Source organism: Aquarana catesbeiana, linkage group LG13, assembly GCF_042186555.1.
Source record: "Aquarana catesbeiana isolate 2022-GZ linkage group LG13, ASM4218655v1, whole genome shotgun sequence".
Taxonomy (NCBI): domain Eukaryota; kingdom Metazoa; phylum Chordata; class Amphibia; order Anura; family Ranidae; genus Aquarana; species Aquarana catesbeiana.
In genome coordinates, this window is record NC_133336.1 from 79,994,137 (window position 1) to 80,138,315 (window position 144,179).

Below are 144,179 nucleotides of genomic sequence, written 5' to 3' on the forward strand. Positions count from 1 at the left end.
AGTTTGTTTGGCATCTGTAGGTGAAAGTAAGGAGCTGAAACTTTTGGGAGCGGAAGAAGATTTTAAGGATTTGAAGCATGCTCTCATTCACTTCAATGTTAAAAAAAGTGTTAAAAAGCTTAATATTTTAAAAAGTATAAATAATAGAAAAAAAGTTGGAAAAGTTCCATCATCAGCTGAAAGAGATGAATATTTTAAAAGTTGAATGGCTTTAATAGCTCAAAGTATGCAGAAGTTACACAGAGCCAAAAACGTATGGAACTAGAAAATGCATTTCCTGGGGAAAATGCGTGGGAATGCTGAATAGCTGAATTAAAACTGCCCCATCATACTGCCCTCAAAACGACCCCATCAGAATTGCCCCATCAAAATTGTCCCCATCAAAACTGCCCCATCATATTGCCACCATCAAAACTGCCCCATCAAAACTGCCCCCATCATATTGCCACCATAAAAACTGCTCCATTAAAATTGTCCCCATCAAAACTGCCCCATCATATTGCCACCATCAAAACTGCCCCATCAGAATTGCCCCATCATATTCCTCTATTATAAATCAGTACATGGTGTGTCTGTCCCCTCCCCCGGGCTCTGTATTTAGAGCTGAGATGCTCCAGCCACCTCCCCCCTGTGTATAACACAAGCTTTGGTAACCACAGCAACAAAAGCAACACAGTACACTCTGTTTAAGCGATACATTTCCTGAAATGACCTCTAAACAAACAGCTTTTTCACAAAAACTGTAAAAGATATCAAACCGAAAAGATATAGCCAGATAGCTGAATATTTTGTGAACATTTTAAAGTTTGTTTGGCGTCTGTAGGTGAAAGTATGAAGGAGCTGAGACTTTTGGGAGCGGAAGAAGATTTTAAGGATCTGAAGCATGCTCCCATTGACTTCAATGTTAAAAAAAGTGTTAAAAAGCTTAATATTTTAAAAAGTATAAATAGTAGAAAAAAAAGTTGAAAAAGTCCCATCATCAGCTGAAAGAGACGAACATTTTAATAGTTGAATGGTTTTAATAGCTAAAAGTATGCAGAAGTTACGCAGAGCCAAAAAATGTACGGAATAAAATTAAATAAATAAAAATAAATAAAATCGAACAACAATAGTGGGACTGCTAAAGCAGTCCCACTAATAAATAAAAACTAGAAAATGCATTTCCTGGGGAAAATGCATGGGTATGCTGAATAGCTAAAACGGCCCCCAGCAGACTGCCCCCATCATATTGCCATCAAAACTGCCTCATCAGAATTGCCCCATCAAAACTGCCACCATCAAAACTGCCACCATCAAAGTTGAATGGTTTTAATAGCTGAAAGTATGCAGAAGTTACGCAGAGCCAAAAAACGTACGGAATAAAAATAAAAATAAATAAAATCGAACAATAGTGGGACTGCTGAAGCAGTCCCACTAACTAGAAAATGCATTTCCTGGGGAAAATGCGTGGGAATGCTGAATAGCCGAATTGCTAAAACGGCCCCCATCAAAACTGCCCCCATCATATTGCTATCAAAACTGCCCCGTCAGAATTGCCCCATCAAAACTGCCCCATCATATTGCCACCATCAAAACTGCCCCATCATATTCCTCTATTATAGATCAGTACATGGTGTGTCTGTCTCCTCCCCCGGACTCTGTAATCAGAGCTGCTTCCCCCACTGCCCATCACTGTGTATAACAGAAGCTTTGGTAACCATGGCAACAAAAGCAGCCCAGTACACTGTTTAATAGCTAAAACTTCCTGAAATGACCGCTAAACAGCTTTTTCACAAAAACTGTAAAAGATATCAAACTTAAAAGATATAGCCAGATAGCTGAATATTTTGTTAATATTTTAAAGCTTGTTTGGCGTCTGTAGGTGAAAGTATGAAGGAGCTGAAACTTTTGGGAGCGGAAGAAGATTTTAAGGATTTGAAGCATGCTCTCATTGACTTCAATGTTAAAAAAAAAAGTGATAAAAAGCTTCATATTTTAAAAAGTATAAATAGTAGAAAAAAGTTGAAAAAGTCCCATCATCAGCTGAAAGAGATGAACATTTTAAAAGTTGAATGGTGTTAATTGCTGAAAGTATGCAGAAGTTACGCAGAGCCAAAAAACGTACGGAATAATAAAATTAAATAAATAAAAATAAATAAAATCGAACAATAGTGGGACTGCTAAAGCAGTCCCACTAATAAGTAAAAAAACGAACAATAGTGGGACTGCTGATGCAGTCCCACTAATAAATAAAAACGAACAACAATACAGGGGGTCCCCTACTTACAAACATCCGACTTACAAACGACTCCTACTTACAAACGGAGGGAGACAACAGGAAGTGAGAGGAAATCTACCTCTAGTAAGGGAACTTCTCTCCTGTAAGAGCTATTATGGGGAAAAGGTACCTCCACTGATGCTTTATCACCAAGGCTTGTTTCCACAACAACCCAAAATTTTCAAAATCCAACTGTCATTGGGATAGAAAGTGAGGTGAAATCCTCTGAACAGGGGCACACACAGCAAAACAAATGTTACAGGGGTGATAACCCTTCCCTATGCTATCCAAAAAGCTTAAACATAGATTTTTTGGCTGGAGCTACACTTAAAAGATGTACCTGTTCCGACTTACAAACAGATTCAACTTAAGAACAAACCTACAGTCCCTAACTTGTTTGTAACCCGGGGACCCCCTGTAGTGGGACTGCTGAAGCAGTCCCACTAAAAATATGAGATATGAGGTCTTATTGACCCCTAAAAGGTCCTGTCAGGCTTTTTTCTATTACAAGGGATGTTTACATTCCTTGTAATAGGAATGAAAGTGACCCAATTATTTTTTTTAAAAGGACAGTGTAAAAATAAGACCCCGGACATGGGGAAAGGATCACTGATGAGATTAGGGAAAAATCTGTACGATAGTCAGCTCATAGATGTTTGGCGGGTACAACACCCCAAAGTGAGAGATTATTCCTTTTTTTCCCCGGCCCATGGGACCTATTCAAGGTTGGATTACCTGTTGGCTGACCACAGCCTATTGGAGTACATAGTAGATTCAAAAATAGAAGCTATTACCCTATCGGACCACGCCCCAATCTCCATGATAGTAAAGCTTGGGGGGCTTTTGAGGGCCCCGTTTTCTTGGAGATTCAATGAGGCCCTCATTATGAAAGATTCAGTGGTTGAGAAAATACAGAGGGAAATAGATGAGTTCTTCACACACAATGAGTCGAGCGAGATAACGGGTGGAGTTCTGTGGGAGACATTCAAGGCATACATAAGAGGAATTATAATCTCTATAGACTCGGGGGAAAAGAGGGAGGGGAGATTGAAGAAAGAAAAGCTTATCGCCAAAATCTACCAGCTGGAACAATTACATAAAGCTTCACTAGGAAAGGACGAGGCTATATTTAAAGAACTGACACTAAAAAGAGAAGAACTTAGGGAGTTAATGGAAGAAGAGATGGCGAAATTTAGGGCTACACAATTAAAAAGGTTCCATATGCAGGGCAATAAGGTGGGGAAACATCTAGCGACAGTTACGAGGAAAAAAAAAAGATGAGAACTATATAGAGAAGATCAAAAACAGTAAAGGAGTATTGAGACATACTACTAATGATATAGCAGAGGAATTCAGACTGTTTTATGCAGCGCTTTATTCGGGTGGTAGTGAAGGGAAAATCAAGGGAAACAAGGATGAGAAGACGAAGGAGTATTTAAAAGGGGTGGAACTTCCCACGCTGTTGGAAGAAGACACATTAGAGCTAGAACGCCAGATAACGGAAGAGGAGATTTATCAGGCATTAAAGTCTACCCCTACGGGCAAAAGTCCTGGGCCCGATGCAGAGATGCCCTGTTGGCAGCTGTGACACTTATACCTAAGGAGGGAAGGGACAGGACCTTGTGCTCGAGTTATAGGCTGATCGCGCTCTTAAATGCGGACACTAAGCTATACGCGAAGGTATTGGCAGCTCGGTTGAAAGAAAAAATGCCTTTCCTGGTCCACCCGGACCAAGTGGGATTTGTGCCTGGGAGGGAGGGAAGGGACAATGGGGTGAGATCTCTCCTGATAATGGAGGCATTTAGAACGAGTGGGGTCCCCAGTCTACTCCTGTCAATTGACGCCGAAAAAGCGTTTGACAGGGTAGACTGGGGATTCATGTTTCATACACTTGAGACAATGGGGATAGGACCCACAATGTTAAATTGGATAAAAATTTTATACAACCAACCTGCAGCTTATGTTAAGGTCAATAAGACTTCCTCAGCACAATTTGTCATGAAAAACGGGACAAGGCAAGGCTGCCCTTTGTCGCCACTTCTATTTGTCCTGGCCTTAGAACCCCTCCTAGCTACAATTAGGAAAAACCCGGATATAAGCGGATGCAGAGTGGGTGGGGAGGAACACAAATTAGCCGCTTTCGCGGACGATGTGCTTCTCTATGTCAGTAACCCTAGAATCACGATCCCTAACCTTCTAACTAGTCTGAGGAATTATAGCGAGCTCTCAAACTTCAAAATAAATCTAGAAAAATCAGAAGCATTAAAAATAAATATTAACAAAACGGAGGCGTCCAGACTGGGGGAAGTGTTCCCATGGAAAAAATTCCTAAAATACTTAGGGGTAAATTTAATAAGTGATAGGGTGAAACTATATAAGCAGAACTTTATTCCCTTGTTAAATGAAATAAAAAGGGTAATAAACAGAATTAAATATTGCCCCGTTACGTGGATAGGACGAATTAATCTCGTAAAAATGGTGCTTGCCCCAAAAGTCCTGTATATGATGCAGATGCTTCCGATACCTCTCCCGGAGAATTTTTTCAGAGTATTATCATCCAGTCTGATATGTAAATATGTCTGGGATGCTAAAAAGCCCAGGATTGCTCTAAAGATACTGAGGAGAGAAAAAGGAAGTGGAGGGCTCGCCCTCCCTGATTTTAGGTTATATCATAAAGCCGCGGGGTACTAGCACGAGCACTTGATTGGACACATAGTAGAGAAACTAAAAGATGGGTGAGTTTAGAAGAAAGGATGAGTAAAACACAATTAAGCCATGTGATGTGGAATCCCCCTCACGTTAGGGGATTGGATAAGGATACACATTATATTACACAATGCACATATAAAATTTGGGATCAGATCCACTTAAAAAATAAATGGGATTATAATTCCCCCTTAATGTATTTAAAAGAGAATTTGCTCTTTCCACCGGGGATGGAGATAGTGGGGGGTAATTGGATATTAGATAGGGAGGCACAGGTAAGGGGTATAATTAAACGGGGTAAAATAATCACTTTTCACGAAATAGCAGCACAAGAGGGGGCATGGATCTTAAATGAGTGGAGATATGCACAGTTAGCTCACTTTATTGCTAGTCTCCCTAGACCTTTAAGGGAGGAAGCAGAGTACAGACCGATAGAAAAACTCTTTAGTAAAGATCTGAAGAAGGGTAAAATAGTGGCAATTTATAGAATTTTGGTAAGAGAGCTGGGGGCAGAGCCTCCCCATTTATTAGGAAATGGGAAGAGGAACTGGGCTCCTCTGTTGACAGTGAAGAAGTAAAGTACATATTGGAGGCAACACATGGAACGGCAGTGGACTCGAAAACCAGAGAGAGCAACTACAAGTGTCTGTCTAGATGGTATATGACCCCGGTCAGAGTTAGTACATTCTCTCCAGATAAGTCTCCGAATTGCTGGAGAGGCTGTGCAATTGCAGGAACTATGTCGCACTTATGGTGGGAATGCCCAAAAATAAAAAATTTCTGGCAGGAAGTGATCAAAATAATTGCGGAAATAACAGGCAAGGAGACTCCCTACGACCCATGGGACTGTTTGTTCCATAGGTCGGAAGGGGGAGCGAGACGATATAAAAACTCAATAACCCCGGTATTATTAAATTTAGCTAAAAATAGTATCCCTAAGAATTGGCAGAAGCAAGAAGCGCCGAGGATAGGAGAGTGGGTCGCTAGCGTTAATGAAACATATGCGCTGGAGCGATACGAAGTAAGAGATATAGGAGGTGACTACAATACACAAGGGGGTAAATGGGATTGCTGGATCAAATTTAGAAAGTCGGAGCGCTATTTGGAAGTAATCACATTGTAGGACGAGACCTGGAGCATTAGCAACCGTCAAAGTCTGAAGAGGCGAGCGGGACAGCTGCAGGGGCCAGGGAGGGAGGGGGAGGAGGGAAGGGGAAAAATTGGGATAAGGGAATGTGGGGAATTGTTGATTTAGCAAATGTATAAAAAATTCAAAGAAAACGCTACTATGATGTGAAGATAATGAGACGGGATGAAAATTAGCTAAATATAGTGATTTAATCCTCGCTGAAGTAGCAAAAAAAAAGGGAATAATAAAATTAAATAAATAAAAATAAATAAAATCGAATAAAATCGAATAAAGCAGTCCCACTAATAAATAAAAAAACTAACAATAGTGGGACTGCTGATGCAGTCCCACTAATAAATAAAAACGAACAATAGTGGGACTGCTGAAGCAGTCCCACTAAAAATATGAGATATGAGGTCTTATTGACCCCTAAAAGGTCCTGTCAGGCTTTTTTCTATTACAAGGGATGTTTACATTCCTTGTAATAGGAATGAAAGTGACCCAATTATTTTTTTTAAAAGGACAGTGTAAAAATAAGAAAAAAAAAAAAAAAAAAAAAAAAGACTGATCGTGTGTTCATACTGATTATTTTTTTAACTCAGAAAAGTGTATTTTATTTTTTTTCCCCCAAAAAATTGCACTTGTAAGACCACTGCGCAAATATGGCGTGACAAAGTATTGCAATGACCACCATTTTATTTTCTAGGGTGTCTAATAATAATAATAAATATATAGAATATGTTTGGGGGTTCAAAGTAATTTTCTAGCAAAAAAAAAAATTCAACTTGTAAACAAGTGTCAAAAAGAGGCTCGGGCCTTAAGCGGTTAAAAAAAAGAAGTGGTGGCCTAGCACTTTCCTGCTTCCAACACCACTACTGGGTAGTGGTGTTGGTTAACCACTTCAGCCCTGGAAGATTTGGCTGCTCAATGACCAGGCCATTTTTTACGATTCAGCACTGCGTCGCTTTAACTGACAATTGCGCGGTCGTGCGACGCTGTACCCAAACACAATATCTTTTACTTTTTGCTATAACAAATATAACAAATATCCCAATTTAAAAAAAAAAAAAAATGTTTTTCCTGTTCAGGCCGATTTTTTTTTTACCAAAAACATAATTGCAATAAACATATATTGATTGGTTTGCGCAAAAGTTATAGCACCTACAAAAATAGGGGATAGATTTATGGCATTTTTATTATAATTTTTTTTTTTTTTTAATTTACTAGTAATGGCGGTGATCAGCGATTTTTAATCGGGACTGCGATATTGCGGCGGACACATTTTTGGGACCAGTGACAATAATACAGCGATCAGTGCTATAAAAATGCACAGATTACTGTATAAATGTCACTGGCAGTGAAGGGGTTAACACTAGGGGGCGATCAAGGGGTTAACTGTGTTCTAACTGTGGGGGGGCGGGTGGGACTGACTAGGAGAGATGACAGATCAGTGTTCATAATCAGTATGAACACACGATCAGTCTTTTCTCCCCCGAGAGAAAACGCACAGATCCCGGTTCTTGCTTTGTCACGCGCAATTGCAGGTATCCGGCAGTCATCGCGCTCCAGTACTGAGATGTCTAAAGTCTGTCTTCTTAGTAAATGGCAACAGGATGATATGACAAGATATCAGCCAGGGATAGGTTTATACAACTTAAACAACTTTTACACCAGGTGTACTACACCCCACAGAAGCTACTATACACCAGAATATAGATGTGAAATGTCACAGATGTATATAGCCACTTATTTTGTGTGGTTTGGACCCCCCCCTCAAACCTTTTGGCAAGAGGCATTGGCTGACATTAATGTAGTGAGGGAGTAGACATTATGAATGTCGGCTGCGATTGCGGCGATCGCTCCGATAGATCACAATTAGCGGGGATCGGCGTATAACACGCACCCACAAATTTCCCCTGATTTTAAGGGGAAAAAAAGTGCGTGTTATACGCCGATAAATACGGTAATTAGTTACAACAATCATGAGTGTCCATATCGGTGACAAATCTTCTAAATAAACATCTATGTTATGAACATATGGTTAACCTTCATGACTGAACAGCCACGTAATGCTCACAGAGCTCTTACCTCCAAAAGGAGAAAAGCCTCAGATCAATATCATGGGGTGGGATCAAATGTATGGCGTCCGTATTCCTGATTGATATCCGTGTAGGCGATTATGGATATGGGTCATGATCTAATGGAAAATCTCTCTGTTGTGAGCTAGGTTAGTCTCCAAGTCCCGTAGTAGACGGTCAGCATTCACTATTATAGGAAAGTAAAAGAAAACAGGCCTCCCATAGTGTGATATGTAAAGATTGTGCAATTTATTAAAGATACCAAATGGCCTCTTACATTAAAATAGTTAACAAGTTTATCTGTGTACAGCCGCGTGCCAAACACGCTCCTTGCGTCACTTCCGGTTTCTCGAACTTCCAGCCACGCCCTATGCGTTATGTCACAACACGTGACTTCATCAGGGAAACTGGATTGGTTGTTAAGCCACTCTGTTTATACAGTGGGGACAGAAAGTATTCAGACCCCCTTACATTTTTAACTCTGTTAAATTGAAGCCATTTGCTAAAATCATTTAAGTTAATTTTTTTCCTCATTAATGTACACACAGCACCCCTTATTGACAGAAAAACACAGAATTGTTGAAATTTTTACAGATTTATTAAAAAAGAAAAACTGAAATATCACATGGTCCTAAGTATTCAGACCCTTTGCTCAGTATTTAGTAGAAGCACCCTTTTGATCTAATACAGCCATGAGTCTTTTTGGGAAAGATGCAAAAAGTTTTTCACACCTGGATTTGGGGATCCTCTGCCATTCCTCCTTGCAGATCCTCTTCAGTTCTGTCAGGTTGGATGGTAAACGTTGGTGGATAGCCATCTTAGGTCTCTCCAGAGATGCTCAATTGGGTTCAAGTCAGGGCTCTGGCTCGGCCATTCAAGAACAGTCACGGAGTTGTTGTGAAGCCACTCCTTTTCGTTATTTTAGCTGTGTGCTTAGGGTCATTGTCTTGTTAGAAGGTAAACCTTCGGCCCAGTCTGAGGTCCTGAGCACTCTGAAGGTGGTTTTCCTCCAGGATATCCCTGTACTTGGCCACATTCATCTTTCCCTCGATTGCAACCAGTCGTCCTGTCCCTGCAGCTGAAAAACACCCCCACAGCATGATGCTGCCACCACCATGCTTCACTGTTGGGACTGTATTGGACAGGTGATGAGCAGTGCCTGGTTTTCTCCACACATACCACTTAGAATTAAGCCCAAAAAGTTCTATTTTGGTCTCATGAGACCAGAGAATCTTATTTCTCACCATCCTGGAGGCCTTCAGGTGTTTTTTTTTAGCAAACTCCATGCGGGCTTTCAATTGTCTTGCACTGAGGAGAGGCTTCCGTCGTGCCACTCTGCCACAAAGCCCCGACTGGAAGAGGGCTGCAGTGATCGTTGACTCTCTACAAGTTTATCCCATCTCTCGACTGCATCTTTGGAGATCAGCCACAGTGATCTTTGGGTTCTTCTTTACCTCTCTCACCAAGGCTCTTCTCCCCCGATAGCTCAGTTTGGCTGGACGGCCAGTTCTAGGAAAGGTTCTGGTCGTCCCAAACGTCTTCCATTTAAGGATTATGGAGGCCACTGTGCTCTTAGGAACCTTAAGTGCAGCAGAAATTTTTTTTTGTAACCTTGGCCAGATCTGTGCCTTGCCACAATTGTCTCTGAGCTCTTCAGGCAGTTCCTTTGACCTCATGATTCTCATTTGCTGACATGCACTGTGAGCTGTAAGGTCTTATATAAGACAGGTGTGTGGCTTTCCTAATCAACTCCAATCAGTATAATCAAACACAGCTGGACTCAAATGAAGGTGTAGAACCATCTCAAGGATGATCAGAAGAAATGGACAGCACCTGAGTTAAATATATGAGTCTCACAGCAAAGGGTCTGAATACTTAGGACCATGTGATATTTCAGTTTTTCTTTTTTAATAAATCTGCAAAAATGTCAACAATTCTGTGTTTTTCTGTCAATATGGGGTGCTGTGTGTACATTAATAAAGAAAAAAAAACAAAACGTAAATGATTTTAGCAAATGGCTGCAATATAACAAAGAGTGAAGAATTTAAGGGGGTCTGAATACTTTCCGTCCCCACTGTATGTGAAAACAGGAAGTGAATTGGCGGCCATTTTGTTGAAGAATATGTCCTCACCATGGCAGCAGCCATTTTTTTGGAAGGTGAAGATAGGCTAAAATCGGAAACTTCTTAAACTAAAGTTGAGTGATTTGTCACCGATATGGACACTTATAGTAGTCACTAATTATTCACCTTGATTTTGACTTTTTCATACATACACAATTCATTTTGGAGTCTATCAATTGTGTTTATTTTATATACACATTTTGGATTATTTCACCATATCATGTGTTAGAAATCTGCGCGGATCATTACCATTATTATATACTCCATTTTGTGTTTAGTGTACACTTCAGATCTTGCAGCAGTTTCATATATTTCACATTATTAGTTTGGATTGTTTTTTCACTCATTTAGTAGCGTGAGGGACCTCACTTTAAATTTGCTTTAAGTCCCTTGCCATGCACATGGTAAATGCTGCCAAACAGTGCATACCAGTCCATTGGGAAACGTCACAAACCCCCTCAAAGAATGGTAATCCAGAATAGCTAAGACAGCGGAAATAGAACGCCTCATCGGCATAGCCAACGACATGCCCACAAAATTCTTTAAAATGGGCCTGCTGGACCCACTTTCAGACGACAGAGTACCATGACCTTATTACCCCTAACATACCACAAGCAAGTACCTCACAAGATATTCCAACTTAAACCACCTGAAGACCAACCTCATATACAGCACCCTTTATAAACACACAACTGAAACCATAATGACCCCTTATTAGCAACCCTCAACTCAAAACCCAACTCACCCACTCCTACGGAGGGAGAGAGAGATGGTACACAACACCCCCCCCCCTCCGTACCCACCCCCTACCTTCACCCACTCTGGCTACCCCTCCCTTTTTATCCACACCCCCTCCCCCCTTGAACGCAACTCGCACCACAGACAAACAAAAGCCTTCTCTCCTATCCAGACACATACCTAATTACGTTTTACTCTCGACATAAGTGTCTAGCAGGAAGAAAAGATTGTCTATACCAGGGATATGCAAATAGCGGACCTCCAGCTGCTGAAAAACTACAAGTCCCATCATGCCTCTGCCTCTGGATGTCATGCTTGTGGCTGTCAGAGTCTTGCTATGCCTCATGGGACTTGTAGTTCTGCAACAGCTGGAGGTCCGCTAATTGCATATCCCTGGTCTATACTATAACCTCCTTACCTCACTCACTGAACACTCACTCTCAATACATACATGTCTACGATACAGTTAATAACCTTCAAATCGTCTGCTAAACACTATGCACTTGCCTGATTAAGAGCAGAAATGGCCCCCAAATCAACCACGTTGGACCCTTTGGTCACCCCTAAACATGCCCCCTTCTGCCAGTCACAGCAATTTGCTAAAATGGTTTTTAAATCAACCAGTTCTTACTAGACGTGATACAAACCTTCTTCCGTTTATAACGCCAAACCTATACTATGCTCAATTCTTCCGTATTGTGATCGGTTTAGGAAATTTGTTACGTTCCACTTGTTTGATGCTACCTGCTTCTGTAACTCAATCCATTATACTGGATTTCCTTACTTTCAATAAATATCTTTATGAAAAAAAAAAAATTAGGCTTGGTTTCTCTTTTACAAACTGTAGTTCTCTTTATAGCAACTAAAGAATAGTCAAAGCTCCCTTGCCCACATCCCCCCCAAAGCCCTACTTGTCCATATCTTTACCTAATCTTCCCCCTTTCCTCTATTCTTTTCTCTACTAACCATGTAGGCATCTCTATCTGGTGATCAATAAATCTCACTTGCGTTCACTCTGGGTAGACCCCCTCTTTGGGAGGAGCGTTTTCTCATGTTGTGGTAGCACAAGGTGGGTATTTCCAAAATGCTTAAACTAGACTAGCCTTATTCTTTATTTTCAATAGGGTAGATCCTCTGATCCGTATTTAAGGGAACTTACATGTAATATATATTTTTTATTTCTAGGCTATATTTTAGCCTCGAGCCAACAGACTTTAGAAAACTCTTACATCTACCTAATTTTTGGGCCTCCCCCATATCTATAAACATCCAGAATTGAAGTTTAATTCACCCGCTTGTAGCATTTTTGGCCCCCTTTGAACCGATACCTATGACTTTGCTCATATAGGCAAGACACTATTGATGCCCTTTCCACCTATCATACTTAATACAAAACCTTTACATTTTTCTTTGTTTTTAGAGTGGCCAGATAATCTTTTCCTGGCTAACTTGAGAAGTGTATCACCGCTGGTTTAGTGTTGGGAGTTGGACATCCTCTTATGTTACCTTGCCTCTTTGTGGAGACCTTTCTGCCCTTTTGACTTGTCCCTGCCAAGCGCCTGTCTTTTCGAGGTCAATCAGGCAAGAATTATATTTAAATATAAAAATTAATCAAATATTATAATTTCACCCCCGATACACAAATGTTTCTCAAAATATAAATATACAGAATTTCAATTGATGATATTTATGCAATTTTCTTTGTTGTTTCTTTATTTTTATTGTTTAGTAGCGCCTACCCAATCTGTCCTGAGGAAGCAAATGTTTTGCGAAACACATTGACAAACACGCATGGAGGATTTATGCACCTAACCCTTTTGATATCTATCCATACAATCTTGTATATTGATGGACTCTCATACGCTTATATGATTAGATCCAAATCTTCATGTCTGTAATTAGGCATCTGTTCAACTACAGTTTAGTAGTCGATGTTGTAGTGATTATATGCGTTTTTGATATACCGTATTTATCGGCGTATAACATGCACCCCAATTTAAGAGGGAAGTTTCCAGAAAAAAACTTTTTTTTAAAAAATAAACCACTTTAAAGCAAAATAACAGCCAGTGAGCATCAATGCAGCCTGATTAGTGCCCATCTGCAGCTTCAGTGCAGCCTTATCTGTGCCCATCTGCAGCTTCAGTGCAGCCATCAATGCAGATCACCATCTCTCATAGGAAATCACTGAGCCGTCAGCTCCTGTTTACTCGGCTCTCAGTCGGCAGTCACATATACAGGCCTGCATCCGCCATTGGCATTGGACCAGCTCCTGTGATAGACAGGACGCTGGTCCAGAGGTGGCAGAGGCGAGACTGTGTGTGACATGAGAGCTGAGTTAGAGCCGAGTGGAGAGGAGATGAGATGAGCAGCACTCGTCCCCCTCCGAGGTACACTGTCGGCGTATAACACGTACCGGTGATTTCCCCCCATTTTCAGGGGAAAAAGGTGCGTGTTATATGCCGATAAATAATTGTAATAAAGATTATTTTGTTTATATACATACTGCCTCATGTTGTGCCAACAAAGTAACAAAGTTTGCTATTTTGTTTTGGAAGTTCTCTCTCAATCCTTTTCTCTATACTTTATATTGTAAAAAAAAAGCAAAAAAAACAAAAAAAAAAAAAAACCCTGGAGAACTTTTGCCCTATTGGGCAGAAATGTCATGTCTGAGGCCTTCTCATTCTGCTGGCCATTATCCAGTGTAAGGATTGATCAGAAATGTTATAAAATATTATAAACCCCATCACCCTTTATCTGAACATAAACATTCACTGACCAACTGGGTGAAGGGTTTGCCAGAGGGTGGTTGTATTGTGTTTTCTCATCTGATGCACGTTAGAAGTCTTGTGCTACCTTTATAGTACCCTAGTGTTTAAAGGAAAGACAGGTGACAGGTCCCAAATGTTGTTCAGGAAGCAGGTGGGTGTCACCTTTTCCAATCTAAATATGTACCTGCTGTATTAATTATTGTGCTGACAGCATTTAAATGCAAAAGTTCACAATATTTCTAAAAACAAAAACTGAAACACCTTCAAACCTACTGAGCCTTTCAGAAATGGAACACAATTAATCATTTAAACTTCTGAAATATAAAACTAGAATATATTATAGTGCGTAAGTACTATGAGTTTCCTATTTTTACATGCTCGTCATTCCATATTATCATTACTGTTTTTTTTTGTATGTCCAGGTTCAAAGTACTGGCATGTATCAAAGCAATACTAGAATCATCCCTGATAAAACAGCTGCTAAGATAAAAGAATGAATCAGATAAAATGTTCAGTTCTAAGTCTACCATGGCAGACTAAAGACTTGCACCAAGGAAGAGAACCAGCAGAGCACAGTTACCATGCAAAACTACCAAATGGGAAGCACAGGCTACATTTGTAATAAGCAAACATGTTTGCCTCTACACGTTTATATAACTGCTTACTATACAGATATAAAGTCTTTAAAATAATTAAAATACTGATTAGTTTTCAGTCACAATTTTAAAGCAAAAAAAAAAAAAAAAAAAAAAAAAAAAAACAAAACACACACACACACACACACACACATATATATAACTAAAGGGACAAAACATGTTTCATTAATATTCTTGCAATGTTGTATTTCTAAAGTTACACCCCCCAAAACAAAAAAAAACACAGAAAACAAATAGCATACTTCTGCCAGTGTGTATGCATGTATATACACACACACTTTTCTTATTTAGACTGCTAATTTAGAGATAATTTGGCATATAAGGATTGACAAGTTTTACGTACTAACAGACTCCAACAGTGTTTATTATTGGAAGATCATGTTTGCTGTACAATGTATTGCTTTATATTACAGTGCTATTCACTCCCAGCTTAGTGGGAATTCCAGTAAAAAAAAAAAAAAAAAAAAAAAACAAAAATCAAAAAAGCCCTGTTTGTTCTTGAGGGTAAAAGCGAATAAGACATCTCTGCAATGGTCTCCATTTGAATACCCACACTTGAATGTCTTCACTTTCACACAGCTGCTGCTGAGCCTTCTTAAAGGGTTTTCAGAAGTGGCACGTTCAGTAGGTGAGGATTATAATTGAAGTCCCTTCTCGCACCATGTGCACTTTTCATCAGGCAACACATTGTGGTGGCATTTTTGTACCTGCAATGAAAACTTCAGATGTCTGGGACTCCTTTCTTGATGATGGGATAAAACAAAAAAAAAAAAAAAAAAAAAAAAAAAACAAAAAAAAAAAAAAACTGTACCAAGACTTACTACCTGCTCAGTACTAGAAAGAGGGCAATCAACACTTTCCCTCAGATTTCAGGGATAAAATCAAGACTTAGATGCTCTTTTCTGTTAGTTGTTCACATATGCAGTCAATTTGAAGAAGGGGGATCCCAGGAAAACAATTGTCCAGATCTTAAATATAAAACTGGTGGAATGCTAACTGGTCCATAAAAGGCTGTACTAAATTGTCTGTGGCAAAGTAAAATACAAGACCAAATGTTATTGAGATGGGCAGGGCAGGTAAAGCCTTCTTGAAAATGGCAAGGAGTAAAAGAGTAAGGCACAGACCCTGTAGAGAAAAATAAAAAAGCAAATGGGCATTACACGAAAACACTTTGAAAAATCATGTTTGGTTTACAAATTATTCACCTTAGAGATATGGACTCAGTGAGGTGAGTAGTTTTATTTCATTGCTTCCAGTAACATTCTAGATTCTGATCACTTATTTCTTACTATACAAAGAAAAAAAAAAAAAACAAAAACAAACCACGGCACTAAAATGCTTAGTACAATTATAAATATAATGACAGCAGCACTCACTATTGTTTGAACACCAACAATGCAAACATATGAATAAAAAAAAAAACGTGTTGCACCATCTCTTTAAACTCTTAAAAGTGGTTCTAAAGTCTCAAAGTTTTTTACCTTTATGCATTCATTCTATGCATAAAGGTAAAAAAATCTTCTCTGTGCTGCAGCTCTGTGTGTAAACGGACGCTCAGAGCCGTGGCTCGAGAACGAGCCTGCTTGGGTGCCCCCATTGCAAGCTGCTCTAGAGGAACTCGGCAGGAGGGGCAAAAAGCACCAGCGAGGGACACGAGAAGGAGAATCGGGGCTTTGTACAAAACCAATGCACACAGCTGCTAAATATGACATTTTTATTAAAAAAAAAAAAAGCCTTTAATATTACTGTTACTCACGCGATTTTTCAAAATAAATAATAATCAGAAATGCCAATAAAAGAAATAAAACACTCCTACAGGGTCATTAAAAAAACAAACAAGCACATATACTCCAAGCGCTCCTCCACCATCACATCAATCTGCTTACCAGGACTAGTGGACTCCACAGATTAAGAGGTCTTACAGCGCTTCAATATGTGATCCAAAGAGTATCCAGGATCCAAACACTCATCACAAAAAAGCAGCTCCGTAATGAACGATCCTTAAGCCCTGGTTCACATTGGAGCGATTTGGCATGTCAAATCGGCAGCAATTGCCGGCATAAAAAAAGAATCTGGAAGACAACTTCTGAGACAAAATGCACATCGGGTGGCATGTAGGAGTGACATAATGCACGCCATGAGAGGTGGAGCGTTTTCATGCAATGCTCATTTGTACATCTTGCTGTAGAGTTTGAGCACTGACCTTTTTTTTTTTTAAAAAATAAATGCTTCAACCTAAATACTGCACTATGGAGCCTCTGTGTTTTTTCCTGCAGCGTGGCTGAGTTAACTGGGGAGCTGTTTTTTTTAAGATGAGTATTTGGATCCTGGCTGCTCTGCATATATATTTATATGCATATTGAAGTGATGTGGGACTCATCTGTGGGGTCCAATAGTCTTGGTAAGCAGGTTTATGTGATGGTGGAGGAGCGCCTGGAGGATTATTTTCTAAACACAAGTCACACGTTTTGAATTTTGGTGTGTTGACACTTTATGTCAGCCCTATATAAAAGTTTGTGTTTTTCTTATGACACTGTAGGTATGATTTCTTATTAGTCACACATGATTTTTCATAATTAAGAGTTTAAAGAGATAGTGCAACACAATTTTTTTGATTTATATATCTTACTAGTCTTTACCACTAAGTGTGTCAAGAAAAAAAAGTCAGTACCAAAATTAGCTGAGCATACTCTGGCAGTCATGTCACTACTGACTTCTTAATACAGGTGCAAATCTCACACCAAAAAAATCTTGGCCTGAATTAATGACATAGCAAAAACACTCTAAGACTTATGTATGTGGATTTCAGTCTCAGAAGGCAAAAGGAAAAATACACTTTAACTTGCTTTTGTCCTGCTTCTGAATGGTTTAAGATTAGCTTATGGATTGTTCTAAGCTGCTTTAGCATTTGTAGTGACTGGATTGAAAAAGAAAAGTTGACAAAAGACCTATGTACACAGGTACATACTACTTTCAGAACTTTTACTGAGAAGCAAAATGTTTCATACTTACAATCAGAATGGCAACAAAGCAAGCCAATGTTGTGTTCCAGTCTCCACTAGCTGTGGCTGAAGCCTTCCCAACAAGGACACTGTAGAATATAAAGTCTCCTAGTCCCAGTTTCACTCCACCTAAAGAGAAGTTTACAGAGTATAGATGAAGATCATCAGATTAATCTATGCTAAAACACAGGTATAAAAATGGCACCTACAGATGTTTGCCATTTGAGTAATGCATGATCCAGCCAAACAATCTTAACCACATACCGACCAGCCGCCGCAGTTGTACTGTGGCAGAATGGCACGGCTGAGCGAAACGACGTTATGTAACGTCGCTTTGCCCTGTGGCTACTAGGGGGCGCGTGTGCGCCGCCGGAGGTGCACGCGACCACCAAGCCGATGCGAGTGCCCGGCGGTCTCAATCACTGCCGGGCTCCCGCGATCGCTTGGGGCACACGGAGAACCAGGATCTGTGTGTGTAAACACACAGTTTCCGGTTCTCTGAGGGGAGAAGTGACAGATCCTCTGTTCATACAGAGTATGAACAGACGATCTACTAGTTTCCCTGCACAGTCCACACCCCCCTTCAGTTAGAACACTTCCTAGGACACACATTAACCCCTTCACTGCCCCCCTAGTGTTAACCCCTTCACTGCCAGTGACATTTTTACAGTAATCAATACATTTTTAATCGCACTGATCGCTGTATTAATGCCAATGTGTGAAAATTGTCCCACGTGTCAGCCATAATGTCGCAGTCATGATTAAAAAAAAAAAAAAAAAAAAATCACTGATCGCCGCCATTACTAGTAAAAAAAAAAAAAAAATAATAATTAATAAAAATGCCTTAGAAACGATCTTCTATTTTGTAGACGCTATAACTTTTGCGCAAACAAATCAATATACGCTGATTGCGATTATTTTTACCAAAAATATGTAGAATACATATCGGCCTAAACTGAGGGGAAAAAAAAAGTTTTTTTTATATATCTTTTGGGAATATTTATTATAGCAAAAAGTATAAATAATGCGTTTTTTTTCAAAATTGTCGCTCTTTTTTTGTTTATAGCGCAAAAAATAAAAACCAGAGAGGTGATCAAATACCACCAAAAGAAAGCTCTGGGGAAAAAAAGGACGTTGATTTTGTTTGGGAGCCACGTCACACGACTGTGCAATTGTCAGTCAAAGCAACGCAGTGCCGAATCGCAAAAAGTACTCTGGTCTTTGGCCAGCCAAATGGTTCGGGGCTGAAGCGGTTAAGAAACAGGTTCAGAAAATACAAACTCAAGAGACCTACAAAGGGAGAGCCTACCAACATACGAACACTGAAGGTTATTCTCCACAGGTCATGATACTAAAGCTGCCCAGGGTAATCAGGCAACACCCACCAGAATCCATTCAGGTGTCAGATGCCCGATGACTCTGGGTAGATTTAGTAGCATCATGACCTGCAGAGAATTTTCTGAAATCATATTTTGACTAGCTAAGGCTTCAGTTCCAGAACACTTTAATTGGCCCAGGTGGTTTCAAACAAAAAAAATAAACTCTGCAGTTCACAAGCCATAAGATCACCAGATATGTTTTTAAGTAAAACATTAGTAATACAATATTTTAATGATTGTATTCAGTGACCAGATAAGCAAGCAAGACTCCAGCAGCCATTGTGCAGGGCTTCTAAACCACTTTACATTATAGGTAATACACATTAGAAAGACCTGTATTTATGGTGTTTATATTTACTGTATATGTTGGGACAGAATGATCCAAATTACAAAAGGATCCATTGATTAAGCCAATAGCATCTTTTTTGCCATTAGGAACCATACCTGAGCTTTTAATGTACAGCTTTGAAAAACAAAAATCACAGAGAAAGGTGTCAGCTGCTCAGCCTTCTAGAATTCCTTATGAGATTTTTTTCTGCCAAGAAGATCTGCAGCTGCGTATTCACAAAGACTCATACTAAGATTTGGGGATGGAGGAGTGGGGGGTTATTCTGAGCAGATGTCATTTTATAGTTAACTAGTAGAAAGTGGTGGAGCGTGTTATAAAGTTTACAGTGTTAAGGTCAAAAGTCCACGTAAAGTGAATAGGATTTCTGAACGGTCCTTTAGCTCTTAAAGCGACACTAAATTCCTATTTGAGTGCATAGTCTTAACTCCAAAAAATAAAAAAAAATTATTGCTCTTTGGATTTTTTTTTGCTGCCGTGTTCCAACTTCTTGTTAGAGGGTGCCTATGTTCATTCTCCCACATCGGTCCCACTGTATGTAGGAATGTTGCCATCCCCCTTGCTTGCTCCCATGATGGACTAGGGATTATGGAATTATTAGTGTGCATAGAAAAGCGCAAATCAATGCAACAAACATGCTCTGTTAGTTTCAAACAAAATGGAAGTGAGGAGGAAATAGAGGTTTGGGAGATCAGAACAAACAAGGCAGAACACCACAGTAAGAAATGATTTAATGAAAAAAAGATTCCAGCGTCTTTAACTCTTAGATGTTTATAGATTTTTTTTTGAGAATAAGGATTTCATTTGTGTCACTTTAAAGCATTTTTAAGGGTTTCTAGAACAGAAATATAGTCTGTATAATACAGGCTAGGTTTTGTCCTGTGAAACAGATACATAAGCACCAGCTCACAAGATTAAACCTGATCTACAAGGAAACCGATACAAAGAACCGAACATAAACTATTATATTTGTTACAGGTAAAATGATGTGTGTATTTATGTATAAGCGCAGATCTTGAATTTTTTTGTAGCATGAAAAAGATACATAACATTCTAGATCAGGTATAGGAAACCTTTGAGAGGTTGAACAACATGAAAGATCACCAGGCCTAACTAATTAGTAAGAAAAACTTAGAAAAATATAACAAAACAAACGTCACTGTAAAAATCTAAACTTGGCCTACCTTAAAAGCAGACTGTGTCAGTCAGTAGATCAGTGTCAGTAGGGCAGTGGATGGTGTGTGGACAGAGGACGATGTCAGAGCAGAGGTTGCTGTCTTATTTTTATGATTAGTATTTTATTTCTCTTTACAATTGTCAAATAATTTATTTGTTTTTCTACAAAATTATTTTTTTTAGCAGCCCTGTTGGGGGCTTTAGCCAGGGGTCAGCTCAGCACAGAGGAGAAAAAGGAAGAGGAACATTGACAAACCTTGCTGCAGATTCTTACCATTTGTTATTCTGAAGAAATCCCTTTGTGTTTGTCTGCGTCCATGTGGGAAAGTGATTCTAATGGGAGTTGTTTCAGAATTGTCAATCAGCTGCTGCACCTGCAGGGCTCCAATGAGGGAAGCTGCAAGGCCCGCATCCCTTTAGGCCCCTTTCACACATTTGAACGACCTGAAAGTCATGTGCCTTGAAGCCATGCCTGTGTAATCGTGAGGTCTATGTACCTCAAATCGCATCAAAGAAGGACCAAAGTAGTGCAGGTGCTACTTTGAAGTCACACAGATATGAATGGTACTCATTGGAAATCATGAGGTATGATTTGTCATGCGACTTTGTAGTCCCAAGTCACAGGACAAGTCACACAAGTGTGAAAGGGGCCTTAGACAGGATTTCCTATTGAGAGCATCTCACCAAAAGAGACATTTTTGCTGCAGAGGATGCCTGAAATCTGACTGGTATTTTAGGGCAGACTGCTGTGAAAATCAGTGAGCCAATCACACAAGCAGGAAATGAGGTTTCTGGGGGGGCATTCTGTGTACAGAACACCTCCAGGTAGCCATATTGCATTGTATTTTCAGAAACCTACAGAGCTGCTGATTGAAAAATGGAAAAATAACATTCAATTACAATATGACTTGTGTTGCAATTGTATACACTATATTATTTCTTTTTTATTTGCCATTTTTTTCCCCCCACGTAAGTGGAGTTACCCTTTAAATGTGTCAGACTAAAAAAGGAAGAAGACACCAGGGCATGTGGAATTACAGTATGTTTTTTATTTTGTTGGTAAAATAAAGTATATTTAAAAGCATATAAAGGCCTCTCCCTCCGAATACAGAGGAAGAAAAAACAAAAACATCATCTACATAAGCAGCAGCCCCTAAGGAGAGCAGACAGTTAAGTGAATATTTTTGGATGATCATTTAAAAATTCCTTAGCAGAGCTTTAGGGCTCATTAAACTGCAGAATATCTGTAGAATAAAATAATATGTATGGGTCTGACTTACTGATAGAAAAGCTGTGCAGTGTTTGTAGACCTCCTGGACTTTCCTGTGAAATGTCTGCGGGCTATGAGGTGGCTCACAAAGCACAAGGAGTCTTGTTACACATTCCCCATAGGGGAGAGAGCACAGATTTGAGGTGGGGAAAAGTGTCCTGTAACAGCACACGCCTGGGAGCACTAATCAGAAGAGACAGCTTTACTTCACAACAGGTGTGGTATAGGAATACTGGACTAAACTCATTATTCTCTTAAAGATTCTTTGCAGTTGGATAGCTTGTTTTCAGCACCAACATGTAGTGTGCGTGGCCAGGTTATTACATAATGGTTTTCAGAGTCAATATTCTGACAAATGTAATTGTTTTCATTTAAACTGGACTTCATTTACATAAGAAAACACATGAACAAGCATTGTGTGGCGTTTTATTCTTATGTTAAGACTTCAGAGTTGAAGCTTGTCCAACAATTCCCTGAAATAGATGATCCCAGCAGAACCAGTAAAGAATAATTTTGCTCCTCAGACAAGGCTTTAAAAAAGGCCATAAGCGATTTAGCTGCAGTGCTCGTATTACAGGTAAACAGTTTAAAATATAGGCTTGTGTCGGGGATACAAGAGCTCTTTAATGTGACAGCTTAGCAAGAGATTGTCATTTAGTTTCCACTGAGGGAACAATTCCTTAAATAGAGGTGTCATCAGTTAAAAAGTTGGTGACTATTGCTATTTTGCTTAATGAGAGTAGCTGTAGCAGTTCAGATTTCCATGAATACATTGAATTTCTCTGTCTTAGAAAGCCAATTTAATAACTCTTTCACTAAAATGGTAACCATTTATTAGACCAATGCCCATCCAGAAGAAAGCAATGGGTTTGCTTTAATGACCCTCACCCTGGGAGTGCATACTTGCATTTCCTTTACTCCCCTGCAGCTCCATACAACAACTGGGAGTAAAGAAATAGAGCATAGTGTTGTCACCCTAGTTGGAGCTTACACCAAGGTGAGGGACTCCTTTCACCCTCATGTGATAGGGCTGGGCCAATCACGAAGCACTGTCATACGTTTCTTCATAACAGATGTACCGATTTTTGATTTTCTTACCTCCCAATGGATGAATGGAATAGCAGGGTAACAAAGAAAAATGTGATTGAATGCTCTATAGGAGAGGGACTTAAAGAGGAAGTAAACTTCCCTGGTTTATTTCTACCTATAGGTAAGCATTACCTATAGGTACTTTAGGAGATATTTACTGTATACACCGCCGCTTGAACTCTGATGGAAGGGCTGCCAGTGCCGTTTCTTCAGAGCCCTGTGCCGTGACCGGCGGCTCCCGCACAAGAGTGACATTATCGCGGCTGCGGCCACTCACAGGGCCAGAGCCCGCAAACCCGGAAGAAAAACACAGTCTCAGCGGTGTGCGTGTGCCGCTAAAGCGCTTCGCTCTAAGGTATGCGATGCATACTAGCTCATTATACCTTAGTCTTACAGGTTTTTGTTTTTATTTCCCCAGCGTTTACCAACCTCTTTAAGCAAACCTTTAACAGGTTAGCGGTCAACAGTTTTCTTTCAAAATTAGATTTATAAATATATTCATATTTGGTAAATTACCATCAAGTACAGAAATCATTTTTAATCTTTGTCATTTTCTTTTTAAAATTTAATCTTATCCTTGGAATTTATTTTCCACTTCAATCATAGTACGGCAATCTACTTACGTTCTTCAGGGTCTTCACTTGGAGGTGCATTACTTGGAAGGGCTTGGACAACTGCTCGGGTTTCTGGGGTGGAATCAATTGGTCCAATTCTTGCATCCATGTGCTCCTCCCATTGAGAATCAAAGCCCCCATTATCATCAGATGTAGCAGCATCACTGCCTTCCTGGACCGCAGGCACTTTGTATGTAAAAATCCAAAAACAAATTTAAAAAAAGCACGAAGATATGAAGAACAAGATATTTATAACTATTGTTCAGAATGCAAGATTAAACTAAATTTAGGACAAGATGATGCGATTCATTTTCAAATCTTGCACTGTATACCATGCAATCTGGCAGTAAAAATGTACACGGTTATAATATAAGCTTTATAAAGGGAAAAAAAAAGGCCACGCTACAAATGGAAAGTCCATACAGTAGTTCTTGGATGGACGATAATAATTCAATCTAGTGCCGATCACCCAGGTGAATCAGAAATTAAATCAACTGTGCCACCACCTGAAGAAAAACCTGCTTATCAGCTGGCAGGTAAGTTGGGCAGTTGGCTTATACCCAGCCAGGGCCTTTCCTCATAGGGGAGATCCACTGACGGATCGGAGGTTGGATATAGGATGAAATGGATTGGATATTCAAACTCCTCCTGGCAGCACGAGACCTTATACAGACCGCGAGACCCAGCCACATATAGAGGAAGAAAGACCATCCATAGCGTAATACTGTCACAATTGCTCATTCACATGATATTTAGAAGATTCTAAATCTTGGGTGATCGGCACTAGATTGAATTATTATCGTCCATCCATCAAGAACTACTGTATGGATTTTCCATTTGCAGTGCGGCCTTTTTTTTCCCTTTATACAGTTTATTTGTGTTATCACATTGTGAGCTGCTGCTTTTTAGACTATTTTTTATTTTTAATTTAGGTTTTTTTGGTTTACAGTAATTTGAACTTCACAATTATTTTTACATATATTTCAATGTATATTATTTTCTGACTTAGCGCGGTTTTTCTCTTACCAATAATATAAGCTTACCTTGCTGTTGAAATATCAATACAACTATGTAATGTGTGGACATACATTCATAGCAATCTAATACATTAAAAGGAATTCTGAAAGATTTCTTTACACGTATATTTCGACTGCAGGCAAATTCCATTTATGGGAGAAAGCCACAAAAAAAAAAAAAAAAAAAGTGATTTCAGATAATTCTTAGAATCTGTATTTATATGAAGTCTGTTTAGATGACAGATACCTGAGACAGGCTGTCACAAGGTACTGCTTGAATGTCAAAGATTTATTTAAATACATTCCAAAATGTTTGAGTCGGTACTAAAGCACAAGAATTGTATAGACTTTTGTATTCAATTGTTTGTGTATCTACAACCTAGAAGTGTCAGTTAATGCAGAGAACACAGCGAGAAAATACACAAGGTATGATATAGGTTTTCTAAAGAGTTCTACTCCTTGACAGATGAAACCCTACCTTGCATGTTGTATGTTGGCTTCCTCGAGCTACTCTGTGTGAATCCAGGATCCCCATCAGCCATCTTCACTAACCAGATCATTGTAGCTGTTGATGACATAAGATTCAAATTACATACTGACCCTACACTGGCTGCAACCATGGTGAAGTGACACTGCTGGGGTAGTTTTCTTCCCGGGAAAATGCAAACTGTATGCTTTAAAGCTCATCTCCGGCCAAAAAAATAGAGTTAAAACCAGTCAGTTTTGCTTTCTATCTTCCACATACTTACTGGGGAGATTTCCACTTATTTCCTGCTGTCATACATCAAGTTAAGAAGTGGACTTTCTCCAGCAAGGTCACAGACCACAATAAAAACATAACTGATGTTTTAACGGTTTCACTGCTGGTCACTTAGCCATTACTTCCACTTTAGTTGTACACTACAGGACTTCTATTCGTAAACCATGGGATGTCCCTAAACAATGAATTGAGAGGTGGAAAACATAGTAAACAGAACTGCCAATGGGCTCACAAAAAACACATGGGTTAAAAGAACCTGAAACTGCTCATAACTCTGACTAAGGTGGGAATAACTGTCCAATACTCATATTCTATAGGGCCAAGTTTCAACAGCCATGCCACTAAAGGCAGCAACTGAGAAGTAGGATGGAACAGGAGTCCATAAGGCCACCTCTGAGTACCTGATTCTTCTGGGCCAAATTTGATGCAATGGTACCCCTGACTGAGTGACCTTGCAGAAGGGAGATCCATTGTTGTAATGACAATCTGATGGCTCTCAGTTATTAAGTTGATGGGGAGTTTCAACCCCTCTGGGGACCATGTCCCCCGGACAGTAGGGGGGGGCTGAAATCTTCCCAGTCCCTAAATCTTCTCCCCATTGTCACCACCCTCCAAGGCATGTGAAGGAGTAACTTTACCAATTCCGGGGTAGGATTGGAGATCCAATATGTTAGGAAGAGTTTTATTTTGCTTGCTTGTCCCATGTCGTGGGTATGTTGGGTTGAAGAGGTCTGGAGCGAGATAGGGCAAATGGAACTGCCTCAAAAGGAAGCTTGCATTATGCTCAGAACCCTTTTGCTGAAACTGAGGGGTGCCAATATGACGATGATCCACATGTGGGCCCTTAGGGAATCAAATTTTCTCCTGAGGAAGTAAGATTCTGACTTGGGCTGCGCCCAAGATTAGACCAAGGTAATTCAAATATGTAAGGGCTATAAAACAGAGTTTGGAAAGTTGATTATTCAGCCAAAAGGTTTGAAGAAACGCAATCATTTGCACCCCTTTGAAGTCAAAGAGAGCACCCAAAAGGTCAAGACATCTCATGCCAGAGTCGTACAAGGAGTTCAGGTGCCCCCTCATTGTGGGGACGACTTCTGGATAGGCATGGGGGACATACGAGTCCAGGATTTGCAATGCAAGGAAGTGTTAGGCCTTGATTTTTAGGTTGTTGCCTGGGATGGACAAAAAAAAAAAAAAAATTCCTTGCACTGTGCAGTAGTAGTAGCCATAGGAGTAGGAGATGCAAGCTTTTTCTGGTAAAGGTTGGAGAACCTTTCCTCCAATGGCCTTGAAAGAAGCATCGGGGAAAAAAATTAAAAGGTTCGTAAAGAACAAATCCATCTACGGACACTAGAAAAAACTGTAGTCTCACGGAGTGAGCAGGGTTATGTGTGTATTCACTGAGGGGAGCCTTAGCAAGTTTTCTGCCAGTGCCAATGCCCTGACTATAGCTTTGCATAGAACCCATGGTCTACGAACACAAGTCCTGTACTATATGAATAAGATAATTAAAAAAAAACATACACCACAATTGTGCCACTCATATTAGGTATTATGTATGCCAGAGCAAGAGCAATAATCCTAGAGCCATCATTCACCGTAAACGCTAAATTGATAAGTTGTAAACTTTTAAAATATCATCTATGGACGACTGAATATCATATTTTTACAGGCATGCACAGTAGTGAGGCTTGACACATTCTGCATTTATGTACTCCATGCTACCTAAGCTTTTATATTTTACTCAAAAATGGGTACAATATTGAGCTTGTGTGCACTTAAATTAAATTAATGCAAAGGGAATTTTTTTTTTAACAAATTGCCATGATTTTATTCTACAGGATTATACTTTCAGAAAAAATACGGTTTTGCGGGTTTTACCTTATTATCGGCGTATAACACGCACCCCAAGTTTAGGAGGGAATTTTGAGGAAAAAAACTTTTTAAGGAAAAGAACATTTAAATGCCCATCAATGTAGCTTTATCAGTGTCCACCTGCAAGCCTTGCAGCCTTGTCCGGTGTCCACCTGCAAGCCTTGCAGCCTTGTCCGGTGTCCACCTGCAAGCCTTGCAGCCTTGTCCGGTGTCCACCTGCAAGCCTTGCAGCCTTGTCCGGTGTCCACCTGCAAGCCTTGCAGCCTTGTCCGGTGTCCACCTGCAAGCCTTGCAGCCTTGTCCGGTGTCCACCTGCAAGCCTTGCAGCCTTGTCCGGTGTCCACCTGCAAGCCTTGCAGCCTTGTCCGGTGTCCACCTGCAAGCCTTGCAGCCTTGTCCGGTGTCCACCTGCAAGCCTTGCAGCCTTGTCCGGTGTCCACCTGCAAGCCTTGCAGCCTTGTCCGGTGTCCACCTGCAAGCCTTGCAGCCTTGTCCGGTGTCCACCTGCAAGCCTTGCAGCCTTGTCCGGTGTCCACCTGCAAGCCTTGCAGCCTTGTCCGGTGTCCACCTGCAAGCCTTGCAGCCTTGTCCGGTGTCCACCTGCAAGCCTTGCAGCCTTGTCGGTGTCCACCTGCAAGCCCTGCCCAGGCTGCAGTTTAACTGCAGTGACTTGTCAGTGTCACTGCAGTTTGAAAATGGTGGCGCCGGCGCCGAGATACGCAGAGCTGGTCCTCGGCTCTTCTCGTAGTCCCGCCCTATGATTGACATAACACAGGTCCAATGGCGGGACTGGGCGTGACTGTGAGCGGAGCTGAGCGCCGCCCATATACATACATAGCCGCGTGTACTCGGCTAGCTCCGCTCACAGTCACACCCAGTCCTTGTGTTATGTCCATCATAGGGCGGGACTGGGCATGACTGTGAGCGGAACTAGCCAAGCCTAGCCGAGTACACTCGGCTATGTATGTATATCGGCGGTCGGCGCTCGCTCCACTCACAATCAGTGGGGGATCGGCGTATAATACGCACCCGCGATTTTCTCCTCATTTTAATTAAAATTTAAAGCGTTTGTTACCAAAAAAAAAAAAAAAGGGATCCTGTTCCCTTAAAGGATGCAGAACAGCACAGTACTTGTGCTGTGTAATTTGGCCTCTTGTATAATCTAAAATACCTGGCTGATCCTGCCTGGTTCTGCCCTCTCCTCTGTAAACAGACCATGGTTTATCATGGCTGCTGAGCCCTGACACCATGGTCAGTTTATGTGCCACCATCAACCGCAGCTTGCCTCTCTCCTGGCTGACATCAGCAGGAGTTCTCGACCCCTCCCACTGTAGCTGTCAGACTGGGAGAGGAGAGCAGTCACGTGAGCGCCAGGAGGTAGAAATAAGGTAGAAATCTGGATTTTTTTTTTTTATAAAACACATACTGTAGGGAACATAACGTTATTAAACAGAGGGAATTGTATGTTCCTGACCAAGTGGCTTTACAACCACTTTAAAGGCTGAGTTCACCTTTGTTCACTTTTGTGTTTCTAAATTCCAGCTCTCCCATCTACCAATATAGTATATGTACTTATTTTGGAAAAATAAAAACAGCTTTTTAATTCTACACAGGCTTACCCGATTCTCTGTATAGCTGTTTAAACACACTGCTTGATTACTTCTGCCTTACTTCCTGGACAGACTTTAGGTCATGACACAGGAAGGAATTGACCAGCTGATCTCATTAGCACACACCCTGCATTATCGACCCTCAACTGGTCAACTCTTTCATGTGTTATGACCTAAAGTCTAACCAGGAAGTAAGGCAGAAGTGTGTTTAACCACTTCACCCCCGGAAGATTTGGTTGCTCAATGACCAGGCCATTTTTTGCGATACGGCACTGCGTCATTTTAACTGACGACAATTGTGTGGTCATGCTACGCTGTACCCAAACAAAATGAACTTCCTTTTTTTGCCACAAATAGAGCTTTCTTTTGGTGGTATTTGATCAACTCTACGGTTTTTATTTTTTGCGCTAAAAGAAGAGCGACAATTTTGAAAAAAAAAAAAAATAAAAAATAAAAAAGATATTTTTTGCTATAATATGCCAATTTTTTTTTTTTAAATAATTTTTTCCTCAGGTTAGGCTAAAATGTATTCTTTTTTTTCAAAAAATAAGTAGAAATCGCAATAAGCGTATATTGATTGGTTTGCGCAAAAGAGTCAACAAAATAGGGGATATATTTATGGCATTTTTATTATTTTTTTTATTTTACTAGTAATGGCGGCGATCTGCGATTTTTAATCAGGACTGCGATATTGCGGCAGAAAAATTGGACACTTTTGACACATTTTTGGGACCATTGACAATTATACAGCGATCAGTGCTATAAAAATGCACCGATTACTGTATAAATGTCACTGTCAGGGAAGGGGTTAACACTAGGGGGTGATCAAGGTGTTAACGGTGTTCCTTAGGTGTGTTCTAACTGTGGGGGGGGGGATGGGACTGACTAGGGGAGGAGAGAGATTGGTGTTCGTATGAACACACAATGTGTCTCCCTCTCCCCTGAGAGAGCCGGGATTTGTGTTTACAGACACACACAGAGATCCCAGTTCTCACTCTGTCACGAGCGATCTCAGGTGCCCGGCGGTTATCGTGCCCGCTGTGCACTCGCATCGGCTCCGGGCACACGTTGTGGGCGTGCGCCTCCTACAGCGCCTTAAAGAGCCAATGTACAGCTACGACAGCTCGCCCAGGGGAGCCATTCTGCCGCAGTATAACTGCAGCGGCCGGTAGGGAACCGGTTAAACCACTATGAAGAGAGTTAGGTAAGCCAGTGTAGAATAGGAAACTGTTTTCAGTTCAGTACATAAATGCTATATTGGTACATAGGGGAGCTGAAATTTAGACGTTTAAAAAAAAAAGGGGAAGGTGGTGAACTTGGCCTTTAGGTCTAAAATTTGCATTTTATCTCTCTCACTAAATTGGTATAGTGAGTGAGGTAAAATTTCCAACAGTGACAAAGATTGCAATGAATCCTTTTGCTGCTACAGCCATTTCTACATCTTATGCTTAAGAAAAATAATTTTATGCATTAGGTTATGTAAAATTTACAAAACATTTTCTGATTGCAGAATGCCTAAAGAATAAAATAACGGTAGCTCAAATTTTTATGTCATACAATATTAGCGCAATGGTTTAGGAAACGCAAATATTCCATAAAAATACACCATTTAATATAGTATACATACAGGAATAGATTAAGGCTGGGAAGAGGGTTTCATTTCTCTCCTGGGCAGTTTCCACCAGCATGCGGAGAGGTCCCTTCGGACACAATACAGCTACAAGATCTAAATAGGAACACTGGATTAGCTAGGTCACAGCATTTATTTTTGACATCTTTTCATTGTATTCAAATTTATCACCCAAAAATAGTAATGTTACACAAAGCCACCACAAGCACTTATTAAAAATGTATGTACACAGTACAAAATGTCTTAACTTGTGACTAATGAACCATTTTTACGACTTTTACGACTGAAGGTTTTAGAAGCTTAGATGCCCAGACCAGGTTTAGCAGTGTTTGTAGGCGTCAGTCAACCTGCAGGTCTGGTAACGAGGAACACACAGTTGCACATTCCTATTATTCTGCTGCAGAATTAAATCAGAGGTCCGCCCACCGCTGCACAAATTAAAAGTCAGCAACTGCACATACTGCAGCTGCTGACTTTTAATAATTGGACACTTACCTGTCCTGGAGTCCAGATATGTTGGCACCGCAGCTGATGTTTCCATCAGCTGTCGGGTGCATGCCGCCTCCACTGCGAGTAAGGGAACCTGGCACTGTAGCCTTTCGGCTTCATGCCGGGAACCCTACTGCGCGTGCGCGAGGCTCCGCTCCTCTCTCCTACGGGCCCGGCATCAGGAGAAGTTGGAGGGAGCCCCAGCCATGACGTCAACACCCGCGGCTGAGACTCCCGGAAGTAGAGAAAACATACCTGTGAAAGACATGTATGCTGTCCCCCCTCCCCCAGAAAGGTGCCAAATGTGGCACCAGAAGGGGGAGGAGAACAATGGGTGGAAGTTCCACTTTTGGGTGGAAATACGCTTTAAAGTGGTTCTAAAGGCAGAAGGTTTTTTTTCCTAAAAAAGAAGTCCACTCTAACACTAAAATCTCTAAATCTACTGGCATCCACGATCTAAGACTAACCTATCTAGAACTGTAAGGCAAAACTCACTATACATACAGGGCAGACTTGGGATAAGGGACAGAGGAGGATCAGGCCGTTCTGTGCAAAACCATTGCACAGGATATGCAATGATAACATGTTTACTATTAGAACAAAAAAATAAAAAACCTTTACAATCAATCACTTTAACTAATGTTTTCACAGCAGTGAGCATTTTACATTTAGGAGTTGAAGCTGAACTCCAGTAAAAGTAAATCTTGCAGTGTGGATGCTTCAGTCTGGGGGGACTTGAAAAATCACTTTTACTTACCTGAGCCCCTCCTTTGGAAGGCTGCTCCAAACTTCTAGGCCAGTCCCCATAGCCTCTTCTCCCCTGAACTCCAGTGGTCTAAGGTCTTCTGACATCAAGACTTATGCAGGGCCCAAAGCATCCTGCATTGAATGTAATTGGATCCCAGGGCCCAAAGTATCCTGCACTGGATATAAGGACGCTAAGAAACAGTCCACTGCCAGAGTAGGAAGCACCCTCTGCCAAGGGAGCAGAGGACTGGGCAAGTAAAACTGGTTTTAAAGTTGGGTTTTAAACAGTCATTGCATTCACAAAGAAAGTTCAAAAGGAACAGCGGCATGTAGGTACTTATTGTGCAGGGGTGGATTTGAAGTCAGTTGTGCATACACAAGCAACCTTTTGCATGGATGCCATGCAACCAAAACTTTCATTTTATTTTACTGAGCATTGAGTCCAAAATATATGTAAAAATCATAAAAATACAATCAACTTTGTAAAAATAAAATCAGCAATGTCAACGACTGTTTTATATCAGATTTACTTTACATCTACAATTCTATTTTGCTAAAATTTAAAATTTGTCAGATGTAAAATAGTAGTCACATTGAGAACCAACTACCAAAAATCTCTTTCAGAACATGTGTTAATAGATATGCATGTATCATCTAAACGTGCCAGTTTGTGCACTGAGCAGACATCCCTAGCAAAAACATGGTAAAAGGGAAATAAAAAAAAAAAAAAAGCTGTGAGAATTCAACACGGTAGATGGTAGAGCTGCACGAGTAATCATTAAGAATCTAAATCGCAATCTTTTTCCCTTCCCGATCTTCAAAACAGCATGTCAGGATTCTTTGCAGAAGTGCAGAGAGTTCTCACAGCTGAAAAAAAAAAATCCAGGCAGCCTGCCAAGTTTCATCACAACATGGGAATAAGTAGAAACAAAGTATCTTTTTGTTTGAGTGTAAATGAGGGAGGTTTAACCATTTAGAGACCAAACCTTTTCTTACATGGTAAAAATCATGACTGGCCAAGTAAAAATGATTATTTTCTGCTAAAAAATTACTTGGAACACCCAAACATGATAATATATATATATATATATATATATATATATATATATATATATATATTATTTTTAGCAGAGACCCTAGAGAATAAAATGGTGGTCGTTGCAATATTTTATGTCACACCGTATTTGCGCAGCGGTCTTTCAAACGCAATTTATTTTTTAAAAATACACTTTAAAAAAAAAAACGAAACAGTAAAGTTAGCCCAATTTTGATTGGTATAATGTGAAAGATGATGTTACACCGCGAGAACTTTGATCTTTATTCTAAGCAAAAAAAAAAAAATTGTGATTCTCATTTTAGCCAAAATCGTGCAGCTCTAGTAGATGGACTATGACCCAAAAATAATCAGCTGAGGTGTATGTCATTTAAAAAAAAAGGTACCAAAAAAATTTCAAGACCTTCACCTAAACCTTCAGACTTCATGTCTGTAGATAACATTAGCGGGTCCAGTGTGGCAAGCCCTTGCATAGCTATACAGACCTTGAACTCTACAATAACTTGATATCCCTTATGAAAAGCAAACATACAGATTTTACATACTGACTAAACTAAGGCTGGCTGTTATGAACCCTACCATCCTGTTTTCTTGTCTTCTTATAGGAATGAGACCTTGGAAAAAATGCATAAACTCCTTGAAGTGCAGTGAAGCAAACATATTAATGTACAAACATAGTCAAAACTATTTTTTTGGGATGGGGTTTTAAAAGGTTTAGAAACTTGGGCAAGTTTTTACTGTTGCCTCTATTCCCACTATGGACCTTCAACTTACTTGCTAATCCCTTGGCTCAATGTCACAAGGAATAGAAAGCAAGGGAAAACCTGAAAAATGACAGATGTCACCTGAAAAGAATGTCGGGGAAAAAAAATCCCCATAGACACCTGTTCCAGAGGAACTTTTCAAAGGCAGAAATTCCTCTCACTTCGGGTATATTTGCTCTCTACCTCTAGAGAGTCAAGTGAGGGGAACGTCCAACAGGAATACAAAACAGCAATAAAGACTTTACAGAGGTTCTAACCCTATTGAAAACAAAACATTTTGTTAGGAGCTCAACTTTTTATCATGCAGACTTTGGCAAAAGACTCTCATTTATAAGAAGCACACTCACCATAAACTGATATTACAGCCAGGATGAGCCAAGCTGTCCATTCCGGAAGATATTTAATGAACACTAAAGCCATGAGTGCACTGATCATAATGAGATAGGCCTGCTGTAGAAGGAGGGGTCCTTTCCAGTGAATGCAGATCATGCCAACCACTCCAAAATTCCAGATCATCAAGGCCAGTGTAATGTAATCCATGGCAACGTTGTATGTCTTAAACACTTCACTGGAAAAACAAACAATTTTCACATCCTATTTCTTCTAGACTGCTAAACAGGACAGAAAAAATCTACTACTTATGCTAAACAGTGGAGGATATTTTTGAAGGAATCTCATACAGAGCCAAAACATGGGGATTGCCCTGTTAACCTTTTTCTAAAAATAAACAGCTGTCTTCCCCATCATATCGGTCAAGTACATTCATTACTTTTTTGGTCATTGACCCAGAATACGCAGCCCAGGAGTTCTGACTAAACTGGTTGTGTACTTGTTCTGAGTAAGCAAATTAAAAGGCTAAAGTGATATGGGCAGGTAAACAGCATTTTCAAAAGGAGTTCAGCAGTGGAAGTCTACTTGTATTTCTCAATACAAGTCACATTTAGGAGCACTCCAATTGGAAAATGCTGCAAAGTTTGAGACCAATCTTCTTGAACACTTACCCCAGGTAGATGAAAGAGAAGAAAAACAGTAACAACAGTGAGGAAACGATGAGCCAGCCGTGAATGACCTGGATAAAAAAAAAAAAAAAAAAGTGTGAACATTACTTTGAGAAAAGCATGTGGTACATTTGAAGTATCTTTTTTTTTTTATTTAACAGAAATACTAATTTTAAAGTATCCTTGACACACAAACAGATTAGCCATATGTACTTAATAGTACAAGGAACCTCATAAACCACTTTAGTCAACTACCAAGTAGAAACTATTCCTCGCATCTCTTACCTGAAATCATTTTAGGCAATGCTGTTGGTGTCTCCTGGGAGACTTCCAGAAGAGCCAGCAGACATCACATGTCCCATATCGTGTTGGGCAGAACACTCTATACTGGAAATTAAAAGGGATTCTATTTTTGTTTTTTATATTAAACATATCATACTTATCTGGGGGGCGCTCCTGATTCCTCTTTCCTTCCATGTGCCTCCATAGCAAGCCACAGAGAATGCATTAAGGTAAAAAACCTTCTGCCTTTACAACCACTTTAACAAAGAAAGGCCAAAGAAGCAGATTACCAATAACAAAGTAGCTTTTACTTAATATAATCGTTTGACACTCAAAATAAGGGTTCCTTCTCCTGCAACTAAAAGCAAAACGGAAGGCGTTCAGACAAAAAAATGGGTGTATGTTATGGCAGTTCCAAAATGATCCAATTCTATCCTTAGATCCAAAACCACACAAGATTTCAAGACCACCTAAAATTGTTTCTGTTAAATCTACGTTTCTATTAAATACATGCACAATGAACAAAGGCAAACTAAAATAATTTTTTTTGTAGAGTCCTGCTGTATGTGTCAAAGGACGCAACAGGATCCAGGAGCGCACCCTTGGAAAGCGGCTCTCCGAGGGATCACTCAAGAAGAGGAGTCAGGATCGCTGCGGGGGGACCAGGGCCACTCTGTGCAAAACCCTTCACAGAGGAGGAAAGTAGAACATGTTTGGACTTTTTAATGTAATGTTAATCTGAACCCCAGCACTCGTAGAAAGTATTCATCATGGCAAAATGCATCTCAAAGGTCTGTAAATAGCTTTGGATAGATCTCTATCTCATTCATTGCAGCTTAGACATTTCTAGACCTGAAAGGCATGCAGGACTTGACAAGTCTCAGGAAGTAGGTAGCCGATGTGCCTAAAAACCGCTGTTAGCAAAAACATCAAGCAAAAGGTCTACAAGTTATTTAGACGGGAAACTAGCAGCTGTATTACTGGTTATTTTAAGACACAGCTGTATCACAGACTATATAGCTCAATGAAACAAATTAGTCAATCAATACTGCATGTTCAAGTTACAAGTTGACATACACTGAAAAAGAATGGATTCCCTTCTATATTTTATAATATTAAAAGGCATTTTGGTGGATTCCCTTAAAAACTCTGACATTAGGGATACATTAGTTACAAAAAATTGAGGATAAGGGCACTTTTCCATTATGAAAAATAAATTTGTTCCCCCATCAGACAAAATGCAAATACCCTGCCAAAATTCAGGCAATTTGGAGCCAAACGCACATTTTAGTAGAAGTGCCCTTTAGCTATGAATTATGCATTTTTCTCTCAAAAAGAGAAATAGGAAGTGTTACCTCTATAGAACACAAGTCCCCTTTCAAGTGGCATAGCTTAACTGCTTGCCGACCGCCGGCTGTCAATTGATGGCCAGGCGGCACGGCTCTCGTTGCGGGAGGGCGTTATATATGACGCCCTCGCCTTTCCGGCCAACCAGGGGGCGCGCACGCCCGTGTCACTGGGGATTCGATGCGTGTGCCCGGCGGCCGCAATGTGCGCCGGGCACCCGCGATTGCCCGGTATCGCAGCAGGACCGTGGATCTGTATGTGTAAACACACAGATCCAGGTCCTGTCAGAGGAGAGGAAACCAATTGTGTGTTCTCAGTTTAGAGGAACACAGATTGGTCTCCTCCCCTTGTGAATCCCCTCCCCCTACAGTTAGAATCACTCCCTAGAAACATAATTAACCCCTCAATCACCCCCTAGTGCTAACCCCTTCCCTGCCAGTCACATTTATACAGTAATCAATGCATTTTTATAGCACAGGATCGCTGTATAAATGTGAATGGTCCCAAAAATGTGTCAAAAGTGTCCGATATGTCTGCTGCAATATCACAGTCACGATTAAAAAATAAATAAACGCAGATCGCCACAATTACTAGTAAAAAAAATTAAATAAAAATACTATAAATTTATCCCCTATTTTGTAGACGCTATAACTTTTGCGCAAACAAATCAATATACGCTTAATGCGATTTTTTTTACCAAAAATATGTAGAAGAAAAATTTGTCTTAAAAAAAAAAAAAAAAAATTGGATATTTATAGCAAAAAGTAAAAAACATTGTGTTTTTTTCAAACTTGTCACTCTTCTTTTGTTTATAGCGCAAAAAATAAAAACCGCAGATGTGATCAAATACCACCAAAAGAAAGCTCTATTTGTGGGGAAAAATGATAACAATTTAATCTGGGCAGTGTTGCATGACTAATATATATATATATATATATATATATATATATATATATATATATATACATACACACACACACACTTCTGGTCATCAAGTCCTCTGTGCTCCCTGTTACATGTCCTAAAACTACACAAAGAACCTTGGTGATCTATGACATTGACAGAGCCAGCAAACAAAGGCAATTTTCCGAACTAATTTTGTCTAATCACAAAACAGAGGCTTGTTTCCTCAAAAAAAATGTGCCCAAGGCAATTTGTGCCTTATTATTGAACAATGTTCTTGTTGTCACTTACACTGTCATCTCAGACTAATAGAACTGCATTAGTTCTAAGAAGTAAAATTGCTGCAAGCTACCATTTTACCCACAATTCATATGGTTGCCCAACATTCTGTACATAGTCTATCGTTCAGCTGCATTCTTCCTGTAGGCACATTTCTGGGTGGTTAGGTTATTTTGACTTTGAAAATGCACTTTTACATTTTATTTGTCCTTGACGTGGTCTTGCAAAATTTTTTTGAAATAGCGCAAGTTTGAGAGGTGCAGAGAAGCCCCAAGGGTAAGGTCTGACTACAAATATTTTATGAAAATACCAGAACATTTTCAGATAATTTATATGCAGTTATATCTCCAACTGAATCTACAAGCTAGCTTGAACCTGAATTAACAATATAAAATAGTTACTGCAAACACACCACAGCAACCCTTGAACCCAATTCCTGCCAAAACGTTTTCTTTTTGTTTTGCTTTAGGTATAGAGGGGAAGGTTTCCCCTATCCTCTCAGGTTCTCATTCTAATGTACATCCGGGACTTGCATACACTGAGCCCCTTATCACACTTGCATGCATTTTAGTGCAGGAAATTGGACATCTTACATATGAAAGGGCAATTCAACTAAAAAAATTATCAGAGACATAAAAAGAGAGAGGGGTGCACCGGCCATGTGCATTATCTTTTGTAAAACATTTATTGAATAAAATAATAAAAGAAATTACTCACAAGCAGTAGTACAATCAGGTGCCATAAAACTCGAGCAGCAACAAGCAGCAAGTAGTTATAGTGATGAGCGAAGCTTTCCAAAGGTCTTAGAGGAACATACAGGCATCACTACTAGCCAACGCGTTTCGAAGGACACGTCCCTTCTTATATTTCTATTAACACTATTTATATCCATATTTTATATCATCATTTGTATTATTTTATTATATTATATATTCATCTATATCATTTCATTATATCAATTAATTATCATCTATCCACTTGCACAAGTGAGAAGCCTATGAGGGAGGGATCCACTGAGGGGGAGGGGCCCCATGTGCCCTCCCTACTCCATTGGCTGTGCTTTTTTGGCACATACACTATATATACACAGGGACCACTGAAGGAGGTTCACTGCTGAGCACTGATGAAGAAGGGACGTGCCCTTCGAAACGCGTTAGCTAGTAGTGATGCCTGTATGTTCCTCTAAGACCTTTGGAAAGCTTCGCTCATCACTATAACTACTTGCTGCTTGTTGCTGCTCGAGTTTTATGGCACCTGATTGTACTACTGCTTGTGAGTAATTTCTTTTAATATTTTATTCAATAAATGTTTTACAAAAGATAATGCACATGGCCGGTGCGCCCCTCTCTCTTTTTATGTCTTTGTTTGCTAGGATTCCCCATCCTTGAGGGCAGCAAGGCCTGTGTCATTTTTCCATATATCTGGTTGACCACTTGTGCGCAGGAGTCATTTTCTTTTTTCTAAAAAAATTATCAGCCCTGTGTAGCTGGATTTAAATCTGTTTGCTGCAACTTTTTAAAATAGACATGTTGTACAATCATGTGCTTTTAGGCATGTTAAAGCAAATGTGTGTAAAAATAAAACTGCACACCAGCCAGTTAGAAAGCAAAACCACATGCACAAATTAAAAAAAGGGAAACATGAAAAACTGCTGTGCCATCTAGAACCTTAAACTGCAATGTTAAAAAACAAAATGATGAGTTATGGAAAAATACTGTTATTAAAAAGTGCTGACGCAACTAAACGCGTCTGTATATCAAATAGAGACATCAAAAATATAATAAATATGTATTAAATTATGAAGAGGTCCCAGAAAAGTGAATAATCTTGCAATCATTCCACTTCTCAGTTGTGATCAGAGGTTCTCCATAAAGAACAAAAAACCTCTGACCCCCAAAGGGCAAACAATCACCTCCACTGATTGACCTTTGTAGAGGGGGGGTCAAACACAAATGTTTGTCAGCCACCAGGAACCAAGAACTGTGACCAAAAGCCAGAAGTTGCTGTCTTCACTAGATCAGCCTGTATCTTATATAGCTCAGAGTAATACCTCTGTGGAACCACAAAGCCCAGCTACTTTTCTACCTAGAAAAGCCGCACATCCAGGAGAAGGTTATGCCATTCAAACTCAAACCAGAAAACAGACCATAGTGCTCACTGTAATAAAACCACTTTACTAAACTAAATTGCACCGACACGTAATGCAAAAAAAAAAAAAAAAAAAAAGAGAAGTTCTCCTCTTCAGTTAAAAAGCTCTGTTCACAGAGAATGCTGTCTGGGAGGAGAAATCCAAAGGCTGCAAAAGAAAGCTCAGGTCCCTGTGGCTCACAACCACATGTTCAATCCAGGATTGAGAGACCTAAACCTAAAAAAAAATAAATAAAAAAAAGGAAGGAAGAAGAGGAAGATTTTGCTATATTACAGGGAACATCCATAAATGTTTACTGTGCTCTGAAAAAGTTACAATTCATTTTACACAAAGCAGTTCACTTCCTGTCCTAGGCAACCCCCCCCCCCCCCTCCCGGCTCTACAGGAGTAGAAAGGCCACAAACAGGTACAAAAGACTCGCAGACACCCTATTACTTGTACAATTTTCTGAACCCTATCCTATGATAATTCTGAAAATATGTATTTCTGTACCTAAATTTTAATCTTCAAAATGACTAATGAGCTAGAGCATATAGCCTGTTTTTCAAACACTGCTGAAAACAAGAACATATAAAATTTTACCAAAATTGTAATTCTGAGATCTTCTTTCAGTTGAAACAATTATATTCCATTATTTAACAGATCTGTGAAGTCTACATACATTTTTCTGCATCACATCTGACTTTTTTAAAATGTTCCATATTCCTACTACAAATACTAAATGAAATTGGTTATAAGCCAAATATGTTGGTTCCCATGGCTGAACAAATTCAGGGGTCAACGGCCTGAGGAAACCATGTGGCCAGTGAGGTCAGACCTCCCGACCTACAATTCCGCTTCAGGTCTGTGACACAGCAAGATACAGGTTAGAGAAAGTGACTTTGCTGGAGGAGAAAAAAAGAATCAAAAAAGGTGGCCGAGTTAACACAATTATGCACGAATTATGTCCTCAAATGGACACAAAAAGAATTACATAAAAACTAATACCTTGCATCAAATGGATTATAACAGTATTTTTTAGGACCAAATAACTCTTTGAACATAGGACGATTACATAGGTCTAAAGTTCAATAGTGTATAGGACTCATACAATGACCTGCAAAATCAAGCGATGCCCTGATACTATGGCTAGGGAAACTCCAACATAAGACTTTTACAAACTGCTAGGGGCAAAACAAACATTTGTGAATTTTAAGAATCTATTTAAAAACATGCTATGGCATGTGTTCCCCACTGACAATGATGCTTAGTCTGAGCATTTAAAGGGGCAGTATACTGTGGTACTAGTTTGATTCTGTTACACAGTTTCAAGTTTGACAAATCTGTTTTGTAAAAGACAAGCTGAATATCTCAAGCAAAAAGTTGGACTAAAAATGGAGAGTACAATAAACATAACACCTTATTTCGAACAGTCCTCTTTTTAGATGCATATTAGAATATAAGAAGAGGGTAGACATTACCTTATAACACCTATACTTGTAGAGTACCACTAGGAGAATGGTCATGACAATGATTACACTGATCATGATTGCAGCGTTAAGAATGGAGTTCAGAGCCCTCTGTCCCACGGTTTCTGTAACTTCTGTGAATGGAGTGTAAATACTAGGAGGAAAAAAAAAAACCATTATGAGAATGCCACAGGAATTTACCTGTTTGAATCCTATAGTCAGATATTTCCAGGTTTCAAATCAGCTTTTGATATTTGCAATCACAGCAAATATAGTTGCAAGAATGGTGATCCCTTTGGAATTACTGTTTCTGCACAAACTGCTCCTACAATGTGGCCTGATCTTCTCAATTGTAAAGGCAGTTTTAGTTTGCATTATATATATATATATATATATATATATCTATATACAGGGGGTCCCCTACTTACAAACATCCAACTTACAAACGACTCCTACTTACAAACGGAGGGAGACAACAGGAAGTGAGAGGAAATCTACCACTAGGAAGGGAAATTCACTCCTGTAAGAGTTAATATGGGTAAAAGGTGTCTCCACTGATGCTTTATCACCTATCCTTATTTCCCTATTAACCCCAAATTTTCAAAATCCAATTGTCATTGGGACAGAAAGTGAGGTGAAATCTTCTGAACAGGGGCACAGACAGCAAAACAAATGTTACAGGGGTGATAACCCTTCCCTATGCTATCTACAAAACTTAAAAATAGATTTTTTGGCTGGAGCTACACTTAAAAAATGTACCTGTTCCGACTCACAAACAGATTCAACTTAAGAACAAACCTACAGTCCCTATCTTGTTTGTAACCCGGGGACCCCCTGTATATATATATAATCTATAGCTATATCTATATCTATCTATATATATAGATATATAGAGCATAAGGTAACCAAAATAGTTGCGAGAGAAAGCGTTATGATTTACGCCGCTTTGCTTCTCAAGTCTGTGGCAGCCTGAATGTTGCTCATTAAAAACACAATCAAGTACAACTGTGTGTAATCTTAATGCTGTTCCTCTCCACCGCTCATCAGATAGATGGTAGATTCGGAAATGTGTTCGGAAATGTAAACAGATTGGATTAAAACCCTGAAGCCAAACCATTCTATCACAGGACCTGGGATGACTACATCTTGGTCTACAAGATCCAAGAGGCTTGATGGGCATCTTTTCATCCTGTGAGGTGACACAGGAAGGTTGGAGGTGAGAAACCGAGCAGAGGGAGGGAGCAAAACTCCAGCTTATAAACCCTTGGAAACCAACTCCTGCACCCAGGTACCTGAGATGCAATTATCCAAGTGTCAGGAAAAAGGTTAAACAGATGTCCTCCCCCACTCTGGAAAGTGGAGACACACCTTCATGCAGATGAAGGTTTGTATAGGGTTTGGCAGAATGAATCTCAGACCTTGCGTGTTGACTGGGAACCCAGCTTGGAGGGTTGCATGAGGATGTTTCAGGACTGGTGAAATGAAAAAAGACCTTCAACCATCAGCTAGGGAAGAGCCTTCTCGGTCTGTGCCTTAGACTTCTTCCACAAAGGAAGATGGGTGATCTTGCCAGCCATAGCATCCCTGATAATGGTATCCAGAGTAAATCTGTAGAGATTTGGCATTTTAGAGGCCACACAGATTAGATGTGGGTTCCTCAGCTCAAGACTAACCAATGTATCCTCTGCATGTGTACATAAAGGAGAAAGGAGGAAAGAGAAGATGGAAATCCTCCAGCAGTCATCCCAATTGTAGTGTTAAGTAACAACCATTTGCGCCAAACATTCTAGGAACAAGGGATCAACTGCAGCAGTGGCAAGATACATTTTAAATGGGATTTGATCAGTCAGCAAGGGTATGGCTAAGGATAGATGCAGAGAAGGACCAGTAGAGGGTTTCCAATGTTTATTGGTTGGATCCTAAACCACTTGTTGACCACCGCACATATAAAAACATCCTGTCAGCAAGTGGTTATAGCTATATGGTCACCAGGGCATCAACTGCTATGGCAAGAGGATCCCTGGATTCAGCTCCATTTGCAAGGAGTCTGAGGCTTGCATAGGAGGGGATGCAGGCTTCAGATAGCTAGCAGGAAGACTGTAAAAGTGCACATAACATAGGAGGAGGCATGGCACAGGTGCAGTAAAAGCAGCTGAATGAGGGAACCACGCAGGCTCACTATGGCAGAGGCAAAACTGCAATTCATAAGTGAAATAACATCAGCCAAGATTCCAGGCACTGCACAGTGTTGTGGATGGAGCTTCAGCATTAACCCTTGTTGAGGTGCAGTCAGAAAAAGGAGCACAAAAAGCCCACACCAGGGGCAAGGCACTGTGACTTACTGTAGTGGAGGCAACCTGCAGGTAATGGTACACAATGAAAATCCGTGGCTTTGTGTAACTAAAAGGCAGGCTTGATCCAACTGCTGGCATATATATAATTTTTGGGCAATTTTTAGGCATTTTGCCAAAGCATCCCTGAAGAAACCTGAAGGCACCCTGGTTGAAAAAGGCTTACCTAAGGCACTAGCATACAACTAGAGCTTGATAGGAGTGGGAGGGGTTGTCCTTCCAGCTTTGTTTATTAGGGTCCAATCTCCTGCAGGCAGTAGTAGAACCCATATCCCTGTGTCCTCTAATGAATAATAAGGTAATACATTTTAGCTGGAGTTGGGCTTTAACGCCTTGTTTACTAAGGTACATTTATAAATATCCTGGAATAAAATAGGTATTAATAGTAGCTAGTACAGCGATCTTACCAGCTGAGCCATTTTGCTTTGATAGTGGGACAGCCCCCCGCCAGAACACACTGGTCAGCGCTGATCAGATGCCTCGGCAGACCTTTTTTGGCCAGCTTCTGTCAGACCGCCTGCTGTACACACACTGGCTGATACCGCATGATATATGGCCCGTGTGTTTCACCCTTAAAGAGGGAGTCCCGCGTAAAAATATTTTTTAAAAGTCAGCAGCTACAAATACTGCAGCTGACTTTTAAAATATGGACACTTACCTGTGACAGGGTCCAGCGATGTCAGCACCCAAGGCAGAACCGTCCCTTGGTCCTCGGATGCTGCTGCCGCCGCCATCTTCTGTAAGGGAATCAGGAAATGAAGCCTTGCAGCTTCACTTCCCGGTTCCCTATTGCGTATGTGTGAGTCGCGCAGCGCAATCTGAATGGTCCGTGCGGTCTCTGGGACCCGAGTGTGTCCCAGCAGACAGCGCGACGGGACAGGAAGAGGCATAGACTCCCGTGGGAGTCTATGCCCGGAAGTGGGTGCAAATACTTGTCTTAGACAGGTATCTGCACCCCCCTCCCCCCTGAAAGGTGCAAAATGTGACACCAAAGGGGGGGAGGGTTAGGAAAAGCGGAGGTTCAATTTTTGTGTGAACCTCCGCTTTAAGTGTTTCATTACTTCTGAGTGGAGAAAAGGACCAGAAAATCACTAGTTTTGCCTGTGAGAATGAACAGCTAAAGATAATCAGACTTGTTTAAGATAAAGTTCTGTTATCTCAACAGACTGCCTCTGAAGCGAACCTTAAAAAGGTGTGACCGTAAAGGTGGCATTTTGCAACAGGGTTGCTGGGGACTACTCTGTGTTCCTAAACAAAGAGCCCCAGATTTACGCCTAGCAGACACCGGCCAAATGTCGGGCGAAATCGTCCGGTTCAATAAAAACAGACAGATATTCGGCCCGTGTGTAAGGTAGCCAGCAGCCAACCAGTGCTCTCAGCCAATGGCTGAGAATGCTGACCGGAGTGTTCTGGCAGGGGGAGGGGGTCCCCCTGTCAGAACACAAAAGAACAGTGGGGAAAATCACTTTACCAATGTCCGATCAGTCTCCTCCCCTACCTGACATGCTTGCATTTGTTCTGACAAGCTATCGGACCAGTAGGATGGAGGACTTCCCAATTCTATGGTTGAGTTTATGACCCACCAGGCTAGGTCCCGTCTGGTCTTGTAGGTCAGGCATGAGCTATGGTCCAGAGACTGAACCTTTTGTCTCACACAGCCAGAAGGTTAAAAGGGCAATTTTACCTTTTCATGAAAATTGCAAAGGTGAACTAACTCCAAATATCCTGGCCATCCCCTTGGGCTCTGCTGCACATAGCTGTGGTGGCCGTTCTGTCGGTGTAGAGATCCACACATCACAATACTGCATTAAGTATCCATCATAATCATCACAATGGCAAGTGCTCATTGGTCATTTGGCCACTGAGAAGTGCATCTGAGGGTTATTCTAGTAAGATGTTCCAAAAGCAAGAAGCACTTCTCACTGGTCAACATGATCTGACTGACTTATGAGCGCTCACGTGACATGATAGAGGAAGAAGACACGTTGGAGCTACGGGGGGGGGGGGGGGGCATTATTCGTTTTTAATAAAGGACTTGTCAAAAACCAACTCTTGTTTGTATTTACACTACACTTCTTTTTTTTTTTTTTTTGGGTGAATGGGTAGGGGTTCGATGTACTCACATTGGGGGGGGGGGGGGTGATCTGGGGCCCCCCCCCTTGTTAAAGGGGGCTTCCAGATTCCGATAAGCCCCCCGCCCGCAGACCCCCACAACCACCGCCCACAGTTGTAGAGAAGGAAGATGCCCTTGTCCCCATCAACAAGGTGCTTTTAACATTGTGAACATTTATAGTATGCTTTATAGTAGGTGCAAGCTCCTGGGCTGTCAATTCAATTCTGGCTGAATGCGAGTTCAGGTTTCCCTGACCCAATATTAACAATGAACTATAGGATTAATTTATGCTATCAAAGCACTATAAAAATGTATTTCTTATGTTAAATAGGTCACAAAAATGCATGGACTTTTCAATTATTGATGTTTTAATGTTCCAAATCATCGGCACAGAAAAACCTGCAGTAAAATATCTCCAACATGTACGGTATAAAAAAGCGTTCTGGTCATCAACAAAACAGATTTGTTATAGGAACCAACTTGATACTTACAAATTTTACCTGTCTTTAAATAAATTCTGCAAACACAGGCAATAAACTATGTGTTGTTTTAAAACACTGACATACAGCACTTGTAATACATCTGCATGTAATGTAAAGATAAATGAATTCATAACAGCCCATAAACATCTGTTACAATTCTGTTAAGTAACCTTTGGCAAAGAGAATGTAATATGCATTAGACAACTGGGAGAGGGGTTTAGATACTTGAAAAATTGGAGACTGATGCATGCACAACCAGAACACCAGAAATAAAACACATGCAAAAGTGAATTTGGAAAAAAAAAAAAAAAAAAATGTAATTAATGTATTAAAAAAACATTGAACTAAAAAAAAAAGGAGGGAAAACCTACTAAGTCGGACTTTGAAGGCGGATTGGACCAACACAGTTTTATAACAAGAAAAATTACATATTTTATTGTACATAGAACAAGAAAGATACATGGACATACAAAACCTATTTAGGACATATATATGCAATCAACCACACAAAGGGCCAAGAAATGCCCAAATTGTGCTTTATGTTGCATCATCATAAATGTGTGAGCCCCTGTGCAACAATAAGCACAATTTGGGTATTTCTTGGCTCTTTTTGTGGTTGATTGTATATATGTCTTTTAAGTAGTTTTTGTATGTCCGTGTATCTTTCTTGTTCTATGTACAATAAAATGTGATTTTTCAAATTTTATAAAATTGTGTTGGTCCAATCTGCCTTCAAAGTCTGACTTAGTGGGTTTTCCCTCTTTTTTAGTTAAAAAAAAACAAAAAAAGGTGATTTCTCAACAATATGCTGACCAAATTCATACAACTGACGTGCAAAGTATGTGGATTCTACATGGTTATCCAACTTTTAGTGTCAATTAGGTTCACATGTAAACTGCAACATATATGCCACCTACTGACAAATGTTGGTGTTGCAAGTAAGATAGAAAACAAATACAGGCTTGGCAAGTTGTCGCTGTATAGCATTAGGCTTCATTCGCACAGGCATTTGCATATTTTCTGCATGGAATGCAGGTTCTTGCTGCAGAGAGAGCAGAAGATCCAGCATAAAATAAGCATCTAAAGTACTCACATTTAGATGTGCACAATTCTTCTAATGGCTTATGCACATACATACTATTTTTGTGTGAGGCCAAACATGGTGCACACTTTAGCATGAAGACAGGGCTGGGTGTATGGGCTCATTGATTACTGTAGTGATGCATTTAGATACAAACAAAACCATAGGCTGAATGCATCCACATGCAGCATTTTCTGCCTATGTGAATATGCCTTTAAAAGATGCAGCAGCAGCAGAAAGCATACTCACCTGTAAAGACGCTTTGAAAAGCATGCAAACCCCAACAATAAAGTTCTCGTTTGCTCCCTTTTGTTCCAGTAAATATACTACTGATAAGGGATTTGTTGTGTTTGAGAAGTGCAAAGAATACTTAAATTGTTAATTCTGCCATAAATCTTGTGAGCTGAAAACTTCCTGTGATCTATGTTGAGAAAAAAGGAAGGGTGAAGGATACGGTTGTACTGTCCAAGAGAGTTACATTGCTGTTCCTCCATTGATACAGTACAAAGGGTAAGCTTGTTCGCACTAGGTCAGAAGAGCGTTACTGGCAGAATCAAGAAAAGATAAAAAGGAAAAAAGTGTGGGGAAAAAAAAAAAATAATGCAGTCACCACACCTAAGGACTGGTAATCACTTTAAAAAGAAAAATGTGTATCATTCAAATAGAAAAGTCACAATATCTGTGCACTAAAGCTGGCCATACGTGAATCTTATTTTTTGTTCAACCAGTGGGTTGAACTGAAAAAACAAATCCACACATTCGATGTGGATGGGGGCATCCTCCTGCGGCAGAATACAACGCTCAGTGTTGCCAGCTATAGATCGACTTGTGTACAACCAGCTAGCCCATACATGGATTGAAATGTGGCCGATCCCTGCTTAACTTCAAGCCATGCATGAATGGCTTTAACCGGTCAAAAACACCAATTGCACAAAGATCAAACATTATTTAACAATGCAGTCTGAGGGGAAAGTGCATCTAGTAACCAAACATTTGCTTTTGTTCTGATGACAAGATACTGCAAGGTAGTTTAAACAAACTATACATAAAACTGTACTCACAGCTGTCCATCATTCCGTGTGTAAAAGCTGACAGACTTAATTGTTGCCACAACCACAACCATGCAGAGGGTAACTGGTACAAACAGCATGATGACATGCTTGGCACCATATTTTAATGTAAGCTCCTCATCTTCTTCCTCATCCTGTTCCAGCACTTGCTGGGAGCTGCTTTGGGTCTGTCCATTGCTTTGAGATTCGCTGCCTTCATTATTTCGCCTTTCATGGCTATCATTCTAAAATAGAGTAAAGCAAAACCATTTTTGAAATGGAAAAATTATATTTAAAAAAAAAGGGGGGGGGGCACAAATATTTTGTAATATTATAAGCACTGTTTCATTCTGATAAATCAATACCAATAGTCATTAGTATTAAACTAATAGTCATATTAGCATGTATATCACAATATTTGCAAAGCATCTACCATTTAGCTATCCCAGTCAAAAACAATACGAAAAAAAAGGAGGGTGGAGGAAGAGAGATGGAAAGATTCAGTCTATAGACATTCTGTAACCCTTCAGATCAACCTGCCATGCCACTACGCATAATACAGAATTCAAAATTAAACTTTAGCCTCTTCAGTTTTGCACAGATGTACGGGCTCTTCTGTACTGGAATTGTTTACTCTGGATTTCACTACAACACTGAGCTTCTCACGGTGTACATTAGAAGCTGCAACAAGTCAGATAATGCCCATTTGTTCTGGCTGGAGGAGGCGCAGCATGATCTAGTCCTTTCCTCCCCAGTCTTAGGGCTTGTTTACACCCTAGTCCTCACATTTGTGCAGTTTTGCATGCATGTTTACATGCATTTTTTGGCCTTTTATTTTAATAGCTTGCATTCATGTGTGTTTACGTGCATTCCAGCATGAATAAAAATGCAACACACTGTACTTGTAAATAAAATGCTTATGAAAGTACTGCAATGGTGTAAACTAGGCTCACTGAAATGCATTCATTTTTCTTCACTCATGGAGGCTTCCTGCACGCAACAGGGCTGAGGGCTCCAACTAATGTAAATATGTATTACAGATCATACCTGGAGTTCAGCGTTTTTTCATTAGCATATTGATGGGGGGGCTGCAATCGGGAAAGACAAAATGTAAGCAGATTGAACTTTAGCATCAATCTAAGAAATCAGTTGCTTACTACAAAGTTAGGCTTCAGCTGCTGTGCATCAGCTGCTAGGGTATGATGGGCTTTACAGTGTCTGAAATGCTGGCCCACAGAGACCAGGCTTGACAAGTTAGAAAATAAATCTGAAAATGTCTGCAACCACTTTACTGTTATTTATTAAAGTGACTCAGGGAAGTATTATCTGAGCCAGTCTGAGCTGCCCCTCAGCAACCAGACATCCCCTACTATTGTACCACACCACAAAAGAAAGTAAATGATTTCTATGTTAGGCAGCACAGTTTGCGGCAATTCCTTCCCCAACCACTTTCATGAATTACTACACTAATTGTAAACATGGAATTTCTCAAACTGTTTGTCAGCACAGAATCCAATTTTGCAAACTGCAATGCTTCAGTTCTGAGTGAATTCAAGTTCAGGAAGCAATTTATCTACAATATTCCAGTACGAGCAATAGGCAGGAAGCTGGCTATATATAACATTGCTTCTACTTTCCTGTTGCATACAAAGCACATTTCTTGTCAGCCTTAAAGGGGGGGGGGGTATATTAGGCCTTGTTCACTTAAACGCTCTTATAGCATTAATGCCAGTTGTTTGTAGAGTTGTCGTGCATTAAAAAAAACAAACCCCAAACGCCCTTTTTTTTTTTTTTTTTTGGCTTTTGTGAACAAGGCTTAACTTGCTGCTGGCATGTTTATGGTGCATTACCATAGAATCGAATGGAAGGAATTGAGATGCTTCAGCTTCTTCTAAACTCCACATGAAACTTCATTAAAGAAGCACAGCATTGCGACCCAAGCGCTTCATGCTTTGATCATGTAAACAGCACTGTGTGCTGTCCAGATTATTAACTGCAGACTACTTTACTAGAAGTTTGAGGAGCATTAAAAACCATGCCTCAAACTCCTGCTTTTAATGCCAGTGTGAACAGTGCAGGTTGTGAATGAGTTATAAATGCTGGAATGCAGAAATTTCATCAAAAATAATGTCAGACAGGAGAAAACTGTATAGGTGTTTTAAGGGGGGAAAAAAAAAAAAAAAAGCTTTTTTTGTTGCCTCCAACAACCATTCATGTTCTTCCCATTTGCTCATGCTGTACCCAAAATATTAAAGATGTATCAAATGACATACGGTCAACAATATCCATCCCTTGGACATTTTGAGACCTCTAGTAACAGGGTTAACAAAACATAAAAAAAACAAAAACAAAAAGGACGCAGGACAGACAGGTAATCAAGGTCTCAATATGGACAGAGATAATTAAAGAAACTTGAAAATTGGGTAAATCCCACACTTTTTGCCAAAAGCCGATTTTGATATGGAGGGTGAATAACAATTTTTTTTACCAAATACACAATATTCCCTACAAATGATCTACAATACATGTCCTCTGCTCACTCAAGCACGTATTGCTTCAGTTAAAAGGCCAATGTGTTGCTGGTCACTGATGAACAGCAAACTATCAAGCCTCAGCGCTCACTCTGTCTCACATCCAATGGTACATAAGTAATGTTTAAAGCGATGCTGCTCTCCTTGAGCGGGGAAACTCCAAGGCACAAACATAGATAATTGCAAAAGCTTAGCGTAGTACCTCTTATTTGATAAAAAGCCAAAAATATACTCAAACATGAGAAGATTAAAGCATATCTAGTCAAATCTCCATCATAGTTAATATCCAGATCGCTGTAGTTGGAAGCCTTGGTATTTCGGGAGAAACGCTCACTTCCTCAGAGCCAATCGGATTTGTGAGATTTGGCTCTGAGAAAGGGAGCTCGTCTGGTTGGAGGTACTACACTGGGTGTTTGCACCCTCCGGTGTTTCTTCACACTGACAAACAGCAGCTTTACAGAGAAACATTCCCCTGATAATGATAATCTTCAATGTTTTTGTGCAACAACTGTATAATGTATACCTTGAACACAATTACAACAAAATCTCATTAACGTCTGCTCTCAAGCCCAAATTATTATTTTACTTTGTTTAGAATAGAGAAGCACTTTAAGCTTCTGGCAGAATTTATTTACGTTTCTGACTCCATTGAGGTTTCCCCTCACTTTTTATCACTGTGATGCCTGGACAAGAAATGGCAGGAAGGAACAGGGGTGGACGGGATGGCGATTTTAATCTTTAACTATTTGCTGGTAGTCTCCTGAAGTAGCTAAACCATGTAACTAAATTTTATAGTGAACTGCTAGGTAAGCAAAGGACCACTAAACAAATGGAACACATGGCTCCCTACTGTGCAGGCTACACAAGAAGCCTTCAGTAGCATTTTGTAGCAACCAATCACACATTGTGTCCCATGCTCCAAAGTGAGCCATTGGTTTACTAGTCATTTGCTATACACCTAGCAATTAACCATTTTGGAAATTTAGTAGCAGGATTGAGCTACTAAATCTCTTGAGTAGCTTTAGCCTGTTCTGTGACTATCAGCAAATAATGAAATGTTTTAGTAGCAAGATATAAAAAAAAAAAAAAATATCGCCAATGTAGCCTAAGACAACAGTAGAAAACCTTATTGACGTTTTAAAACTTTCCCAACAGAAAAATGTGTTTTGGCCAACAGTCACCACTGGAGACATTCCCCATCACTTCCTGTCTCTATGACATGCTTTCCACAGGGCAGAAAGTGAGGGGAGCAAAAATATGTCTGGTATCAGCATAAATAAAGCACTTGCATAACACAATAAACTGCAGATAAAATAAAAAAAGTTTCCAGTGGTCAAACAGTCAAGAAATTATGAATTATCCACGTGACTGGCTAACAGATCGCAGAGTGCTTTACTTTTTTATGGCTGTTTAAGCCTTTAAAATGACAAACTATTTTTTATTTACCCACTACAAACACTCTACACCTGTACCACTTGCACTGACAAAAACAGGTTACAGGATGGTCATAAAAAGGCCACTGAAAGTGCTTACACTCTTTAAAATGACCTGCCTGACTTCACTTCCTCTTCTCTAGATTCAGAGTCCTAATAAGAGAATGAAGAATCCGCCCTTACAGGATGAAACCAGAAGAAGTTCAAAAGATCAATTGGGCCTTTCTCCCAGAATACTCACAGACTGCAGTACAAGCAGTGGAATGGATTCCTCGTCTTCCGACATATCTTCACATGTGGCCTATGAGTAAGCAGTAACTTGGCTCTAATGAAAAACGCCCAGTAAGATAACAGACAACAGCGAGAAATTACTCTGGTTAAGTATTAACCCTAAACACATTTCTCTGAAAAGAGAAGTTCACTCAGACAAGATCTGCATATACAGTATATACATTTGAAAATTTAAAGTTGACCATGTGACTATATAAATCTTGCAAAATAATATATAGGACTAGACCTGTATAAAACAGAAGCACAAAAACACACAAGTCAGTCGTTGTACACAAGAGACCTTTTTAATGGAAACTCATTGGGAGAGAAATGCAGCAAGGTTGTCACTGCTGACTTTGCTCCGAAAATGTTTGACGCCTGACTGTCTCTGGCCTAAAACAAGCATTCAGACAAGGTAAAGTCTAAGGAGTCACAACTCCTAACTGGCATACTTCATACTAAACAGGTATAACTTAACCTGGGTAAGACTAGGAAACCTCGAATCGTTAAAGGAAGGGGGACATGCTTTATAAGTATTCAATTGTTTTCTGTTCACTAGTACAATGTAGTATTAGCCACAATCTTGAGTAAACAAAAAGCATAATTTGTTTAAAAAACAAAAAAACTGGAACTTCCAGCAACTGGAGAAATCTATATTGGGGTTGGTTTACACATACAGCGCCTACTTATTACAACCTGGCTGTCAGAATTCCTGTTTTTAATTTTATTTTTTCCAACTCAACTGTTCTTGCTAGGACTTAAAAACACATTTTGTTCCCTCATTATCAAACTATCCTTTTCATATTTTCTTTGAGCAATCTTTTGGTACTTATTAGTAGGGAGGAGCCCAATGTTCGAGTCGAACATCGGGTGTTCGCCTATTCGCCGAATAGCAAACAATTTGGGGTGTTTGCGGCAAATTCAAAAGCAGCGGAACACCCTTTAAAAGTCTATGGGAGAAATCAAGTGTGCCAATTTTAAAGGCTTATATGCATGGTATTGTCATAAAATGTGTTTGGGGACCTGGGTCCTGCCCCAGGGGACATGTATCAATGCAAAAAAAAAGTTTTAAAAACAGCTGTTTTTCGGGAGCAGTGATTTTAATAATGCTTAAAGTGAAACAATAAAGGTGAAATATTACTTTAAATTTCGTACCTGGGGGGTGTTTATAGTATGCCTGTAAAAGTCATTGAAAAAAACGGCATGGGATCCCCCCCAGTCCATTACCAGGCCCTTTGGGTCTGGTATGAATATTATGGGGAACCCCGAACCAAAATTAAAAAAAAACAAAAAAACAAAACACAACCCTTGCCGGGGGGTTGTGGGGGTCTGCGGGCGGAAGCTTATCGGAATCTGGAAGCCCCCTTTAAACAAGGGGACCCCCAGATCCCGCCCCCCCATTTGAAATGGTAACAGGTACTTTGTAAGGCTGAAACTAATAGATTAATCGACAACTAATTGATTACCATTTTCATAATCGATCGGCCAGTAACAGAATGGGGTTTACAAAAACCCCATGAGTCCTTTATAGTACAAAAAGAGCAAATAATCGCTATTGTAAATTTTACTTTCACAGTTCTACAGTAAAAAATCCCCTTACAGTAGTTTTTTTTTTAACTCAAAACGGTTCTTTTTTGGTTCAATAGACTGTATGCATATAATGCATTTTTGCAGCAATTTGTGTTTTTTTAATTTGCCCAACAACAAATTGGCCAAAAAAAATGCAAAAAACACAAATCGCAACAAAATGACGTGTGCAAAAATCAAAACACACAGCAAAAAGCACTGCAGAAACAGATCAAAAGCAAACTGCATAGGTGTGTACCGAGCCTTATGCTGATCAATTTTCAGATGAGAATATTCAAACGAAAAATCTTTGTACATACGCTGAATGAAAGAATGTTTGAAATTTTCACTTGTTTTTAACATTCTGTTTTTAAAATAATTGTAATTTCTGAACGAAAACTACATACACCGCCATTGGTGCAACCAAATCCACTGGAGGACCTTCTCAACAGAAAACCAGAAGGACTCACTAAGCAACAAAAAAGGATTCGCCCATGGGACTTTAAATGATGTGGGCACCATTTGGCCAAAAAGCATCATAACAGTAATTGAAGTTTAAAGTATATGCGTTTATTCAGGTCAAAATCATACATACATTAGTATCAGCAATGGCCAATTGTAGAATAACATACATATGAATTGAACAATAGGTACATAAATAAGTAATAGACATGTAATACATGGGCATCTAATGTACCCTAGGAGTAAAAAACATGTGATACACGGGCATCTAATGTATCCGACGCGTTTCGCGAGACCCAGCTCGCTCTTCAGGGGTTGATGCGTGTATGGATGTACCCAAGATGAAAGAATATAAAATGGGTAGATGGTATAATATTGATAAAGTAGTTGCAGGGCATGGTGGCCATGATGTAAGAGCCTATACTCACCACTAAAGGAGGCCAAAATGGCAGGTGTCCGATTCCCAGAGGCAGCAGCAGGTGTCTTACCAGGGAGCTGAGGAGGCAGAGCCAAACGGGACCCCGGTGGGGCAAACCAGAGGACAGGCATGCTGCGCATGTGAGAGTGTGTCCCCAAGAAGTTCACTAGGTCCATATGTAATAAAAGCTGTAGGCGTAAATAAGTATAGTAGAACATTAAGTACTAATGATATGTATGTGTCTCTGTATAGAATAGAGAGCCTGAGCCAAGGATTGGCTTGCTGGCAATTCTTTGCCATTTTCCTTTCCTCCTTTAGTCTCCTATGTCTTTCCTATCCTGGGCTCAGGTTCTCTATTACATACAGAGACACATACATATATTTAGTACTTAATTATTATACTTATTTACGCCTACAGCTTTCATTACATATGGACCTAGTGAACTTCTTGGGGACACACTCTCTGATGCGCACCATGCCTGCCCTCTGGTTTGCCTGGGGTCCCGTTTGGCTCCGCCAAAAAAAAGAAAAATCTTTGTACATTCCCTGAATGAAAGAATGTTTGAAATTTTCACTTGTTTTTAACATTCTGTTTTTAAAATAATTGTAATTTCTGAACGAAAACTACATACACTGTTTGAAAATTCATTTGACCAAGAAGTTCTATTTCCAAATTTTCCCATCATTGTGGTTGAAAATGAATGTCGATTTGAGCCCACTAATGATTAGAAAATCGAACGAACGTTCTTTTTTTTTTGAAGGAAGACTTTGTTTTTTTTTTTAAATAAAAAAAATTTGATCTCTGAGTCTGATGATATTTACCCTTTAATAGTATATATATCCTCTAATAGCATATACAGTATCTCTTTCTAATAGTATATACAGTATATCTCTCCTCTAATAGTATATCTCATCTGTCTGTTATTCTCAGACTCGATTTCATATTTTGCTCCCTAACCATATAGTTGGTTATTTAGATTTACCACTGCATAGAGATATTTAACAATAAATTGCCTTTTTTTAAAAAAAAAACTTTACATAGTAACTAAATTATACACCACACTTTTTTTTTCACGTTATTAACCAATTAATCAAAACAATAATCGGCCAACTAATCGATTATGAAAATAATCGTTAGTTGCAGCCCAAGTACATTGTACCCATACCATTTCACAAAAAAAGTGTCAAAATGTTAAAAAAAAAAAAAAAAAAAAAAAAAACACAAGACACACCTTGGGACAAGTCCTTTATTAACTGCTTGCAGACCAGCCACCGCAGTTTTACTGCGGCAGGTTGGCTCCGCTGTGCGAAATCACATTATTGTACGTGATCTCGCGAGGTCCGGATAGCACGCACGCATGCTGCCTCGAGCCCGACCACAGATCCCGCGGACTTGATGTCTGCGGAGATACCCACGATCGTCTCACAGAGAGGAAGAAAGGGGAAATGCTGATGTAAAAAAGCATTTCCCCGTTCTGTCTCGTGACACTGATCATAGCTCCCTGTGATCAGGAGCGGTGATCAGTGTCATGTCATGCCATGCCCCCCCCCCCACAGTGTTAGAATCACTCCCTAGGACACACTTAACCCCTAGAGCGCCACCTCCTGGTTAACCCCTTCACTACTAGTCACATAACTAGTCGCTATAACTTTTGCGCAAACCAATCAAGCGCTTATTGCGATTTTTTTTTACCAAAAATATGTAGAATACGTATCGGCCTAAACTGAGGAAAAAAAACTTTTTTTTTTTAATATATTTTTGGGGGATATTATAGCAAAAAATTAAAAAATATTGCTTTTTTTTTTAAATTGACTCTGTTTATAGCGCAAAAAATGAAAAAAAAAAAAACGTAGAGGTGATCAAATACCACCAAAAGAAAGCTATTTGTGGGGAAAAAAGGACGTCAATTTTGTTTGGGAGCTACGTCGCATGCGCAGTTGTCAGTTAAAGCAACGCAGTGCCGAATCGCAAAAAGTGCTCTGGTCTTTGGCCAGCCAAATGGTCCGGGGCTGAAGTGGTTAAAAAATAAGAAAATAAAAATGTCCCATGAAGTCCATTCATCTTCCTCTATCGCTCCGCTGATGGACTGAAAAAAAGAAAAACAACCCTGCCACCAATCCACCTCCATGGGAGGCTCCCGCCGTCTGACGTGTCCTCGCAAGTGACAGTTCTTATATAACTGAGGGCAGGGCGCCACGGTGATGTACCCGGGTGACCCCGCCCCCTCTGATGCACAGGGACCTCCCCATGTTGAGAGCATGTGGCCTGGTACGGTTCAGGATGGGGGGGCGCTCTCTTGCCCCCTCTTTTCCTGCGGCCTGCCAGGTTGCGTGCTTGGATAAGGGTCTGGTATGGATTTTGAGGGGGACCCCAACGTAATTAAAAAAAAAAAAATTGGCGCAGGGTTCCCCTTAATATCCATACCAGACCTGAAGGGCCTGGTATGGAATTTGGGGGGACCCCTGGGCAATTTTTTTTTTTTTAATTTTGGTTCGGGGTTCCCCTTAAAGTGGATGTAAACCCAATGTCATCCTTTCTAAACTACTGCCATAGGGGTTATCTATAAGGATATACATGACTCCTGCATGTATCTTTACCTGTCAAATGTCTCCCCTCTGTCTGTTATGAGATCCGAAAAACTGCAGATTCTGTGGGTGGGTCTGTTGTCTGGAGCTCGGTGGGTGGAGTCGTGATGTCAGTAGACCCCCCACCCACCTCTACACTCCCCTTTTCAATATGCATTTTCTCCTGTATATTTCTTACACTGAACTTCTGCTATGATCTCTAACATCCAGTGAAAAGACTGGGAAGTAACTATTTGTGGCAAGACTGGGCTCAAATGATAGGAAATCTTATACTCTACATTATGACATTAAAAAAATAAATAAATATTTCGGGTTTACATCCACTTTAATATTTTATACCAGTTTCAAAGGATCCAAAGGGCCTGGTAATGGACTGGGGGGGATCCCATGCTGTTTTTTTCAATGACTTTTACAGGCATACTATAGACACCCACCAGGTACAAAATTTAAAGGAATATTTTATTGTTTCACTTTAAGCATTATTAAAATCACTGCTCCCGAAAGAAATAAAAAAAGGGGAGGGAGAAGAAGGAGCTGTTGCAACACAGGTGCTGTCCACATCATTCTTTTTGTGTGTGTGTGTGTGGGGGGGGCATGGCACGTAGCAGGACGCATCTGAGCAGCTCCACCGGCATCCTGACAGAATCCTACAATTTCACCGCCATCCTTGCCTCTGACAATCCCGTGTGCCTGATCGGCTTTGCCACACACACACTGCCACTGGTTCTTTTGTGGCTCCATGTCTTGAAGGGGAGAGAGCACCCTCCTGGCTTCTGAACTGGCGGGCCAAGATGGCAGATCAGCAACCTGTTCGGCAAGGGAGAAGCAGAACGAAGTCACCCAGTGGCTGTTTGCTAAGACTCTGTGCAAGGATCCACTGGTGCCTGCCTCCTCTGCAGCCAATGGTACCCTGGCCACGTGGAGGACTTTCATCTTCCCTCTGTGCTTGCTGCAAACACCACCTGCGTGAGAACACAGCTGGACATTGCCGCACTGCTGCCAGACCCAAAATCCGATTCAGAGCCTGAACCCACCCTGAGAGAAATATTGTCTGCAGTTACAGCATGCAATTCCTCCATTGCTGATCTGACAGTGAGCCCGGGTTCACACCTATGCGAATTAGATGTGTTTCCCCGCATCTAATTCGCATAGTAGGAGAATGTGACTGGCTCCCTATGGAGCCGGTTCACATATCTCCGGGGTGGCTGCGGAGTGCACCGCACAAAAACACTGTGCGTATTTGGCTCAGTTTCAGGGCCGAATTCAGGCATAGAATCGGCCCTGATTCGTCCCTGAAACAGGGACGCACAGCGCTCCTGTGCGATCCGCAGCCCGGTATAGTGTGGCTCAAGGTTAAGAGTATGAAGTTTGAACTTGCCTGGGTTCCGCCAGGACATACAAAAGCTCAGAGAACGCACAACCGCTTTAGAGGGCAGTCTCAGCAATATGGAGGATAAATGGCAGCCATCAAAATGAGATGCCCATATCCAATCTGTCTCCTTGACTAATGCAGCAAAATAGAGGATCTCGAGAACTGCCTCCTCAGAAAACACGCAGGCGGTCAGTATCCCAGAGAGTGCAGAAGGCAAAAACCCTGTCACTTTCATTGAATTGTGGCTTGTTGCTACCTTTGGGAGCGATGCTTTCTCCCCCGCTGTGGAACGAGCGAACAGTGTTCCTGCGAGACCCACTCCATCAGGCGTACCCCTGCGTCCTTTCCGGTTTTGGCTCTTTAAGCACTTGACCGCTGGGCACTTAAACCCCCTTAATAACCAGACCAATTTTCAGCTTTTGGTGCTCTCACATTTTGAATGACAATTACTCAGTCATGCAACACTGAATCTTTATGAAATTTTTGTCCTTTTTTTCACACAAATAGAGCTTTCTTTTGGTGGTATTTAATCACCGCTGGGTTCTTTATTTTTTATGCTATAAAAGAAAAAAGACCGAAAAATCTGTAAAAAAAATGCATTTTTCTTCGTTTCTGTTGTAAAATTTTGCAAATTAGTAATGTTTCTTCATATATTTTGGCCAAAATTTATACTGCTACATATCTTTGGTAAAAATAAGCCAAATTGGTGGATATTATTTGGTCTTTGTGAAAGTTAGAGAGTCCAAAAGCTATTTGAAAATTGATCACACCTGAAGTACTGACGGCCTATCTATATTCTTGAGACCCTAACATGCCAGAAAAGTACAAATACCCCCCAAATGACCCCTTTTTGGAAAGAAGACATTCCAAGGTATTTAGAAAGATGCATGGTGAGTTTTTTGAAGTTGTCATTTTTTTCCCCACAATTCTTTGCAAAATCAAGATTTTTGTTTTTTTTTTTCACAAAATTGTCATATTAGCAGGTTATTTCTCACACACAGCATATGCATACCACAAATTATACCCCAAAACACATTCTGCTATTACTCCCGAGTACGCGATACCACATGTGTGAGACTTTTACACAGCGTGGCCACATACAGAGGCCCAACATGCAGGGGGGCACCTTCAGGCGTTCTGGAGCACCCAGTCCAATTCTGACATTTCTATCCTACATGTAAAAATCATCATTTATTTGCTAGAAAATTACATAGAACCCCAAAACATTATATATGTTTTTTTAGCAAAGACCCTAGAGAATACAATGGCGGTCATTGCAACTTTTTATCTCGCACGGTATTTGCGCAGCAATTTTTCTAACACTTTTTTTTGGGAAAAAAACAGTTTTGTGCTTAAAAAAAAAAAACCAAAACAGTAAAGTTACTGCAATGTTTTTGCATAATGTGAAAGATGAATTAACACTGAGTAAATAGATACCCAACATGTCACCTTTCAAAATTGCACGGGCTTGTGGAATGGCGCCAAACTTCGCTACTTAAAAATGGTTTACTGGTTACATGTTTTGAGTTATAGAGGAGGTCTAGGGCCAAAATTATTGCTCTCGCTCTACCGATCTCAGCGATACCTCACGTGTGGTTTGAACACCGTTTTCATATGTGGGCGGGACTTACATATGTGTTCGCTTCTGCATGCGAGCACACAGGGACAGGGGCGCTTTAAACTTTTTTTTTTTTTTATTGTTCATTTTACTTTATTTTAGTTTGACGCTTTTTTCAAAAAAAAAAAAAAAAAAAAAAAAAAAATTAACTTTTTTGACCACTTTTATTCCTATTACAAGGAATGTAAACATCCTTTGTAATAGGAATATGGAATGACAGGTCCTCTTTACAGTGAGATATGGGGTCAATAAGACCCCACATATCACCTCTAGGCTGGGAAGCCTGAAAATTTAAAAAAAAAAAAAAAAAAAAAAAAAAAAAAAAAGATTCTGGCTTCGATCGTAGCAGTGAGTCGGTAGAAGCACCAGAGGGCGGCGGGAGGGGGGGGGACACACGTCCCCTCTCGCCTCCCGTAAGAACGATCAAGCAGTGGAACAGCCGCTATGATCGTTCTTATGGTGTAGGGAATCGCCGGCTAAAAAAGTTGATATCTGAATGATGCCTGTAGCGGCAGGCATCCTTCAGATATCCCCGCAAAAAGTCAAGGACGTCATATGACAGCCGGCGGGAAGTGGTTAAAACGCATTTTGTTTTAACACAAAGTTGTCCATTTATACAATATTTCTAACACATAGCATGTACATACCAAAAAATGACACCCCAAAATAGATTCTCCTACTCCTCCTGAGTATGGCGATTCCACATGTGTGAGACTTGCACAGCCTGGCCACATACAGAGGCCGAGTACAGCTGAGTATGGCTGAGCATGGCCGAGTATGGCTGAGCATGGCCGAGTATGGCTGAGCATGGCCGAGTATGGCTGAGCATGGCTGAGCATGGCCGAGCATGGCTGAGCATGGCCGAGCATGGCCGAGCATGGCCGAGCATGGCCGGTTATGGCTGAGCATGGCTGGGTATGGCCAAGTATGGCTGGGTATCACCGAGTAATGCAGAGTATGACTGGGTATGGCGGGGTATCGCAGAGTATGGCGGGGTATCGCAGAGTATGGCGGGGTATCGCAGAGTATGGCGGGGTATCGCAGAGTATGGCGGGGTATCGCAGAGTATGGCGGGGTATCGCAGAGTATGGCGGGGTATCGCAGAGTATGGCGGGGTATCGCAGAGTATGGCGGGGTATCGCAGAGTATGGCGGGGTATTGCAGGGTATTGCACAGTATTGTGGGGTATTGCAGAGTATTGCGGGGTATTGCACAGTGTTGTGGGATATTGCAGAGTATCGCACAGCGTTGCGGGGTATTGCAGAGTATTGCACAGCGTTGCAGGGTATTGCAGAGTATTGCACAGCGTTGCAGGGTATTGCAGAGTATTGCACAGCGTTGCGGGGTATTGCAGAGTATTGCACAGCGTTGCGGGGTATTGCAGAGTATTGCACAGCGTTGCGGGGTATTGCAGAGTATTGCACAGCGTTGCGGGGTATTGCAGAGTATTGCAGAGTATTGCACAGCGTTGCGGGGTATTGCAGAGTATTGCACAGCGTTGCGGGGTATTGCAGAGTATTGCACAGCGTTGCGGGGTATTGCAGAGTATTGCACAGCGTTGCGGGGTATTGCAGAGTATTGCCCAGTGTTGTGGGGTATTGCAGAGCATTAGGGATGGCTGAGCATGGATGGATGGATGTCACTGAGCAGCGCTGTGGGCACTACACATCCAGCCCACAGCGCTACTGCCATCCATCCGTCCCCCTCTCCGCTCACAGTGTACCGATTGGTACAGAGCGGGGAGGAGAGGAACCGGCGTCATGAGATGATACCGGTTTGTTTACATGTGATCGCTCCGTCATTTGACGGAACGATCACATGGTAAACGGCCGCGATCAGCGGCCATTTCCCGGGATCCGTGATGCGCCGGGTCCTCTGGACCCGGCGGTCACGGATGTGTTCGGGTGCGCGCCCCAGGGTTTTTTTAAGACTTATACTTACCTCGGTGGATGCAGCATTGATCCAATGCTGCATCTGTCCCTACACCTCTACACTGAGAACCGAGCAAACATAGCTGAGCAGAGAGCTTCAGGCTGTCAGTCACAGCTCTTTGTTCCCTCTTCGCTTATTGGAGCGCTGGGCTGTGGAGGGCGTGGGCGGCCGGCTCAGGCTCACAGCGGCTCGCTGAGAGGCTGAGCCAGGTGTCAGTCCAAGCACCTGGCGGATTCAGACTGTCGCAATGACGTGGTGCCTGGACCGACATCCGTGATGTCAGCAAAGAGTGGACTTCAGCCCACTCTCTGCTGAAAACCAGTCACAGGACTGCAAAACGAATTGCACTCCTGTGATCCATAGGAGAAGTAAAGCCAAATAAGCTTTGGCTGGACTTCTTTATTTATAAGGATAGAGACACTATCCTGAGTAAAGCCAGAACCACTGAAGATTTATCAGTGGACAACGCACGCATCTCATTGTTCCCTGATTTCTCCACAAAGGTACAACGACAGTGAGGGAAATTTGCCGATATCAAGAAAAGGCTACAAAACCTGAATGTACGATACTTTATGCTTTATCCTGTTAAACTCAAGGTCATCGTTAATTGAGCCACTTAGTTCTTTGACAACCCATCTGCGGCCATGAATTGCCTAGATTTAGGAGGAGCGTAACCTGGCAAGCCATTCTCCATCATGAGTGATCAGGCACTTTTAATACCTGGTGGTTTGCCTATGGGGCAGATTGCATGAGCTGCTGAGGCTATTTGATGTTATTCCCAACAAGGTTATCTTTCGCTACACATTAAAGCACTCAACTGAGTGGTACTTTGCTCTTCTGTTGTGTTTATGCCTCTGGAACTGCAATTCCTCCCCCCCGTCTCCTAGTCCTGGGTGGACGACGCAGGTCTACACTGTGGAGACACTTGCTGCCTTATCGGGCCCGGTTGGCCCTGTTGGTTAACAGTTTTGTGTTTTTTTTTTTACTTTCTCTTCCTACAGCTGGGACAATTCTTTGTTGTTTATACAGCTGGCATTAGCCATTCTTTCATGCAGTGGCTTGACAGACTCCAATTTCCATGTCTCATTGGTGTGGAGTACACTGGTTTTGTTTCAAATACTACAAAATGCCTTATACCCAATATTGCTATTACTGTTGCATTTGAGAGGAGATGCCTTTGGGTGCCCCCTCGACATCAGATATGCTTCCAGCCATGAGTCTGATATATGTGCGCATTTACTTATACTATCCTAGAATGTGTGGGGCTTAGGAGGTAGAGTTATGAGGGCGCAGTCTTCAGTTTCTTCAGAAGACTGCGACCCTCCATGATATGTTTGCATAAACGCATTTGAAACCCAATTCACCTGCTCCGGTCACGAAAATGCCAGCTTCAATTTCATTCTACCTACGCCTCCTATTCTAGGGGAGTGAACATTCTGATATCCAAATTGGTCTCCTGTTTGCTATCAGCAGCAGCAGGTGGACAAGAATGGTCGCTATGTATTTTTACTGTGTAAAATCCATGGGCTTTTATGTACTAGCTGCTGTGTATATCCCTCCACAATGGATGATGTGAAAAGACTAGGGCCGAAACAACTAAATCGATTATGAAAATAGTTGTCAACTATTTTCATAATGGATTAATCGGCCAGCTGATTAGTTGGCCTGCATACAGAATGCATTATTTGTTTATATATCAGGAAATACGGTGCAGCACACATACAGCTCAGTACACAATCCATACAGGTCAGTAAGTGCCTGGGAACTTGTGAAAGTGTGAGGAGCAATGCCTGAAGGGACATGAAGTCCTGGGCAGGAAGTGAGTTATTTTAAAGGCAGAAGTTTTTATTACCTTGCTATAGGTGCACACTATACTATACTTTGCAGCTTGCTATTGGGGCACCCTGAGGACAGGAGGAGCCAGAAGCGTCGGTGGGGGACCCCAAAAGAGGAGGATCGGGGCTGCTCTGTGCAAAACCATTACAGAGTCGGCAAGTATAACATGTTTGTTGAGAAAAAAAAAAAAAAAAAAAAAAATCACTTTAACCACTTACCAACCGGCCCATAGCCGAATGACGATAACACTATGACGTACTATGACGTCCTCCCAGAATCCCGCTCTCGCGCGCACCCGAGAACATCTGTGACCGCCGGGTCCTGGAGTGATCACTTGTAAACAAACCGGCATCACGTCCGGTTCCTCTCTCCCCTCCTCGTACCTTTTGGTACAGTGCGAGGGGAGAGATCGGTGGCGGCAGCAATGTGGGCTGGATGTGTAATGCCCACAGCGCTGATATGTGCCCATTCCAGCCATCAATACCCAGCATACCCACCCATCCATGCTCACCCATCCATACTCAGCATACTTATCCATCCATCTCAAGCATAAATGCTCAGCATACTCATCCATCCATCCATCCTCATCTATACTCAGTATACTCAGCATACCCATCCATCCGTCCTCATCCATACTCCGTATATTCATGCATCCATGCTCACCCATCCATACTCAGCCAGCCATATTCAGCATACCCATCCATACTCAGCATACTCATCCATCCATGCTCACCATACTCATCCATCCATGCTCACCCATCCATCCATCCATGCTCAGCATACTCATCCATCCATGCTCACCCATCCATGCTCACCCATCCATACTCACCCATCCCATCTACCCCCATCCACACCCAGCAATACCCAACCATGCTCAGCCGCACCCAGCCATACTCATTCATGCTCAGCCATCCCTGGCTCATCAGTTATCATCCATGCCACTACAGTGCCTCACAAAAGTGTAATAGGTAGTCAAATTAGATTTGAAACTTATGTCACTAGAACACCTGATGGTGCTCCCTGCATGTTGGTCCTCTGTATGTGGCCACGCTGTGGAAAAGTCTCACATGTGGTATCACCATACTCAGGAGTAGGAGAATCTATTTTGGGGTGTCATTTTTGGTATGTACATGCTATGGAGTTAGAAACATTGTGTAAATAAAAAAAAAAAAAAAAATGCGTTTTCATTTTCTTTACACATTTTCCAAAAACTTGTAGGAAAAAAAAAAAAAAAAAAAAAAAAAAGACATGTTCAAAAGACTCAATATGCCTCAGATTATACATTGGGTTGTTTTCTTTCCAAAATGGGGTCATTTTTGGGGAGTTTCCATTGTCCTGGTTCTCCAGGGCCTTCAAACCTATAAGAGGTAGTCAAGAAATGATATGTGTAATTTATGCTCCAAGAACGCCTGATGGCGCTCCCTGCATGTTGGGTCTCTGTATGTGGCTACGCTGTGTAAAAGTCTCACACGTTGTATTGCCATATTCAGGAGGAATATCAGAATGTGTTTTGGGGTGTAATTTGTGCTATGCATATGCTGTGTGTGAGAAATAACCTGCTAATAACAATTTTGTGAAAAAAAAAATAATGTTGATTTTGCAAAGAATTGAAAGAATTACAACTTCAAAAAACTCACCATGCCTCTTACTAAATACCTTGGAATGTCTACTTTCCAAAAAAAGGTCATTTGGAGGGTATTTGTACTTTCTTGGCTTGTTAGGGTCTCAAGAAATGATAGGCCCTCAGTACTTTAGGTGTGATCAATTTTCAGAGATTGGCACCATAGCTTGTGGACTCTAACTTTCACAAAGACCAAATATACACCGATTTGGGTTATTTTTACCAAAGATATGTAGCGGTATAAATTTTGGCCAAAATATATGAAGAAAAATTACTAGTTTGCAAAATTTTATAACAGAAACGAAGAAAAATGCATTTTACAGGATTTTCAGTCTTTTTTCTTTTATAGAGCAACAAATTTAAAAGCCAGCGGTGATTAAATACCACCAAAAGAAAGCTCTATTTGTGTGAAAAAAAGGAAAAAAATTTCATATAGGTGCAGTGTTGCATGACTGAGTAATTGTCATTCAAAATGTGAGCACCGAAAGCTGAAAATCGGTCTGGTTAGGAAGGGGGTTTAAGTGCCCAGTGGGTAAGTGGTTAAAGACTGTGTACAGGGAAGATCAGCATCTGAACCCAGAGAAGTAAAGATTTACCAGTATTATGCATTATATTTAAAATCATGAAGATCATATCCATAAAAAAAAAAAAAAAAAAAAAAGAAAAAACACACACCACAAAGTCTCAGCTTTTAGTACTACTTTAACATAAAAGATTTATATCTCCCTTTCACCCTTCATATAGCTTCATGTCTGACTCCTAGTTATAATGCCCATATATCCTACTTCTGGGGATTCTTATATGTGATATATACTATTACTTTCACTGTTTCACAGCATAAATGAACCCCTTATAGTGGCTGTTTGTATATAAATGGCTAATTTTAAGGGGTTCATTTTTGGATGAGAATATTCATATGAAAAATCTTTGTACATTCGCTGAGTGAATAAATTTCATGCAAAAATTTCACTTGCTTTTTGAAGGGTTAATAGTGATTCTGATGTCTGTTCTGTAAGTTTCCATGTCTCTTCTGTAATATTTCTATTACTGTATATGAGATTGACTTAGAATGCGTGTTCTTGCTAAAAATATGTTTGGAATAAGGAGATAAGAATGACTGTAAACGGCATGACATGACACTTAGACATATGCCGGTCTCACTGAAAATACAATGATATTGCATATTGTGTGGAGAAAAACCATGTATTATTAGAAATTGTTATTTTGCCCCTTTGGATGTATTGTATCCCACCCTTTAATTTCTTATAAAACAACGGCCAAGCGGCCATATTAAAAGAGTATATTTTGATCTCATCTTGCGTGCGAGTTAATCTGTACTTCCGGGATGTTCCGGTGGGAGCCATCGAGCGGTCTGGAACGGTCCCTTACAGCCTGGTGACAGCATTGCAGATTGCAAGATTATCGAAGCTGAGTGAATTGTACCTGATTTTTGGCACATTCTATCGCCTCAGCTCTGGTCAGTTTGCAAATAAAAAAAGGGAATAAGTAGGGGCCAGGATTCGTTTTGTACGGATTAGAGATCTGTTATAGCTGTTTCAGCACAGATCAGATTCAGACTTGGTCACACTCTACCTTAGGACTTAACAGGTTAAGTCGGGCTGACCATTGCAGGAGGTTGCACCAGGTGCCGCGTTTGGTGCGCAGCTGATGGCTAGAAGGCTCCCACTGCTGTATGTAGTTTGTATTGTATGTTGCATGCTTAAAGCCGTTGTAAGATTTGTATATATGTATGATACGTATATGTGAATGTGTGCTCTGACACTGCACTTTTGTGGTTGACCGGATTGTGAGAAGTCTCTAACAGGAGAATTGACAGCCAATCCCAGAGAGCAGCAGGAGGGCACGCACGCACATAGGGAATGTGAAAAGAAGTCATTTGGTATGGTGATTTCTCCACATCCTTTTAGAGTGTTTAAAGTCTCACTGGAAATGGACTCTCGAAATTGTAAAAATGCTCCTCCTGTTTATGGAGAAAATTGAGGGGATTATGTGGGCAGAGTGTCATCAACAGCTTATTAAGGGCGTTCTGTTCCACATTTGGCAGGCTGGACACAGGCGATGGGAAGTGATAATCCGTTTCCCCCAGAAGGGTTAAACCGTGAAGTTCACATGAAAATGATGAAAGGTTGGTGTCTCGGTGATGGGAATGTTTTTCCATTTTTTGGCCCCGATCCTGGGTGGGACATGAGATACATGAGGGGAGCTTTAAATTGGTTATTGCTCCTTTGTGGAAGGCAATGCCTCCACCAGAGGATACTAGCAAGGGAAAAAGGAGGAAGGATAAAAAGATGGGTAAAGTAAGTGCACAGCCTAGTCCGCCACCACCCAGCCCACAGCTTGAGAGAACGGTATTGCCCTTTTCTCATAAAAACTCCTTCTGTACTCTGGCACAGGTATATCCTTCTGGATATCGTCAGATCTGTCCTAGTTTGGGTAGAGATGACTTGGACGTTTTAGCTACAGAACATCCATTCCCTGCTGCCTCAACCCCTCTAGAGCAACAGGATGTCCTGCCACCAGTACCCGTGGTGGTCCCACCACCACCAGACCAGGTCCAGTTACCAGGAAGAAAGTATAGATGGTGGTGGCCAAGCCAGCGAAGGAAAATCCTCCGACCTAGCTGAAGCACACCTAGAAAAACAGCAGGAAAAAAAGAGTCAGATGGAAAGGTTAACTAAAATAGTTAAATGTCAAACTGAAGAGGTAAAAAGGGTGAAGGATGGAGGAGGTTAAAACTGGTCAGATGCGGATGTGTGTGCCGTGGGGGGAGCACTGCTGCCTTTACTTCTAAGGCACGGGTCCCTTCTTGCACCAGGCTCAGATCTCAGGAACGCCCGTCTAGCAAGGAGGCGGGGGAAGTTACTGGGGAGGTACAGTTGGAGCCACCTCTTCCACCCCCGCATTATTTCGGAAGGGGATTTGTTTTAAGACCTTTCTCATTGGAAAGGCATGGCTCCAATTTTTCACACAGTTTTTTTGGTCACGGTAAAAGATTGAAGGTATCAGACTTTTGATGCAATCTTTCCTGTGACCGGATAATAAAAGTGATATTTTAATGTGAATGTTCCCAAAGGAGATGGTACTTACAGATCTGTACAGGATTTGAGAGAAATTAATTTGTAGTACTGATGGCCCCCCAATTGTCCCAGATGTATTGTCGTTAATTATGTCTATACCCCACAGTGCCAGCGTTTTCCTGTCATTGATTTGAGTTATGTTTTTTTCCATCCTTGTTGATGAAGAGACAACTGCTTATGTTTTTTTTCCTGTTTTAAAGAGTCCAGTATAACTGGGCTTTTGCCTTAAGGCTATGTTGACTCATCTGCAGTCCACTCAATAGCACGCTGTGAGGCTCTACGTTCATGGGCGGCTGAAAATGGTTCTGTCCTCCTTCAGTGTGTCAACAACTTACTGTTGTGCATTCCCTTCCTGATGGCTTCTCAGTTAGACACTGCTGGTTTTGTTGAATTGTCTGTATAAAGAGGGTCATAAGTTCTCCAAGTCCAAGGTCCAACTCCGAGCGGTCTGGCAAGGTCCCTTGCACTTTTAACATTTAGTTTTAAAAGGATTGTAATTTCTGAACAAAAACCACATACACTGCCTGAAAAGTCCTTTGACCAAGTTTTCTATTCTGCTCCTTCAAATTTTCCCATCACTGTGGTTGAAAAGAACGTTTATTTGACCCCACTAACGATTAGAAAAATTGAACAAACGTTCTTAAAATTACTTTTTTTTTTTTAAAGGCAGACATTGTTTTTTGTATGGCCAGCATATGTTACAGCTCAGTCTTCTGACTAAAAAATTTGATCTCTGAGCCTGATGATATTTACCAGATTCAACCTCTAATAGTATATACAGTATATCTCTTCTTTTTGTTATTCTCAGAGTGGGATTTGAGATTTTACTTGCCAACCACATAGCTGGTTATTTATATTTACCGCTGCATATAGATATTTAAGAATAAATTGCCTTTTTTTTTAAACTTTACATATTAACTAAAAATTATACACACTTTTTTTTTTTTTTTTTTTAAATGTGGTTATCCGATTCATCGAAAAAAAACAGAAAATCGGCCAACTAATCGATTATGAAAATAATCGTTAGTTGCAGCCCTAGAAAAAGACTGACGCAATTTATGGCCCCATACCCAGATGTCCCTGTATTGGCATTCGGTGAGGACAATATGTTTCTTAACCCGAATCTGGATAAGCTCTCCCTTGCTCGGGTTGATGTGGCTTTTTCATCTCGATCTACTGCTTTTGCAAAATTAAATGCCAAAGTCGGCCTCAGAGATGTGTGAAGGGAGAGACATGCGGAAGACAAATGTTATTCATGTCACTCTGCTTCCCATGGAGGCCTGTCCCGCATTGATTTAGCTCTGGGTAACTTTGTGATATTGCCTAATGTGGAGGACTCTGCTTATGAACCCCGATTATTATCTGACCATACTCCTCTTTGGGTACACTTGGGGACTGTTGGCCTATTAATTCGCCTTTTGTGGCGCGTTAGCCAAAATAGGTTAACGTTTTTTCTACGCCAGACCCTCTTCCTGGGGATCGGACTGGTTTTCGCTTACAAAAATGCAGGCACAAGCTCGGCAACTATCTTTTGGGATACCTTAATAAAAGCCCGTCTCTGAGGACTCCTTATCAGAGAAATAACCAATGTCAAGTGTAGAACTAGGGATTGGGAGGATATGGTTAGAGGTGAGATGCAACGTAGGGAGGCTGATTTGGTAGTGAATCCAACTCCTTCTACCCAAAAATCCTGGTTTGAAGCTCAATCCCTCTACAATTCAGTAGTTTTGTCTGCAGCAGAAAAGAAACAATACTTTTTCAAATAAAGTTACTTTAAAGGAAGGGGGAGAATACAGGCCATATGCTCGTGATGGTGGCTAGGGCACAACAGGAAGTGGTCCCCATTGAAGCTACTGGGGAAGTATGTACGTCTCACGCAGATATTATTACTTTTTACCGCTGATTTATATACCATTTATACACTGGCATTAAGAGCAGGTGTTTGAGAGGCATTTTTAACCTATGCACAAGATATAATTGCACATTGTGCTGGTCACACTAAGGGCTAGCGTCGCAACGCTTCAAAATTGAAGCCCCATGTTGAGTCAGGAGGTGTTTGAAGCCTTTCAATGCCTCCCATTCAAGTCTACGGTAATGCTCTGGCAGGCATTTTCGGCACGATTTTGGTGCAGTTGTGGCATGTTAAAATTTGTTTATTTCTGTCACTTTCCATTGTGGAGTAGTTTTAAACACTCAAACAATGCTACAAAACTGCACATAGGGCGTTTAGGGAGTGTTTTTAACGCTTGTAAAATGCCCCATTCTAAAGCTCATTGATGCCTGTCTGATGCACATACTAATGCCATACAAACGCTATAGGAGAATTTGTTGAGCATCAGAAATTTAAGTGTGAACAAGCCCTAAGACCTCCAGCACATTGGTCAAAATGTCAGCATTTCTGGATAACTGCCATTTTTTGCAGCCATCCGATTCTGAAGTTGCTGCACTTAATGTCCCTATTACCATTAAGGAGTTTACTGAAGTCATAGCTATAGCTCCTAATAACAAATCTCCTAAGGTGGGTGGTCTACCAGCTGAGGTTTATGCCAGGTATGGGACGATAAATGTTACCCACTCCCTTAAAAGCTATAAATGAGGCTGCAGAGGTTTGTGCTTTTATCTGAATGTGCACTTCTCTTTATATCTTCAAATTTTACATGTCAAATGTAACTTTGTAGGATGCTGCAAAGTCTTTAATTTGAGCTTTGAGCTATGCAGGAGGCTATTATAATTGTGATTCCTAAACCAGGCACAGATAAACTTCTTCCAGATTCTTATGCCGCGTACACACGGTCGGACTTTTCGGCTACAAAAGTCCGACAGCCCGTCCGACAGACTTTCGACGGACTTTTGGCGGACTTGCGGCAGACTTTCTAACGAACGGACTTGCCTACATACGATCACACAAAAGTCAGACGGATTCCTACGTGATGACGTACACCGGACTAAAATAAGGAAGTTGATAGCCAGTAGCCAATAGCTGCCCTAGCGTGGGTTTTTTCCGTCGGACTAGCATACAGACGAGCGGATTTCTGGGTCCGGCGTAGTTACGACGTAAAGATTTGAAGCATGCTTCAAATCTAAAAAGTCCGTCAGATTTGCGGCTGGAAAAGTCTGCTGAAAGTCCGGGGAAGCCCACACACGATCAGATTGTCAGCCGGCTTTGGTCCGTCGGCGTCCGTTGGACTTTTGTAGACGAAAAGTCCGACCGTGTGTACGCGGCATTATCGTCCCAATTCCCTGCTAAATGTGGATGCAAAACTTCTGGCCAGAGTTTTAGCTACTAGGTTAAAGTTATAGGCAAGTTACTTAATTACACCGATTGGTGCAAGCTTCCTTTATCTGTGGTTGGCAGAGTTAATTTAATCTAAATGATCTGGGCGCCCCAACTCCTTTATATACGTCAATTCTATGTGGACATTCCCCAAAAGTGGATCTTACATATTAACTCCCGGTTCCCAGACCTTATCTGGAAAAAACAAACACTGAATCAAACTTGCCACACTGCAGTATGCTAAAGAGAAGGGAGGCCGAGCTGTACCACACACCAAAATGTACTTCCTTGCTGACCAGTTTCAGCAACTGCCTGGCTGGGGACATGTAGATTACAAAGATCCTATAACCTGCCTAATTACCAGGCCTGACCTCACTTTGCCCACAATTAGCTCTTCCATCCTCATATCCTACTAAAGCTCTCCTGCATCGATTCTGGCCTGCCCCGAAACCTTTATTAAAAATTACAGGTTTTCCTAGCTTTACCCTTTTGTGGCATAATCCAATCCGGGTTACCCAGAAATAGCTAGGCTACAGGGATTTCATAACTGGAAGAGCAAGGGCATATTATATGTAGATCAGATATTTATAAGTAATATATTTAAATCTTATGATCGTTACAATCCGAGTATTCACTGTCTCATAAGCAATTTTATCAATATTTACAATTCCGGCATGCAATTCAGACACATCACATTCATGAAATATACAAGTCAGAATCAATGTTAAACTGATTGTAAAGTCTCTTTAAGAACAAACAAAAAAACATGTTCTACTTACCTCCTCTGTGCAGCTGGTTTTGCACAGAGCAGCCCGGATCCTCCTCTTTTCGAATCCCTCCTATTGGGTACCCCTACTCGAATGGAAATATTTTATAGCAGAAAGACAGAGGTGATCAAATACCACCAAAAGAAAGCTCTATTTGTGGGAAAAGACGACAGCTATTTTGTACAGCATCACACGACTACGCAATTGCCAATTGTTAAAGCGACGCAGTGCCGCATGGCAAAACATGGCCTGGTCATTAAGGGGGTAAATCCTTCTGGGGCTAAAGTGGTTAAAGGCCCTCCACTGGGAAACTCTTTGCTTATGCTATTCACCCTTGCTGGTCGCCATTGCACAGAAACATCTTTGGGCCCCTTCATAGCTAGCTGAAGATTCTGGATACCTTCACTTCGAGGACTCATCCCCTCCCCTCCCCCCCCCCCCCCCCCCCCCCACACACACACACACAAAGGAATCAGCCCTCAACATCTGTTTAAATTAAATTAAAGGGGACACTCTCTACCTGTGCACAAGGAGGGGATATGGATATGACAAGGTTGGGGAGGAGAGATCTGAGTTCTTTGTAATCAGAAATGAAATAGGCACAACACCTTATGAATCCAGAGCTGTGCTGTCATGTCAAAGGGAAAAGGCTTGCAAGGTGTTTACAGGGAGAAAACAATGTGATGTGAAATGTGCATGTAATGCAAAAGATGTCTCCTGAGGGCCTACTTCCAGAAAATGAATATAGCACTGTAACAATAGTACAAGAAGTAACAGCGACTTATTATTTTATTTTTTTTCTGAGATAAAATGTAAGTGTTAAAAAAAATGCCTAGAGTACTGAGCTGGGCAGCTTTTTATCAACTGGGCCACAACTGGTGCTTTATTCCATTCAAATTCTTAAATAACAGAGGGCTGTAAATAAATGCCTGTAGTAAATACCTGCTTTAATGGAAATCTGTCAACACAGAAATAGGATATAGGCAACAGCAGACTAAATGATTGAAAGTACAGGATTCAGGGCTGCCATCGTCATTCTCGTTTCACTGCTTAGCAAGGCACTGACCTGGAACAAGCATATGCATGCCATGTGTGCCAACATATGCCACCATATACAGGTGTTTGATCCAGGTCAGTGATTAACGAAGTACTAAAAAGCACAACAGGATGACAGCCCTGAGGTATGTATGTTCCTTTCAAAACCAAGCTAGCAATTACAGCAAACATTTATATCCTAACAGTTTTTATTTTAACTATTTTTCTGCCAGACCATTTATCTAGTTTTTTCAGTACACACACACACACACACACACACACCACAATCTCTAAATGTTCTGTTAAATATAAAAAAAGACAAAAACATGAAATACATACTGTATATGGGAACGGTCTTATCCGCCAAAGGATTTGTATTTCTCTCCACCCGGTCCAAAGACCCCTTTCACACTGGGGCGGTTTGCAGGCGCTATTGCGCTAAAAATAGCACCTGCAAACTGACACGAAACAGTCGCTGCTATGTGGGCTTTCACACTGGAGCGGTGTGCTACCAGGATGGGAAAAAAAGCCCTGCTAGCAGCATCTTCGGAGCAGTGAAGGAGTGGTGTGTATACACCGCTCCTGCCCATTGAAATCAATAATAATTGCGGCGCTTTACCGCCGACGCACCCACCGCCCCAGTGTGAAAGGGGCCTCAGATCTGCAAAGCTTGGACACACCACACAGCCCTGACTGCCACAACACAGAACCTGATTTTTGTATGCTGCTAACACTTACGACACTACATCAGCCACAGATATAAGAGCATTAGCTTAGATCTCTAGCTGCAAAATCATTTCTAAAATTTGTTGCAAAACTGGATGCAAAAATATTACCACTTTTGAAAGCGAATACACATTTATGTGCGTGTTCACATGTGTATTTTATAAATGATAGACTATCATTTTGCAATACTTCTTCCATCTGAAGTACCTGGTTGATCCTAAACAAAATGCAATCAGCGCAGTCAGTAAACCCCCTAATGTGAGTAGCAAGCATACACCAATCAGTGATGCCACAACACCCTTCTACAATACCAAAGTGCTACCCAAGATATACAATTTATATCATAAATAGCCTACATATAACTCTAGACCAGAGTTTCTCAACTCCAGTCCTCAAGGCGCCCCAACAGGTCATGTTTTCAGGATTTCCCTCAGATGAAACAGCTGTGGTCATCACTAAGGCAGTGAAGCTGATCAAATCACCTGTGCAAAATAATGGTGAGCCTGAAACCATGACCTGTTAGGGCGCCTTGAGGAATGGAGTTGAGAAACACTGCTCTAGACTATGCCTACTGAAGAATCCCTGCTGGGGAGGTAACACGTATAGAAGTAGAACCTGTCGATGCTGCTATCACGTTTTATATCCGGGTGGTACACTGGAGTATCTGAGTTATATGCGATTTTTATACATCTTTTCTTTCATGTGAGTGTTTTTAAACCCTTTTTATTTTAATAAATTGCATACAGAGAGCACTATTGGTCTTCCTTTCTACAGTATTCTATTCCTATGATTCAGAGTTGTGGAAGGTGTCTGCTGGAGGAGTAATTACTAAAGATGGATCTGAATTGTGTGCCCATATATGGATTAAGCTGTTTTGACCTCAAGAAAATTTGAGGTCCAGTACAGAGGTGGGCGGACCAACATAACACTGGGTAAAGTATACGTTATTATCCACTTGCTGACTGCATAACATAGTTATACGGCGACAGGGTGGCTCTTGGCTGTGCCGTGATTAGACACAGAACAAGGCGATCAGCGTGTGATGGTCAATGAATGACCGCCAGCACTGATCGGCGAGGAGGAAGACAGGTGGGGATGTGGGGATTTTTTGTTTGCTGCAAAGCAGGGAATAAAACAGTTACATCCCTTAGTAAAGCAGCACACAGTACACAAACACAAGTTAGAAACAAATTTAACCCTTTGATCGCCCAAGATGTTAACCCCTTCCCAGCCAGTGTCATTAGTGCAGCGATCATGCATATTTCTAGCAATTATCACTGCATTAGTGTCACTGATTCGCACAAAAGTGTCAGATTGCCCACCATACCATCACAGTCCTGTTACAAGTCGCTGATCGTCGCCATTACTAGTATAAAAATTCCAAAACTATACATACAAATCATAAAAATATATATTACAAAGCTAGTGGATGTTAGAGACCTTGCGCTCCTCCACCTTCTGTTTGAGGATGCCCCACAGATGCTCAATAGGGTTTAGGTCTGGAGACATGCTTGGCCAGTCCATCACCTTTACCCTCAGCTTCTTTAGCAAGGCAGTGGTCATCTTGGAGGTATGTTTGGGGTCGTTATGTCAGAATACTGCCCTGCGGCCCAGTCTCCGAGGGGAGGGGATCATGCTCTGCTTTAGTACGTCACAGTACATGTTGGCATTCATGGTTCCCTCAATGAATTCTCCCCAGTGCCAGCAGCTCTCATACAGTCCTAGACCATGACAATCCCACCACCATGCTTAATTGTAGGCAAGACACACTTGTCTTCTTACTCCTCACCTGGTTGCCGCCACACATGCTTGACACTAGAGGTCGATTGATATGGATTTTTCTCTGGCCGATGCCGATATTTAGAAATCGCGGCGGCCGATGGCCAATATATGATATACATTTTTTGGGCCGATATGTTAAGCCGATTTTTTTTTTTCCCCCTTCATCTCATAAAATCTAACAGTTAGACCACTTTCACAATGGGGCGTTTTTCAGGCGCTTTTGGGCTAAAAATAGCGCCTGTAAAGTGCCTGTAAAACGGCTCCCCTGCAGTCTCAGTGTGAAAGCCCGAGTGCTATGACAACGAGGCAATGCGCTGGCAGGATGTTAAAAAAGTCCTGCAAGCAGCATCTATGGAGCATTGTATACCGCTCCTCCACCATTCCTGCCCATTGAAATAAATGCGCACAGCTGCCGAAGCGCCAGCAAAGCGTTTCGGCAGCGGCGCTTCACGGGCGCATTCAACCCCTTCCTCGGGCACTAGCTGGGTTATAAGAGCCCCGCTAGCAGCCGAATAGCGCCGCTAAAACGACGGTAAAGCGCCGCTAAAACTAGCAGTGTTTTACCGTCAACGCCTGCCCGCTCCAGTGTGAAAGCAGTAATAAGTGATACAGAAAATTTCTTACATTTAAACAGGTAATCAAAACTTTTGGACGAAAAAAAATGGGCTAACTTTACTGCTTAGTTTTTTTTTTTTTAATTCATTAGTGTATTTTTTCCCCAAAAAATTGCGTTTGAAAGACCGCTGCGCAAATACCGTGACACAAAATATTGCAGCAACCGCTATTTTATTCCCTAGGGTCTCTGCTAAAAAAAATATATATATAATTTTTGGGGGTTCTAAGTGATTTTCTAGCAGAAAATACAGGATTTTTACGTGTAAGCAACAAATGTCAGGAAAGATTTAGTCTTTAAATGGTTAAACTGAGAACTCCTACACACACAGTTCAGTTCATTGACAAGTGGAAACATTGTATCTTTTTAGTTTCTTTTATCAGACTTGGCAGGCTGCCCAGAAAGGATAGAAGTCCCTCCACAGAAGACTTCAGACAACTTGCATTGACTTCTATTACAGAAGTCATTTGCAAGTCGTGTTGAAGTTATAATCGGCCTTTTTTAATCAGCACAATCGGCCGATGCCGATTAATTAAAAAACGCCAACTGTCGGCCGATATATCGGCTGACCTCTACTTGACACCATCTGAACCAAATAAGTTTATCTTGTCTCAGACCACAGGACATGGTTGCAGTAATCCATTTCCTTTGTCTGGTTGTCTTCAGCAAACTGTTTGCGGGCTTTGTTCTGCATCATATATAGAGGAGGCTTTCCTTCTGGGACGACAGCCATGTAGACCAATTTGATGCAGTGTGCGGCATATGGTCTGGGCACTGACAGGCTGACCCCCACCCCTTCAACCTCTGCAGCACTCATAACGTCCATTTCCAAAAGACAACCTCTGGATATGACGTTGAGCATGTGCACCCAACTTCTTTGGTCGACCATGGCAAGGCCTGATCTGAGTGAATCCTGTCCTGTTAAACCACTGTATGGTCTTGGCCACTGGTATGAGAGAGAGCGATGACAGCAAATTTAACACAACTGCTCCCCATTCACACCTGAGACCTTGTAACACTAACAAGTCACATGACACCAGGGAGGGAAAATGGCTAATTTGGACATTTTCACTTAGGGGTGTACTCACTTTTGTTGCCAGCGGTTTAGACATTAATGGCTGTGTATGGAGTTATTTTGAGGGGACAGCAAATTTACACAGTTATACAAGCTGTACACTCACTACCTTACATTGTAGCAAAGCGTCATATCTTCAGTGTGAGGGGTGTACGTGTGTGTATGTATATATATATATATATATATATATATATATATATATATATATATATATATATATATATATATATATATATACACATACATACACATACATATATACACACACACACATACACACACATATACACACACACACACATATATATATATATATATATACACACACACACCATAGTGTAAACCAATCAATATACGCTTATTGGGATTTTATTTTTTTACCAAAAATATGTAGTAGAATACATACTGGTCTAAATATATGAAAACATTTGATTTTTTAAATTTTAATTGATAGGTTTTATAGCAGAAAGTAAAAAATATTGTTTTTCAAACTTTTGTCTTTTTTCATTTATAGCGCAAAAAATAAACCCAGTGGTGATCAAATACCACCAAAAGAAAGCACTATTTGTGTGAAAAAAATTATTCCAATTTCATTTGTGTACAGCGTTGCATGACCAAGCATTTAGTTAAAGTAAAGCATTGCCAAAAAAGCAAAAAAATGGCCTGGCCAGGAAGGGGGGGGTACCTGCTTAGCGAATTTCAACTGGTTCTAGCAATTTAAAATTTTGCAATGTGTTTGCCCATCTTTAGAATAATTCCAGATTGAGTGCATTCCAGCACCTGGCAACCCCAGACCATGCGCCACATGTTGGGCTCCAGCAAATTAAAGTAGCTATAGCCCAAATATTTATTTATTTATTTTTTGTAATAGAGTAGAGAGAGGGGGTTTAGAATGGGAATCAGCAACAGGTTGATCATAATCTACTTTTCAATCACAGTCATGTTGGGGCATGGAAGGTTTTGAAGAATTTCCCAGGCCCTGGTCTCCCCAAGGCTGAGAAACACTGATCTAGAGGCTGCTGGAAAAGTTCACACAAGTGAAGAGCAACTCCTGTGCTCTCAGACCAGCACTCATTGCACACAGAGAAGCATGAGAAATTCCTGCATTAACCGTTAACACAAATGTAAAATAAAAATGTTTTGTTAGGGCCATTTCCCCACTGGAGAGATTCCCCATTACTTTCTGTTGGGATAAAAAGCGATGGGAAATCTCTCTAATGGGGACACTGATCGCAAATCAAAATCTAACAGAGGTTATATCTTTTCGTCCTTCTGACAATATGGTCAGGATCCACCCACATGCCTGGACCGGCATCCGACTCAGCCTCTCAGTGATGCCGCCGAGAGCTTAAACCAGCCGCTCCCGCCTGCTTCACAGACCAGCTCTCCAGTGAGCGCGGGGAGGCAGGGCAGAGGGCCGATGACCGACAGTCACCAAATCTCTGGTCAAGGAGCCCTAAGAACCGAGCGATCGGCGGTGTCTGATTGCTCGGTTCTCAGTGTCAGAGCCGACGTGTTTGTTGTGTCTCAACTAGGGGACTTCTCTTCACTCTCTGTCCTTTTGGAGTATCAGTGCTACTAAACTGAACGTGTACCTGCTTTCGGACTACATACCATGTTTGCAGTGTGGTTTTCAACAAAGTCTTCTTGCACTTGTCCTTGCTGGACCTGAGTTAAAGATGCTGACAATTCGGTCATTAAGACACGTTGAAATTTTCTTCTATAGTAAAATCTGTAAGGAAAAATGACAAAATAAAATTACTAAGCCCATAAAGTAATATACTTGCTGACAGTTTTTTTTTTCCCTGTGGTCTAGATCACCTTTAGACCACAGAAGCAGTGACAGAACAAAGCTTCCCAATAAAACATATGCTCCTAATAAAATCCTATGAGTACACCACCCATTCTGGACTCCCGCTTAGTAAGCACCCAGAATAATACTGTGATAGGTGTGCCCTGAATGGGACCAGAACTAAAAGCTTTGGCTGGTGAATGCAATATCATTAAAAAATATATGGACAACATTTATTTTCATTACAAAAAATACTGAAGGTTCTATGGAGCAACATTTATCTAGTGTGGTTTAAGACCACCCTAAAATTGAGGGGTGTAACTATTACAGACAGGATTGCTTCACTTGCATATGTAATGCACATGCAAAAACCTACTTTTGATTAACCACTTCAGCCCCGGACCATTTGGCTGTGTACAGGGCCCCGAAAACCAATCACCGCCTTTAGGATTTCTAAGGGCATACATTTTTGATTTCACTCCTCACTACCTATCACAGTTTTGAAGGCCATAAAATGCCCAGATGGCACCCCCCCCCCCCCAAATGACCCCATTTTGGAAAGTAGACACTCCAAGCTATTTGCTGAGGGGCATGTTGAGTATTCTGCAGCTCTCATTTGTTTTTGAAAATGAAGAAAGAAAAGGAAAACATTTTTTTTTCTTTTTTCAATTTCCAAAACTTTGCGACAAAAAGCGAGGTCTGCAAAATACTTACCATACCTCTCAGCTTGGGGTGTCTACTTTCCAAAATGGGGTCATTTGGGGGGGGGATTTCTGCCATCTGGGCATTCCATGGCCTCCGAAACTGTGATAGACAGTGAGGAGTGAAATCAAAAATTTACACCCTTAGAAAGCCTGAAGGCGGTGATTGGTTTTCGGGGTCCCATACGCGGCTAGGCTCCCAAAAAGTCTCATAGATGTGGTATCCCCGTACTCAGGAGAAGCAACAGAATGTATTTTGGGGTGTAATTTCACATATTCCCATGGCATGTTTGAGCAATATATCATTTAGTGACAACTTAGTGCAAAAAAAAAAATTGTCTTTTTCCCGCAACTTGTGTCAAAATATAAAATATTCCATGGACTCGACATGCCTCTCAGCAAATAGCTTGGGGTGTCTACTTTCCAAAATGGGGTCATTTTGGGGGGTTTGAACTGTCCTGGCATTTTAGGCACAACATTTAGAAGCTTATGTCACACATCACCCACTCTTCTAACCACTTGAAGACAAAGCCCTTTCTGACATTTTTTGTTTACATGAAAAAATATTTTTTTTTTTGCAAGAAAATTACTTTGAACCCCCACACACTATATATTTTTTAAAGCAAAGGCCCTACAGATTAAAATGGTGGGCGTTTATTTTTTCCCACACAGTATTTGCGCAGCAATTTTTCAATCACATTTTTTTGGGGAAAAAAAAAAAAAAAAACACTTTTTAATTTTAATGCACTTAAAAACACTATATTGCCCAAATGTTTGATGAAATAAAAAAGGATGATCTTAGGACGAGTACATGGATACCAAACACGACATGCTTTATAATTGCGTACAAACGTGCGGCAGCGACAAACTGCGTACATTTAGCCTTTAACAGCAATTACAGGTTACCACTTTAAATTTACGGAGGAGGTCTACTGCTAAAATTACTGCCCTGGATCTGACCTTTGCGGTGATACCTTACATACATGGTGCAATTGCTGTTTACAGTTGACGCCAGACCGACGCTTGCGCTCACCTTTGCGCCTTTTTTATTTTATTTAGCTTTTTATTTTATTTTTAAACTGTTCCTTTCATTTTTTTTTTTTTTTTTAAATCATTTTTGTTGTTATCTCAGAGAATGTATATATCCCCTATGATAGCAATAGGTAGTGACAGGTACTCTTTAAAAAAAAAAATTGGGGTCTATTAGACCCTAGATCTCTCCTCTGCCCTCAAAGCATCTGACCACACCAAGATCGGTGTGATAAAATACTTTCCCAATGGCGCTGTTTACATCTGGCGAAATCTAAGTAATGAAATGCTCATAGCTTCCTCTTTCTTAGGCCATAGAGATGATTGGAACCGTTCTGGTCACTGATCAGCTCTATGGTCAGCTGGTGGAACCACCGGCTGCATTCTCAGGTTCCCTGTTGGGACAGGAGAAACAGAGAAAATCATAGAAGACGGTGCGAGGGGGGGACATTCCCTCCCACTGCTTGTAAAAGCAGTCTAGAGGCTAATTAGCCGCTAGGATTGTTTTTACATGAAAGCCAACCGCTGGCTGGAAAGAATGATACCAAGATGATACCTAAACCCGCAGGCATCATTCTGGTATAACCATTCAAAGTCCAGCAACATACCAGTATGTTGCTAGTCCTTGTTGGGCATACATTGTAATCTTTTTTTTTCATGCAGCCTGTAGGCTTAACGAAAAAAAAAAAAGATCAGTGGGTATGCCCACCATTAGAATACCTCCCTTCATCCACCCACTTCTAATAATGGGAATACATGCACCATTTTGTTTTTAACTGTGGTGGTGAAATCACCTCCTACAGCGCTGGAGTCACGGCTTTATGTATCGTGGGAGCAAACATCGTTGCTGTCAAGATAAATACGCGCTGCAGCTGAATGGTGTACCTGCTAAGCAAATGATGGTTAATAATAAAACAAACATTACAGTATAACATACCACACCTGCAAAGCAAATACAATAACACATAGTAAAAATAAAACAGAGAACGATAGATATAGAACATTAGTGAGCGGACAGTAGAGAGCGAACATAAGAGAGAGAACAATAGAGAGAAGAAAAATACAACCACAACTATTTTTTGCTTTTTTATTTTTTGTGTGTGTGTTTCTTTTTTCACTTTTATAAAAAAAAAAAAAAAAAAAAAAAAAAACTATAAAACTGAACATTGCAGATTAGGGTATCTCAACATGTGATGGCCATCATGTCTTTCGAGACCCTGTGTACATGTGCCTATGACTGTGTGGGGCTGTACCCTACGCTAATACTCAACTAGTGTGTGATAACGTTTGAAACAGTCACCAATGCAAAGACCAGGTTGGTCAGAACAGGAGGAACAATAAAAGCGGGTGTCACGCCTAAATCCACGCTTTCTACAGGACACTTTCTTTGGATAGGGGTACCAGAAAGGACATGCGGAAAATGCCTCTCATGCAGCCTGCTTACTGCATTTGCGTCGGGAAGTTGGGCCAGAGCACCGTTAGGAAACAGAAGGGCTCTGATGATCTCTTCCTGGAATTTAAGGAAGGATCCAGGTCGTCCTGAACCTCTGTATAGCATATGAGCGTTCAGCAAAGCCAATTGAAATAAGTATACATACACTTTTTTTTTTTAACCAGCGTCTGGCCTTACGGGCAATTTGGTACGGCGCCAACAACTGGTCATTGAGGTCCACCCCTCCCATATTGAGGTTATATTCGTGGACACAGAGGGGTTTCTCCACAACACCAGTCGCCGTAGAAATTTGGACTGTCGTGTCTGCGTGAAGGGAGGAAAGAACGTAAACATTCTTATTATCCTTCCATTTCACAGCGAGCAAATTACTACATCTCAAGCAGGCTCTCTCCCCCAGCCTAAGACGGGAATCTACAAGCTGGTAGGAAAAGCCCGGCGATTAGATCGCACGGTGCCACATGCGCCAATTTGATGATCAAACAAGTGACTAAAAAGTGGCACGCTTGTGTAATAATTGTCCTCATACAAGTGGTACCACTTTCCGAATAAGGGTGACACCAAGTCCCACACTATCTTACCAGCGCTTCCTATGTAGTCAGGGCAGTTCAGCAGCTCTATGCGACTATCTCTTCCCTCGTAAACCATAAAACTACATGTATAGCCTGTGACCCTGTCACAGAGCTTATACATCTTGACCCTGTATCTGGCACGCTTGCTGGGAAGATACTGTTTGAATAACAAGCGGCCAGAGAACTTAATCAGGGACTCGTCAACGCAGACAACTTGATGGGGAGTAAACAAGGCTGCAAAACGTTGGTTGAAGTGGTTTACGAGGGGTCGAATTTTGTAGAGCCAATTAAATTCAGGGTCACCCCGAGGACGACAGAGTTCATTGTTGTTGAAATGCATGAACCGCAAGATCTGCTCGTATCGTGTCCTGGTCAGGGAGGCAGAGAACACGGGCGTATGGTCAATTTGGTCAGTGGACCAATATGACTGCAACTCACTCTTTTTAGTTACGCCCATGTTGAGGGATAGGCCCAGGAAGATGTTAAATTCATGAGACCGTAATTGGTCTCCAATCTCTGGCAAGGGTCAGCTGGGGATTAGCGACGATGAATTGACCAGCATACAAATTGCTTTGGTCCACAATAGATCTATAGAGATCTTCGGTGAAAAACAGCGAATAAAAATCAAGTGACATAAAATCAACTGCTTCCACCTTAATTCCAGGTTGGCTAGTGAATGGGGGAAGTACGAGTGCTGCAGAAGTGATGGGTTCCCAATTAGGATTGGCGAATGCAGCAGGAAGGGCACTATGGGCCTGTCTTTGTCTTCTTCTTGGTGTCAGCTTGAACTGCACTTATGGGACTTGCCACGTCACCAAGTGTTACTTCAGTGCTAGATGTATGACCAGGATGTACTAGGCCGCTGGTGCTTGCCAGTTCACCGGAAGGAATAGCAGTGCTAGTACTGGTTCTCTGCTCCATACCAGGGACCTGCGGTTCTTGCACCTCAACGACAGCAGAAAAAGATCGGGGTCTGGTACGCCTGACCTTGGCAGGGACCACAACTCCGTCGTCAGAGCTATCTGTCAGGGTGCCACTGCTGTCTACAGGTTCGTATTCTGAGCCTGAATCTGACAGATGAGTGACTTCCTCTTCACTATCTGTCATGCTCAGAAACGTGTAGGCCTCTTCACTAGTGAACCTTTGATCTGACATTTTGATCTCTAAATTTACTGGTACAGTAGTGAGACTCACAGGTAAAAAAGCTCCTGTTAGCGAGTGATTCAAACGCTACCAAAAACTGTTAGCCTTCGCAGGGATCAGGATTGACTCTGCGAACGCAGCAGTTATGTGTGTTGTGTTTTGTAAGTGACAGTGATCGATTGATACTGCACTTGGGTGGGCGGGGCTGGGCTGGGCTGGGCGGAGGGGCTAAAACGCAGGTGCTAGCAGGTATCTGAGCTGATCCCGCTAACACTGCGTTTTTGGGAACCCTAAACTGTTGGGGACATTAGTATAGATCTGATCAGATCAGATATTGATCCGTTCAGATACTATACTACTAAGGGAGGCGTATGGTGCGTGCATGGGTGTTAGCACTACTGGCACTAATCTGACGCTGCCTGGGGCGACGCAGACCCTGTGTGACGCTAAAACCTAACTTTGATCACCCGCTGGGTGATTAGGGGGTTAAACGTTTATTGAGTAAAATATGGCGAGTGCCCTGATGCTATTAGAAAAAAATATATAGTAATCTATCTAAACTGCGTCATCCGTGACACTTATGTGATCACAGGTGACAGGGGGTAATCAAGGGGTTAAACCTTTATGGGGGGGGTGGTCCCTAAACCTATCTGGGCATAATACTAATTACCCCAACACTGATTAGTGTCACTAATGACACTAGTACAGTGATCAAAAAAAAAAAAAAAAAATCTGATTGCTGTACTGGGTGTGAGACACAGTGACAGGTGGTGAAGGGGTTAATTTTGTGTGAATACGTGACCTGGTGTCAGTGCAGTGTTGGTGCACTTACTTGGATGTCTTCTCTCCTCTCAGTGAATGTGAAAAGTGTGTCATTTTCCTTCCACTTCACAATTATGTGCCACTTTGCGTTGGTTTATCACATAAAATTTCAACAAAATACATTTACATTATTGGTTGTAACATGACAGAATTTCAAGGGGTATGAACACACTTTCAAGGCACTGTGTATGAAGATAGATAGATAGATTAGATAGATAGATTAGATAGATTAGATAGATAGACAGACATACACAGTGCCTTGAAAGTGTATTCATACCCCATGAAATTTTCCATATTTTGCCATGTTACAACCAATAACGTAAATGTATTTTATTGAGATTTTGTGTGATAGATCAACACAAAGTAGCACATAATTGTGAAGTGGAAAGAAAATGATAAACGATGTTCCAAATTTTTGACAAATATGTTAAAAGTGTGGCGTGCATTTGTAGTCAACCCCCTGAGTCAATTCTTTGTAGAACCATCTTTTGCTGCAAGTCTTTTTGGGGGATGTCTCTACCAGCTTTGCACATCTAGGAGAGTCACATTTTTTCCCATTCTTCTTTGCAAAAAAGCTTAAGCTCTGTCAGCTTGTGGATGGGTACTTGCTGTCCTTGCATACAAAGCTTAACCAGAGATGACCAGCAGCCTGATCTCCTTGAAGAGGCATCAGGGGGATCTGTAGCAAAGCATGGCGTAAGTCTGCTGCAGTGAGAAGTATGCCAAGTATTACAGCTTATTCCTCCACCCCTCAACTTAAAGCGGAACTAAACTCTCCTATTCTCAAGAGATAAGGAAGCTGCCATCTTAGCCTCTGTTTGATCTGCAGTTGCCAAGGTGCTGCATATGCGATCAGCTATGACACCAGCTATTCAATGGCTTGACAGTACTTCAGAGAGCTAACAAACACACTAGTAACTGTCATATTTCAAGACATGTCTTGAATGTAACAGTTTTGGGAAGCAGTTAAATTGGAGGGTTGAGGCCCCATTCACACCTGAGCGTTTTGTAGCTTGAAGCGAAGCTACAAAACGGTGGAGGGGAAAAAATCCATTATTCTCTATGGAGATGGTTCACATCTCCACTCCAAGGTCGCCTGAAGCCCTATGCCTTAAAGTGGAGTTCCACCCACTTTTACAACTCTTCAGCATCCCTCACTAAACTGTGCACTGTAAACGAATTGGATTTTTTTAAATTTTTTTCTCAGCACCTACTGTATATCTGCTGTATTCATTTTTCACTTCCTCCTCCCTGGCCGTGGCCCATCGCATCATTTCCTGTTTGCAATGGCTTCTGGGAAGGGGAGGCAACTTCCTCTGACACTGCCGTTGCCGTTATGGAAACCTGACCTGAAACCTATTACACTGCTTGTGCTGCACTGAGCATGTGCGAGATCTGCAAGAATGAGATCCAGGAAGAAATACAGTCTGGCTTCAGATGCCCACACTTAAGATGGCCACGGCCTGCTGTAAGTTTGTAAAATAACAAAGTACTCCTATAAACTAACAAAACAGACCTTAGTTTACAGACTAACTTTACTAGAATACATTACGCTTGTGTATTATAGGGGTATTTTTATTTAAAAAGTATCATTTCGGCCGGAACACCACTTTAAGCTCAAACAAGTTCTGGACCCTTTTTTGTCGCTCGAATCGAGCAGATTTGGGCGTTTTTGGAGCAGGAAGCAGATGACAACATAGCAACAAATAATGAAACAGATGATCATTTTTCCTATTGGCTAATAAAAAAACGCCAAAGCTCAAAAACGCTGCATGGACACGCGCAAATACGCTCGACAAAATGCGTGACAAAACGCCGGAAAAAAGCTCAAACTCGCCACACTCAGGTGTGAATGGGGCCTTAGTTTTACTGTATTTAAGCCTGGCAGTAAAGGACCCACTTCGAGAATATTTATTTTCTGGTGCCTGGCGTGCGGCTTTAAGGGTCAGTCCAAACAGTTTTTTTTCATGGATAGCGCTGGTGAGTTGTCAACTGATGGATTTCTCTCTCAGTTACTCTAAAATAAGAACTTTGCACTTCTGTTCCAAGGTCTACATACAACATAAACATAACAATAAAGTATAATGCACAAAAGGATAATCCATGTCTTCGATCTCTGTGTGGCCTTCCCTGCTTGAAAGATTCCTCCATCCACCTCATTTTTTTTTTTTTTTTTTTTTTGTTCAGCCCAGGGGCAAAAAAAGCAAACTATGTATGCCCAGCTTAAGAGTAACTCACCCCCAGGCGGCCAGAGATAAAAACCTTCCTGTGAGATAAAAAGGTGATGGGTGCCGGTAGCATGCACCCAATCTCCTTTATAACATCCTGCTAAATTATGCTTTTTTGCAGCATCCATTTTACACTAGGGAGTGGGAAAATTAGTTTAGCCATTCCACCTCAGATTAATATTGGGAAACAAATCATTCCTTCTGAGCTGGCTCTAGGCAGTCATGTGCAGGCAAGGAATACTAAAATTCTCTGTGGTTCTGCTGCCCTTCCACATTGCATAAAATCTTTCCATGGTGCTGGAGATGTGGAGATGCTGATGGAATCATACTTTGTATCTGGTGGACCTGCAGGTAGATTAGACTACTTTGGTGATCCATCTACGACCAGTGTACAAAGAAACCCTAGAGCAGCGATGGCAAACCTTGGCCCCCCAGATGTTTTGGAACTACATATCCCATGATTCCCCAGCACTCTGCAGTGCAGTTGAGCATCATGAGAAATGTAGTTCCAAAACATCTGGGGTTCCAAGGTTCACCATCACTGCCCTAGTGGTTGCCTTCCTCTCCATAATCCCTGGCCCCCTTATGGAGGCCAAGAAAGGCCTACTGAGATTTTTCCTCTCACCTGGTAGAACACCAGAGATCCACATTTGTTTCTAGTATAGAAGGCTGGACAGCTGAACTGAATCTCATGTGAATGGAAGAACTGACAACTACTTTATTGTTTGTCTGCCTCCCCAACTGTTCCTGTTAGGGGTACAGATGCGCCTCCTCTCCATAGTCGCATTGTACCTTTCACTCTTAATGTGTCATGAAATATTCTCTCTTTAGATATGTTTTGTATCCTGCATCACACATTCTTTTAGGGACATATTTTGGAACTTGTAAAATCTGTCAATTTTGCAAAACTCGAATAAAAGGTTTATGTAAAAAAAAAAAAAAAAAAATTAAAGACAAGCCAATAGGTGATTCAGTTCACCAGACACTACCAAAAACTTGTACAAGTATGATATTAAAATGTTCACAGCATGTGTGTCGCCTTGAGCCATTGTGCGTACATTTTCTGATACAATAGTGCATTGGTGTGACATTCAAACTTAAAGTGGTCGTAAAAAGGCAGAACATTTTCCCAATGCATTAAGATAAAAAGCCTTCTGTGTGCAGCAGCTCCCCTCAGCCCCCCTAATACTTACCTGAGGCCCCCCTTGATCCAGCGATGCTGCACGAGAGACTCAGCTGTCCAGGATTCCCTTCACATTGGCTGAGACAGCAGTGAAGCGTCATTGGCTCCCGCTGCTGTCAAAGTCAGTGAACCAGTGAGGAGAGAAAGAGGGCAGAGCTGAGGCTCCATTGTCTGAATGGACACAAGGATCTGCGGCTCGGCTGCCCCCAAAGCAAGCTGCTTGCTGTAGGGGGCACTCAACAGGAGGGAGGGGCCAGGACCCCTGAAGAGGGACACAAAAAGAGGAGGATCGGGGGTGCTCTGTACAAAACCACTACACAGAGCAGGCAAATATAACATGTATGTTATTTTTAACGAAAATAAATAAACAAGACTTTAGTATTCCTTTAACAGCAAATCGTAATGTAAAATTGCTCATGTTACCACAATGCACAAGTGTGAATTCACACCACAAAAAAGTGCTCAATATAGAGTATTTGAATTAACCAAATTTTACTTACATACCTGTACAGCAGAATTCTGTGGTCATCTACGTAAAATGGTCGGTTAGCTTGTTACTTTGAACTGCTCGTAGCAGTAACCTGCAACTTACGTAATGACCAGTCTAGAACTGCCACTGCTGGAGACAAAAAAAAAAAGAAGAAGACATGGAATTTTACTTTATGGGATTCAATGTGACATATTAAAAGGAAAATATGAACCATAATATCAGACACACACTTTTCAGACACCCCCTCCCTTTCCACAGAACATTCAAATTAGGTATTAGATACAAAAACCTTGCGACCTGTTAAATTGCTTTTGGTGTCTCTCAAAGTAAAGGTGACAGCAAATCCCTGTGTCCCAGCGCATGGAGTGCAGAATTGTCCTAATAACAATCCACAAGGCAAGGATCTTTACTGTGTGGCCTGCCCCGCTACACACAGCCTCTACCTGTAATATTCAGGGTCATACCCTCCCACGGGTGCCGCAGACTATTTTAATGAAAAGCCTGTCCACCAACCTCTGAAGATTTCTGGCAGAGGGTGCTGTAGGTAAGACCTATAATGAACAGCACACACATCCTTTCACGTTCAGACATTTGATTTAACCAAAAAAGAAGCCAAACAAAACCCAGGTGCAGAAACAAGTGTATACTGAACATAAGAGAGTGGACGTATATTCATGTAACACTGCAATGCCCATACAAGATTAGACATGCAAAGTAAACCATTTGTATAGCTTTTAAGCAGAGCAATAACTTTAAAAATAACATAGTATTTCTCAAACCTGTTTGACAGCACAAGATTTCAAGACATCTGGAAAGAAAGATTTAGATGTACACGGAATACAAACATTTGGAACCTGGATTATGAACATGTCTGGGCTATTCAAAAAAAAACCCCCGACATGACGAGGCAAGCCTGTTTCCTTACACAACATCCTGTAACAGGGCCAGCTAGGCTAAAAGCAAGAGCTCCTATGGACAGGCTTCGTTGGATGCTGCCTTCTGGATGTGACCACAGCACTGCTTAAATACATTTGTTTCAAAACAAAACACAGCAAAGCCTGTATTTGACCTGCTTTGCCTACCATGCAAATGCATCTCAATAGGTCATGCTTCACGCAAAGAAAGGCAACGAAGAGCTCAACAGTCATCTACACCTAACCACTGAAGTAAATAGGGATTTGCAGAGATGTCGTAAAAACACGTGTTCCAACTACAAAGCCCAGCCATATAAACCCTAGGGGGTACTAAGAGTATAATGAAGCTGCAAGCACAATCCTAGACCTCTCCCATTCTAGAGGTCTGACAAACCCTGGGCACAGCAGAATTTATTTTTAGTAAACCTGTTATGAAAGAAACAAGGAGGCTGTAATAACTAATGATGCTAGGAGCCTGGTTTTCATACAAACCCCTTGACCAATGTTTGAGTAAGTGGTCCCCAAAATATATAAAAATATAGATTCCTTTTCTTTGATTTTCCGAATTTACACAGTTGTTTCAGGTCAGTGACTTTCATATAATTTAAAGTGGTTGTAGAAGCTGAAGGTTTTTTACCTTCATGCATTCTATGAAGGTAAAAAAAACCTGTGTGCCACTCTGCCCACAGCTCACCTGAGCCCTCTTGGTCCAGCAATGTGCACGAGAGCCTTGACTGTCCTGGGGCTCCCTCTCCTAATTGGCTGATACAGCAGCAGGAGCCATTGGCTCCCACTGCCATCAATCCAAGCCAGTGAGCCAATGAAGAGAGTGGGGGTGGGGCCAAGCCACAGCTCTGTGTGTCTTATGGATGCATAGAGCAGGGTTTGGGAGTGAACATGCACCAGTGTCCCCACAGCAAGCAGCTTGCTATGGGGACACTGGTCAAGGGTGAAAAACCAGAATGCCGGCTAGGGACCTGAGAAGAGGAGGATCGGTGCTGTTCTGTGCAAAACCACTGTACAGATGGCAAGTATAATGTTTTGGTTTTTTTTTTTTAAACTTTAATACCACTTTAAAATGTGTCAACTTGACAGCTACATAACAAGCATTTTCAGAAGGTAGTCAGCAATGGCAGCGCCAGCATTTATTTCACAAAAGATTTATTTCACCTTTACCAAAAAAATGCCTATGCAGATATGCACCTGTATCCTATGCACCTGTAGATGTAAAAAACAAACAAAAACAAAAAAAACAAAACAAAACACTATAAACCACACACACATAGATTGGACTTGATGGACTTGTGTCTTTTTTCAACCTCACCTACTATGTAACTGGGTAGTTCTGACTAAAGTTGAATAATGCCCTTGCTAATGGTGTAGACCATTTACATGGCAGTTTTTGAAAGCTTAAAAGCGTCAAAGGTAAGTCTAATATGGTAGCAATAAAGTTACAGCGTTTTGGGTACTATAATGCAGAATATCTACAAGCATATTAGTGATTTGTCCTACTTCCTTCAATAGGTTTCCATATTGATCAGTTACCTCATCAAATACCAAACATGCCAAAAACAAGGCTCTGACTTCCTAGTAGGAACTTTCTATTTGCATATTAGTGTACTCTAGGTCAGTTTCACAGGTACGTTGTATGACAACTTGTTATGCAGCAAGCAGCTGTGACTACCAGAATTCCTTCAGAGGTAAGGAAGGTTGGAATGGTTCTACCTATTATGTAAAACACTTTGGAATAAGGTTGCCTGATATAAATGAACACATTACATGAAAATAAACTTTATAGCCCTTTAACACCCAGTGCTCATCAGAGAACTATTCCAGAGATGACCTACTACAATGCATGACAATAAAACATCATTATAACTGCAAAAAACTATTCAAAATATACCACCTTTAAAAAAAAAAAAAAAAAAAAAAACACATCGACTAAAAAGCAGTTTTTAAGCCACTTTGAGTTTGAGAAAACGTGCCTAAATTTCACAAGCTAAAGAGAAATATTTTTGATTACAAACATTAACTTCATGGTCACAGAAAGTCAAGCTGTCTAGAAACGTTTGTAAAAAGTGAAGAAACTTCTGTTTTCTGAATTTCTACATAAGGCTCGATTCACGTTTGCATGTTGCTTTTAACAGTTTCTGCAGTGCATTGTGCTACGCTTTCTGCTTTTTTTTTTTTGGGGGGGCGGGGGGGGGGGGGATTTGTTGTTGGGCAAATTTAAAAAATGTAAATAGCAGCAAAAAAGCACTACATACTTTTCTGCAGCTTCTCTATTAAAATCTACACAAAAAAAAAAAAAAAAGCACCGTTTTGTATTTAACCGCTTGTCGACCACCTCACGCAGATATACTGCGGCAGAAGGGCTCGTACAGGCAGAATCATGTACCTGTACATTCCCCTGTAAGAGGCGGCCCGCGGCAAGCTCAGTGAGTCGGGTCACAGGTCCCGCGGACTCAATCGCCACAGGGATACCCGCAATCGCCTCACGGGGAGGAAGAACGGGGAGATGCTGATGTAAACAAGCATCTCCCCGTTCTGCCTAGTGACAGTGTCACTGATCTCTGCTCCCTGTCATCGGAGCAGAGATCAGTGACGTGTCACACACAGCCCAGCCCCCCCCAGTTAGAAACACGCCCCTAGGACACACTTAACCCCTACACTGCCACCTAGTGGTTAACCCCTTCACTGCCAGTGTCATTTACACAGGAATCAGTGCATTTGTATAGCACCGATTGCTGTATAAATGACAATGGTCCCAAAAATGTGTCAAAAATGACCGATGTGTCCGCCATAACGTCGCAGTCACGATAAAAATCACTGATCGCCGCCATTTAAAAAAAAAAAAAAAAAAATTATTAAATAAAAATGCCATAAAACTATCCCCTATTTTGTAAACGCTTTAACTTTTGCGCAAACCGATCAATAATCACTTATTGCGATTTTTTTTGCCAAAAATATGTAGAAGAATACGTATCGGCCTAAACTGAGGAAAAAAAACTGTTTTTTTATATATTTTTGGTCGATATTTATTATTGCAAAAAGTAAAAAATAATGCGTTTTTTTCAAAATTGTTTGGTTTGGTTTGGGAGCCACGTCGCGCAATTCTCAGTTAAAGTGACGCAGTGCCGAATCGCAAAAAGTGCTCTGGTCAGGAAGGGGGTAAATTCTTCCGGGGCTGAAGTGGTTAATAAAGTTCCTGACCCTTTTCAGAAACGCAGAGGCACAAAAATGCATTGATGTGAACATGTTCCATAGGAAACCCATGTTTAACCCATTCCCACCAGGCGCATAGCAGATGACGGCCAGGCGGTGGTTCAGTTATCCTGACTGATCGGCGATCGGTGGAGCGGCGTGTCAGCCTGACACACCGCTCCACCGATCTTGGTAAAGAGCCTCCAGCGGAGGCTCTTTACCACGTGATCAGCCGTGTCCAATCACTGCTGATCACGATTTCTATAGGAAGAGCCGTTGATCGGCTTTTCCTCACTCGCGCAGCCCCCCTTAGATGACCACCAGGGATCGCCACTAGGACCACCAGGGAAGGTGGCAACATATGGATGGCCAGGTATGTACCCCATGGCCATCCACATGTGCCCAATCAGTACCCACAAATGGGCACTGATTGGCACCATTATATTGCAGCGATGCCCAGCAATTCCACCCTTAGGGGCATCAGTGCCACCAGTGTCCATCGGTGCCACCTGTCAGTGCCCATCTGTGCCACCCATAAGTACACATCGGTGCCACCTACGAGTGCCACCTATCAGTGCCACCTCATCGGTGCCCATCAGTGCAGCCATATCAGTGCCCGTCATTGAAGAAGAAAACGTACTTATTTACAAAAAATTTTTAACAGAAACAAAGAAAAGCTTGTTTTCAAAATTTTCGGTCTTTTTTTTATTTGTTATTTGCTCAAAAAATAAAAACAGCAGAGGTGATCAAATACCACCAAAAGATAGTTCTATTTGTGGGAACAAAATGATAAAAAATTTGTTTGGGTACAGTGTAGCATGGCCGCGCAATTGTCATTTAAATTGCGACAGCGCTGAAAGCTGAAAATTGGCCTGGGCGGGAAGGTGTCTAAGTGCCTGGTATTGAAGTGGTAAAAAAAAAAAAAAAAGTCCTGTGTTTCCGCAAAAAGCATGAAAAAAGGCATTAGTGTGAATGGAGCCTAAATGTCTTTTTTTTTTAAAAGCACACAGCATTAGTAATGCCTATACAGGTGCTCACTTATGGGGGGGGCACTGTGTGCAGCAGCTCCCCAATACTTACCTGAGCCCCCTCTTGACCCAGCGATGTCCAGAAGAGCCTTGCCTTTTGGCACTCCTAATTGGCCCCTGCTGTTGTCAATCACAGCCAGCGAGCCAAATCAGCAGATGCATGGGGCAGGGCCAAACCGTAGCTCAGTGTCTGAATGGACACACAGAGCAGTGGCTTGGCTCGAATGCTTCCATAACAAGCTGCTTGCTGTGGGGGCACTTCAGCAGGAGGGAGGGGCCAGGAGTGTCAACGTGGGGCCTGAGAAGCCATTCCCCTGTCAGAACACAACAGCTCAGCAGGGGAGATCGCTGTACCAACGTCGAATTGTTAGTACAGTGGCTCCAACCTGGGCTGTCAGTTTTTTCCGTTCAACCCAAAAAATGTAATAGTGTGTACCAGGCTTTCATTTTTTCTGGAACAGGCTGAGATAAATTATTTATTTAGGAAGTTTTACATTGCACATTGAGTGGGTGGGAAGGAGGTATTGTGCGGAGCTGTTTACGTATAATTTATTAACAAGTGGTGTTTGTGGGAATGCACTTCGTGTCAGCAGCAATACACAGCAATTTAAACTACACGGTGCACATACACAACACGTGCAGTGTTTTTTTTTTTTTTTTTGTTTCATCAAAAAAAAAAAAAAAAAAGGGAAGAAGGAGGAAGGAGCATGATAAGTAGATTATATGGGTTTCAATGGCATAGTTCACACCAGCACTGTGCCCTTCAGTTACAGAAAATAATAAAATGTCATTGTATATCATTGTAATGATGTACAATGAACATGTTGCTTTTTTCTAGAACAGAACTATCCTGAAATGCGTGAAAACGCATCAAAAATACATTACAAAAGCACACGCACAAACGCACCCAGAACAGATCTGAGGGAGGACGTTTATGTCGTGTGAACGGGCAGTAAGTTGTCATAATTGTGCTGGGGTTTTGTTTGATTATCTGGGGGTTCAGCCTTTTTTTTTTTTTTGAGATAAAAACCTTTTCTGGAACGTGCAATCCCCTTGCATTGCAGCCGAAGAGAGAAAGGCTGAGCACATTAGCTAGTTTCTTTTTTCTTTGTTTTTTTTAATTAAAGGTGTCTGACTGGGTGATAAACTGCGGGGTGACTTACATGCATGTCAAGAACGCCAGAGACACAGCACCTAACACATGCAAGATTCAAAAAAAAAAAAAAAAAAAAACATGAGTGCCACCTACATAGCCCCTCACACAACCATCTGTGGGGCCTTATACACCAACAAAGAGAGTCAGAGCTCCACACACTCACCATCCATAGTGAGGGCATGTGCCCACCTGCAAGAGCGCCCGAGGCGAGGGACCGCCCGCCAAAGGGGCGCCCGAGGCGAGGGACCGCCCGCCAAAGGGGCGCCCGAGGCGAGGGACCGCCCGCCAAAGGGGCGCCCGAGGCGAGGGACCGCCCGCCAAAGAGGCGCCCGAGGCGAGGGACCGCCCGCCAAAGAGGCGCCCGAGGCGAGGGACCGCCCGCCAAAGAGGCGCCCGTGGCGAGGGACCGCCCGCCAAAGAGGCGCCCGTGGCGAGGGACCGCCCGCCAAAGGGGCGCCCGAGGCGAGGGACCGCCCGCCAAAGGGGCGCCCGAGGCGAGGGACCGCCCGCCAAAGGGGCGCCCGAGGCGAGGGACCGCCCACCAAAGGGGCGCCCGAGGCGAGGGACCGCCCGCCAAAGGGGCGCCCGAGGCGAGGGACCGCCCACACCACAGCAGGGACTTGAGGGTACACACGCCACCCATGACTGACTGACCCCCTCCATTGCAGGCCTCACAGCGGGCAGTGATATCATACATTGTATTACAGACAACACCGGGGTGTCTCACACACATTACTATCATGAGGCACTGAATGCCGGACACACACACATTTCTACCGCCGCCCTCCGCACATGTTCTGCTTCTGAAGAGCCGGAGGACGAGCGCTGGTTTCCGGTGATGGGACTCTCACACAATGAGTTTTACTGCCGAGGAGAAGCATGCTGGATCCGTCCACAGTGCCGCCTCTCCTCGGTCCATCCCTCACCCTCCGCGCCCCAAACACTCACCTCAGAGACCCGCTGCCGCCTCACTCTGACACCCCGAACTACCCCCGACACCAACAACAAAACAATTCTGGAATCAGATGTCCACAACGAACATTTCCGGTTCATGCCCCGCCCCAGAAACGTCATTGGTCGGCTCTGTGCCGACATCTCGGATTGGAAGGAGAATAGGACAAGCCTACCTACAACATTTGTAACTCTTTCGCTCCCGAGGCCGTTTTTGCATTTTTTTTTATTATTTTTTTGCACACATGCTCAAAAATGTATTTTAGTCCTGAAGATTAGGTGAGCCCCCAAACATGTTATATTTTCTGAAAGTAGAGACCCTGGAAAATACAACAGTAGTTACACTTTTTTATGTCACAGGAAACTAGTGCAATGGTTTTACGAATCACAAAATATCTGGAAAAAATGCACTAAAGATAATATTAGAGCACATAAACACAATATATTACCCGATTTTTTTAAGAAACACACTAAAGATGAGGTTGTGCCGTGTAAATAGATATCAAACATGTCAAGTCTTAGAATTGTGCGCCCATGAAATGACGGCAAACTTCAATACCCAATATGTTCCAGAAGCAATGCTTTAAAAGCAGGTCATCAGTTTAGAGTTAATGGTTCATATATCCATATTCAGGGTGTAACGTTACAAATCTATCAGCCCCAGCATGTGGATCTTCTACCCAACCCCCCGCCCCCCACTCTTTGTCACAATCTGCAAAGAACATGGCTATGCAGGACTCCACCCAACAAGCTGCATCATTCATTCACAGAGTTCTGTGATCGGAAAACTACAAGGTTCAGCCGCCTTTGCGGCTGTCTACTTGTAGTTCTCAATGGACTACCATGGCACTGTTGAGCGCTGTGGTCAGCGTCACTAATAAGGCAGTACAGCCGGCCCTCCTGTACTGAGCCTGGGCCCCATCAGTTCAAAAGGGGGGTCCAGGCACCTGTTAAGCAGGAGAGTCGGCTGCACTGTCTTATTGCAGACACCAATCCTCTTCTGTCTCCCACTGCAGCGCTGACAGTTTCTCGTCCTCTTTCTCTCTCCGGCTGCACTGTAAGGGGATTGGTTCTAGCACATGCGCCTCTTTCATTTGCTGTCCAGGCCCCCGTGTGCCCCTTTCGCCTCCAACGCTCCCAGCTTCCCCCTTCTCCTCTCCCGGCAGCAGCTGCTGTAGACTCACAGAGGAATGTCATTTACTGGCATCTTCCTTTCCTGAATGAACACAGTGAGCGATCAGTACCAATCACTCATGTGTCCATTCATCAATTAAGCATAGTAAACCGTGTTTACTATGCTTCAGTTTGTGAATGAGCAGGAAGCCTCAGAGTACTTCCTATTCAATCATCTATGCAGCTGAGGCTGTAGAGAAAGGGACTGATACATCTATGTACTCAGCCACTTTCTGCCGGAGTAGGGGGGGAGGGCCTGTCACGTCGGCTGCATGGGGCCCCGTGATTTCTAACAACAGCCCTGGCTGTGGTAGTTCATTAGTGCTTCCTGCTAGTGTGTAACTGCCCATACGGGGTACAGCCAGACAACTTACACAGAGTCTGCAAAAGCCCTGCATTGCACCCAAGATCTGCTGATCGTAGGTGCAATGCTTTGCAGGCTCCTAATACAAAAAATAATAAATGCACATTTTTTTACCTGCAAAAAGATGTGCTTTTATTACTTTTTGTACAAGGGTGAACTTATCCTTTAAACTCTCCTATCCTTTACAGCCAAAGAAGCAGATTCTGCTTGATCTACAACTGCCTTTGTGCTGTATATGTAATCAGTTATGACACCAGCCATTTGATGGTTTGACAGTTTGGTTGAGGACACAATCAAATGTGACAGCAATCCAGGAATGTAACAGTTTTTTGCAAAAAGATGTGCATTATTTATTTATTTATTTTTTAAAGGTGAACTCATTCTTTAACCGCTTGGGGACCAGCCGCCACAGTTTTACTGCGGCAGGTTGGCTCCGCTGCGCGGAATCACATTATACTACATGATCTCGCGGGGCTTGCATAGCAGGCACACGCATGCACCTGCCGCAAGCTCCGTGAGTCAGATCACGGGTCCCGCGGATAGCCACGATCTTCTCACAGAGAGGAAGAACGGGGAAATGTTAATGTATACAAGCATTTCCCGTTCTGCCTAGTGACAGGAGCATGATCAGTGATGTGTCACACATAGCTCCTCCCCCACACAGTTAGAATCACTTCCTAGGACACACTTAACTCCTACAGCGCTACCCAGTGTTAACCCCTTTACTGCCAGTCACATTTACACAGTAATCAATGCAATTTTAATTGCACTGATCGCTGTATAAATGTGAATGATCCCAAAAATGTGTCAAAATTGTCCGATCTGTCCACCATAATGTCGCAGTCACAATAAAAATTGCAGATCACCGCCATTACTAGTAAAAAAAAAAAAATGTATAAAAATGCCACAAAACTATCCCCTATTTTGTAGATGTAATAACTTTTGCGCAAAAAAATCAATAAACACTTATTGCGATTTTTTTTACCAAAAATATGTAGAAGAATACGTATCGGCCTAAACTGTGGAAAAAAATGGTTTTTTTTATATTTTTTGGGGATATTTATTACAGCAAAAAGTAAAAAATATTGCTTTTTTTTCAAAATTGTCACTCTTTTTTTGTTTATAGCGCAAAAAATAAAAACCGCAGAGGTGATCAAATACCACCAAAAGAAAGCTCTATTTGTGGGAAAAAAATTTGTCAATTTTGTTTGGGAGCCACGCCGCACGACCACGCAATTGTCAGTTAAAGCGACGCAGTGCCGAATCGCAAAAAGTGCTCTGGTCTTTGGCCAGCCAAATCCTCCGGGGCTGAAGTGGTTAATTGATAAGTTCACCCTTTGTTTTTCAAAAAGTTTTTATTCAGCATATCAAAGAATTAAACATACAGTGGAACCTCGGATTACAAGCATAATCCGTTCCAGGAGTATGCTCGTAATTCAATGTACTTGCATATCAAAGCGAGTTTTCCTATTGAAGTCAATGGAAACGAAAATAATTCGTTCCGCATTGACTTCAATGGGATGCAATACCGCATGTGGCCAGAGGCGCTGGAGAGCCTCGGAAACGGCCAAAAAGGCCCGAGGGACACTTCGGCGGACCTCGGCAAACCTCCGAAAGACTCCGTTCACGAGCCTTTCCGAGGTTTGCCGAAGTCAGCCGAACTGTCCTCGGGCCTTTCCGTGCATTTCCGAACAGCGCCAGTCGGCGACTTTTGTCTCTGCTTGGCTCCGGCGCCCCCCACCTCAGGCCAAAAGCGGTACTGCACACCACTTTTGGTCAGAATCCTGCTCGGTTTGCGAGACAACACTCACAAACCGAGTTAGGAATTTTAGAAATACAGTGCTCACTTTGCGAAACGCTCGTTAACCGCGTTACTCGCAAACCGAGGTTCCACTGTATAAGACATCGGGTAGATATTACATCAAGTATATTCAGCAGTGAATTCCACAGTGATCCAGATAACAATATAACTATGAGTATTCCATAACCATAACGTCCCGGATCTCCAACCCTATCCCGGCACCTCAGAATAGTTGCTCTTTTTATTTTTTTTAAACAATATAAACTATTCAGTTCAACCAACCTCCCCCCTAGGGTTGCCACCTTTTCTTCAAGTCAAACCCGAACACTTTAGCGGTGCACAGCAATTTTTTTTTTTATAGTATAAACTATACATATATCTTGCTATTAAATAACATTTCTAATCGTGTGAAGTTAATAACAAGAGTCCCCCTTTACACCAGAGTCCACAGAGTTCCCCTTTTACATCTGAATCCACAGAGTTACCCTTTTACATCTGAACTTGCAGAGTTCCTTTTCACTGTAAGGGGAAACTCTGCAGACTCTGATGTAAGGGAGAACTCTGGGGCCTCTAACATAAGGGATGCTCTGGGAACCCTGATTTAATAGGGGGCACTGAGAACTCTGATGTACAGAGAGGACTCTGATGTAAGGGGAAACACTGTGGCCTCTGGTGTAAAGGGGAACTCTGATTAAGGGGTGCTCTGACAACCCTGATTTACCTTACTGTACTTACTCAGAGGCAGGAGAGAGAAGGGGGAGACTTCAGTCACAGATAGGGACAGATGATGAGCTCACTTACCCCTTGGCAGTCAGCACCTCTCATCCAGGTGTACCTGAGGCTGCTGGGCTTCACATTTCCGGCCCCAACTTTCCTTTTCTGAGGCACAGTGCCGGGGATTAGAGTGTGGGCAGACACAGAGGGGTAGGGGTGGGGGGCAGAGGGGCAGATCGAGCAATCTCTCCTCTGCCTTCTCATGATTCCAAACCTGAACTGTCCGGGTGAATCCTGGACAGGTGGCAACCCCCCCCCACCCCCCCAACTTGCTTTTCAGGTGAAGTAAGTAACCAATCCTCCCTATTCCGTGAAGGGCCGAACCCCAAACCCCCCCCCCCCCCAGGCATTTCAATATTCATTTTATAAAGCCATGGGCAATGGGATACAGTTTTACAGTCTACTACACCCTTCTAACTTCAGTATTTCATTGGTTCAAGCTCATACTACCAACCTCTGGTTGAGCTCTGCCCTTGGGATTATGCTCTTAGGTACACCCACAACTCTGTCCCTTCTTCCTCGAGTGTGCTCTTGGAGTCCACCCATCTAAACCATACCTTCCTTCCTGAATTTCTTGGGAGCACCCCTGGCCTCCTACGTCTTCCTATGTAGAAGTACATCCGCATTTACTACTTTTATCCACATCCCTACTGTCATTTGCTCTCTATAGATCCAGCGTCAGTTTTCTGACACCAAAGTATAAGTCCCTTTTCACCTGGGCGGAAAAAATTCAGCTTCTAGCTGCAAATAGATCAATTTATCTACCGCAGCTAAACTCACACATTGCTTTCCTATGGCCCCATTCACACACTGCATTTAGCAATGGTTTCATTACATGGGGTTTGGTGCAGTTAGAAAAAATACATTTCACTGCGTCCAGGACTGATTTATTGCAGCTATCTGCACATAACAGCAGGTAATCGCAGTGTACTATTTCTCCTACAGATAGCAGCGGCAACAAGGAAAGAAAAACAACAGGAAGCACATCAGAAATGGCAAGAATGTTCCAACGCAGCTAAACACAGCTAATCGCAATGCACAACTGCAAGTGAACGGCCAGAACAGCCGCCCGCGTGAAAGGGGCCTAAGATCCTAAGGAACAGTTTAGTGTATATATTCATCTCCTCCAGGTCAAAGACCCCTAGGAGGCAACACAAGGGGGAGCATATATTAGGTAGTCCAAAGTTATCAGAAATAAATTCAGTCACTTGAGACCATAACAGTCTTATTCTAGGGCATTTCCATACCATATGGATGAAGGTCTCCTCCGTCCCCATACATTTATGGCAGACTGCAGAGTCCCTCTTACGCATTCGGCATAGTCTAGTTGGCGTGTAGTACATCTGGTGAAGTTGAATCATCTTATTTGTGGAAGAGATGGCAGATACAATATAAGTATCCAAAACCTCCTGCCACATCTCCTCAGACAACTCCGGCACAGCAGTCGCCCACCGAGCCCTGGTCTTGGATAGCAAACCTGGGTTCCCAGGATTTACTGCCCTATAAATTTGTTTAGCTGGATCCGGGTCAATCAGAACATGCATGATGCAGCTGAACATAGCAGAAATGCCACGTCCTGGGTATTCAAAACTGTTCCCTCAATTGTGTAAAAGTGGACAATCCGTTGTCCTGGCATATATGATGTAAATATTTCACACCATATTTTTCCCATAGTTGTCCGTCTGTTAATTAAAAAAATTCCTTCAAGGATTTATTACACCACAAAGGATTATTTGGGGATAGACATAAGGGCCCATCCTTCCTCCAGTGGGAACAAAGATCGAATATTGTACCAGGAAGTGCCATGACTGACCCCACCTTCCTCCCCGGGATCCCCTTTCTGTATACCATATTTAGTAAGGTTTCTTGCGAGGTGGCAATTGCTGCTTCTGATACTTATTGTATCTAAGGAGGCTACTACTCTTGTCCCGGAGTTGTCATGTACAGTTGGAGGTTCACAAAGACTCTCCTTATATTCATCTGTGTACATCGCTCCTGGATAGATCCCGTCTGGTCCACATCTGCCAATTTTAGGATAACTGTTTGTAACATCCCTGCTATAATTTAAGCCAGAATTTTAGTATCCACATTCATCAGCGAGATCGGACGATAGGAGTCACACTCCCGAGGGTCCTTCCCCCCTTTAGGGATCAGAACGACCAACGCTTCTCTCATAGAGGGTGGCAATCTACCATCCGACCAAGCCAAATTAAACACTCGCAGCAGGCGAGGCGCCAGACCACATCTAAATGTGCGGTACCACTCCGAGGGGAGACCATCAAGACCTGGAGATTTCCGAGGAGCAAAGGAAGAGATCGCACCCTCCACTTCCTCTACAGTGATATCCACTTCTAGAGCAGCACTGTCTTCGTTTGTCAACATATGCAGGTCAAAATCAGCCAGGTAAGTCTCTAATGCCTCTCCCCCGCAACAGCACAGGACACAAAGTTCCTTATAGAATTGAGTAAAGGTTCCTAGGATTTCAGCCGAGTCACAGATCTCAGATCCCTGCTTGTCATATACGCTTTTAATATACACAGGGACGTATTCTGGCCTTGCCAGGTACTCCAGGAGCCTGCTATTCTTGTCCCCAAACTCAAAGATACGCCTCCTCTGTAAGAGTCTAAGTTTGGTGGTTTGGTCAGTCAAAACAGCACGGTATTCCATAGTTCTTTCCTGTAGTGTCAGCAGTCTCACTCTAGTGGGCCCCCTGACATATTCTGCTTCTGTTAGTGATACTCCCTATCCTGCACTGTAGAGGCTAACTGTTTTTTAAACCCGTTCACCTCCGCCATAAACACCCCCCGCAGAGTGGCCTTAAAGGCCTCCCATTGGATAATAGGACACTCAGTATTTCCATTTTCAGCCCAGAAGTGATTAATCGCCTCAGTACACTTAATCGTCACGTATTCATCTTGGAGCCAACTAGCCTCCATCTGCCAGTGACGGATCCCGGCCTTGGCCCCAGATTGAGCTCCAGTAACATGGGAGAGTGGTCCGACAGGGCTCTAGGTAGGTAGGATACCCCCCTGACCAGCTCCATACCCTCCCCCTCAGCCAGGATAGTGTCTATTCTGGGGAGCGTCTTGTGCATTTCCGAATAACAGGAGTACTCCTTAGTATCGGGATGGTGATGGTCCTTTACCCCAATCTGTGATCAGCTCAGCGCAGGAGTCCGAAGGAGTCCTGCCTCCCACGCGCCACAGGATGTCAATAGATGCCTGTGACAGAATCCACTGTCACTGTGTTTTGGAGGGGGCCGTGGGCTGGCCTTCAACCCACAGACTATGGCCCAGCAGAGAATGAGAGACTTGGGGACAAAATGGTGTTGGGATAATGTAATTATGTCTCTATATACATTGCATCCCTTCTCCCTATCCTTCCCCTCTTGTTATTGTGTTTAATTATGTTAGGTCATGGCACGTAGACAAAAGGTGTGGAGGCACATCCCAGTGGGGATGTGTAAGGAGGGGCTGCCTGCTTATCATAATCCCTTTATGTTTTTCAACTGTAGTTTCTGTTTGAATGTACAAGTGTTGAGTTTCCATTGGTTCTTCCTTGTCTCCTACCTCCTCTATGACAAGGGGAGTGTCCCTGTATTTAAAAGTGTGCATTTTGTACTTAACAGTTTTTGCTCTGCATGCTTACCCTCAACATCTGTGTGGTTTGCCTCGTGATTGAGGGGTTAATGGCTGGTTATGGTGAGTCTGCCAGCTGTGTGTGCATTTGGAGAACAGGAGACACAGATCTGGCAGAGGTGACCAGCCGGGGTATCCGGGATCCATCACATTGGTGGCAGCAGTGGGATGTCTCCTGCAGGCCAGGACATCCAAACCACCACCGGGATTCAAGATCCAGGCAGCCGTCGAGGAGCGGTATGGGGACCGACCAGCATGAGAGCGGAGTTTGGGAGGAGGCTGCAAGGCATGCGGAAGCAACATCAGGGATCAGCGACGGAGCGCACCGTGCTCGGCTGGGGGATGTGATCTGCCGGCAACTCTGGCAAGAGACGCTAAGCAACGAGCAGCACCATCAGGGGAAGATTCTTCCCTCCTCCACAGAGATGTACTGATCACAGTACCATGTATGAGAGGTGTTCCTAAAGGGACTGACCGCGAGACGTGTGGAAGACGGAGCTCGGAAGATTGGTCCGGGAGGAGATGAGGCTGGGCGCCAGCTACTGAGCCCTCCGGTGGTTCGCAGCTCAACTGTGGCCAGGTACAGTAGACAGCAGCCCGACAGAAGGCGTTGGCTACGGCAGCGTGGGGCTGCTCCATCAAAAAATGTATGGAGACCCAGACTTTGGGAGCGACGGGGAGTGGCGGCTGAATGACATCCTTGACTTCCAAGATGAAGTTCTGTACCTCCCCAAAGAGGCATGTGACCTGGAGGAATTTGAGTTCCTGGTCGAGCAGGGGTGGGAGCTCGAGATTGCCTACAAGCAGCTGTTCTACGGTGATCAGCAGCCCAGCATGGCTCCCATTGCCTGAGACTGTCCAGGAGAAGACAGGACAGTCGTGAAGATGCGGAGGAAATGGGGCCTGGGGTGCCCCTACATTTTCCTGTCCTAACCACAATGGAAGAAGTGACAATTATACAGAGGGCACTGTGAGTGCTAGAATGCCGGAACGCACCGGAGGTTCCCCAGGTAGCGCGAAAAGCTGATAGCACAAAGGTCTCGGAAGGGGGAGTTAAAACGGGCTCTGGAAGGCTGGTAGATGGTGATCAGCAGCAAGTCCAGAGTATTGCATCCGGTGCCCCAGCAGAAGTGCTGGCTACGAGGCAGAGCACCTCTGGCCTCTGCCCACCCTCAGATTTGGATCTGGAGAGTCCGAGATGATCTCCGTGAGCTGTTTCCCCAGCAGCACATATCTCCACCGGGAGTGGAGAAAGCCATTCTCTCTCCCCAGCATTTAGACACTACCCCAGTGTTCATCTCCCCAGCAGAAGAGCTGGCTACGGGGCAGAGCGCCGCTGGCCTCTGCCCACCCTCACAGTTAGATTCAGAGAGTCCAAGAGATGATCTCCGTGAGCTGTTTCCCCAGCAGCAGATATCCACCACCGGGAGTGGAGAAAGCAATACTCCCTCCCCAGCAATTGGACACTACCCCAGTGTTCATCCCCCCAGCAGAGTGCCGCTGGCCTCCGCCCAGCCCTCAGTATGTTTTCAGGGGGGGGTTTGGGAGACAGCCCCTGTTAGAAGTCACCCCAGCGGCTGGTCACAGAACCGAGAGGGGAGAAACCCCTTCCCCCTCTCCAGCGGCTGATCTCCACCTTTGTATCCATCCACCCAGCAGAAGCGCTGGCTACAGGGCAGAGCGATGTTGTTCTCTGCCCAGCATCAGAAAAAAAGATGGAGAGTCCGGAAGTCTTGTAAGATACCTTCCCACTGGCTGGTAACTATACCGGGAGGAAAGCAAGTAACTCTTCCTCCACAACAGCTTAGCACTACCAGCCTATGTTCCCTACCAGCTGAAGTGCTGGCATCAGGGCAGAAGGTTATTTACCTCTCCCCAATACCTGCAACCCAGCCCCAGCATCATGGGAGTGCGGACAGCCGGTCCCACTCTGCAGCGGCTGTTTTTATCCACAGGAGAGTGTATGCGCGGTTTTGTTCCCCAGCGTCAAAGTCACTGTTCCTTTTGCTGTTTGCCTGGGGTGAGAGTTTGTGACTAACGCAGGTCCAGACCGGTTGAGGGTCAGGGACCTGGTTACTCAGTTTTTAAAAGGGGAGAAAAGTGACAGAATCCACTGTCACCGTGTGTTTTGGAGGGGGCTGTGGGCTGTCCTCTACCCACCGACTATGGCCCAGTAGAGAACGAGAGACTTGGGGACAAAATGGCATTGGGATAATGTAATTATGTCTCTATATAGGTTGCATCTCTTCTCCCCATCCTCCCCCTCGTTATTGTGTTTAATTGTGTTAGGTCATGGCACGTAGGACAAAAGGTGTGGAGACACATCCCAGCAGGGGATGTGTAAGGAGGGGCTGCCTGCTTATCACAATCCCTTTATGTGTTTCAACTGTAGTTTCTGCTTGAATGTACATGTAAAGTGTCGAGTTCCTATTGGTTCTTCCTTGTCCCCTACCCCCTCTATGACAAGGCTAAGGGGAGTGTCCCTGTATTTAAAAGTGTATGTTTTGTACTTAATAAACAGTTTATGCTCTGCATGTTCAACCCTCAACATCTGTGTGGTTTGCCTCGTGATTGTGGGGTTAACGGCTGGTTATGGTGAGTCTGGCAGCTGCAGGTGCGTTTGGAGAACAGGAGACACAGGTCTGGCGGAGGTGCCCAGCTGGGATATCCAGGATCCGTCACAACGTCCTCCCGGTAAAGTAAGCCTGCGGGTTAATGAACTACAAATCCTGTTTGCCACTGTGGCATTTGTTTTGTAACTCTCAATAAACTGTGAGGGCGCAGGAGCCTGACATTGCACCGCAATTCACTGATCATGGGTGCAATGCCTTGCAGGTGACAGCTTAAAAATATATAAATAAAGCACATTTTTGTACCTGTAAAATCATGTGCATTTATGTTTTTATTTTTATTTTTTTAAGGTGAACAGCCTTTAACCGTGAATAATGGCCTTAAAATGATTGGTCTCACTCAGTGCTTGCACAGTGATATGTAACATGTGTACTGCATTGGCTTTATTTTTTTTAAACATTTGCATTTACGGTCACACATGCATATATGTGGAGGTGAGGGTGGACAAATATTTTTATGGGGTGGGGGTAATCTTCAGTGCCTGGGTGGAACTGTAACTTTTTACACTGTTTAAACAAAAAATGTTTTTACTAAACTTTTTCTTTTATCACATAAGTCCCCTATGTGATGATTTTTTGGATTTGATGACAAGTTCCTATTAATGAGACATCAAAAGACCCCTGGTGTCTCAACTGTCCTCTAATTAAAATAATGAAGTGCAGATACTGGCTGGGGTAAATGACATGGTGACCTATAAAAAGCATTTTACATAGCATTTCCAGGTCAGTAACAGGAAGGGGAGGCCAGCAGAAGGATGTTCGTTAGTCTCCCCTCCTCTACCCGGCAGCTCCTGCCAAGCTCGTCCTGGGTCCGCCAATGGGCGTGCAGAGCTTGGGAACCATGGCGTCGGCACAGGGGAGGTGACCATTACCAGGGTGTGTGGAAGTGATCCTGCTGCTGCAGAGCTGCCAGGTCACTTCCATCTGACAGCCTGAGAAGCTTGTCAGATATACACACACACCCGGAAGAGTGTGTGTGTGAAACCCCCCACTGCCACCAACGTTATGTCAGTGGCAGTAAAAGCAGCAGCTCTGATTCCTCCCCTCCCCTCCCCTCCTTCCAGAACATAGCCACAGTGACCTTTCCCCGCTCCTTCCTTCACTTTATACAATACACAAACTGTTAACTGATGCCAGGACCTTATCAATCCATTGATCAGACACACAGACCTCTCCATTACCCAATCCACAACCTAAATCTGGAAACCCTAATAGAACTGTCAACCTCACAAGCTTGAGCAACCCAGAGAACTAAGAAATACCGGTTGTAAATAGCTCAATTGAAGGGGATGGCCAACACACATCTCGCTAGACTGGTAAGCAGTTATAACTCTGAAACTTCAGCATGTTTCATAACTCATGAAATAATAATAGCACAGCCATAATTTAACCTAGAAATACTGGGAGCAGAACCAGCTCAATTCATCTCCTAGGCAAACTGGGCATCCAAAACCTGGCAAGTTTATATTCACTTGGAAGCTAAATGTAAGCTAGACAATAATCTGCATGTTAGCAGGTTGTATCCAGTAAGTACTCAGAGAAATGTGTACCTATAGAAAACTGTATTTGGGACATAACCATAGTGACTTCCCAAAAACCATTCCTCAGGAAGCCTAATTGATCAGATGGCCTCCGCCAACGCCCCTTCTGATACCAGAAAAAAAGGGAATGCCAGGACATTTTGACAGCTCTTGTTAACATCAAACCAAGAAACACCTAATGCCCTGTACACACGGTCGGATTTTGAGACGGAAAATGTGCGATCGGAGCTTGTTGACGGAAATTTCGACCGTGTGTGGGCTTCATCGGATTTTTTCCACCGGATTTTCCGACACACAAAGTTTGAGAGCAGGCTATAAAGTTTTCTGACAACAAAATCCGATCGCGTCAATTCCGACCGTGTGTGGACAATTCCGACGCACACGCATGCTCAGAAGAAATTCCGAGACGGCACTACTCAGTCTGGTAAAATTAGCGTTCGGAATGGATATAGCACCTTCGTCACGCTGCAATGTTTTAAATTGTTTAATGCAGCGCACTCTCTTCTTCTTTATAATGCTAGATGAATGAAGTTGTTTTGCTGCTCATATTCACACAGACTTCTCACAAACTTTATTCTTTATTATTTATCGTGATTTCATCAATATATTTTGATTTGTCACGTCTAACTTTTTCTGGTTAGTATTTTTTTCAAGCCTGATCTTTTTTTTTGTTTGTTTATTTTTTTTAACTCCAGAATACTTTTGGGCATGTTTTGTGTGTCAAGTTACCACAACACCATTATTATTTGTATTATTTAATCTCAAGGAGGTTGCTAGGTGCTGGCGTCTCTTGTTAATTTGACATTGTATTTTTGAAATGTACCTGCCTCCTCACAAACTGTCCTTTTTGAAGGAAAACACATAGGCGAATATAATTGAAACAAAAATTCCTTTATTAAGGGCTCATAACCAAACAAAGAGGCAGGCAACGCTGGAGAGACAGCAGAAATTGGTGAAGCCTTTGCCCCCCAGGGCACACATCAATTATTTTACAGCAAAATTGGTGGCCTGAGGAGTCCATATATAAGGGAGTTCAATCTGGTCCAGAAGTCCAAGAGAATCATGAACAGCAGCAGATGACATATCTGTCCCCAGGCTGCGGTCATACAAGAGCCTGCATCTCTTGTCAGACCAGACTGAACCCAGGTCATCACTCTCTGGTCTTCCTTCCACGCTGTGTCTGTGGTGGTGGAGTTGTGGCAGGAGGAGGAGGAGGAGGATGGTCCAACTCACACAGGTGGGTATTGGGTGTGATTTCGCCCCTCACCCCCTTAGTTAAGGTTTTATAAAGAATGTCCTCACACATGAGGCGTTGACCCTCCTGCATGTCCTTCAGTTTTGTGGCAGCCATGCAGGCAAAGGCCTCTTTGCGATTGGGGAAGGCTCTGAGGGACGCAGAAGCCTCCTGAATCAGCCTGAGTGCTGAATCCTGCACGTTACTCCCCTTCCTTGGTCTTTTGTTTGGAAGGCGGAGGGGAGGGACCTGGGATTCTGTCAGGCTCGTACTGGGCCCGGCCTTCTCCTGGCTGCCACTTAGCCCCGCCTCCTCCTGGCTGCCACTAACCCCCGCCTCCTCCTGGCTGCCACATTCCACAACCTCCTCCTGGCTGAGGTCTTGCTGTGTATGAAAAAGGGACATAGTTTTAGTTTTTTCTTCATCAATCACACACAATTTTCATCTCATGACTGTTGCAAATTGAATGTTAACAAATATAACAGATTATCATTCTGAGCCCAGCATTTTTCATTCTTGTCCCAATTATTTTTGCCCACTACTGTCTATTGATATGTAAAACACTTTATTAAATCAGCAATTAGTGATCACTAATAACATCTAGTAAACATTTATTTATTGACCAGAAATCTGTAGAAGAATGCTATACCTGGCTCCAGCTGGGCTCCTCCACTTCTTCCTGGCTGGAATTCCCAGGTAGGACATCAGAAGCCTCAGCTGGGGTGGAAGATAGGGTGGAAGGAAGAGTGGAAGGAAGGGTTGAGAGGGATTCCCTGACTTCAGTCTGGTCTGACAGAAAACAAAGTCTCTCATAGTACCACAGCCTGGGGACATAAACGTCATCTGCTGCAGCTCCTGATCTCTGGGAATTCTGGACCTTCTTGCGCTCCCTAAGATAAGTGCTCCTCAGGCCACCAATTTTGGCTTTTAAATAGGGGATGGTTGCCTTGGGGACCACCGGCTTCACCAACTCCAGCAGTTTCTCCAGCGCTATCTGCCTCTTTTGTTAATTATTGTATTGGGGGTGTTTGACCTGCCACAGACAGGGCAGCTCCCTGTATTTGTCAACAGGGGTAGGAAGTTGTGGTCATTGAAGCCATCCATTTTATCTGCAAGACACAACACAAGACAAACCCTAATGTCAGGCTAAAGTCTCCTAATCTTGTCCCAATATAGGCCTCAATCTAGAATCAGTATAGGCCCAAGTTTAAATGTTACCTTCGTTATCACGATCGGCGCTTCCAAAACTCCTTCCTCCACTCACAGATCGTACGTACTACGCACGCGTGTTACGCTTTATATATACTGCGCGTGCGTGAAACTCCGCCCGCCCCTGACGTTCTTTCTAGTCTATTCCCTGCCCCTTCTCGTTCGGCGCAGTGGGGAAGAGCACATGGCGGAGACACAACAGGTGCGTGCTAATTATAGCAACAATGAGGAGGAGGAGAAAAGCCCGGAGCCAGAAACGTCCCGATCCCGGAGGAGACGATTTAAGGCCTCAAATATGTCCTTTGGGAGATGTTGTAGATGGTCGACATCCTGAAGAGGGCGGACTATGACGGGAAGTATGGACCTTACCCCAACCCCAATGTCAGAAAGGCCAATATCATGGCGAAAGTTGTCAAGAGTCTGCAGAAGAATTTTGGTGTACGACGATCCAAGGATCAACTCAGGAAGCGGTGGTCGGACCTCAAATTAAGGGAGCACGATCAGTATAGAAGGATCAGGAGAGTGCTGCAAAAAAGTAAGTAGTTGTGCTGTGTTCCTAGTCTTTATTTTTATTACGTTTGTGCTGCTCCATGTGCTTTTCTTAACTGTTGTACAGTTTAAAATGGCAACTTTGCTGTTCATGGACACATTATTCGTTCGTATGAAACATTGTTCGTTCGGCCTAGGAAACACCATGTTTTGTCCAGATGCAGTTCAAAACATTTTTTCAGGCACACTTCTGTTAAATAAATTTTGGTGTCTAGAACTAGAATGTAATGCAAACTAGATTCTGAGTAAGGAGAGGAGACTCTGCAGCTGTTTACACATCTGGATGCTGGAGCACTAGTGTGGGACACCAGAACACCCTTTTTATTAGGGGCCCCACACAGGTGCTCCAGTGTATACTATAGGGGTGTCTCCATCTGTGAAGCTTGTACAAAACAGGTAAGTATTCAAGCTTGACAAAGTAAATAGATATTTCTTCATCTTGCAACTCTGCCAAAACAGACAATTGTACCCCACTTCCAAGCAATGTTTCATATTCCTATTTCTGCCATCAAATATCTGTGTGCTAAGTATACCTATTTTTTATAATATAGGGGAGAAAAGACTCGGAGGACACCACTCATCCGAGGAGACAACAGACCCCCCACCTCAGGAAGAAGGGGAAATCCCCCAAAGCCAACAGGAGGAGGAGGAAGGAGACGTGGTGGAAATTATCACAACAGGTGAGTGCGACCACAGGCTCAGGTAAGAGATGGATGCCGGCATATTTATAATACATGGTGTGTTTTTGTTTCTATATTTTTAGGTGATCGTGATGTTGTGGATCCAGATCATTTCACCAGTGAAAGTGCCCAGATCCTGATCGGGGAGATCATGGGGTGTAATAGAGACATGGAAAACATCAAGCAAAACATCAGTGATGTTCAAAACAAAATGAAGAACATAATTGATGTTTTAGGGATAGTTTAAAACACCTCCAAATCCCTTACTTTGTTGTGCTTTGTTTACGGGAAAAAATGTTTTACATTTTTTTACATATTCGCAAAAAGCAAAATTTGGAAGATGCACACAGTGTGTCAACATGTGCTATCTCTGCCATCATGGGAGATCAATGTATGCGTTTTGAGGGTGCAACCCCTTCCTCAATAATAAAGTAGCTGAGAGGAAGGGTTTGCACCCCCAAAACACGTCCCTTGATCCCCCGTGATGGCAGCTAGCACATGTTGACATTCGGCAATTTGTGTGCAGCTTCAAAATTTGGCTTTTCCAGGGGTGACTTCACCCTATCTGAACGCAATATCAAACACAGTTTATAAATACTCATGTCTGATATTGCCTTCAATTTATAACAAAGTTGAACTTTGTAAGTTCCAGATTTGTGTATTTCTTGTTGGTTTTAAACATGCCTGTTTTACCTTAAATGGACATTTCAACTTTTATTAATGTGACCCAAAAAATTGTTATACAACAAACATGTTGGCTTGTTTTAAAAAAAACTTTTAGAAATACACATGTGATTGTTGATTATCAATCTTTTTAATACAAGCACAATGTGTGGATTCTTCTTTCAATGCTCCGAAACTTTTGGTGTAGTAAAATTGGTGTTTTCTGTGACAATGGGGGTTATTTCCTAAGGCCAAATCCACATTGCACTACTAGTTCACAGAATTTCTCCATAAAAAGTTGTGGCAAGCACAGCAGGCCAGGATGATATGACTGAGTTTATACTCCGCCATGTGTATGGGTGTAAGAAATAGGCGGAACCGGCTGGCCATTATTCCAAACGTGTTCTCCACCACTCTTCTGGCTCTGGCCAGCCGGTAATTAAAAACCCTCTGGTCTGGGGTGAGGGTCCTCATAGGGAATGGCCGCATAAGATGGTCCCCCAGCGCAAACGCTTCATCCAATGAAGACGAATGGGAGTCCTTCCGCATTGTCTTCTGAAGGTGGCAAGTCCAAGCTGCCATTCTGGAGATGCATGTAGAACTCTGTCTGGGCGATCACTCCACCATCTGACATCTGGCCATTCTTCCCCATGTCCACATGCAGGAACTTGTAAGTAGCCAACACCACTGCCAACATCACAATACTATTGAACCCCTTGTAGTTGTAATAGTATGACCCTGAGTTGGGTGGTGGGACGATGTGGACGTGTTTCCCATCAATTGCCCCTCCGCAGTTAGGAAAGTCCCACAGCTGGGCAAAGTGGGAGGCCACCGTCTGCCATTCCTGTGGGTTGGAAGGAAACTGTGGAGTCAAACAAGAATAAAAAAATATTCATTTTGCACATAAACATGGAAAGCAGATTAGACACAAAAATTCTTGGCATACATCAGTCTAACTTATTTTTTAGGGACTATTTAAAGACAAAGGTATGAGGTCCACCTATCAGATTCCTCCCCCCCCCCCCATGGGCCATTTTGGGAATTTTATGGGGGGGGGATGTTTTGGACAGGTAACCCTCTACACTTCATTGAGAGATGAATGCTTAAATAATGTGGATTACTTTGGCCAGCCCCTCCTTACTTTACACTATTGGCAGCCCACTGGACAGGTAAGAAGTGTCATAATACAAAGAGAAAAATACACACTGTACACATTTTAGCACATTTTTACATTCTGCTATTACCTATCAAGATAATAATAGGATACAAAAACTTTAAACAGTACCATTTGAAAGTATTCAGGCAGGCCCTTGCACTACATGCTTTGGGAAATTCATCCATAAATCTGACCACAAAAGAGGTGGGTATAGTGTGTATGGGTTTGGCAAAGTCAGCAGATAGAGGATTGAGGATAGATAAAGGATTGGTATCAGCTGAGTTAGCAGTTGGGGGAGGGAGGGTTCCAAATGATTTTGTGACCCCCCCAAAAAAAGCCTCTGGCACTCTGCCAGAATTTCAGGCACAAATCACAATTTTGAACATTTTAGGGGGATTATAGGTTAAAGCACTACTATGGAGCTGACAAAATACATTGTTAAGTGACTACACGAGGTGAATATAGGCCCATGAGAGCATGCTGGGGAGGTAAGTGAAGGTAAATATGCATGAAGGACCAAAAAAAAATTACATAAAAATCCAGCATGCATGAGGACAAAGGGGACATTCACAGCATATTACAATCATGGTAATTAGGGAATGAGAAAAGAAATACAATATATTATCAAACATTCTATACAATAAAATGTGATATTAAAGGATAAAAATCTTACCTTAATATAGTCCTTCTGCAGGACCTGGATGATGGCAGAACAGGTCTCCGGGATAATGATCCCCAGAGCCTGGGGGGAGATGCCTGTCGAGAACTTAAGGTCCTGCAGACTTCTCCCCTTCGCCAAGTACCACAGGGTGGTGAATAGCCTCTGCTCCGGAGTGATGGCTTGCCTCATGCAGGTATCCTGACTGCTGATATAGGGGGTCAGCAAAGCCAACAAACAGTGAAATACGGGGTCCGTCATCCGGAGAAGGTTCCTGAAATCATTAGGATTATTCTCACAGAGCAAAGGCATGAGACAGAACTGGTCACGCTGGAGCAACCGATTTTTGGTCCATGAACTCTTCCTCGCCCTGTTCATAGACTGGGCTTTTGTCAAGGTAAGGACCCCAACACCAAGCCCCCGCACAGCATGAACTCTACGATGAGTATGTATACGCAACATGGCTAGAAAACGGTCGGCTGCTCAGAACGCAGTAACAGAACGCACTGAAGAACAGCAAGGCCTGTGAAGAGCGAACTGAAAATCAGTAACGAACGAACAAGAACACAATGACAGAGTCAAGGGTAACTTTCTGCACACACTGAAGACCAGATACAAACCCACAACCATAAACTGAACAGCCGAAAACGATCTGAAAACCACGAGTCTAAAAAAGCGCGAATCATCTCTCACCAAACTTTTACTAACCCGAGATTAGCAAAAGGAGCCCAAAGGGTGCCGCGCTTGGTTCTGAACTGCCCTTTTATAGTCTCGTCGTACGTGGTGTACGTGACCGCATTCTTGGCGATCGGAAATTCCGACAACTTTGTGCGACCGTGTGTAGACAAAACATCCATCGGAAAAAATCCATGGATTTTGTCGGAATGTCCGATCGCGTGTACGGGGCATAACAGGACTTGTGAGAACCATTGTACTGTTTTTGCTCATTCGCTAGACTCTGCTGAAACCAAGACATTGCAAGTATTCTTAATTTTCTCTGTTGTTTTATTGTCTCTTCATTTATTTGTAACACCCGTTTGGTGTTACAAACTCTTTTCTGGGATAAGGTACATGCTGGCTACCCAGCATGCATCTCCCGATCTCTCGCATGCACACTCAAAGCCGGGCATAGCGCTGCCAATGTGTCTCGTTGCCATCACAACGCGATGCTATCCTTCTGCACTGTCCACTGACTCCTGGGAAACGATGACACACATCTCCCAAGAGCACAGGCAATGCGGGATATGATGTAAATCGCTGCGGCCCGGAAGTGGCAGATTAGATGGGAACCCATGGCAACAATGCAAAGTAAAAAATATTTTGGCCCAAATGTTGTTCATGCAGAAAGCTGCTAATTGATGTAGACATTATATTATGGGTGGAAGCTTTAACCCATCAGCAGGACCAGTATCTGCTCCTTTGTGCAAGAAGGAACAGGATGAGCACTGCCAGAGCCCTACAAAATGACCTCCAGCAGGCCACTGGTGTGAATGTCACTAACCAAACAATCAGAAACAGACTTCATGAGGGTGGCCTGAGGGCCAGACATCCTCTAATGGGCCCTGTGCTCAATGCCCGGCACTGTGGAGCTCGATTGGCATTTGTCATTAAACACCAGAATTAGCAGGTCTGCTACTAGCGCCCTGTGCTTTTCAGAGATGAGAGCAGGTTCACTCTGAGCACTTGACAGACATAAAAGGGTCTGGAGAAGCCGTGGAGAACAATATGCTGCCTGTAACATTGTTCAGCATGACTGGTTTGGTGTTGGGTCAGTGATGGTCTGGGAAGGCATATTCATGGAGGCACGCACAGACCTCTACAGGCTAGACAATGGCACCCTGACTGCCATTAGGTATCGGGATGAAATCCTTGGACCCATTGTCAAACTATACGCTGGTGCAGTGGGTCCTGAATTCCTCCTGGTGCACTACAATGCCTCTTGTGGTGAGAGTATGCAGCCAGTTCCTGGAAGATGAAGGAATTGATACCACTGAACAGCCCCCACGCTCGCCTGATCTAAATCCAATAGAACACCTCTGGGACATTATGTTTCTGTCCATTCGACGCCGCCAGGTTGCACCTCAGTCTGTTCAGGAGCTCAGTGATGCCCTGGTCCAGATCTGGGAGGAAATACCCCAGGACACATCTGTCATTTCAGGAGCATGCCCTGACGTTGTCGGGCATGCATACAAGCACATGGGGGCAATACAAACTACTGAGTACCATTTTGAGTTGCTGCAATGAAATATCAGCAAAATGGACTAGCCTGCTGCATCGTTTTTTTCACTTTGATTTTCGGGGGGGGGGGGGGGGGGGGGGGCTTTGAATTCAGCCCTCTGTAGGTTGATAATTTTCATTTCCATGATTCATTTCCACGATGTGGCATCCTTTCGTTCCTAACACATTACCCAGTCCATATCAGCATAGATATCCAGCATATTTTTCCCCATTGAGATCTGATGTGTTTTCAAAGTATTCCTTTAATTTTTTTTGAGCAGTGTACTTCCTACAAATGTTTTTTTTTTCCTTTATATTTACTGTGTACAGTGTGTGTTGATATTTGGGTGATCAAGCGGATCTGGCTCAGGCATGGCACTAAACCCTATTGCAGCCTCTCTTTGCGTCATGGCGGTTTGTAAAGTCATCTCCTGGAACACTAGGGGCTTAAATGCACTTATCAAAACACTCCCTTGCTTTCCAATTCCTGAAGAAATACCATACCCATATCTGTATCCTCCAAGAAACCTATTTGGTGGGCAGTAAAGTTCTTAAAAGAACCTGTGTTACATATCATTATCACTTACTAATACATTATTCTAAGGGGCGTTAGTGTCTTGATCCACAAATCACTCCCGTTTTGGCTGCAGGTCCTGGTGCTAGATCCGGATGGTCACTACATTTTTCTCCATGTGTTTATGTATCACTTGGAGGTGGTACTGGAGGGGGTGTACCTTTCCTCCCTGGCTTCTATTAGCCTTCTCACTACTATTACAGCTAATTTGGCTAATTATGAGTGAGTGATTTGTATAGCACAACAAATGCGAACTGAATCGCCTCAAGGTGCTGATCCGTCCTGTGTTGTCCTGCTTCTTAGAAGAGGTGGGTCTTGAGTTTTTTTCTGAAGGCTGGTTTTCTTCCGTGCGAATGTTAATGGGTAGAGCGTTCCACAGCCGTGGTCCTTGGACTGCGAATCTACGTTCTCCCTTTGATTTGTAGTGTGACTTGGGAATGAGGAGGAGGTTTTGGTTAGTTGATCGAAGACTGCGGTTAGGTGTGTAGCGTTTTATTTTCTCGCATAGGTATTGAGGAGTGTTTCCTTGTGTGCATTTGTGGGTGAGGCAGATGGATAATGTTTTTCTGCTTAGGGATTTCAATATGGTAATGGATCCGGGGGATGGATAGACTGCACCCTGATTGTTCCTCTCCGGGAGTATTCCAGTCCTGGGCTGATACATACATTTACATGGATATTTGGCGCTGGAGGAACCCTTCCTTGCGGACCTACACCTGCCATTCAGCCAGGTATAGATCTTTCTCCAGAATTGATTTGAACCTGGCGGGTGCTGCTGTTTTTTCCTGGGTCCACAATATCTCTATATTCCCTCGAGGTATATCCGACCACGCCCCTCTTTTACTTCAACTTACTACTACTGTGACTCCCCCAGAGGCTCTCTTGATTTTGGGTTTCAGACACCCACCTACCTAGCATTATGGAGCCTAATGGCTCCATAATGCTTGCTCTGCACGTTTGGACCTACCTGAGATGTCTTTAAGGCTGTAACTAGAGGCCACTATTGCGCCATTGTTCAGCGGGTTTCCAGGGCTTCCCAGGTTGCCCTGGACCAAGCGGAACATACAGATAAGCTCCTGGAGCAGGCCTACACACTCTCTCAGCAGACTGCGGCCTATTGCTCTTGGCAGGAAGCTTTTCGTGAGGTCTTGCTTCTGCGTACCTCTGTCACCAAGAAGGCTATGCTACATCAATCCCAACATATTTTTGACCACAGAGAGAGGAACAGTAAATTGCTTGCATGGCTAGCTTGGGAGCAGTCTGCCCGTGCCACTATTTCTAGGATTTTAAACTCATTGGGTGTATTTGTTACAGACCAGGCTATGATTAACGAGTGTTTTGCGTCCTATTATCACTCCCTCTATAGCTCTAAAGTGATGTACTCCGAAGCTGACTTGGGTTCTTACCTAGCCGCAGTTGAACTCCCCTGCCTCATCCCCACTTATTGCACCAGGTTGGACAGTTCGATCACGGTTGAGGAAGTGCGGAAGGCTTAAACCTTCAGATGGGTAAAACTCCTGGACCTGACGGCATCCCTGTGGAGTTCTACAAAGCCTATGCAGAGGAGTTGGTGCCGCATATCCATGACATGCTTAGCCAGTCCTTGGCTTCTGGGACTCTCCCATTCTCTATGTCTGAGGCAGTGATAGTGCTAATTCCCAAGCCTGGATGGGATCCGGACCTGTGTTCCTCATACCATCTGATCTCCCTGCTGAATGTTGATGCTAAGATCCTTGCTAAGATTCTTGCAACCCGCCTCAATGGGGTTAGCTCAGCATTGACCAGTGCAGACCAGTCTGGTTTCATCCCAGGTAAAGGAACTGACATCAGCATTAGTCGGCTGTACACCCACATCGCTCCTGCTACTCTGGACAGCTGGGGTGTACTAGCCCAGAAGGCTTTTGATTCTGTGGAATGGACTTACCTCTAGGTTTTCTTGTAAAAATTTTGATTGGGCCCGCTTCATCTCCTGGATACGCACGTTCTACTCCTCTCCTAATCCGTACCAATAGAAAACTTTTGCCCCCATTCTCCCTCCATCATGGTACCCGTCAGGAAATAACTTAGAATAGAGAAGCTGCGCTAAAAAGTCTTGATCGGTCAAAATCAAAACATATAAAAGTCCATATTAGATCACTTTAGCTTCTTGATGTCACCACAGTGTGATTAACACAAATAGGAGAGTGCCCAACCAGCGTAATGTAAACCTGCTTACCAGATAGCAAGCATAAAGCTTGCAGATGTCAAAAACCGGTTCCAGCAGACTGGATCGTGCAAGTCTCTCCCTCTCCCCGTCTATGGAGCCCATCGTTGCTCAGTTAAATGCCCCCGAAAAAAGAAGACTGACCATAGCGTAATACATCAGTCAAAATAATCACTCTATTTTCATAGCGTAAGACAGCCTATGATATTTTATTTATAAAAAGAGGTAATGCACTTACATCTATGTGATGAATTTCGCATATGTTTAAAAAGTAATGCCGGCCGGCACAAACAAACGGAGCCCATCCTCCTAGTAAGATCGCGTGGTGACGTCAGTACGTGCCTTCCTCCAGACGCGTTTCGTCATACGGGACTTTTTCAATGGGCCACATCTGGTGGGGCTGCCTGATCCTCAGTTATGGGCTGCCTATGGAATAGTGGGACTTAAGCATGTTATAATAAATGGAAGGATGCGCAGTTCTGCGGTTCTCAAAACCAAATTTAATCTTCCCAACCATATGCTGTTCCGCTATCTGCAACTCAAACATGAGGTCAATATGCAATTCCCTGAAGCTGTAACCCTCAAATCCAGTGGCGGCTGGTGCTCCAAATTTTTGGGGAGGCGCAAACAAACTGAAAAATTCTGAAAAAAACATCAATTGCAGCCTCACTATGCCCATCAAAGGCAGCCACTGTTCCCATCAAACGCTGCCACTGTGCCCCATCAAATGCAGGCACTGTGCCCAAATAGTGCCACTGTGCCCATCAAAAGTTGCCACTGTGACCCCCCCCGCCCGTTAGCTGTCTGCCCGGCACTTACTCTGTCTCTGTGGCGAGTCAGGCGGCGGGTTACGGGAGCAAGCGGTGGAAAGGTGAAATGCGCTCGCAGTTCACCTTTTTTGAAGCCTATTAGAGCCTATGGCTCTAATCAGGTGCTTCAAAAACACACCCCCTGCCGCTGGAATTCAGGCGACCGGCGACCAAAAAGGGGCCGGAAGCCTGAATAGGGGTGGTAGTGGCGGCGGCCATGGATAGATTCACGCATTATCAATTATACACAGAGGGGGTGGCTGGAGAGAGGGGGCGGCGCCCGTGCGCCCTTAATGGATGCACGCCACTGCTCGAATCTGACCCTTTGGAGCGTCTCTTGACCTCGAGGTCTTTGGGGAAGCTCTTGTAATCAATCTACCTTTGTCTCTCTGTTGCTCAATCGACTAAATTGTTTTCCAAATGGCAGGCTGGTAACTCTGATCTGACCGAGGATTTGGATACTTGCGTGGCCCACTATGTTACCAGTATGGTCTCGGCCAGGGACAGATTTATTCAGGTCAAATTCCTTCATAGAGACTATTATACACCAGTCAGGTAGGCCGGTATATATACCACGCTTAGTCCTCTGTGCACTAGATGCCAGCAGGCTGAAGGTACCTTTTATCACATGGTATGGACCTGCCCCAAACTCAAGGCATATTGGGAGTCTGTTTTGATTGCCATCAATGATACCTATGATTTGCATCTACCTTTTGATCGCAGGATATTCCCTTTGGGGTTGTTGGATGGTGCAGAGCTCGGCCATTATGTCAAATTATTTGACCACTTTGCCTCTTTTTGTGCTCGAAGGGAAATCCTTAAGTGGAAATCACCATTGCCCCCTACTGTGGCATCTTGGTGAGACGCTATTTAATACTGTACTTGTTTTTGTCTGTTTCTCATTTGGTCATTTAAGTGCGGTAGCAGCGGTCCAGTGTGACTTTTATAATTACTTTGGCTCCTTGGTTTACTTTCCGCGCTTGGCTCCCTGTTGGATTTTTCATATTAACCGCTAGCCGATCAGTCGCCGCAGTTATACTGAGGCAGGTTGGCACGGCTGCGCAAATCGCCATAGGTATCCGTCAGCTCTTTAAGACGCTATTACAGGTGCACACACACACGTAGCATGTCCCTGGAGCCGATGCGCGTGCCCCGCGGGTGCAATGTCAGCTGGGCACCCGCGATCGCTAGTGACAGAACGAGAATAGGGATGGAAGTAGGAACAATGATCTGTCTCCTCCTCTAGTCACGCCCATCCCCCCACAGTTAGAGCACACAGTGAGCGAACACACGTAACCCCTTGATCGCCCCCTAGTGTTAACCCCTTCCCTGCCAGTGACATTTATACAGTAATCGGTGGCTATACTGCCTTTATATAAACTCACTTATGCAAGTTGTAACTGTCCTAGGAAATTTGATAAAATATGGATGACTTGGGGTGTGGCTTAGCGGAGCATGTGAGCAGATGCATCTCAGAGCAGCTCCAGTTTCTCCTGCCTTAATCCTTCACCATCCTGGGTCGTTCATGACCGAATCACCAAACCACACAGCCTACCCTGGTGCCGAGAGTCCCCGCTCTGCTGTGAGGTGTTTCTTTCTGGTGGATGGGCAATCGAAAAAAACAGCCGCCGGCCAAGATGAACATCACCACACGCTCCTGCCAAGATGGCCGCCGCAGCACAGCAGCGCACTGTGTCTCGCCAGCATCTACCCTTGATCTCTTTGGGGAAGCCCCGGATACCTCTCCGCAGTCCTCCCCGGGTGTCCCGGACCCTCCGCATTTGTCCTCTCAAATATCCCTCGCCGAGAATGATGTGGTTGGCGCGGACGGCGGGTCTGGGCCTACACTGTCGGATGTACTATGCACCATCAAGGTAAATCACACCGATCTAATGGGGATTGTGGCTGAAATAAAAACTGATTTTGCAATTATGCGGCAAGATGTACAAAAGATACAGGGTTGGGTTACTGAAACCGAGCGCCTCATTGGTGATCTGGAACACACAGTTAACCCCATACTGCCTAAAGTTAGTACATATGGCGGGAAGATAGCAGCCCTGGAGTACAAGGTGGATGACCTTGAGAACCGCCTCCACTGGAATAACCTGTGGTTAGTGGGTCTCCCTGAACAGGTGGAGGGGTCTGACCCGGTTGCTTTCATGGAGAGCTGTCTACAACAGGAGTTCAGCTGTGACCAATTATCCGCATGTTTCATGATTGAACGGGTCCACACGGTTCCGGGTCGGCCTGTCCCAGCAGGAAATCCTGCCCGCATCATGCTGAATTACAGGGAACGGGACTCCATCCTCCGTGCCGCCCATCTGAAAGGGAGCCTTAAAATCAACAATGCAACGGTTTTACTATTTCCAGATTACTACCCTTCAGGTGGTCCATCAGGGAAAAACCCACTTCTTTCAATCTCCTAAGGATGCCCTGATGTGGTGGGAATCACTGCCACGGCTTCCCCAGCTCCCCCACCTGAGGGGAGATGTATTTAACCTATCGCCTTCTATATCTTTTTCCAGGAACTGTGGAACTTACAGCAACTCTTCTAATATGTGGCTTGGTTAACTAATATGTCTCTCATGCAGGAGAGTCCCAGGCCCTCTACCACTAAGTTGGCACGAGCTGCTATGGGGGATAAAATGTTCAACCCTGATTTCCTCTTTTTTTGAACACTGACTTTTTGTTTTTCTTTCTTTCTGGTTTATGGGGACAGGCCATGCGCCCCACACATGGTACAAGTTTAGAGTCTAGGCCCGCTCTGTTTTTCAGGAGTTGGGCAGGGTTGTTGTTACCTTTTGGTAACCTTTACTTTCATGTATATAGTTTTATTGTTGTATGTATGAAGGATGGATGGAGTGTGCACCGGTCTGGCCTACAACGCTGGGGCCATGACCGGAGTCTGTATGGTCTTGCCCTCCCTCCCTTTCCATACCCCATTGATGCCTCTACTACACAATGGTTGAATTAAATGTTTGCTCTTAGAATGTCTGTGGTCTGAACTCGAAGTTCAAAAGAGCTTTGATTTTTGATTGGATCAAACATCTAAAACCACATATCCTATGTTTACAAGAAATTCATCTGATGGATTCCAAAGTTTTAGCCCTGGGTCTCTCATAACTACCACTCCACATACTCCAATTATGCCCAAGGGGTGGTGATCCTGATCCGTAAAGGGCTGCCCTTTTCTTGTCATCAGGTACCCACGGATCCCAAGGGCCAGGTTATCATCCTACATGCTACTATACATGGGGCTCCTATGTTGCTGGTCTCAGTCTACGTCCCTCTTCCGGTAACGGCTGCAGTGTTTACAGAGCTGAGTATGAAGCTCTCCTCCCTACCACTTTGCCCTACGCTCGTAGGAGATTTTAATTCAGTACTACAGCCAACTCTGGATAGGTTGAAGCCTTCATTGTCTGAACCTAAATTGTTCCTCAACTGGTGTGAAACTTAAAATCTAAATCTTATTGTACCCTTTCCAGGTTGGACTATGCACTGACCACCAGGGACTTCCTTCCATCAGTTCGGTCTGTAGCCTACATATCTCAGACGGTGTTTGACCATGCGATAGTACAGGTAACCTTAACTCTGGGTCATAAACCCACATTTCGGGCCTGGAGGCTCAGTCCCCTCTGGATCTTCACTCCTGAAATTCATGAATCTATCCCGATTGATATGCTTCATTATTGGACCTCTAACTCTGACACCGTGGCTACAGGACCATTGTGGGATGCCTTTAAGGCAGTAGTACGGGGCTCCTACATATCATGTATCAAACATTACCGATCTACTGGGAGAGCCACACAAACTACATTAGAACAGTCCCTCAATGCTGCTAAATCCCGACATGTTGCAAATTCATCCTCTGAATTTCGTGGGGTGTTGACAGAGGCTCATAACGCATTGCAACTACATATGGTTGATGTAACGAAAAAACAGCAACTGCATCTTTCCGCTTGCATATACGAGCACGGGGGAAAAATGGAAGGCTTTTGGCCTTCCTTGCCCATACTCATACTGACTTTCAAGACAGCTCGATCCCTGCCATACAACTCGCTGACAGGTCTGTTGCGTCCGATCCTTCGATTATCAACCAGGAGTTTGCATCCTACTACAGTGAACTCTATGATGATCAGGTGATCCCTCCAGGGACCGCGTTTACTGGATTTTTCTCCACCACTGGTTTCCCTGTACTTAGTGATTCTCAAAGACTCCTCCTGGAACAGCCCCTAACAATAGAGGAAGTGGAGACGGCTATTTGCTCTCTACCTTCCTCCAAAACTCCTGGCTTAGATGGTCTCCCCTCTGAGTGGTACCAGGCATACAGCGAAGCATTGGCCCCTAAACTTCTTTCCACCTTTCATGCATCCCTTGATTTGGGTAGGCTTCCTGACTCGATGAATGATGCACTTATTGTGGTTATACCTAAGCCTGGTAAGGACAAAATATTATGTGGGTCCTACCGACCCAATCTCACTTCTAAATAATGACGCAAAAATATTAGCCAAAATCTTAGCACTACGTTTGCAGACGGTTATCCTGTCACTTATCACTCCCGATCAATCCGGGTTTATGCCAGGCCAGAGTACCTTTGACAACATCTGGAGGATATGTCTACATACCCATAAGGCATTGATAGATAAACGCAGTGGTCTAGTACTTTTAGATATACTGAAGGCATTCAACACTGTTTGGTGGTCCTTTTTATGGGAAACTATGTCTCAGATGAGCTTTGGTCCACAGTATGTGAAATAGGTATGCTTGCTATATGTGGATCCAAAGGCTTGAGTTCGTACTAATACAGATGTCTCCTTACCTTTTTCGCTAAAGAGAAGTACCCGGCAGGGGTGCCTCCTCTCTCCGCCTCTGTTCGCTCTCGCCATTGAGCCTTTTGCGTTGGCAGTGCGTCTGACGACGGAGATTGGGGGGATCTGCTATGGTCCGCTGGAGGAGATGATTTCTCTTATGCGGACGATGCTCTCGTATACCTTGATGGCAAGTTATTGCAGGTGGTGGAGTTTGGTGAGATGTCTGGTCTGAGGGTCGGCTGGGAGAAATCCATAGCTTTTCCTATTGGTCCCTCCTTTCCCATGGACTATCTAGAGAACTCTGGCTTACATACCTCCCACACGTTCAAATACTTAGGGGTTTATGTACACAATGACACTTCTAAATATGAAGTGCTTAATATTGTGCCAATCATCAGCCAGATGACGGATAAGCTTTGCACATGGTCAACACTGCCACTGAACCTCATAGGTCCTATTAATATCTTTAAAATTATTTTTTTACCAAAATTTGTTTACTGTTTGAGCAGCCCGTCTTTCTCCCCAAAAAGCTTTTCTTGACCATTGAATCTGCCCGTCTTTCCTATGGAATAATACCCATCCCCGGATTGCAAAATCATCTCTGCAGGCATCTACATCCTCAGGTGGTCTCGCGTGCGTAATTATTTCATTGCATCTCAACTTACAGACCCCCTCGACAGTTCTTCTATTAACCTCTTTTGATTCGACCACCTCCCTTAAAGATGAGTTGCATAAAGTACAGAGATCCAGGTGCTCCCGTTACTCCCACATAGAAGTAGGCTTCCTGGCGTGGAAAGAAGGAGGAAGTATACTCGGGATATCAGATCAGGGACCATCGCCACATACTCCCATATGGAACAACCCCAACCTGCCTGAACTCTATGGACACCTGGACTCAACTTGGTGGGTTCATTTTGAGGTCACACATCTCTCGCATTTAGTGGGAAGGTGGGAACGGAGCATAGAAAACAAATTCTTCTTTAAGTATCTGTTACCCCGGCACGCCATCCGTACATAATTTGGGACACTGACTGTAGAGCTCACGGAGACCCCTATGGAAGATTTGCTCTCCTATCCCGAACTTACCAAAGTAGTGACAACATTCTATAGCAGACTGTCAAACAAAGATAGGAGCGCCGCTGAAGTAAACTGTATGACATTTAATGTAAACAAGGCATAAAAGTACTTACAGCTAGGTAAGTGAAGTGAAGCACATCGTGGAGTCCTGTGAGGCGAGTCTCTGCGCTGGCTGGGTTGCAGTGGTGGTTCGTAGCCTTATCTCCTGTGGGCGCTGATAGTCAGCTGGATGTATTAGGCTGGAACGCACTTGGACGTAACCGGATATGATGCAACGCATGCGCTCTGCCGATGGTGATGACAGGCGCACTCCTTTTTCAAGCTGGCTTATGCAGGAGTGCGAGTGCCTTATATAAGGGGCGTTGATTTACGGATGTGGTGCATCAATTATCACTCACACGAATGGACAGTTCAAGAGGCCCTCTAGTGGCCGAGATTGGCACCATCTTGTGCAATAAAATTAAAACTACTGCTGAATAGGACATGGTAAGATTATCAGTGCTTAGTGCTGGCAGGACAACAATCGGTGTACAATTAAAAACATAAAAACACAGAAAGACAACATGCATCTTAAACAAGCCACTTAGAAACAAGTATAAATGACATGATGTTCAATAGTAAAAATATATTAGATATCTATAGATCCTAAAGGAGAACCCGCATAAAATCATATTGAACATTGTAATAAAAAAGACTCCGCTAAAGTGGTGTGTTTTATGTGAGGAACATTACATACTCGCATAATAAGTGTATACTAAAAATAGCTCTCTGTGTGTGCATGAGGGAGACCACAATTGGATAAATCATATGTATCGTAACAAGATGATGCATAGAAGTAGATAAATGATGGAATGGATGACAAATGTTTCATTGTAAATATATGTAAAAAAAAAAAAAAAAAAAAAAAAACCAAACGTGTCAGAATTTTGCACCTATAAAAACTAGGTTACTGGGTATCATGCGAATAGGCATGTGTGTGATATGCAATGGGAATCCATTGGTGAATATATCTGCATGTCGATCAGAACACCTGTAATGTGGACACAACATATGGTCATATAGGCAGTTCTGTATGAAGAGATGGTATGACCGGATAGTTTACGTCAGGAGTCCTCAAACTACGGCCCTCCAGCTGTTGCGGAACTACACATCCCATGAGGCATTGTAAAACTCTAACATTAACAGACATGGCTAGGCATGATGGGAATTGTAGTTCCTGAACAACTGGAGGGCCGTAGTTTGAAGACCCCTGGTAAACGTAATAGACTTTTGTCTAGAATCTATTGCTCATCACCTCAACTTTGTAATGGAGATAATGTGCAATATACACAGAATTATCCATGTATATAGTATAGAGTAAATAGGTGGAATAGGGTACGGGTAATTAACAGTCATGCTCAGCATGATGGGAAGGGTGGGGGATGCAATGGTGAGGTAGACAAAAAGGAAAAGGTCTGGTGTCACCCGCAAACCACCTTCATCCTAATATATGCAACACAAAACAGGAAATCGCAGTAAATGCAGTCTCAAAATGTATTAAAATAGTCATGCAAACATAAACATGAATCATAGCCAAGCCACTGAAATGATACATATAGTAGAAAATGCCATTACACGTATCCATGTATAAAATGTAAATTGCAGAGTACACATGCATAAAAAGTATCCCAACGCGTTTCGCAAGACCATACTCGCTTCATCAGGGGTAGATGCGTGTGTAGTACATCTGTAGGGGGTATAATGAACCAAATAAGTATCAACACAAACATGGTATCATGACAGTTAATCAAGAGGGTCCAAAACTCACCAAAGGCTGGATCAGACTACCAATTGCTTGATACCCAGAGGCGGCAGTAATGAGCGTTCAGCTCAGGAGCTGAGGAGTCAGAGGGAAAACCAACCCAACAGAGCACAAACGGGGGGCAGACATGGCCGGGATGGGGGAATGTGTCACCAAAGATCTCCCAGTATCCATTAATAATGTCAACTGAAACATAAATGCATATGTATCAATAGGTGCTGCCATACCAGCATAGAAGTAAAGTAGTATATGATAAGAGTGTGTATATGCATGAACCAAACTGGTTCAATAATGGTATGAGCTAGGAATCTAGGGGACAATGGAGAAAAAAAAAATGTGGAGATGTGGAGAAAAAAAAAATTATAGTAATAAAATGGAACAAAAACAATGTGATAAAGTGTGTGTCCCGTATAGCATGTATCCAAGTCCATTGTATATGTCAGCTGAGATAAAAATATATGTATATCATCAGTTAGTACTATACCAACAGAGTAACCATGGAGTATGCAATGTAATAAAAAAAAAAATGTATATATATATATATATATATATATATATAAAAAACACATATGAACCAATGTTGTTCAAAGCTAGATACTAGGACTTGGAAACTCGGAGACAGTGAAATGAATGAGATGAATGTGTAATGGTGTGTACATGAATGAATCATGAGAGTGATTATAATAATGTATGAGACAATGTATATGGCAGACCATGCTAAAGTTAAGTGCTCAAATGTGAAGGGAGTGAATGAATGATTAACATCCATCAAGGAGTGTGGACTCACCTTGAATGAAGTAAACTGCTGCATGTAAGTGAAACAGGAAGTGACCAACAGATCCCAGCCACGACTAGCCCTCAATTTATATCCCCAGAGGGCCTGGTGAGCTCCGCGACCAACGCCATGTGTGTGTGACAAGGCAAGCGAATGTGGATAACGCTCGCCGCCAGATGGGAGACTCACTTGATCACAGATCTCGATCCCGACCCCTTACCACGTGATCAGCTGTCAGCCAATGACAGCTGATCATGTGACCTAAACAGAGCCAGTAATCGGCTATTTTTTCTCCTCACGCTGATAGCGTGAAAAAAAAAAAAAAAAAGACGATCGGCGGCGGCTGCGAGAGTGCCCACCACTATCATAAAAAATCCACCACAGGCTGCGAAGTTTGGGTGCTGGTACAAATACCCAGGGGTCTCCCAGAGGCAGAGAGAGTCCACCGGCTTTGCGAAGAGGAGACCTATTGGATATACTCTCTGGATACCCTCTCGCCAGGAGAGTTGAATGAGGAATAATGCCCTGTACACACGACCGGTTTTGCCGTTGGAGTAAACTCCGAAGGTTTCTCTGACGAAATTCCGCTCAAGCGATCTTGCCTACACACGGTCACACCAAAGTCAGACTGTCCAGAACACGTTGACGTACAACACGTACGACGGGACTAGAAAAAGGAAGTGCAATAGCCAGTAGCCAATAGCTTCCGTCTCGTACTTGCTTCAGAGCATGCGTCATTTTTGGTCCGTTGGAACTGCATATAGACGAGCGGGTTTCCCGATAGGAATTGGTCCCGTCGGAAATATTTAGAACATGTTCCATTTCTAGGTCCGTCAGAATTTTCGAAAAAAAAAAAAATCCAACGAGGCATACATAGATATTTTAATCTATGTATTATTTTTGTTACAGATTCTTTTTCTACTACTTCAACCTGGAAGTCAGGTGGTCCCTAATCCAAGGGAGGTTGGGCACATTTGTCACTCCTCTTCTCCCCCCCCCCCCCCTTTCCATCACTCAGTTCAGTAAGTATATAATAGCATTAATTTGTTTTGATGCTACAGGTGCTTTATGTTGCATGTGCTCAGGTACAGTCAGGTCCATAAATATTGGGACATCGACATAATTCTAATCTTTTTGGCTCTATACACCACCACAATGGATTTGAAATGAAACGAACAAGATGTGCTTTAACTGCAGACTTTCAGCTTTAATTTGAGGGTATTGACATCCAAATCAGGTGAACGTTGTTGGAATTACAACTGTTTGTATATGTGCCTCCCACTTTTTAAGGGACCAAAATTAATGGGACAATTGGCTGCTCAGCTGTTCCATGGCCAGGTGTGTGTTATTCCCTCATTATCCCATTTAAAAGGAGCAGATAAAAGGTCCAGAGTTCATTTCAAGTGTACTATTTGCATTTGGAATCTGTTGCTGTCAACTCTCAATATGAGATCCAAAGAGCTGTCACTATCAGTGAAGCAAGCCATCATTAGGCTGAAAAAAACAAAACAAACCCATCAGAGAGATAGAAAAGACATTAGGTGTGGCCAAATCAACTGTTTGGAACATCCTTAAAAAGAAAGAACGCACCGGTGAGCTCAGCAACACCAAAAGACCCAGAAGACCACAGAAAACAAACTGTGGTGGATGACCGAAGAATTCTTTTCCCTTCACCCTTCACAACAGTTGGCCAGATCAAGAACACTCTCCAGGAGATAGGTGTATGTGTGTCAAAGTCAACAATCAAGAGAAGACTTCACCAGAGTGAATACAGAGGGTTCACCACAAGATGTAAACCATTGGTGAGCCTCAAAAACAGGAAGGCCAGATTAGAGTTTGCCAAACAACATCTAAAAAAGCCTTCACAGTTCTGGAACAACATCCTATGGACAGATGAGACCAGGATCAACTTGTACCAGAGTGATGGGAAGAGAAGAGTATGGAGAAGGAAAGGAACTGCTCATGATCCAAAGCATACCACCTCATCAGTGAAGCATGGTGGTGGTAGCGTCATGGCGTGGGCATGTATGGCTGCCAATGGAACTGATTCTCTTGTATTTATTGATGATGTGACTGCTGACAAAAGCAGCAGGATGAATTCTGAAGTGTTTCGGGCAATATTATCTACTCATATTCAGCAAAATGCTTCAGAACTCATTGGACGGCGCTTCACAGTGCAGATGGACAATGACCCGAAGCATACTGCGAAAGAAACCAAAGAGTTTTTTAAGGGAAAGAAGTGGAATGTTGTGCAATGGCCAAGTCAATCACCTGACCTGAATCTGATTGAGCATGCATTTCACTTGCTGAAGACAAAACTGAAAGGAAAATGCCCCAAGAACAAGCAGGAACTGAAGACAGTTGCAGTAGAGGCCTGGCAGAACATCACCAGGGATGAAACCCAGCATCTGGTGAGGTCTATGTGTTCCAGACTTCAGTCTGTAATTGACTGCAAAGGATTTGCAACCAAGTATTAAAAAGTGAAAGTTTGATGGATGATTGTTAATCTGTCCCATTACTTTTGGTCCCTTAAAAAGTGGGAGGCACATATACAAACTGTTGTAATTCCTACACCGTTCACCTGATTTGGATGTAAATACCCTCAAATTAAAGCTGAAAGTCGGCAGTTAAAGCACATCTTGTTCGTTTCATTTCAAATCCATTGTGGTGGTGTATAGAGCCAAAAAGATTAGAATTGTGTCAATGTCCCAATATTTATGGACCTGACTGTAATTATGGTATAGAGTTGTATGTGTTGTTGAACCTACTACATCCAGGGCTGGGATGCTGCCCCTATGTGCTAATTATCCACCCTGAGTTCCGTCTCTGGAGATTGTCCAGAATTCTGGGCGTCTGATGAACAATTTCAGAAACCTCTCACTGCCTGAGCTATGAGTAAGCACTCAATCTAGAGTGCGAAACGCGTCAGATGAGCCTGTACGATTTGCCTGATTGTCTTGTATTTTTGATGATCCAATTTTTATAATAAAGACAATTTTTCAACTTTATCCGATGTGCGGCGTCCAGATTCTCCTGTTCAAAGCCTTGCTCTCACTGCCTGTATATGCAATTTCTGGACTGACAATACAAACTCCGCTCCCCCACGGTACTCTGGGACTCTTAAATCCTGGGCTGGGGTAATATATTTCATAAATATCACGCATTAAGAGGGAGAAGGTTCATCCTTTGGAGGAGCTGGAGGAGAGAGCAACCAAACTGGAGGTGGCATTCGTCTCTAACCCGGACGATGGCTACTATCAAGCTTGGCAACAGGCGCTGCAGAATCTTTCCGCTGTTAGGATTGCACAGGCAGACAAGTCCCTCCTATACTCAGCCCAGCGGACATTTGAATTTGGGGGGGAAAATGGGTAACTCCTGGCATGGCTGGCTAAGAGCAACATTCCTTCTACCTCTATTGGCTCTATTAGAGATGGACGGAACCAACTGCTCACAACACCCTCCACCATCAATGACCGCTTTAGAGATTTTTTTTTTGGGGAGTTGTACACCTCCAGGCTGGACTATTCGGACTCTGATCTCTCCTCTTTTCTAAATTCCCTGTCCTTTCCTGTTTTAGCCATGGAGGACAGAGAGAAGCTGGAGGCTGACGTCACTCTGGAGGAGGTGCAGCTGGCTATGGGAGGTGTACAGGGTGGGAAGGCCCCCGGGGCGGACTGCTTACCTTCCGATATTTACACCACCTTTATGGAACTTCTATGATGTGATCCCTCGCGCTAAATTGAGTTGATAGGTTGTGTAGATATTTCTCTAATAGACTAAAATCCCAAATGATAAAAAATATATATGTGCAAGATAATGCAAGTGAGCGGTGATGATGTCTCTATGGACTGCAGCAAAATCTAAAGTGTTCACTTTCACTCAGCATAAATGTAATAAAAAATGATTTCGCGCTATGAAAATCTATCACCTCAAAATAAAGTGCATACAATAATTGGAAATTCCTAAACGTGCGATATTTAAAAGTGCTCCATAGTGCAATGAATAATCCACAAAGGTGCTATGTGCATCAAAATGAAGAATGGATAAAAATTAATAAAAAGTTCATATTGTGCATCAATGTTCAAAGTCTATATTGTGCTGTTCCACTGGGGTCATTTAATAAGGGTGGAAAATAATAATAATCTTGAGGTTAATGATCCGGTGGCACCGGGCTCTCTAGACTCTCACCTTAGATAAAATTATTATGGGCATCAAAACCAAGTTCTTTGTTCTTTGTGATGTAATGATGTTGAGGTGGAACTTCTCTGGTGCTGTAGCGATTCCTCTGCTTAACAGTACCTATGAGATGTAGGAACAAAGGGGGGTTGCCCACCTGGGCTCCACCAGTCCGTTGGTGTGAACAGGAAGGGGAGAGAGAAAAGATGCCTCCAATGGTGTAGTAAGTTTAAAAAGGATAGCTATTTATTAAAAATCAAGTGGTCTCTTACATGTTAACAAGTTAAAAACAGCATTTAGGGTAAAAAGGTTGAGGAGCGGCGTTTGAGGCGCCTCCTTACTAGTTTCCGGTTTCGTCTGTGCTCGGCCACGCCCTACGCGTTACGTCACCGCTCGGGGTTCCCCAGTTGAAGTCACGAGCGGTGACGTAACAGTGGATGCAGTTCAGATACTTGCAACTACAACATGCCACCAGGGCCCAGTTTCCGCGCTTGCCTCTCCTCCAGGCTGATCCCATTGAGGAACTTCTAGCCCCAGGAGACCTCGCTAAACCTCTCCACCCTATACGGTGCACACCTGGGCACTGATTCCCCCAAATTATAAGGATATACCCTCACTGGACAGGGAGGGCTGGGAGGATTGTCTCGAATACAGCCCCAAACTGGTTATTTCCTCCAAAGAAAAGCTCATACAGGTGAAATTTTTACACAGAATCTATTACACACCCCAAAAACTCCATCAAATCTTTCCAGACAGAAACCCTGAATGCCCTAGACGTAAAGCACACATAGGCACATTCTTTCACACGTTTTGGGACTGTCCCGTCATCTCGGCCTACTGGACAAAGGTATTTAGGGTCGTTAACTCTAGATTACAATTGACCCTTCCAATGCTGTCCGAGTTGGCCCTATTGGGGGTTCATGAGGATGCACAACACTCATTACTCCAAGTCACTGATTTCCTACCTTCTATTTTACACAAAGAAATTCTCCTTAAGTGGATCACGTCTACCCCCCCCCCCCTTCTCTTTCCTCCTGGAAGGCACAGATCGGAGCTGCTCTACCTATGTATAGAATTACGTACATTAATTGGGGCTGTCAGTGTGAATATGAATGGTGGTTACCCTATTGTGAGCAGTGTAGTATGGGAGTCTAAAATGCAACTGTTGGTACCCAAATCCTCTGTGTTCTGTATCCACGGATGTTGTTAAATTACTGCATGTGGTGGTGTTCTCACATCTCTTGTCCTGTGTATGTACTTATCATGCAATGCTCTGTACTGTATCAATGGATATGCTGTTTATCACCCTTGTTTAAAAAAAAAAAAAAAAAATATATATATATATATAATAGTGGTATAAGGTTAACTTAACGTTGTGCATGACGGGCTGCCCTGCCTCTCAGTGGTGTCGAACCAGGCTTGCGGATGGCATAGCTGAGGATAGGGCACCTAGTCACCCACATTGGTATTATCACATACGATATCCATAGCACCCACCTCACCATTGCATCCCCCACCCTTCCCATCATGCTGAGCATGACTTTTAATTGCCCATACCCTATTCCACCTACCCATTTACTCTATACATGGATAATTCTGTGTATATTGCACATCATCCCCATTACAAAGTTGAAGTGATGAGCAATAGATTCTAGACAAACGTCCATTGCGTATACTATCCGGTCATACCATCTCTTCATACAGAACTGCCTATATGACCAGATGTTGTGTCCACACTATACAGGTGTTCTGACTGACATGTGGATATATTCACCAATGGATTCCCATTCCATAATCACACATGGCTATCCCCATGATACCCAGTAACCTAGTTTTTACAGGTGCACAATTCTGATACGTTTTTTTTTTTTTACATATATTTACAAAGAAACATTTGTCATCCATTCCAGCATTTATCTACTTCTATGCATCATCTTGTTATGATACATATGATTTATCCAATTGTGGTCTCCCCCATGCACACATAGAGAGCTATTTTTAGTATACACTTATGTGAGTATGTAATGCTCCTCACATAAAACACACCACAATAGCGGAGACTTTTTTATTACAATGTTCAATATAATTTTATGCGGGTTCTCCTTTAGGATCTATAGATATCATTTAATACATTTTTACTATTCAACATCATGTCATTTATACTTATTTCTAATTGGCTTAAGATGCATGTTGTCTGTGTTTTTAATTATGCACCGATTGTTGTCCTGCCAGCACTAAGCGCTGGTAATCTTACCACGTCCTATTCATCAGTAGTTTTAATTTTAAGCCACAAGATGACGGCAATCTTGGCCACTAGAGGGCCTCCCGAACTGTCCATTCATGTGAGTGATAATTAATGTACCACATCCACCAATCAACGCCCCTTATACAGTTGTATGCATACGTTTAGGAACCTCTGACAATTTCCATGATTGTCATTTATAAATATTTGGGTGTTTGGTTCAGCAATTTAATTTTGATCTACCAAATAACTGAAGGACACAGTAATATTTCAGTAGTGAAATTAAGTTTATTGGATTAACAGAAAATGTGCAATATGCATCAAAACTAAATTAGATATATAAATATTTGGGTGTTGCTAATCCAAACACCCAAATATTTATAAATGACAATCATGGAAATTGTCAGGGGTTCCTAAACTTTTGCATACAACTGTATAAGGCCCACACACTCCTGCATAAGCCAGCTTAAAAAAGGAGCGCGCCTGTGATCACCATAGGCAGAGTGCACGCTCGCAAATGCATTGCATCATATCTAACGACGTTAGACGCCACCGCGGTCCACATGCATTCCAGCCTAATACATCTAGCTGACGATCGGCGCCCACAGGAGAGAAGGCTACTGAACCACCATTGCAACCCAGCCAGTGTAGAGACTCACCTCACAGGACTCTACGATGTGCTTCACTTCACTTACCTAGATATAAGTGCTTTTAGGCCTTGTTTACATTAAATGTCATACAGTTTACTTTAGCGGCACTTCTGTCTTTGTTTTATATGTTCCTGGAGTTTTGCTTCTGCTTGCCCTAAGTACAGAACCGTCCCCCATTATCATTGGACCATCATCTGTTGCCTGTACATAGAATTATCCCCCCCCCCCCCCCACATCGTCCACAGGCCCTACTCAGACTGCTGACCCCCTGATTGAGTGTTTCTACTCCCTCATCCCCTGTCAGATTAAGCATTATTGTTTAATGCGCCAGTATCACCCTATTATATAGCAGACTGTCACTGAGGGGGGCCGACCCATTTCAGAACTCACAAGGTAAATGGTTGGTGTTACTACCTGAGCTCTCAGATGAGGGCTGGGAAGAGGCCACTGAGGTTTGCTTTCAAGATATGATTAGCACTGCTGATCGATTTATCCAATTCAAAAATGTATACACCACCTACATTACACTTGTCATACTATTGCACTGGAAGGATGTAAAGTCCTAACGACCCAAACCCTTTAGCGCATTATTAATGGGAACTCCTCAAACTAATATACAAAAGTAGCGCTTGTACAAAAAAAGTTCACTAAAATATAGCAGCCATGGCTGGATGTCTCTAATTCATTTTGGGGCACAGTCTTGTCCTGCCAGATGACCCAATTTGCTTGATCTACATTGAATTGTACCCCAACACTCCAAGAGGTAATTAAATAATCGAATTGAAAGTGGCTTCATATGTTTATATTTAGTCTTTTTTGAAATTAAGATTGAGGTGGGCTGAGACCAATGTACGTTCAAGGTGCATTAGAGTGTGAGTGCTGTTGTTTTGTTATAGGTACCTTACTGCATTCTCATTCCTAGATCACCTCTCCTGACATAGGGAAAAGGAAAACATTTTTCCAGGGAATTGGGATTGTGATTGTTATTTTATGCCATTGCTTTCAATAGGTCACCAAGGATGTACTTGTTTTTCTGCAATACGTACCTGGTGCGCCTTGTTACCCCTTTTACTTTACTGTTACTCTTGTGTTTACATGTAAAACTCAAACAACAACAAAAAAAAAAAAAAGATATGGATGACTTGGGTAGACTCATGAGGAAGTGATTTAGATTCTGCCTAAATCGAGAATTTTTTTTTGTTCCTGCACATTCAATTGGCTCCCCCCTTCCTATTCTGTCCCCCTTTTTACCCCCCCCCATATTGTGATCCCTGGGTTGAGGATGCTAGATATCGGGAATCTTTTACTATTGTACCCTGTGGTCTAATGTAGGAGGATGTTATTTCCGCTCATGTGACCCTTGACTTCAACTTTGCCAACCTTGCTTTTAGAATTACTGTCTCAGATGTTTACCTCATGCACTGTACTGATTGTTAACCCTTCTAACTGTTTGCTCTACTATGTCATGTACAGAGTAATGTACTCTGCTTGCAATAAAACGCATACTGTTAAAGAAACAGTTGTGTGTTACATACCGCCGTGATTGGCTGTCACATGATCGGAAAGGCCCACTCGCCAAGAGGTCGCATATTTGCGTACAGTCGGCATACTGAGGTTAAGCGCCAACAGTTTGCGCAGCACTTTACAATATAAAGAGGGACAGTACAGCAACAAGACAGTTAAGAGGGCCCTGCTCCTGAGAGCTTACAATCTAATTGGAAAGGACAAGTTCAACAAAAGTAATAACAGTGAAAGAACAGACGGGAGAAATAAAAGATTCAGTTGATAGCGGAAGGCAAGATAGACTTTCCTGAAGAGATTAGTTTTTATAGATTGGCGAAAAGAAGACCGAGTAGGAGATAGCTGTACAGATTGGGGTAGAGAGTTCAAGAGGATAAGAGACACTCTATAGAAGTTCTGGAGATGAGCATGGGAGGAAGAGAAAAGGGAGACAGAGAGCAGGAGGAGTTCTTCGGAGGCGCAGAGAGGACGTTTTGGGGGATATATTAAGACTAGATTGGTGATGTAGCTCGGGAAGTTGTAAATGGCTTTGTATGTTGTTGTTAATAATTATTTTATTAGTTGGGTAATCGAAAGCCAGTGGAGGATTTGGCAAAGAGTTGGCAGAGACTGAGCAGTTGATTAAGGTGGATAAGGCAAATCAGAAACGTGGGGGAGACCTCAGATGAGGGAACCCCAGGAGGTAAAGCGGCTACTAAGGCAGCAAAGGGCAATACTAGTGTCTGATAAAAAAAAAAAATACAAAAAAGTTTATTCAATTCAACAATATAGAAGATAAAAACATAACTCATATTACTGAGAAATGGAGTAACAACTACACTGGATAAAGTTTATAAAGTTCCACACTGCTCAAATAGTGTGGTACACAGACAATGGACATGCAAACATGTAAAAACAAATAAACAGATAAACCGACAACAAGAGGTCCGGCATCTAGTTCTGGGGCTCCTGGAATGGGATCGCAAACTGTTAATGCATAAAGCCTCCAAGTCCATTGTTTAAGAGATGCATATACTATGGTCAGATGAAGATGTGTAAAGATTGCTCCTGTCACTTAGTCCTGCAAATTTAGGTAATGTTCCACATGTTGTGATGACCACTATAATGATGCACCAAAGTTGCTACTGAGATGGCTGCTACTCACTGATGGACAATAGATCATTGGCCTCAGATTATGTGTACTGGATTGACTGCTGGTTCCTAGAAGGCAAGTAGTGTTAGATCTCATGGTAAATGCCTGCACATGTGCAGTTCTTCCATTTCATAAATTCCCTGGTATGCCAGATATGGACATTTGCACATCAGTCACACATACATGTGAATAGCTAGCAATGCCCAGAGGTGTTAACCACTGTAGGAAACAGTCCCACTTGATGGATGAATTGTATGTCAGGTTAACAAGCAAACACTGTAGGCAATTGCAAAGGTGCATAGCAGTTCTGAAGCAGGGCTTGAGGCAAGGAGGCATTCCTACATAACCAGATCCTGTAGCTTGTGATTCATATATCTTCCGTTCCCATGGCCGCAATCATGAAGTCCACGCTGTGTCGGGCCTTTCCATGCATTTCCAAACGCAGACGATCGGCACTATTCGGCTCCAGCCCCCCCCACCTCAGGCCAAAAGAGGTACTGCACACCGCTTTTGGCCTAAATCCTGCTCGTTTTGCGAGACAACACTCGCAAACCGAGTTAGGATTTTTAGAAATACAGTGCTAGTTTTGCGAAACGCTCATTAACCGCGTTACTCGCAAACTGAGGTTCCACTGTATAGGTTTTCTCATTTGTGAACTCCACACCTATTTAGCGGTATTTACCGCCGGCGATCTCTGCGTGTATGGTAATCTGGCGTCCGGACCTCTTGTTATCTGTTTGTTTTTACATGTTTGAATGTCCATTGTCTGTGTACCACACTATTTGAGCAGTGTGGGACTTTATAAACTATAACCAGTGTAGTTGTTACTCCATTTCTCAGTAATCCGAGTTGTTTTTACCTTCTATATTATTTAATTGAATAAACATTTTTATGATTTTTATCAGGACTCTAGTATTGCCCTTTGCTGCTTTAGTAGCCGCTTTACCTCCCGAGGTTTTCTCATCGGAGGTCTCCCACCTTAATCAACTGCTCAGTCTCTGCCAACTGTCTTTGCCAAATCCTCCACTGGTTTCCGATTACCCAACTAATAAAATAATTATTATTAACAACCTAGAAAGCCATTTACAACTTCCCGAGCTACATCACCAATCTAGTCTTAATAGATCACCCAAACCGTCCTCTCTGCTCCTTTGAAGAACTCCTCCTACCCTCTATCTCCCTCGTCTCCTCCTCCCATGCTCGTCTCCAGAACTTCTATAGAGCCTCTCTCATCCTCTTGAACACCCTACCCCAATCCGTACAGCTATCTCCTACTCGGTCTTCTTTTCACCAATCTCTAAAAACAAATCTTTTCAGGAAAGTCTATCCTGCCTTCAGCTATCAATTGAATCTTTTATTTCTCCCGTCTGTTCTTCTCTCACCATTACTTTTGTTGAACTTGTCCCTTCCAATTAAATTGTTAACTCTCAGGGAGCAGGGCCCTCTTAACTGTCTTGTTGCTGTACTGTCCCTCTTTATATAGTAAAGCGCTGTGCAAACTGTTGATGCTTAACTTCAGTACGCCAGCAGTGCGCAAATATGCGACCTCTTGGCGAGTGGGCCTTTCCGATCATGTGACAGTCAATCACGGCGGTCTAACACACACAACTGTTTTTTTTAACAGTATGAGTTTTATTGCAAACAGTACATTTCACAACGCGGTTGACATAGCAAACAGTTAGAAAATTTAACAATGAGTACAGTGCATGAGGTAAAGATCTGAAACGGTAATTCTAAAAGCAAGGTTGGCAAAGCTGTAGTCAAGGGTCACACGAGCAGAAATAACATCCTCCTACATTAGACTACAGGGTACAATACTAAAAGATTCCAGATTCCTAGCATCCTCAACCCAGGGATCACAATATGGAGGGGTTAAAAGGGGGACAGAATAGGAAGGGGGGAGCCAATTGAATGTACATGAACAAAAAAAAAAAAATAAAAAAATTCCGAGATTAGGCAGAATCTAAATCACTTCCTCATGAATCTATCCAAGTCATCTATATCTTTTTTTTAAAGGTGTTTATGAGTTTTACATGTAAACACAAGATTAAACAGTACAGTAAAGTAAAAAGGGGGCAACAAGGAACCAGTTACGTATTACAGAAAAACTAGTACATCCTTGTGGGTCTTGGTGACCCATTGAAAGCAATGGCATAAAATAACAATCACAATCATAATTCCAATTCCATGGAAAAATGTTTTCCTTTTCCCTATATCAGGGGAGGCGATCTAGGAATCAATGCAGCAGGTAAGGTACCTATAACAAAACAACAGCAGTCTCACACACACACACTTATGCACCTTGAACATACATTGGTCTCAGCCCACCTCAATCTTAATTTCAAAAAAGACAAAAGATAACATATGAAGGCACTTTCAATTCCCTCTTGGAGTGTTAGGGTACAACTCATTGTAGATAAAGCGAATTAGGTTGTCTAGGATGACAAGACTGTGCCCCAAAATGAATTAGAGACATCCAGCCATGGCTGCCATAATTTTGTGATTTTTTTTGTACAAGCTCTACTTTTGTATATTAATTTGAGTTTGGGGAGTTCCCTATTAATAATGCGATAAAGGGTTTGGGTCATTGGGGAGTTTACATCCTTCTAGTGTAATAGTATAACTTTTTGTGCATAATACAGAACTGTTCGGAGTAGGACTCGAGCATGGGTTCTGTGTACAAAATCTGGAGTGAATGCTGACCAGGTTAGTAGTTTTTCTTCTCAAACGCCGGCCCCTTCAGCAGGTTCAGCTCTACAGGAAGTAACACTCGTGGCAGACGTTTGAGAAGAAAAACTACTAACCTGGTCAGCAACCCAATTTTCTGGACGGGGCTAGAGGGGACCTTGGGTAGTTTGGGCGCTAACCGAACCTCTACAGGAATAATAACCGCACAATGAGACACAGGGCCCCCCGAAGTCGACAAACTCTGTCCCCTTTCTTTGGTACCCCCAAAAGGTTCAATTTGTGGACCCCCTTGACGCTCACGAAGGAGGTCCATGAATCTGGAAACCAGCAAAGATGTCCCCCCACCCCAGCAATGGGTGAGAGCAGACCTTCATGCTGAAGGAGTCTTGTCAGTGGATCCGGAGAAGCCTGCTCTAAGCTTACCAGACCAGGATTGCTTGGAACTTCCCGGGGAAGACTTGAGAGATCTGTTTCCTTTATCTGCAGTCCCAGGAGCCCGGAAGAATTTCTTATGGGCCAAGAAGGAAAGCCCCCTTCTGCGACGAGGCTCCTTCCCTTTCCTAGATTGAGGCAGGAAGGTTCTCTTCCCCCCGTGACACCCTTAAAGTGGTTGTATACCTTTATTTTGAACTTTTACCTACAAGTAAGCCTATAATAAGGCTTACCTGTAGGTAAAAAAAAATATCTCCTAAACCTTCAGGTTTAGGAGATATTCCCCTCGCAATGAGCCGCTGACTGCAGTGGCACATGCGCACAGGGGATTCTCGGCTGACAGCCCGGCAAACTCCAGAGCTTGCCGGGCAGAAGTCTCCCGCGCGCATGCGCGGGAATGACGACATCGCGGCTCCGGCCACTCACAGTGCCGGAGCCGCGATACCCGGAAGACACGCCGAGGGGAGATGTCAGCTCCCTCGGCGTGGACCAGGTGAGATGCCGGCGCCTCGTTCTAAGGTAAGTATCTCATAATGAGCTAATATGCGGTGCATACTAGCTCATTATGCCTTTTCCCTTGCAGGTGTAGAAAAAAAAAAAAAAAAAGACAGCGGGTATACAACCGCTTTAATGTCATACAGGGTAGCCCCAAACAGGCGGTCGCCTTCAAAGGGCAGATCAATGAGAGTTTTCTTAGAAGCTTGGTCTGCCGACCAATTCTTAAGCCACAGCACAGGTCTAATCACCACCCCTGAAACAGAAAGCTTGGACAGCACAGGAGCTGCATCCAAGGCTGCATTACAAAAATATACTGCAGCCCATGGACCACCTGGTCTGCTAAATCAACATAAGCAGCGGGAACCTGCTCACAACCCAGACCCTGGAGCAAAAGCTTGACCAATTCAGTTAGGGTCTGTGACACCATGGCCGAGGCCAAGACTGAACACAATGTCGAACCAGCAATCGTAGACATGCTGCGTGCTACCACCTACGCTTTCCTGTTAGCCGGGATTTCTCTACTGGGATCATGGTTGCTTTATTCAACCTGGAAATAGGAGGGTCCACCTGATGGGGTAGTCCATTTTTTTTAAAAGTGATTCTTCAAAAGGGGTAGCGTACTGAGAAAAGTTTGGGGACCACAAAGGGTGACTTAGGTTTACCTATAAGGAATGGGAATAACCAATCTAAATAAGGCAGAAAAGTAAACTCCTTTGGTGTGCGAGGTGATTTATGCGTACCAAAGGACACAGCCACATCCGTGGCCCTATCAGCCGCATCCTCCATCTTTAGTCTCCCCTGCACCACAGTAACAAGTGCGTCGCAGCGCTTTTTTACTCACTGCTGAGATCGCACAGGATTCATCCTCACTATCAGACGGGTCAGGGGGCATGATATTAAGCCACCCTGGACGGGCCGCGTCCCCAGGCTCAGAATCAGATGAGACAGACTGAGCAGGGGACGCTTCCTCCTGGGCCTTTGCCCACAAGCTACTTCCACCCAGGATACAAATGACTCTAGGACTGTCGTCAGCACAGCCATGGGAAGCTGGGCTTCCAAGTGACCTGCCAGCTCCATGGAGGGGATCAGTTGGTGCGATGTGACCCTGAGGTTCCATAGGGAAGAAGAACCTGTAGTACAAAGGATTATGGCACCACTAAGGGACCCCCAATGCCTATAAGAATACCTACCAACAGAGAGTGAGATACACAAGGACCCCCCAAAGACTCACCCTACCAGTGGAGGAGCCCCGCAATTCGGACTCAGCAACACCATCGACGCCGGGACAGAAAGTGAAGAGGGGAGGAAGAGAAAAATTGCCGCCGTGACATGGGCTACACAAACATGGATGCTAGCTGGAGACCAGCCAAACCAAGGGAAATTGGCTGCCGTGATGTCATCGGACCTCCCAAACATGGCCGCCGGCCGTTTGATATGCTGAAGCACGCTGCCAGGATCCTCTGTGCCTTCAACAGCTCTGCACCTTCTGCAAGGGGACCCCCCTTCAAAAAAGGTACTGTACTCTACTAGGTAGGGTGAACATTCAAGGGGACACTGCTGTGCACTCTGCACTTTGACCCCGAAACTGCACACTACCTCACACTGCACACACAGCAGGGTATGTGCCTAGGGGTCTCCGCTGCCCCTCTGCACTGGAACCCCCCCCCCATACCGTCAGGGCAGGACACACACCACCCAGAAGGGGAATGGCAGGTGAGACCCCCCAAGGGTCTCTGCTGCCTGCCCTGGGACTCCCACCAATCTGTGGGGGGAGGGGGGAACCCAGCTTAACCAAGGGACTTTAGAATGGGAGGAGGGATCCTGCAGTCAGGTCCGACCATCCCTGGAGGGTGCACCCCAAACCGCACAAAGGGGGAGGGGGAGGGGGACTGTACTTACCGATCCATGGAGCGGGTGACCCTTCAGACAGAATTCCCGCAGTGGGACCGCTGCGACTCAGACCAGAGTCTGGTTGTATGCAACCATGCAAGATGTTTAACACGCAGGCCAGCCTCCGTCCGTTGAGGTTATGCCGCGGCCACCCTAGCACGTAGCTGCGATCTGCAC

The 144,179-nt window shown here is 42.8% G+C and overlaps 1 protein-coding gene across 3 annotated transcripts; it reads right to left on the bottom strand.

Moving 5' to 3' along the window:
- Positions 1 to 15,211: 15,211 nt before the first annotated feature.
- PSEN1 (presenilin 1) lies at positions 15,212 to 96,698 on the bottom strand. 3 transcript variants are annotated; one of them, XM_073610116.1, is made up of 13 exons: positions 96,434 to 96,698; positions 89,198 to 89,312; positions 79,388 to 79,505; positions 51,964 to 52,023; positions 47,771 to 48,003; positions 40,695 to 40,836; positions 34,278 to 34,345; positions 33,624 to 33,844; positions 30,220 to 30,318; positions 24,826 to 24,912; positions 23,341 to 23,517; positions 17,468 to 17,586; positions 15,212 to 15,580 (listed from the first exon to the last, which is right to left on the bottom strand). In XM_073610116.1, exons 3-13 carry the CDS (start codon positions 79,469 to 79,471, stop codon positions 15,425 to 15,427), a joined length of 1,446 nt encoding a protein of 481 aa, XP_073466217.1. In that variant the 5' UTR covers positions 79,472 to 79,505; positions 89,198 to 89,312; positions 96,434 to 96,698; the 3' UTR covers positions 15,212 to 15,424. The 3 variants fall into 3 exon arrangements, with proteins under 3 accessions (XP_073466217.1, XP_073466218.1, XP_073466219.1); XM_073610117.1 differs by lacking the exon at positions 96,434 to 96,698 and adding an exon at positions 89,963 to 90,062; XM_073610118.1 differs by lacking the exon at positions 51,964 to 52,023 and having other exon boundaries at positions 96,434 to 96,688.
- Positions 96,699 to 144,179: the final 47,481 nt, after the last annotated feature.

What these genes read in the sequence shown, in the direction of transcription:
- PSEN1 (XM_073610116.1), bottom strand. Translation starts at nt 79,471, where the DNA reads ATGACCGAATTGTCAGCATCTTTAACTCAGGTCCAGCAAGGACAAGTG. An exon ending in TTCTCTTTCATCTACCTGGG is followed by an intron (nt 33,845 to 34,277) that starts GTAAGTGTTCAA and finishes TTGTTTTTCCAG; the next exon opens with TGAAGTGTTTAAGACATACA. An exon ending in GCTTTGTTGCCATTCTGATT is followed by an intron (nt 15,581 to 17,467) that starts GTAAGTATGAAA and finishes TTTTCTCTACAG; the next exon opens with GGTCTGTGCCTTACTCTTTT.